The sequence below is a fragment of the Eubalaena glacialis genome, chromosome 9 (genome assembly GCF_028564815.1).
Source record: "Eubalaena glacialis isolate mEubGla1 chromosome 9, mEubGla1.1.hap2.+ XY, whole genome shotgun sequence".
Classification (NCBI taxonomy): domain Eukaryota; kingdom Metazoa; phylum Chordata; class Mammalia; order Artiodactyla; family Balaenidae; genus Eubalaena; species Eubalaena glacialis.
The window spans coordinates 65,381,941-65,503,836 of record NC_083724.1 but is presented as its reverse complement, the minus strand read 5'-3'; the positions used below and the strand labels follow the sequence as shown (position 1 = coordinate 65,503,836).

At 35.8% G+C, this 121,896-nt stretch overlaps 1 protein-coding gene across 1 annotated transcript; it reads left to right on the top strand.

Annotated features, from left to right (window-relative positions):
• The first annotated feature begins 381 nt into the window (after nt 1-381).
• Nucleotides 382-60,835, top strand: ZDHHC21 (zinc finger DHHC-type palmitoyltransferase 21). Its single transcript, XM_061199064.1, has 9 exons — nt 382-443; nt 7,635-7,768; nt 13,351-13,549; nt 14,827-14,925; nt 19,875-19,986; nt 23,044-23,182; nt 47,522-47,638; nt 59,944-59,987; nt 60,540-60,835. The coding sequence occupies exons 3-9, from the start codon at nt 13,396-13,398 to the stop codon at nt 60,670-60,672; spliced, it is 798 nt and encodes a 265-aa protein (XP_061055047.1). The 5' UTR covers nt 382-443; nt 7,635-7,768; nt 13,351-13,395; the 3' UTR covers nt 60,673-60,835.
• The last annotated feature ends 61,061 nt before the right edge of the window (nt 60,836-121,896 follow it).

The window sequence follows — 121,896 nt, the reverse complement described above, 5'->3', positions numbered from 1 at the left end:
AGGAGAGCGTGGGCAGAGCTGGGAAGGTGGCAGCCTGGGAGGGCGGCGGCGCCGAGGTGCGTCAGGTACGGACGGGTGTTCGGGTGATGGCTGTCCGGCAGGGCACGCTGCCGCGGCGCGTCTCCGCGCGCTCGAGGCGCGATTTCTGGTCTTTAGGCCCTCGGCGGCTCCCATCGCGGCTCCCGGGCGCCCAGCTGGGACCGCGGCGGCGGCGGCGGCGGAGACAGCCGGTCACTCCACCGCGCGGGCGGCGCACACCTAACCCGCCGGTCCCGGCGCTCTGGCTCCCGGAAGCGGAAGGGGAGCGCAGCCCGGCTTGGGCGGTGGTGGCGGCGGGACTAGAGGAGGAGGAGGAGGCGGAGGGGGAAGAAGCGGAGGTGGAGGGGGAAGAGCCGCCGGCGGTCGCGAGAACAGCGGCGGGGAGAGGCGAGCCCCCCGCGCCGGTGAGTGTGTGCAGGCGCGAGAACGCCACGGCCGCCCCCCGGCCCCTGGCCCCTGCAGCCCGGCACCCGGCCGCCCGCCCCTGGCTGCGCCCCTGTTCCGCGCCCTGTTCCCTGCCCGCACCTGCCCTCGCTCCCGCTCAGAACCCCGGGTCTTCTGCGTGCCCTGCCCGCCCGGGGCCTGGCCTTTCTCCCAGCATCTTCAGCCAGAGCTGCAGCCGCCCGCCAACTGCCCCTCCTATAACTGGTGGTGGGTGGGTTCGTGCTCCAGTCAAGATGATTTGGGGTAGTTTTTCGTGTGTGTGTGTGTGTGTGTGTGTGTGTGTTTAATTAAAAAAACCCTGTGCCCTGAGTTTCTCGCGTGTGAACTGTAGTTTCCCTCTCTGTACCCGCGCCCGGAGACCTGCGTAGGGATCTGGGATTTATCCTTGCCATCACAGCCTTTCATTCATTTCCAGATCGCTGGGTGAGGCTTCAGAAGACTTGCAGGAGGAGAAATAGTTTGCTCCTTTACTGACCTTCTGCCTCCCTCCCCCAGATTCAAGAGTGGTTTTAAGAAAATGGCTTATGGATGGCAGCAGTTTGCACTTGTTACCATTCACTGTAATAGACCGCTAGATTTTAACTGGAGAGTCCATTTAAAGTTGTGGTCTTTCTCAAGCTGTATTTGGGGCGTATTTTAAGATCCCTGGTGAGTCAGTGGAGGATGTCTGTATCTCTAGGGCTAAGAGAACCTGACCAGTTTATTACTTGAAAATATTGCAATATAGCAGTCTATAAAAGTACAAGAGGAAAAAAAAATCAAGGTCGTTGTGAGCGGGTCATAAATCATAGTGTAAAGTTACAGTATAAAATCATGACGACTAACGATAGTTAAGCACGCAGGTTAAAAATATTTGTCAAATGGATCCAAGGCCTAATATGTGTACTTTAAAAAATTCACTGCCTTCCTTGTAGTAAACAGTAATAGTAATTATCATCTGATGATTGCTTAGTATATGCCATTCCTGGACTAAAAGGCTTTTGGTGTAATATCTTGTTAAATCCTTCCAACTCTTTAGATTTTATTTATTTTAAAGATAAAATCCAGAGAGATGCTTTATTTTGCCGTAGGTGTGCTAAGTTGTCATGGCAAAAAAGATTTTTGAAGAGATGAGAAATCAGTTGGAAAGAAGGAACCAAATGATTTGGTGTCGTGGAAAGAAAACTAGATTTTAGTTCCATTGCTCTCACTATTTAGCTGTGGGGTCATGGGTAGGTCAGTGACCCATGCCATTTTTCATCTATACAACCGGGAAGTCAGGATAAATTCTTTAAGGCTTATTTTAGCTTTTCCATCCTTACTTGGCATATGCTAAGTTTGTAAATAATTTAAGACCCTTTAACATGTTAAAGTTACTTTTAAAACATTTACCTGAAGAAGTATTAGTAAAATTATATCAAAATATAACCAAAAAATGTATAATTCCATACTTTTAGAATAATATTTGGTGTAGTACTATTCCAGAATTCCTCATTTTGGAGGTAAAATAGGATTATATTAAGTCCCTTCAAACTGTTGTGACTTCTGTTAAATTTAACGTACTTTCGAAGCCGTAGTTGGAATAAATGAACTAGAGCATATTTTAAATAAAACGGTGTCACATTGCCTATCTCTGGGGTGTTTTACTTAATAAAAAGAAATTTAAGCATTTAAAAATGCAAACATGTAACCATCAGCTTAACAGGTATGTTCTAAAGAAGTAACCAGTGAATCATAAAATTTTTTACTTCTTATTTACTCACTGCCTGATTTCTCTAATTCATAGAGACTGATTCAGAACCTGTGGAAAAGCACATGGATAAAATAATGTCGTGTATTAGTGAAGAAATGAATTTAGAAGTCTAGTAATGTCTCCATGGAGCTTTTTTTCAGGAATTGTAATTGAATGTGAGTCAATAAAATCTTTTTCAGTGTAGAAGGCTACATAGTGGCGTTATCAGTACTACCAGGCATAACAGGGAAGGCGGAGGAAAAGCTATTTTTATTACGAGGAAGTTGTTCCCTAAGCTCAGTTTTACTTTTATATTAAGGAATGAAGACATTTTATATTACTTTAGTAAAACATTAGGGCTCAGTTTCAACTTTTCAAATGCACTAAATATAAACGGCATCGTAGCATGTAGTAGAATAATCAATGAATTAATACCTCTTATTAAAGTTGAAAATGTTTTGATTTGAATCAGTAAAAAATATAGGTGAATGACATGAAGAAAAATGGAAAAACACCAGTCTTGCTTATTATCAGAGTAGTGATTTTTTTTTCTTTATTGGAGTATAATTGCTTTACAATGGTGTGTTAGTTTCTTCTTTATAACAAAGTGAAATCAACTATACATACAGGTATATCCCCATATCTCCTCCCTCTTGGGTCTCCCTCCCACCCTCCCTATCCCACCCCTCTAGGTGGTCACAGAGCACCGAGCTGATCTCCCTGTGCTATGTGGCTGCTTCCCACTAGCTATCTATTTTACATTTGGTAGTGTATATATGTCCATGCCACTCTCAGAGTAGTGATTTTTTTGGTTAAGAATCTTTGGTAAATTGAGTTAGCCTAGTTTAAAAAGCATATCTTAATAGACATGAAATAGCACTGCTCTCCATGGTAGCTACCTTCCCCAAAATATCTTAAAGTGATGGTAGATTATTTATTTCACTCTTTTGATATACCATGGGAAAAAATGTGGTATTTTCAAAGTTTGTCTTCTGCCTTTTCGCCCTCCTCTTTCCCTGTGCTTTTCCTCTCAGGTAGATTGACTTGATCCATTTAAGAGACTGAATAGGTTTCTGCTCTCTTCATCTATCTGTTGCTGCCACTTCCACAAAAGGGCAAGTTAGGTAAAAATTAGTATTTTACTACTCACTGATTCATTCAATTTTAACTTAATGTGCTCCACTGTGATCTCAACCAGGCTTCTGATTTTAAGCCTTTTATCTGTAATTATGGAATGAATAACTTTTTTACCTGCTGCAGAATTTTCAACTTCAGCAAGCAAGGAGAGATTTTTTTTCTTTTAGTGTTATTGGTTTTAAATCATGTCTGCTCTGGTAAAGCCTGGTGTGAAGGAAATCTAATTTAGCCTTTTGGTTTGTTTGCTTTTTTTTTCAATCTGTTCTTGGTGCAGTGGGTACTAGATAGAAGTAAGTAGCTGGCTTGCCTTTCCTCATGGAAGAACATGTCTGATTCACACCCAGGAAATGCCAGAGCCTAATTTCTGGCTTTCACTGTAGGTGAAGTTTTTTCTTTGTGCTGTTTTTGGAGCAAAGGTTACCTGTGCTTTCTGTTCCTACCCTGCATTTAACTCCAGTTCTTCCCTTGCCTGTCCTGTCCTTTTTCCCACACCCATACCTTCCTAAATGAAGAGTCCTGCCTAGACATTTTGTACTGATTGAAACAGTATTTGGTAGTCTTTAATTCATATCATCACACACCTTCCCAGTTATTTTTGCTTTTTGTTGGGAGATTCTGAAGAAGTGTGTCGTTGTAGTGCAATACTTTTAATAAAGGTATTAATTTACATTTTTTTCACTCACGAGGCGGGTACACAGAAGAGCAACAGCTTATGTTCAGTTCTGCCCAGAACATAGTGATTTAAAGACTTGTTCTAGGAAGTGGATTCTTGAAACCATTGATGGTACAGGTTTGATATGCTTTGACACTTTGTATACCCACATTTTAACAGAGTCTTCCTGGAGAACTCAGCAGTTGGGTCAGAATTCCCTACTTTAATTCTGCATTCTTAGCTTTTGAATTCACGTCCTGATTTTCTGCCATGCTTCATTGCTTAATTTCCCAGTCCTTCCACTTTTACCTGAAAGAGATTTAGTTTACAAGCTTTAGTTCAGTCACTCTATTTTAGATAAGATCTCTATTTTTGGTTTTCTGCTTGAAGAGACCTCACGCCAGCCTTGTGGAAATACAACCTCCCTACATGCTTATAGTGTGATGCGAGGGAAAAGGCTGTGTACTGTACTATCTGAGGTTTCTCATCTCTGACAAGTAGTTCTCAGACTTCAGTGTTAGAGAAGGTAGGCAGCTGGGTATAGTTAAATTGTATTTAATGATGGTGACCCAGAAACACTGTTTCATCCTGGAGTTTGTAAGACTGGATGTACAACTCATCTTTAGTGCCCCCTGTCCTCCACCCCCACAAACGCCCCTTTAAAGTTGCCATTGTTGGAGGTGTTTATCATTTGCCAGGCAATTTCTCTTTTAAGTATGACAACCACCTTGTGTGTTGATACTTTTATTACCATTTTAGAGATGGTTAAACTGAAGCTTGAAAAGAAACTGAAGTTTGGAGAGCTAATAAGAGGCTCTTTCATAATTTGAATGTGGCTCCCTTAAATGTCTGTATAAGATTAATTTCCTACTCTATTGAAATAAACTGAATACCTCTGATGTTTTAAAAATTGGATTACCTCTTTGGCTAATTATTAAAGACAGCTATATCTGGATATTTTAGGTAGAATACTTGACCAATTTTTCAGAGTTGATAAAATCAGAAATTAAATAGCTGTATAAATATGTAACATTCATTTTAAGCTGCAGTTATAAGGTTTAAATTTTATATATTTGTATAATAACCATTTTGTTTTGACCCTGGGGGGGGATTTTGTTTGTTTGTTTGTTTGCCCTGTAAATTGTCGATTGCAGTCTCAGACGTAGCAATGTTAAAAATACTTAACAACATTTTGTAGTTATAGAACTTTGAGATATTCTTTGTTATCACAAAATTTCTTGGGTTTTTAAGACTAGAATTGCTTTTATATCACGTGGGTGAGATTTGATTCCACAGTGATGGCGACGCTGAACTAGATAAAATGTTCATCTCATTTTGGGTGCTATGGCTGTGATGTAGTTCTGATAACTGTAAATGTAAAGTAGGATTTTTTCCTTGATTTTAAGCCAGTGAGTGACTAGGGTTTGACTCATGGATGGTTGACTTGTGCTGTTACCTAATGTTACTGATAGAAACTGCTGTTTTGCTGCAACAGTAAGAAGCCACCCTAGAGTCATAGCCTTAGCAGAATTACTGACTTTGGCCATGTTTCAGAGCACTTCATTGTACCACACTTAATTCTGCTTGAGATCTTTTCTAGAGGAAGACGAATTCATTCATTGCCACTAGAGTAGCAGCTCCTTTACTAAATCATTCTGTATTTTGTCTCTAAGAATCAAATGTGCAGCCAAAGAGACCACTTTAAATTAGCTTAGAAAGTTAGAGTATAAACAAGTTATATTTCACAATCTAACAATCATGGACCATAGAAAAAGTGGCGCTGGGAGAAAGTACAGTTTAAAAAAAAAGTCTGTAAGGGGAGTGGAAATGTAATGATAATGATTTTGATGTTTTTTTCCACATCCTCAGTATGTAATAGATTCCTATTGCTATGGTAAGTAGTATGCATAGCAAACTCACAACTTGTCCTTTATTTCCTTTCTTGGAGAATGGTACCACCATTCACCTAGACCCTAAGCCAAAAACTTGGGAGTCATCCTAGCATCTGCCCTTTGCATGATTGATTACCACGTCCTATCAGTTTTACTCATTAAGTTCTTATTCTGCCCTTTTCCAGCATACCTCCTGTCTTAAGTGTTCCTTCCTCACCCCCCTCCCCTCCCCACTTCCTTTAGAAGTTACTGCTTTTGGGGTACTTACCATGTGCCCTCATTTCTCACCTGAGTAACCAGTAAGCCTAGCTTATTTCATATAGTCAGTCTTGGAGCTTTATCCATCCACCCAAGTTCATTCTTCAAAGTGTTGCTCTTCTTTCCAAAATGCACATTTCATCATGGCATTCTTCTGCCTTTAATCCTTCAGTACTTTCCAAACTACTGTCTTCAGGGTGAAGTCCAAAGTCATTGGCATGGTTTAACAGTGTTTTTTTATTCTTAGATCACTCTCTTCTTGTAGGTCATGAAATCAGTCTAGTAGGCTGTGACCAGCATTATATATTTTTATTAAAGTGAAATATAATAAAATAGTACAGTATCAGAGTATGTCACATATAGTCAGGGTGAATATCACTTCATTAAACTTTTTCAGTTATATATTTTATATATGTGAAATACATACTCACATATCTCATATATTTCTGTGTATATATTACCAGATGTCCTGAACTATATTTCTTAAAGATGCTTGTGGTCGAAAGGTTAAACGCGTTTTATCCCATTCTTCCATATGTGATGACTCTAGTCATTTCAGTTTACTTAGATTTTCTTTGCCTGCCCTTATACCTTTGCGTACTCTGCTCTCTTGTTCAGAAGAGCCTCCATTCTTCATCCACAGGTTTTGTTCTCTCCAGAAATCTTTTCCTGATGGTAGCTTACCGAAAGAAATAAATTTTTTATTGCAACCTCGTACACACAAATATTTACATAACTGAAAAGTTCCATGAACCAACACCCTTCCTGTATGAGAAGCATTATTGCCCCCTTGCCCTCTGTCTTACTTTGTCTTACTTGGTATTGATCATGTCTGTTTACTAGTTTGTTTCTATTGAGAATAAGGATGGTCTCTTTCTTATCTATACCAGTGCCAAGGCGTAGTAATATAGATAGTGATTGAATTAGTGAAATACTGAATCAGTATATGTTTTTTAGAACTCTTTACAGTATTATTGTTTAAGCCTGAACTGTAGAAACTAACTTTAATGGTTGATTCTCTTAATGGTTTCATTATAGGAGGATAACTTTTTTCCTTAAAACAGTTAAACTAATATGTGCTTCTATTTTAAACTCTTTATTTTATGTTTATCAATTGTGATTAGATAGTCCAGGCCTAATATCTTGATAGATATTACATTGGATTTTGTCACATCAGTGACCTCAGAATTTATTGTCATTTTGTGATTTGTGGTCAGTAAGTTTGATGAAGCCCAAATGCTGGACATGTAATACTAATTTGATTTTATGGGAACCGGGTGGTTTCAAAAGAGAGAATGTTCATGTATAATGGTAATCATATAAAGATTTTGGGGGGCTGGCTGGATTAGATATGAAAGCATAGAATTAAGTGGAGTTAAATCACTTTATTTCTAAATTTAAACGTTTTTTTTTCCGTAATTGACATTTTTACGGTTAGAATATTTAGTTGCTTACAATTTTTATCTTTGTTGTGAGATATTATTTGTTAAACCATTAATAGATTCGCATGGAGAACTGCTCTTGAGGAGAGATCCATTTGTTGGGATGTAATAAAAAAAAAAGAACGAATCAAGATAAAACCTCTAAATGCAAGTACCAGAAAAATTACAACACATCTCAGTGAATTTGCAGGTGGTAAGTGCATTTAATTTTAATGGGAATATGTTTCTGAATTGTGCGGCGTAGTATCCTTAAAGTGTTATGTTTAGATGAATTTAACAATCTTTCATTTGCAAAAAAAATGATAGTTACTTTATGTTTATATAAAATTTTTCATATTAAATTTTAACTCCACATTTTCTTAAATAAGGCTTTCTCCATAGAGAAAAAAATCTGTAAATAATACAAGTTTCAGAAACATCTTCCTGAATTATAAGTCTTATATGGCTTTACAGCTGATGCTCCTGTGCTGCATTTTTAAAGATATTAATTTTAAAAGCATTTCATATAAGGATAATACATAGTGATAAAGAGAGGCTAAAAGTAAAAATTTTGTTTGTGAGGTTGTAATGTCGAATCACACCTCATTGGCTATCTTTATTTTTCAGTTGGTCGAGAAGAATTTAGAAGTACATATGTCTATTAATAAACTTACATGAACACATAAATATATATATAAAATGTGACAGCATTCCTTCTCACTACTCTTTCCTTCCTCAGCCCAGTGGTAACCACTGTTAACAGTTTGGTAGATGTGTTTTCTTCCACCCATACAGAAATTACTTATACATACATTTTTTCTAACAAAAAAAGAATCATGTTATACAACGTACATCTGAATACCCATCACCTAGATTCTACAACTAGTATTACTGAACTATATCACATACTCATCCATCTCTGTGTCCACACATCAGTTCATTTTTTGGGGAGATCCATTTGAAAGTAAATTGCAGACATCAGTATACTTCCTTCCCCCTCTCCCCAATAATACAGCATCCATATCATTAACTAGATAGAGTTCATTATTGGTTTAAAGGGTTTTTTAAAGGTGAATTTACATACCATGAAATGCACCAATCTTGTGTATTGCCTAGTTTCAACAAATGTATGACCTGTGTATCTCAAACTCGTGTTAAGATAGAGATCTTTATCAGCACCCCAGAAAGTTCCCTTATGCTTTTTCCTAGTTCGTCTTTATCCTCCCCTCCCTCCAGGAAGCTACTGTTAGGATATTTCCCCCCACCATAGATTTTGCCTATATAATTTGCCTCTTTTCACTCAACACTATGCGTGGGTAGCCGTATGCAAATCTAGATCTACTTCCTTTTTTTCTTCTTTAAAAATTGCAGTAGCTTGGAAATAGTCTACACTATGGATGTATTATAATTTATAGTATATGACCATTGCCTTCCCTCTACAAGGGCATTTAGGTTGTGCCATATTTTTGTGATCACAAATAGTGCTATATAGAACATCCTTGTACGTATATATACCTGTTCACTCTAATGAATACTTTTGTAGATATTACTAGATATAAAACTGCTGGGTCAAAAAGTTTGACATTTTAATAGACACTGCCAAATTGCCCTCCAAAGATGATTTTATCAGTTTACATGCATATCAGCAATGGATGAGATTGTCCTTTTCTCTGTGCCCTTTCAACATTGGGTGTCACCTGTCTTTCTAGAATTTTGTCAGTACGAAGGGTAAAAAATATACCTAGTGATTTCACATTTTCCTAATCAGTAATGATTAACCACTGGATTTTTTTTTCTTTTGTGAATTGCCTCTCTGTGTATTTACTTTGTATGACTCTTACTAGTCATATGGTATATTCTTTTTTTCCAGGGATGCTTTGTCTTTTAATTTTGTTTCTGGTGTGTTTTGAGCTTCAGAAGTTTTCATCTTTATGTGGTCAAAGGTGGCTTATGGGTCTTGTTGAAGATCTTCCTTGTTCTAAGATTATAAAACCACTTGCTATATTCTTCTACTAGTTTTGCTTTTTATTTGGAATTTTGAAGAGAAGGAGAAATCACTGTGAACTAAGGTGCCAGGAAGAATTTCATATGGCGAGTGAGATTCAAATTGACCTTGAAGTATGAGTTGAATTTAAATAGAGTAGACAAAATGGTAGAGACATTTTGGACAGAAGGAATGAGAGAGGGAATATATTTTTCATATTCATGGAACAATAATAAGACCACTGGCTGAGGTGGCGAGTCATATAAAACTGCAAGTTTAGAGATATTCATTTGGCTCCATTTCTTGTAAATTATTTTGGCTCACTTTTATCATTTTTTAAAATCTGCATTCTGGTGTTATAGTTTTCTGTCATATAATAGTTTTGTGTCACTTTCTTTTCATAGTGACTTCAGTATTCTTCCTGAGGAAAATATGTGGTGAAATTTTGTTGCCTGAAAAGGCAAAAAAAGGAAAGGTGGTTTCCTACCAGAGTAGTTTGAACATTGTGAATATTTACTAGTCTAGTTTATTAGAGTTGAGTTATAATTTCTTTAAAAACAAAAGTCGTGCTGTAGTAATTTACATCGTTAATGAAGTTAGAGCACTCAAGTATAGTTACCAGGTATCAGTCTTCAAAAATGTTGAAATACCAGTGTGTCCACTAGTTACATCAAAGAGTTATGAGCTCACCATTTAATATACAGATTAATATGTTGGATTCTCTAGCTGATGAAAGTATTTACAGATGCCACCCTTAAGACTGAGTAGCAGCATTGTGTTCAGTTTGGTTGTTGCTCAGGATGTGTAATAGTTTCTGTTCAGCCGTGAGCCACGCCTGGTAGATAATAACTGAGTGGAGTGATCCTGCAACTTTACCAGTTACACGTTTCTGGTTGTAATCTGATTTGGAGCTCTTGGAAGGCTACTGTTTCCTTCTCTACAATCTAGTTGTAAGGATTATGTGGCACTAATTATGTGGATTAATTTTCACTACTCAGGTATTTAAAAAAGTATTCGACATCTTATTTGTTCATTGTTTTATTTTTCTCTCCTTAGCGTACTTTTCCTTGGGGATGCTTGTTCTTTTAGAGCTTGTTGTCTGTGTATGTTTATATCCAGGAAAAACAGACACATTTTTAACTATACTTTTCATTTATAGTTTCTGTTTTGAGGAACTCTCGCGGTGATAAGAAAAATTTGTTATTCTCTGGTAGAGGAGAATGAAAATAGAGTTTAAAAAAACAAATGAGTGTTTGATAATTTTGCTACTTGTGTTGCTGGCTTGTATGCTTTTCTGTTTCTAATACTAATACATTTAGAAATAAGTAATGAAATTACTCTGTTCTGTGTAGTTACTAGAATTCATTGTCTGTTTTTTTAGTCGTGAATGGAACTGAAACATTAAAAGAAAGAAAGTACATGAAGTTAATGATATTGAACATGTTGAGAGACAGAGCCTTCTGTCATTCTTTTAGCACTTGATGGTTGGCAAGACTATAAAAATAAACATTCTTTTTAATGTTTCTCTTTTTAGGTATGTTGATAGCTTGTCATTTGTATTTGAGTTCATTTAGCTTTTAAAATAATCATACCTAGAAAATTAAATCCTCTGTGACTTTCCTCACTTTAATGATACTGATAGGTCTTTTAATTTTTAAATTAAAAGGTAATGAAGTTCAACTTTTACTTTTTTAAAGGCCTAGGCATTATTCCTATTTTAAAATTCATACATAAGTGCTAACTGAGACCATATCTGATTTAAAGAGTTAGGTGGTGAGTTTGAGTCCTTGTCTTTTTTTCTGCTGTCCCAGTGTTTCCAGGTTCTAGGGATAATAGGATGGGGGTATTCTTTTAAAATTAATCCTTAATCTTTTTTTCTTTGTCCTGGTAGCTTTGTAACTTTAAAGAACATTGGCAAGGCCTCTAAAGGGTAGTACCCTGAGGCTCTTCAACTGATGATAAATTATCCTTAGAATGAAGTAGTCTGGGATGTAAGCTGGAAATCTGGGAGTCATCCTCCAGAAGCTTACTGGTTTGATTCTGTTTCTTCAGTTGATCTCTCCAAAACTAATTTTGGCTTTTGCCTTCTCTTAGCCTAAATGATCTTTGTCTTAAACTTCATCCTCCACACCAGAGCTTTAATCCTTTATTTAAAATATAAACCTCATTATGTTACCCACCTGCTTTAGTAGCTTTCCAGTGCCTAAGAATGGCATCTTTATATCCATCATAATATAGCCCTTTATTTCTTACCACTTGCTCTCCACTGAAAGGTTTGTGATTTCTCACGGCAGTTTGTAATACCTCCTACAATTTTTACTCTTGTCTACCTCCTGCTCTTCCTTCTGTTTGCAGTATTGTTGTCACTTTTCTTTGCTTGGATAACTTTTACTCTTCTTTTAAGATTGAACTCAGCTCACTCCCCTGCAGGGGGTCTTGCCCTGATTTAATCAGTCCCCATCTTTCTGTGCCTATAGTAAGATCTTGTCCACATCCCTGGAATGTATTGTATTAAACCCATTTTATGACTCTTTTCCCAATTAGACTGTTAGTTCCTTTAAGCAAAGACCATGTCTTATTCATCATTGTATCTACAGTGTCTAGCAAGTGACTAGTATATAGTGGAGGCCCAATGAATATTTGTTGAACTGAGTTCAGCTCATTGCTGTACATTGAAGTCTTAGTGAAGCTCCTGGATCCGTGGTTCCTGGATACCAGTCAGCTGTATCGAGACACCTGGGGAGCATTTTAGAACATTTTATAGGTTTTTGAGCATTACTCTGTAAAGAATTATGATTCAGTACATCTGGAATGAGGCCTGGGAATAAGTATTTTTAAAAAGCTCCTCAACTGATTCCAGTTTGCTTATAGGTTTGAGAAACATTGTCCTAGTGTATTATTGTATTATTCCATTGTATTTTATGTAAAAAAGTTGCCCCCTAGACCTCATATAGTAATTTATTATTTAAGGTTTATAAGTTATAGCTACTAAAGTAAGGATATATTTTAGGTCACTTTTTTAATACCATATGTAGAAGTATCTTAACTTTAAGCCTCTCATTGTGAGGCCTATTAGCATTTTGTTAACACTGAACTGAAAAAAGCCCCATTTAAGCAGGAGTCTTCTCGAATTGATAGTAATATTAGTTGGGCTTCATTCCATGAATTTAAGTATTTTTGGCAATTTGTAACTACTTTTCACTTTTTATTATAATTTTTCAAAATGATTTTTAAGCATTTTGTTGTGGTTTAAAATTAAATTAAATTGAGCAAGTCTTAAGTGTATATAGCTCAGTGAGTTTTTACATATGTGTATATCTGTACGGCAACAGGTCAACATATAGAACATTTCTGGCTCCTCAGTTTCCCCCATTTCCCTTCCCAATTAATAAACACCCCTCCCACCACAAGATGAGCACTCTTTTGATTTGTATTACCATCAGTTAGTCTTACGTACAAAACTTTTTAGTAGTTTTAATCATATCTTTTGGTGAATATGTGCACTCATTTCTCTTGAATTTACACATGGAATTGCTGAGTTAAGGGCAGACTTGTGTTTAACTTCAGAAGGTAATGCCAGTTTATACTCTATGATTGCAATTCATATGAAAATTGAAATTAAATTATTTGAAGCTTATGGTGAAATTTTAATAGCCTGAAACTTCCCTTTGTTTTCCGAAGTGTCCCATTTTGTCAAAAATATACATAGAAAGAAAATTTAAGTGTCATTTTATAGTTGCCAAAAAGGTAGTTTTGTTTTATTCGAATAATTTTTCCTATATAAGTAATTTTTTCTTTTTCCCTTTCCTTAGGTTCATCTTTCCTTGTGGGTTGGCAGGCAGTCATAGGACTGCAAAATGGGTCTCCGGATTCACTTTGTTGTTGACCCACATGGTTGGTGCTGCATGGGTTTGATTGTCTTTGTCTGGTTATACAACTTTGTTTTAATTCCCAAAATTGTCCTCTTTCCTCACTATGAAGAAGGACATATTCCAGGCATATTAATAATAAGTAAGTTTCTAGATCTTTATTTATTTCTTTGGATAATTAAAGGTTTTTCTCATTGTGAATGTTTTTGGAGTATAATACCACTATAATAACCATACTTTTAATATTATTCAGTGCTATTAATATGACGTTATTTACTAAATTATGGACATTTTTAAAAAGAATGGCCTTTATATATTTTGCAGGGTTAGATAAATGTGATATCTTCATATCTAACTCTACAAAATATATAGAGACCATTTTGTTTAATAAAAGACTGGCACAATAGTGCTATTTATATAGGTCTGTGTGTATTTTTAATGTTTCTGTTATATACTTATTGCAAATGTGGAAGGAGTTTTAAGAATGATTATGATACACATTATTGAGAAAAAGTTTCATGATATAAAAATTATTGATTATGATTTTGATTATGATAATACTTTGAACTTCTGGATAATTATTTTCTCCTATAGTTTAATGGTGATGGTTTGCTTATGATTAAAAGAATAAGATTGAAGTGATATGTTTTACATGTACATGGCATTTATAGTTTTCATGTACATTATGTCATTTTGATCTCATAAGAGCTGTGGGAAGTATAATCTGTTTTACAAATGATAAAACTGACCAATACCATGCAGTCAGTCCTGGAGTTAGCATTTGAACTAAGTTTCCTATTACAGGTGCAGTGCCTTTATCCCCCCAACAAAATGCCTATTTCTTTTTCATCTAAAAGGTAGAATTATGATGAATGAATATATTTTCCTTTACTGTTACTTTTTCTAGTTATTCATTTTGAAACACAAAAATTTCTAGATTCTTTATTTTCAAATTAACTATCTTCAGATCTATTGAAAAGAGCAATTGAACATCACTAACCCAATGTAATTTTGAAGCTAGCCACTTAGAGTTAATGAAAAAGTTTAATTGTAGAATAGGTTTAAAAATGCTGCTTTGATTCTGTCAAATGTAGTACATGTAATAATTAAAAGGGATTCATTTATACCAATATTAGTAGGGGATTTCTGTTAATAAAGAATCTGGTTTATAACAAGTTTATCAGTTATTATTATACAAAATAACTACTTAAAATAAGTACATTTTAGATAATCCTCTTGGCAGTATTATTTGATGAATGAAATGAATTAATCATCTTTCCATCTTATTTTTGAAAATAATTTATCCTGATGGTATTAATTAAAATATACATTTATCCTTTAGATATGCTTGTTGAAAAAATGTTTTGAAGGGTAAATACTAATTTTATTTATTTACTTATTTGTTTGTTTATTTCCAAGTATTCTATGGCATTGCCATATTTTGTCTGGTTGCCTTAGTGAGGGCCTCAATAACTGATCCAGGAAGACTTCCTGAGAACCCAAAGATCCCACATGGAGGTATGGTACCCTTCAGATTTATCAGTTTTACAATGCCGGAATTATCATCTTTATTAATGTATTTGACTGCCTTTAGTATATTAATTATATATGTCATGTAACGCCACTTTCAAGTCTTTCCTCAGTTGTTTCCTTTCCAGACTTCTCAATTTAAAACCACAAATCTCAGCTGACTCCTCATATCCCCCACTCTCTGGCTCTCCTTTTCAGTTTACTTGTTTATTTATTTGTCTCTCCCTCCTCCCACTCTAGATCTATATAACCTCTGTGAGGGTGTACATTCTTTGTTTTGTTTTCTTCATTTGTTCAGTACTGTATCCTTAGTGCCTAAATAGTCTCTGTCACTTAGTAATAGTTGCTAGGTAAATATTTGTTGAATGATATATAATTACTGAGAAATTATATTTTTATTTAGTAAAGGAATTTTTTGATGGTGCCACTTACCTCATGATATTATTAATATAATATTGCTTAAATATTTGTAGTATTATAATACTATTGCCTATATTTCTTCAAGTTGGAACAATTCAGTGAAAATTTTGAAAGCCTTTTAGTCCAGTGTCAATGAAGGTAATTTTTGGTCACTTTATTGCATAGCAACCATTCAGGCAACACAAAAAAATTACAAATGTATTGCTTGTTTTATTACATGCCAGATATAGTAAACCTCCTTTATCCTCTTTCCCAAGTTTCACTTTTCCATCATTTGCTATGTAAGCTTTGAGAACTCTCTGTACTTTCTTCTAGAAAGAAATTTATATGTCTTTGTTATACATTATAGAACCAGAAATTTTTTTATAGTAGTTTCCGAACTTGCTGTACATTAGAACCACATGGGGAGCTTTAAAAAATCTCAATGTCCAGATCACATCCCATATTAATTAAATCAGAATATCTGGGGGTGAGAGCCAGGTATCTGTATTTTTGAAAGATCCAAGGTGATTCTAGTGTGTCACAAAGTTTGGGAACCAATGTACAAATTCTTTCCAAAATTAGATTAACTGGCAAGTCACTTAGATAGCCTCCCTTGAGTTTCTGATTGTTTTTTGAGATCCATCATTTGGGGCTTACTTGGTCTTGCAAGTTTAACGATTAAGTGGGAATGATATGACACTGATGTTTATGTAGAAGTTTCTGAAAATTATCTTGAATATTTAGTTTTTATTAATTTATAGAAGCAGTATCACTGTCATTTAGCGGTTATTGTGTGTGTGCGCGCACGTGTACCTGTGTTTGGTCAGGGAGGATGGCACTCTGTAATTTGTATAGAATCCCTCTTCTCTACTAGCCTAAACCAAAGGCTCTCTAAAATATTGATACATGTTTTTTCTACTTCAACTCTAAAACCCAATGTTATCAGAAAATCAAAGAAGCAGGCTTTTCCTAACTCAGGACTCATTTCTGATGAAATCTTTAGTTTGCTGTGGTCAAACATTCAAATGCCTACATCTGTCAGATACTGCAAATCAGTGAAAGGGGCCAGGGAGGAACTATTTTACGTTGAAAATCTCATATCTTATCTAAAGGGAGTGGCACTATTCAGCTACAGTGAAATAGTCATACAGGCCTGGCATTATTAGATATTGCAATTTTTGAAGAGAAAATATGGAATCTCAATTTTTATGAGACATTTCATGATTTTAAAAAATATTGGCAACTAATTCAAAATTTTTAAAGCATTGTTTTAAAATAAATACCAAACAGATTATACCTGTGGGTCAGATTGAATCCACCTGAAACTGCTGTGTTACCTTTAGCTTATAGACTCCAGTGATGGAGGACACCATGGCGTCTTGCCAACTATTTGGATATCTGCATTATATCTGGTCTCATTGACATTTGGCCTGTTTCTCTTCAGTGAAGAGTTCCCATTTGCCCAACCAAAAAAACATGCATTCATTTATCACATTTTAATGTTTCCAAAGTCTCTTGGTATTGTTACAGAGCTACACTGGCAACCGATTCTGTCAGAAAACCTCTGTTAAAACCCAACCCTTGTATTGATTTTTGTAGTTTCAAGTTATATTTTTCTCCCCAAAACATTACTTTGTGATTTGAGATATAGTAATTGAGAAAAGGCCCCCTAATATGTGAGTCTTTTAAAAGACTCAAATAGAAGGTGATTCCTTCCTTTTTGAGGGATAAACCAAACCAAATCTTGCTTTATAGTCATTCATGCATTTAGAGCATTAATAAGTTTCCCTGTTAAACAATGAGATGCTGTTTACCTTACATTAAAGAGCATCTATCATTTATAGAGTTTACCTTTTTTCTTTTATTTGTTTTATGTTTTGATTTTTCTTTCCTTTAAAAAATGTATCTGTTAATTTTTTATCTTCTATAGCTACCATAAATTAGCAGTTGGATTCTGTCTCCCATAGGCTTTTATTTTATTTTGTTAGATGGGTAGTACAAAAGTCTTGTAGGTGATCATCAGACACCAGAATGTATCAGTCACCAAGATCCTATTTGGACATGAATAAACCCTGAAGAAGAAAAAAGGGAGAAGACTAAGAAATGGTTTATAGATACATAGGGTGGTAGGTTAAGATGGATGGCTTTTTTTCTTGCTCTGCAAAGCAAAAACATAGATGATACTTTAATTTCTGGATTTTAAAAATAGTGATTTTTTTTCTTTTCTAAAAACATAAATGTGTGTGTGTACTTGTATGTGAAAATGTGCATTTTCATCGGTATTTTTCATTTTAGATTCTTACATCTTAAATTGAGCCTTAAATGGCTCAAACCCTTTCTTTGAACAAATTTATGTTCCAGACCATAGGTCAGCACATTCTTCTGTACTGTTAAGGGCCAGATAGCAAATATTTTTAGCTTTATGGACCATATGGTCTCTGTCACAAGTCCTCAGCTCTGTCATTGTAGCCCAAAAGCAGCCATAGAAATATGTAAATGAACGGGCATAGCTGTGTTCAAATAAAGCTTTATTTATAGACACTGAAATTTAAATTCCAAGATTTTTATATGCCACAAATTATTATTGTTATGATCATTATCATTTTCAATCATTTAAATTTGTAGAAAACATTCTTACCTCATGGGTCACACAAAAACAGGTGGTGGCCTGGATTTCCCTGTGGACTGTAGTTTGCCAACCATAGTCTACACTACAGAATGAATTACAGTCTTTCTCTGACTCTAGCCAAACGCTCTTTTCTGAGGATACAACATTTTAAGTATGAAATAAATAATTTATTCTTTGCAGTATTATGTGCTGAAATTGCCAATAGTGAATACCCCATATCTATTTTTTAAGGGGCTGGTTTAAGAACGTAAAGTTTTCATGTTGTCTTTTAATGAAAATCGGTTCATCGAAGAGAGTCTGCTTCCTGACCATGTTCCTTGTAGTATGTGAATTCAAAGTTTTAACATTGGGATATTTGGGAACATCTAACATCCACTAACATCTAGGGGGGAAAAAAAAGTGACATGCTTGTGACCTTGTATTATGCTATGTATGAAATATTTCTGTTTCACTAATAGTTAAATTATCATAGTTTAATTGTACCTAAATTAAACTTTAATATTGTTGCTCTCTCATGTAATATGTTTTCATTAAAATAAGAATTGTAAGTAAGAAATGGAAGAGAATTTTAAAGTGAAATATTTTAAATGTAAAAGATAATTCCTCAACTTTCATATTATTGGAATGAACAGTTGATTTGATATAGCTTTTATTCATACTTGATTGATTTCTTCAGAGGCATTTGTAGCAGAATGTTTTTCCAACACTTTACTATAAAATTCCAGTATATTGATTTTACTTCTGGCCATTAAACTAGAAATAATGGAATTAAAATAGGGTATCTTTTTAGAAAATTGAAAACTACCCACAATTCTATTACTTATATTTAGAATCTTTCATTTAAAAAAATTTTAAACTTTTCATGCTTTAGCAAGGATTTAGTTACTACCTACTGTGTGCTAGGTCACACTTTGCATATACTAATACTCACGCTGAGTATTGGAGTTAGGTTAATTTTACTATGCCCATACTTTTAGTGAGGTTAGGATATAGTTTTCCATAAGTGATATAAAGTTTAAGAATTTTTATAAAAGTAAAATTCCATTTCAAGAAATATTAAAACGATATGTTCTATATAACAGTTGTCTTATCTTGGTAGATGACTGTCCCATAGAGTTTTTATGGATCTAATTAGAGCAGTTCTTAATGAAAACAAATGACTTTTCCCTTTATTCCTGTAAACTTCATGTTTTTAGCACAAAGCTTAATTGTGTGCTCTTTCACAACAGACTAGAGGAAATTGCTACTTGGTGGTAGGATAGAATTTTGTAAAGAACTCCGTTATTTCCGTTAAATAGTAATCTTCTTGTAATCTTCTTCACTTCTGAAACTATTCTAGTACCTCTTAAACCCATCTGAAATCTTTTTCCAACCCTCTCTCATAAACATTCCCAAATGAATCCATTAATATTTTAAAAAATGGTTTCGTGTGGGGAGTTTGGGGGGATGCCATCTCTGTTTTTCTTATGATATCATACGATTGATTTTGACTTATTAATCTATGAAACCAATACTCAGCATTATTTCTTCTTTAGAGCCTTTAGGTAATAAATTTCTAGAAATTAATTTGTTTAAATATAATTCTGTTTTAATGTAATAATTTGGTTGTACTTCGAGGTTTTGTCATTAAATTTTACTTATAGCAATATGCTTAAACTCAAATATGTTGTTTTCTATCTCTTAGTTTGACTATTTATTTAGTGTCTTATTTTTATAGTGTTTAAAATTAGAAACGTACAAAATAAAACATGCATAGGATAGAGCAGCAACATTTTTGGCAAACATTTACACTGGAGACTTAGACATATATATCGAAGAATTCCTATAAACTCTTCTAAACACTTGTTGCTAAATTTCAACATTATTCATGTGCCTTTATTAAATGGATTTTAATTTCCTTCTCTAGAAAGGGAGTTCTGGGAATTGTGTAACAAGTGTAATTTGATGAGACCAAAGCGTTCCCATCACTGCAGCCGCTGCGGCCACTGTGTTAGGAGAATGGATCATCACTGTCCATGGTAAGAAATAAGTAATTCACTTTTTGGAAAAAAAGGTAATAAAAAATAAATCTTAGTACTTAGCAGATTTAAACAAAGGTTATATTAGAGTTATACAGTTTAAGAAAACCTTTTAATGAAGATCCCTGTATTTGATCATATGGTTTTATCAACTCCCAAAGTCATTTTTTCCAGAGATCCTATATTTTCTCACAAGGAGATATTTGAGCAGAAAACTAAGAATTAACATGCACCCAAATATACAAAAGAACTAAGGTGGTTTTATTAAATGAGGCAATTTATGTAAAGCATTCAGTGTAGTATCTGACATAGAAAATACTTAAATATAAATATAGTAGCTGTTATTGTTTGTAACTGCAATAAACCGTATACATCTCATTGTTTGTATTTCCCTTCCAATTTGTTTAATTAAAGAGTAACACATTTCAGATACCCTCATACCTCATTTCACCCACTTTCAGCCTTTTTCAGTGTTTTGAATTGGTAATAGGTATTAACATTGCATGCTGGCTGGATGTGTAAAAAGTGATAGTTAGCTGATTCTGCTGAACTGCCAACATTTTTGGTCAATAGGGGGCTCTCTTGTAATATTTAAAGAAAATGTTCAGTTGAGAAATAGAATTTTTGAAAACAAATGCTGTGAGAGTTCTTCATTGTATCTCATTTCAAAGCTGTCACAAAAATCTGTGAAAAAGATATTGTATTTAATTCTGCTTTCCTAGCATGGGATCTCTGTATAAATATTTAAACTGGTATGGTGTAGCACTTTATAAATATATCTATATACATATATATTTATGTTTGTACACACATACATGCATATATGCAAAGTTAGCTACATAATAATCTTCTTAAATTTATAATTGCATTTATCTAAGTTTGACTCAGGGTGGAGTTTAGCTTTGCCTAGTAATGCTAATCAATTTAGAGTTTCCCTTATTTTTGATAACACAAGTTATTATTAGCAAGCTTTTAGTAAGAATTTGGTTTTCACTATAAACTGATTGTTTAAATACAAGGTAATTTCCTGAGATTAAGAAAAAGTAAAAGCACTTTGTTACTATGTAAAAAAGTTGAAAATTCCATCAACAGGATAGTTTAGTATACAGTTGGTGTTGAAAAAATGTGCCTTGACTTTAAACAGATTAATTCTCAAGTGGTTTTACACACCTCAGTCTTCTGTTTACAGTTGCAATAGTAGTAGATTTTTTTAAAGCTATATAAAACATGTATTCAGGTAAGGGATAATCACACTTCAAAACTCAATTTTATACACTTTTTAGAGTAATATTTCTGATTAAAAATATAATAAATGTTCAGGATAGTTGGTTGGATATTGATACCTCCTTTTAAGTGAATGCAATAGCTTAAGCTTAAAAAATAATCAACTAGGAACTGTTTTGGTACTATATAGATTAGTGATTTTATTTATTTATTTATTTTCAAGGAATAAAGATTGACTTTGTGACAAAATAAAGTGCTGTTTAACCAAAATTCTAAGATTGGGGTGAGCTCCCTGTTCCTAGGCCTTGCGCCTCCATAGTTTTAGTCACCTTCTCAGAACACTGGTGGGAAGAAGAGTGAAAGTACAAAGAGGTGGAGGATAGGAAGGGAGGGTAGACCAGGGGGCCTGAGTAGATTTAGGGATTTATATGATTGAATTCCCTAATAGAGCAATGCTGAGATATTCAGAGAGTGAGGGAAATGTACAGTATAAACTAGAAGCAAGGAGAATTTTTGATTTTTTTCAGAAACTGCATTATCTTAACTGCTCAACAGCTTTAGATGTGGAGGTCAGTTCTCTGATGACCTCAAGGTTTACTCTATTTTTGGCTCTAATCACTCCTTCCAAGGACTTGCTACCAAAAGAACTCTTACCTGTAGATTATCTTAGTGTTTCTTAAAGTTCTGTGCTTAAGAAGAATGCCATGATCATAGCAGTTATTTCTCAAATTTTGGGGGGACAGAAAGGATGGGACAAGTATAAGTCATCTTTCAAGCAACAGCTACTGAAGAGTATTTTTGACTGCATACAGAAGCACCCTTCTCTGGTAGCCCTGCTTGCAGATAACAAAACACAGGAAGTTTTCTTGTTTACGAAGCATGCACTCTTTAGTCTAAGAAATGCCTCTTCCAGGTTTTCTGTTCAGTTATAGATCTGATTTTAACAAATAGTTAGACAGCACACCTTTAAAACAACAATTTAAGTTAGGAATTTGACCCTATTTATTTATTTTTTCAAACAGTGGCAGTGTAATGCTATATTGAAATGAAAACATTTGTGAAAGGTAATTTGTAGTTTTGAACTAGGGTTTTCTGCTGGAATTGTAAAATATTTTGAAAATTTAGGTACAATAAATAACCTTGGAACAATAAAATAGTCAGCTTGCATTAATCTTGAATATTTTGGGATTATAACATTAATCCTTTTTCCTAGTTGTGGTTCACTGTTGTATTGGTGGAAATGTAGATCTAAGAATTTATAAATACTTTTGAATATGTGTTTATTTTCAGGAACCAAGGTTAGATTTTAAAAGTAAGAAAAATTGTGAATGCTTAGCAGTATATCAGAGTGGCAGGTTTAAGTTATTTTACTTCACATCATTCAAATTGGTCTGCACAGCTAGAATGCTGCAGTGGAAGAGCATTATACAGAAGAAGGTTCTTGTTCTCTTGACCACTGTCTCTCCTAACTGTACATCCTCTGGCAATTGTCCTAACTCCTTTGTTCCTTTTTTGTATCAGTGAAGCAAGGAGGCTGCCATCTGTTCTTCCCTGCCTCACTGGGTTGTTGTTGAGTTGAAGGGGAATCATATACAGGACTTCTTTAAAAAGTAGAATGTGCTTTACAAATGTGAAGTGGCATATTTGTGTCATATCTTATGTACTCTTTGCTTTTAGGTTTGAGTGACTTTAGCTTATCTCCGTGAAGTAAAGCACATATGAAGTTTGTGCTTTATGTGAAGTTTGTGTGTGTTTGCGTTTACCTCTAGTTTTACCATCCTAAAATTAACATTAAAGTTTGAAATATTTTTTCTTTTTCCTTTTTTTCTTCAGGATTAACAATTGTGTTGGTGAAGATAATCATTGGCTTTTTCTGCAGTTGTGTTTCTACACTGAACTTCTTACTTGCTACGCACTGATGTTTTCTTTCTTCCACTATTATTACTTTCTTCCGCTAAAAAAGCGTAACTTGGTAAGAAATGTTTATATCAACTAATGTTAGAGCAACTATATTATACAGTTATTAACATGTGGTGCTTTTAAGTGCAGAAAATTGAAAACAAAAACAACAAACATAAACCCTCAGATTGGTGCATTTTAAAATATATTGGAATTGAGAAAGTGGACCCTGTTCTGACATTGCCTTTTAACCACATCTATTTATGATTATTTATTAGTGTTCTTTAAAAAGTGACATACTAGATCGCTTAATAATCTATTGGTTTAAAAATATCTACAGTAATGAAAAACAAAGTGAAAAATGTTAGCTTCTTGTTTCTTCTCAGGAATAAAAATAGACTTGTTTAATTCTTAAAGGTTCTTAAAGGAACATTAAGTTCTTGAGAGAAAGGACAAGACGAATTTGCAGGATGCCTTAAAAAGTTATTACATACACCGTTTGAGGCATTGCTTTTCCCATTTTGTAGAGGAACTACAATAGATGTTAACAAGATTTGCCCAGAATGATGGTGTTAGTGGTGGCGGTGGTAATAGCATCACCTAGGAGTGTTAAGGCTTGACTGTATATCAACACTATGCTATGGGCATGTGATTTTAATTCTCACGTTAAAGCTCACTACAGCCACATGAGGTGGGTATGATTTTTCCCCCATTTTATAGATGGAAACAGACTAATAGAGGTTAAATAAATAGTTACTGAAGATGCAAAGCTAGGAAGTGATTATTAAACTGGTTTTAGTTGTAGAGCTGGGATTTGAACCTGATTTTTTGTTTTCTGAATCATATCTTGTGTGCTTTGTGTGTAGAACTGGTATTTGAGCCTGATCCTATGTGTCATTTGGACTTAGATTGTGTTTTTAAAATGCCCTCTGTGTGTGTGTGTGTGTGTGTGTCTTTTGTGTGTGGGAGAGAGAGAGAGACAGAGAGAGTATGAGCGAGGGTGCGTGTGAGGAAACTGGTAGGGAAGAGAGAGGGAAGAAGGAATAGATTCCCTGATGGAGAAGGGTGTTTTCTTTCCTATTTATATCATTTTATACTGTTTAAATCTTTTTTATTAAAAATAACAAGTTCGGTGGTGGTACATACAATTACATTTTGTAATAAGAGAGCAACTGAGAGAAGGTCTTTAAGTTCTGTGTATTTAGATTCTTTTTATACACATGATCATTTTGTTTAATTAAAAGAAGATATTTACTGTTGTTGCTTAGTTGCATATATTAGTGGGGCCTTGTTATAATTCTCCTTATTAAATACAGAGTGAGCAATTAAAATTAAATACTAATAACTGAAAAAAGTTCAAAAGGGAGAACTGTAAATACAGGTGTTTGACATCATCACACTGAGACTTTAGTGCATGCTAGTACTATGGTTTTAGAAACGTTTTATTTATAGATTAATTTCTTTTTTATGCTTTCTCATATTTTAATTTTACTTTCTAATAAGACCAGGTACAAAAGAATGGTCACCCAAAACATCCAGATCAAAAGCTCTAATGCAATAGCAGCTAATATTTAAAGAGTCATTTAGGGTCAACAAGGTACTTTTTCTGTACGTGTTATTTCTTTTAATTCCCACAACAACTGTGTGAGGTGACCTAGTCATGAGTGTGACTTTAAAGCCAAACTCCTTCGGTTTGAATCTCAATTATAGATTAATTTCTGATATAATTGGTATTGTAGTTAAAATATGTAAAAGGTTATACATATTCTCCCAAGAGTAACCTCTTTCAAGTAGATTGAGCCTAATAAGAAAAGCATTAAAATAAAAATTTACCAGTAAGATTAAGGTCAGAATGTTTTAAAAACTGAGGGAGAGGTAAAATTTAGTGGTATTAATGAAAAGCTACTAGAGCTTCTCTGGGAGGGAATGCATTGTAGTATAGTGAAGGGATTGGCAAACTATGGGCGTTGGGATAAGTTTGAACCTCTACCTGTTTTTGTTAATAAAGTTTTACTTGAAACACAGCTGCTCACATCTATTTACATATGCTTATGATTGCTTTTGTGCTACAACAGCAGAGTTGAATAGTTGTGAGAGAGGCATATGGCCTGAAAGCCTAAAATATTAAGTATCTGGCTCCTTTATTTTTTTAATTAATTAATTAATTTATTTTTGGCTGCGTTGGGTCTTCGTTGCTGCGCGCGGGCTTTCTCTAGTTGCGCCGAGCAGGGGCTACTCTGTTAAGGTGCGCGGGCTTCTCATTGCGGTGGCTTCTGTTGTTGCGGAGCATGGGCTCTAGGCACGCGGGCTTCAGTAGTTGTGGCACACAGGCTCAGTTGCTCTGTGGCATGTGGGATCTTCCCGGACCAGGGCTCAAACCCTTGTCCCCTGCATTGGCAGTTGGATTCTTAACCACTGTGTCACCAGGGAAGTCCCGATTAATTCTTGTATCATTATAAATTATACCTTTTTATCTGTAGTAATTATTCTTGCCTTACAGTGTTTTTCTTTGTTATTAATTTAGCTATATCAGCTTTGTTTTGGTTAGTATTTTCATGGTATATCTTTTTCTATCTTTTTACTTTCAACCTTTATCAGTTATGTCTTGTCAGTGTGCCTTGTAGACACCAAATATTTCTTTTTTTTTAAGTTTAGTTTGATAATCTTTGTCTTCTAATTGGAATAGTCCATTTTTATTTACTGTGACTGATATTAATCCTATCATCTTACTATGTATTTTCTACTTGACCCATCTGTTCTTTGTTGCCATTTTTCTCCTTTTCTTACCTGCTTGGAAATTTTCAATTAAAAAAGATTGCCAGTTTATCCCTTCTGATGGTGTTTCTCCTTTTACTCTTTTTAAAGTGGTTTTCCCAGAGATCAAAACATTCTTCCTTGGTTTTCTGAAGTTTAATATAAGTCGGTACTTTAAACATTGCTGCGATAATAAATGTAGTGGCCTTAGAACCCCTCCTATCATCATTTTTGGTGTTCTGGGCGCGTAAAATAGATGTTGAACTAAAACTCATGACAACAAGAAGTAATTATTGTCGTTTATATATTATGTGTTATAATACATATGTTATATGAAGTCACTGTTTGTTTAGAGTTACCCACATATTGATGCTTTTTCTAGTCCTTCATGTCTTCATAAGTTTCTAAGTTTCTTTCTGGGAGTATTTTTTTTCTGCCTTTTGGTGGAAGTGTACTGGAACAGATTCTCCCAGTTTTGGTTCACCTGAAAATGTATTTATTTCTCTTTCATTTTTGAAGGATTTATTTGCTTGGCATAGAATTATACGTTTGGAGTTATTTTCAGGTTTTAAAAGATGTTATTTCCTTGTCTCCTGGTTTCCATCATTTCTGTTGTAAAGTCAGTTGTTAGTTTTATTGTTCCTCCATTGAAGTAATGTATCTTTTCTCTGACTGCTTTTATGATTTAGTTATTTATGTTATTTCAGCTTTGTTGAGGCATAATAATATAATTAACATATAAATTTATAAGATACTTAAATTGTGCATTATGATAATTTGATATATGTATACACTTTGAAAGGATTTCCCCATCTAGTTAATTAACACATCCAACGCTTCACATATTAATCTTTTTTTTTTATGAGAACATTTAAGTTCTTCTCTCTTAGCGAATTTCAGTTGTATAGTATGGTGAAGAAAACAGTGGTCACCATATTTTACATTAGATCTTTACCTTATTCATCTTATAGCTAAAATTTGCACCCTTTTACCACCCTCTCCCTATTTCCCACAACCCCAGCCCCTGGCAACTACTTGTCTACTCTCAGTTTCTATGAGTTGAACTTTCTTTTTCTTAATTCCACAGATAAGTGATACCATTTGGCTTATTTCACTTAGTATAAGGCCATCAAGGTTCATCCATGTTATCACAGATAGCAGGATTTCCTCCTTTCTCATGGCTGAATAATATTCCACTGTGTATATATACAACATCTTTTTTATCCATTCATCTATTGATGCACACTTAAGTTGCTTCCATATCTTGGCTATTGTGAATAATGCTGCAGTGAACATGGGAGTGCTGATATCTCTTTGATATCCTGTTTTCATTTCCTTCGGATATATACCTAGAAGTAAAATTGCTGGATCATATGGTAGTTCTTTTTTTAATTTTTTGAGGGGTCTCCATACTGCTTTCCACAGTGGCTGCACCAATTTATATTCCCACCAACAGTGCAAAAGGATTTCTTTTTCTCCACATCCTTGCCAACACTTACCTTTTATCTTTCTGATGATAGCCATTCTAATCTAACAGGTGTGAGGTGATATCTCATTGTGGTCTTGATTTGCATTTCCCTGATGATTAGTGATGTTGAGTACCTTTTCACATACCCATTGGCCATCAATATATCTTCTTTGGAAAAATGTCTGTTGAGGTCTTCTGCCCATTTTTTAATCAATTTTTTTTTTTTTTTTGTTACTGTTGAGTTGTATGGGTTCTTTATATATTTTGGATATTAACCCTGTATCAGGGATATGATTTGCAAATATTTTTTCCCATTACATAGGTTGCCTTTTCATTTTGTTGGTGGTTTCCTATGCTTTGCGAAGGTTTTTAGTTTGATATAGTCCCACTCGTTTATTTTGCTTTGGTGACTTTGCTTTTGGTGTCAAATCCAAAAAATCATTGCCAAGACCAACGTCAAGGAGCTTACCCAATATGCTTTCTTCCACGAGTTTTATGGGTTTAGGTTTTATGTTCAAACCTTTGATTCATTTTGAGTTGATTTTTGTGTATGGTGTAAGATAGGGGTCCAGTTTCATTCTTTTGCATGCGACTGTCCAGTTTTTCCAGGACCATTTATTGAAGGGACTGTCTTTTCCCCATTGACTCTTCTTGGCTCCTTTGTCATAAACTAATTGACCGTATAAGAGTGGGTTTTTTTTCTGGGCTGTCTATTCTGTTCCATTGATCTAAGTGCCTTTTTATGTCAGTATCATACTATTTTGATTACTATAGCTTTGCAATATATTTTGAAATCAAGACATGAGATGCCTCCAGCTTGGTTCTTCTTTCTTAAGATTGCTTTGGTTATTTGAGATCTTCTGTGGGTCCATACAAATTTTAGGATTGTTTGTTCTATTTTTGTGAAAAAAATGCAGTCAAATTGTGATAGGGATTGCATTGAATCTGTAGATTGCTTGGGTAGTATGTCCATTTTAAGAATATTTAATTTTTCCAATCTATGAGTGTGGCAGAGCTTTCCGTTTATTGGTGTTGTCTTCAGTTTCTTTCATCAGTGTCTTCACTGTACAGATCTTTCACCTTGTTGGTTAAATTTATTCCTAGGTATTTTATTCTTTTTGATATAATTGTAAATGGGATTGTTTTCTTAATAACTTTCTGATAGTGTATGGAAATGTAACTGATATTTGTATATTAATTTTGTATCCTGCAACTTTATGAATTTGTTTATTAGTTCTAACAATTTTTTGGTCGAGTCTTTAGGTTTTCTATATGTAACACCATGTTATCTGCAAATAATGTCAGTTTTACTTCTTCCTTTCTAATTGGATGTCTTTTATTTCTTTTGCTTGCCTAATTGTTCTGATATCCAGTGTTGAATATTGGTGATAAGAGTGGGCATCTTTGTCTCATTCCTGATCTTAGAGGAAAAGCTGTCAGCTTTTCACTGAGTCTGATGTTTCTGTGGGTTTGTCATATATGGCCTTTATTATGTTGAAGTACGTTTCCTCCTACACCCAGTTTGTTGAGAGTTTTTATCGTGAATGGATGTTGAATTTTGTCAAGGGCTTTTCTATGTCTTTTGAGATGATCATATGATATTTATCGTTCAGTTTGTTAATGTGGTGTATCACACTGATTGATTTGCAGATTTTGAAGTATCTTTGCATCCCTGGAATTAAATCCCACTTGATCATGGGGTATGATCCTTTTAATGTATTGTTGAATTTGGTTTGCTAATGTTTTGTTGAGGATTTTCACATCTTTGTTCATCAGAGATATGGTTTTCTTTTCTTTTAGTGTTGTTGTCTGGTTTTTGTATCAGGTTAATTCTGGCCTTGTACAGTATTTTGGAAGTGTTCCTTCCTCTTCAATTTTTTTTGAAAAGTTTGAGAAGGATTAGTGTTAATTCTTTAAATGTTTGATTGAATTCATCCATGAAGCCATTTGGTCCTGGACTTTTCACTGTTGGGGGTTTTGATTACTGATTCAGTCTTCTTACTAGTAATTGGTCTGTTCAGATTTTCTGTTTCTTCATAATTCATTGTTGGTAGGTTGTTTGTTTCTAGGAATTTATCAATTTCTTCTAGGTTGTCCAATTTGTTGGTATATAATTTTTCATAGTAGTCTCTTATGATCCTTTGTATTTGTGTGGTATCAGTTGCAATGTCTCCTCTTTCATTTCTGATTTTATTTATTTGAGTTCTCTTTTTTTTTTTAGTGAGTATAGCTAAAGGTTTGTGTATTTCGTTTATCATTTTAAAAAACCAGGTTTTAGTTTCCATGATCTTTTCTATTGTCTTTTTAGTCTCTATTTCACTTACTTCTACTCTAATCTTTGTTTTTTCCTTCTTTCTACTTTTGGCTTATTTTGTTCCTCCTTTTCTAGATCCTTGAGATATAAAGTTAGTTTGAGATCTTTCTTTTTTGTTAATGTAGGCATTTATAGCTATGAACTTCCCTCAGAACTGTCTTTGCTGCATCTCGTAAATTTTGGTGTGTTGTATTTCCATTTTAATTTGCCTCGATATTTTTTAGTATCTGTTTTGATTTCTTCTTTGGCCCATTGGTTGTTCAGTAGTATGCTGTTTAATCTTAACATATTTTTGAATTTTCTAGTTTTCTTCTTATAATTGATTTCCAGTTTCATACCATTGGGGTTGGAAAAGATGTTTGATATGATTTCAGTCTTCTTAAAATTAAGGTTTGTTTTGCCGCCTAATATATGATTTACCCTGGAGACTGTTTCCTGTGCACTTGAGAAGAATGTGTATTCTACTGTTGTTGGATGGAATGTTCTTTAAATGTCTGTTAAGTCCATCTGGTCTAACATGTAGTTTAAGTCTGATGTTTCCATATTGATTTTCTGTCTAGATGATCTATCCATTGTTGAAACTGAGGTACTAAAGTCCCCTACTATTATTATAATGCTGTCTAGTTCTCCCTCAGGTCTGTTAATATTTGCCTTATGTATTTAGGTGCTCCTCTGTTGCATGCATCATATTTACAAATGTTATATCCTCTTGTTGGAGTGACTCTCAATATTGTTTTATATTGACCTTCTTTGTCTCTTCTTATAGTCTTTGGCTTAAAGTCTATTTCGTCTGATATAAATATAGCTACCTCTGCTTTCTTTTGGTTTTCATTTGCGTGGAATATCTTTTTCCATCACTTCACTTTCAGTCTGTGTGTCCCTAAAGCTGAAGTGAATCTCTTATAGGCCCTAGATAATTGGATCTTGTTTTTTTTTACCCATTCAGCCATTCTTTGTCTTTTGATTGTAGAATTTAGTCCTTTTATATTTAAAGTAATTATTGATAGGTATGGACTTACTTTTGCCATTTTAAAAATTGTTTTCTGGCTGTTCTGTAATTCCTTTGTTCCTTTCTTTTTCTCTTGCTTTCTTCCTTTGTTTTTTGGTGATTTTCTTTAGTGCTGTGCCTGATCTAGCAATATAAGATTCACTCAGCTAGTTTCTGGATTTCATTCAAAGGTAATTGCTTCATGCTTAGTAGTAGATTCATTGTGTCTGTGGGAAGAGTTGAGTTCAGGAGCCTTCTCTGTTGCCATCTTGGGCCAGAACTCCTGTGATTTCATTTTGTTTTTGTATTTAGCAGTTATTCTATGATGTGCTTCATTGTTGTTTTCTTTGCATTCTTCCTGTTTGAGAGTTTATATAACTTCTTAAATCTGTGGCTTGATGACATTGTTAAGTTATGGACATTTCCTGGCCTGTGTCACTTCAGCTGCTACTTCTGCCCAACTTTATCTCCTGCATTTCTGGGATTCTGATTATATGCACATGAGATCTCACTGCACTGCATAACTTTTGCAGTCTTTCCTGCATTTTTCCTTTTTTTCCCTCTGTGCTTCAGACTGGGTATTTCCTACTGACCCCTCTTCTGGTTTACTGCTCATCTCTGTTTAATCTACTGTCAAACCCTTCTGTTGAGTTCATTAATTCAGTTATTATATTTTTCACAGTTATAATTTCCATTTGATGTTTTTTTCATAGATCACTTCTCTGGTGAAATTCTTCATTTGTCATCTAAAGTTTTGAACATTTTAATGAAAGTTATTTTAATGTTTATGTCTGATAACTTCAGTGTTGAGATCTACTTGTGGGTCTGTTTCCGTTGACGTTTTTTTCTTCTCTCTTGTAGTTTCCAGATAGTTTGTCCTTTCTTCTGATATATCTAATAAATTTTGTTAGATACTGGGCATTTTATATGACAAATTGTAAAGAGCTGGTTGATACTTTCTTTTTCAAGATATGATTTACTTCTTTTGTGGACTGTCAATAAGAGAAGACTCATCTTGATGCAGTCAAGGATTTGTATAATAAATATTTCTAAGGCTAGTAGCAGAATATTGGTCTTAATACAGCAGTTCTTTTGAAGATGACATTTACTGTGTTTATTGAGACTTTGTAAGGGTTTATGATTTGGGGCTTTGTCTTCATAAAGAACTAGTTTCAGTTTGCCCTTTCTCTTATGTCATAGCCCTTCAGGAGTTTCTCAGCTGTAAACTTCAGTGTTAACAGTGGATTGTGCCTTCTCCTTGTTGTTTCCCCAGTTCTGTGGGATTGCAGAAAACTCTGAGCCTCCACTTCTACTTGACCTTTCATATGTAATGTTTATGAGTTGGCAAGTACCTTTAAGTAAAAAGCACTGAGGAATGTAGGACTCACCTTAGTGCATTCCTACTCTTTCTGTGATCTTTGTCCTTTAAGTCCTGGCTAGTTTGGCTACTTCCCAGTGTCTTCAGTCAGCTGTTTGTTTACCAATTAATTGGATTTTATCTGGCTTTTAGTAATGTTCTTATTGGTAGGGTTAGTCTCATACAATCTCTTCCTGCATAGGTGTCATTGGCAGTAACATTTTGTTTAAAAATTTCTTCCCAAGTGATTTTAATCATTGCTTCCTATCTACACAACTCCAGGAGACCACACTCATGTCATAATCTATGTAAACAATATCCTGTGGAGTTGTGCAGAACCGTACGACTACAGCCATAAGGTTTGAGAACTATTGTGCTGTAGAAAATGAGACTGGTGATGGACTTGATAGTATTGGTAGAGATTAACCAGATGGAGAGATGAAGGAAGTCATTGCTGGACAAGAGAATAACAAAAAGCTTGAGGCAGTTAATTGGAAATTGGTTTTAAGGTCACATTTTTTCTAAGATACTAAAAAACTCTATAGCAATTATTTTTAAAGCTAAATAATAGAAAATTGCCCTTACTTATAACAGGTTTTTTGTTTGTTTGTTTTTTTGGGGTTTTTTTGGTGATGACATTGATTACATTTTTTTATAAAGGTAGAAAATTGCCAGTAATTTCAGTACAAAAGTCACTATTGGCATTTAAAAAAAAATAATGTTTTGTAGTGGAATATTCTTCAAACATTCCTGCCCCATCAGTTTTTTTCTAAGTCCTTGCCTGTCTCTCTTTCATTTTTCTCTAAAACAAACAAAGTATATCCAGGTCTTCATTTTGTGTGTAAAGTTCTTCATAAACTTTGTTATTCTTTCCATTATATGGGATATGGTATAAAGATCCCCAGATATCCCTAATTATCTTTGGAGATTGTGTTATTGATTACTGTGCTTCTTTCTTATGGATAAAAAGTACAATGAAAGTATGCCATGGACTTTGACCCTATATTCTGTCAGCCAGAGGAAGTGAAAGCTTTAGTCTGCATTTTTCTTTATATCCTTTCAGGTAGATAGATGGCAGCATAGTATCTTTCGTTGAGTTCTAAAACTGAGTGCTTATCTCTGGGTGGGAAAAGAAAGTGTTAAAAACTCTTACTTAGGTTTTTGTTTCTTTTCTTTTTTCTTTTCTTTTCTTTTCTTTTTTAACATGAAAGTGTTTATTCATTGGACTGACTTTTAAACTTTGTGGTGATGTCACTTAACCTGTATTTAGTAGAAAACTGGTACATTAATGATGAAGCACATGGGAAAGAAAGGGTTGAGAGAAAGCAGGCTGTTCACAAACTCTGGAAAATAAAGGGTTTGGGACCTGATTTTCTTCCATTTCTCTGTTCTCTTGGCTTTCTCTTTTCAGGGGAGTGCTTTCTCTGCTGGATTGTTTTAATTGCTTTGCAATAACCCCTTTGTTTTTTAGAGTAACTTAGTGCTTTTTAGATTTCTTCTTAATCTTTACTTTTAAAATATCCACTTATCATGGACCTTCAAGGATTTATGTGTTTTTACTATGTGAAGTTTTGAGGAAATACTTTAATATATCCTTTAGTTAGAGAAGGAGTTAATAAGAGGTAAGGAAGATAAGGAATTTATTCATCATGAATCAGTGCTCCAAAAAAAGGATTTATTTTTATGCTGTAAGTATTGATTTATATCCTAAGTCTTACAAAGAAGGCCTACAAACCTAAGAAGAATTAGTATTACCATCTTCTTTGTAAATAGCAACTAAAAAAAATCTCTAAATTCTCAGTTAATATTAAGACAAAAATTCATATTTAGAAAATTGCAGAAATGTAAGTAATAGGTGTCTTTCCAAATAAATGGGGATAAATAAAGCATTTTTAGTTAAAATTACAGAATCCAAAATTAATAAAGGTTATAAGCTTGGAGATATTTGGAGAAGTTTTTCAAATGTTAGATGTCAAATTAGTTTGACCGTCATTTGTATTTATCATGCTGCTATAATGTTAACTTTTACTTAAAATCCTCTTGAAACTAATGTCTTCCTTTAAGTAGTTATTGGGATGAAAATCATTTTAAAGATTTCAAAACCTGTAGAGTGGGGAGTGATGTGGCATTTTAAATGAATAAAATGGATAGATATTAAATAAAATAAATTTTCTTTGGCCAAAGTCTGTATTTGACTATTTTTCACATAGTTATTTTAAATGTTTATAAGCAAATGCCTGGCCATTTGGCATATTATTAAATTACAAAAATGTACTTCATCTTATTGTATGCTAGTTGTTTACCAAAACCATTATTAGAAAATTATAGCATTTTATTGGGTTGGCCAAAAGTTCACTCCGGTTTTTCTGTAACATCTTACGGAAAAAACCCGAAAGAACTTTTTGGCCATCCCAATGATTAAATATGAAGGAAGGTATCATTATAATTAGAGAGTATACTTTCTAAAGATTATTATTTATTGATCCATGAATATTTCATTAGTCATATGTTTCAGGATTTTTGTATTATTCTCCATTTGTAAGAATTGGATTAGTGGAAAATGTCAACTTATTTAAAATATCCTTGAGAGGATAAGTAGTATGGTTCCCATTGTACAGAGAAGGTACTGAGATTCAGAGAGGTCCAGTAACTTGTTTAAGCAGAGAATTATCATGGACCTTAAGCAGAGGTGTGATTTGGGCCCATTTCTGTCTGTTCCTAAGTCAATGTTCTTTCTATAGTCTCAAGCTGCTATTTCACTTTTTTACACTTTTCCCTGCGGATATTTTTTAGCAGTTTAAAAAATACTCAAGCATCACAAAATTTCTTCTTCAGGGAAAGCTTATTGAATCTCCTGATTGGTAAATTCATACTTTCCTGTTTTCATTTTTCATTGAGGCATTACATTTTTAGTAGTTAATCTAATCTAATCTAAAGACTGTCAAAATACATCTTATAAAGGCATTATAGTAGGTTAAAAATATTTTTTAAATTATGTACCTGCTGATAATCACATATTGTAGGCAATACTATCTCTACTTTCTTTCTATGTGAGAAAACAAGTTGTTTTCTTTCTTAAATAATTGGTAGCTATTAGTGTAGAGCTTATGCAACTAATCATTTGTGGCATAGTTCTAAAGTTATATGTTTTAAATTGTTTTTAGATAAAGTAGATTCAGATAATTTCCAGCTGATTCTTTTGTATCTATTTTTATGTGAAGGGCAAAAACTAATATACTAACTGCATTTAAGGTTATGGGGAGAGTGATAGAAGTGGGGAAGGAAGGGTGAGAATTTGAATAAAGGACATGCTGCCAATATTCAGAAGAGGAAAATAAATAATGTTTAGCAGTCCAGCCAACAGCTTCAGCTAGGAAGATACATTATTATTATTCCGATTAGCTCCTATCTAATAGTGTTGCTAGGGATTTGATGTCGGATAGAACTATGCCACAGAGTTATTTGCATAGCTTTTTGGCTAACAAAGAATAGAAGTAGCCAGAGGACTTGGTTGCAGGTAGCGCTGAATATTAGTAAAGCTCTTTACAATTTAGTTTAATCTTTTTATATAATCAATCTCAAAGTATCCTGAGCACTTCTGTTATTTATTGCTATTTTAAAAAAATGATTTAGGCTTTACTCAATATTTATATAGGGTCATTTATTGTGGGCACTTTAGAATGAAAAAAATTGCTGAAATATGTATTTAGTTTATTTTTGGCAAGAATAGCCAAGAATAGTGTGGAATTAAGATAAATATGAAATGAAAATTATTTCATTAGCAAGTATAAGGGTAATTTGGTGTTTTTGCCTCTGTATCCTGAAATGTTAGTGGAGGTAGTAGCATCTCTGGGTAAATTTTTCTTTCCTTTTTCTTTTTTTTTTCTTTTTTTTTTTTTTGCTTGGAAGGTATGGTGTCAGATATATAATTAGTTTACGTTTGTAAAAAAAAAAAGTATAAGACTACCCTATTATTCTAACAACTGTCAATTCTATATGTCATATATCCCTGTGCTTTTACTGACAGATGGAACAAAGAAACCTTATGCTAAATCTTGACCTTGCCTTGCAGTACCAGGTCTACTGAATATATGTCTTCATTAAATTTTATATAGCTAATTATTTATGAATATTATAGCACTTAGCATAAAAATTTAGCAGTTTTATTTCTCTGTGAGAATGTTTCAGTCACTTTGAGTTTAAATGGTTAAACGCTGGCAGCAATTTTATTGTCTCACTCATCTTTTACTTTTATGAAATGCTATAGCACTGTATTAAATGGTAAATGTAGCAAGAAAATATGGTATCTTGTTTTCTTATTGAATAGCTATAACTTTTCTAGAGTTTTTACTGCTAAAAGATGGGAAGGCAGACAAAATGATTTTTCTGAAATATTTTACCCTCAGCCATGAACCTAGCAGTCAGGTGCCAGTGAAATTTGCTCCCTAAGAAAGCTGCATTTATATCTGTATCAAAATTGAATTTGTAATTCTGGTCACTCAGTGATAGCCATGAGTCAAGTATGAATAGTGATTTTTTTCATTTAGATATTAGTTTCCATTAGGATTTAACAAGACTGAAAAAAAGTACATTTTACCTGGGGGCTGGAGGTGAGAAGGATATACAGAATAATCGTGTAACTTCTTTGCCTATCGTTTTGAATGTAATGATAAAACTTAAGCTGAGGCCCATTCCCAGAAGTGCTGATAACCATACAGATATGGTAGGATTTTACTTTATGCAAGAGTAACTGCCACATGAACCTAACCTTAGCATGTGAAGTTGGTTATTTAGCCATTTTGAAAATTCAAATCTGTATACTTCAGATATCTTAGTTGTTATCTAAGCTATTTTCATTTTTGAAAAACAGAGAAAACAAATCCCTTCCAGTAGTACAGTGGGGGAAGGAGGGAGTCTCCGACCCCCCTTCCCCCCCTCCACCCCGGAGACATTGGTAATGATATCTGGAGACTTTTTTGGTTGTCACAACTGGGAGAGTGCTACGGGCATTTAGTAGGTAGAGGCCAGGGATGCTGCTAAATATCCTACAATCATAGTACCACTTCCTACAACAAAGGCTGATCTGGCCCAAAGTATAGTAATGTTGAGGTTGAGAAACCCCTTCAATAGGAGGAAGATAACAAATACCTCACATGTTAATTTTCAGGCTAGTCTCATAAAAACACAAAACGACTTATAAATAATAGTTTATAAATAAAATTGCTTCCTACTGATTAATATAAGACTATTATTTTATATGTAAAATTTTATTTGTAAAACAGTTGTTTATTTTCAAAAATTATGAAGAACACTCAGTAAATCATTTAACAAATATTTATTGAGTGCCTGCGATGTGCATGGTAGCCATCGTAGGCTCTGAGGATGCAGCAGTGAACAAAACGAAGTTCCTGAATTAAAGAGCTTACATTCTAATTGGGGGAGACAGGCAATAAACAAATACATGGTATACAAGATTAGTATTATGAAGTGTAATAAAGGTGAGTAAGGGATAGAAAGTAATGATTGATGATATAGTCAAGGAAGGCCTTTCTCATAGTGACTCTTGAGCAGAGACCTGGAACTCAAGCATGTCACTGATATTGGGAGGAAGAGCATTTCAGTGAGAGGAAAGACTGTGAGGTGGGAGCATGCTTGACATTTTTAAGGAAGAGTAAGGAGGCCAGTGTATCTTGAGTGGAGTGAGTTAGGGAGAGAGTTGTAGGAGATGAATTGAGAGCAGTGAGGGCTGGGATTGGAGGTGAGACTTTGTTTTGTCAGGATGTTTAGTGGTTGGGACTTTGGAAGCTTTTGAAGGTTTTTTTAGCAAAATTACACAAACTCATTTACATTAGAGAAAGAAACCTGATTGCTAGGAAGAATAAATTTAGGGACAATCATGGCATCAAGAAGACCAGTTACTAGACTGTTAAAATATAGTCCAAACAAGATGATGTGGGGAGTAGTGGAAGTGTTGAGAAGTGGTGCGTTATAGTTTAAGAGCTGACAGGACTTAGTGTTGATTTGGATGTGGGGTATGAGATACAAAGTGACAAGTAGAGGATGATTGCAAGGTTTTATGTCCTGAACAACTGGAAGAATAGAGGTGTCATTTACTGAGATGGAGAAGCTTGGAGGAAGAGTAAGTTTTAGGAAAAAGTTAAAAGATTTTGTTTCTATTGAGGTGCCTATTTGATATCCAAGAAGAGATGTTGTTAAATAGACAGATATGGGAATCTGGATTTCAGTAGAGTGGTCTGAGCTAGATATATAAATTTGGGACCTTTAGGTGTAAAGATGGTATTTAAAGCCATGGGACCTGATTGGAGATTTTCTAGGGAGTAAGTATAGCTAGATAAGAAAGGAGGTCTTAAGACTAAGCCTGGAATACTCTTAAATTTTAGAAGACAGAAAGATGAGGAAACAGAAAAGGGACTAAGCAAGAGTACCCGGTGAAACCAGGGAGCACTGGTGCAAGAGAGCATCAAGAAAGTTGACGGTATATATTGAAGGAGAAATTATAACAATGTAGTGTGGACTGTAAACAAGTAGGAAGTCAAGTGAAGGTATTGGAGGAAGGCGTTGATGGGCAGTGAAATGGTGGTTGGGTCAACAGATTGGAGGTTCATTGAGGTTGAGAATGTGTTAACATTGATGGTCTACAGGGAGTTAGATTGAAAGATACAAGGTGGTATTCAGAGGGTGATGTGTTTGAATTTGCAATCATGTTATGAGCACAGTGATGGGAAATATTAAGGTAGAGGATATAATCATAGAATTTGGATTGAGATTGGAATAAGATTATTAGAATAAATGAGTTCAAGGAATTCACGGACCAAGTATTGGAAGAATTGTTTGGTAGATCATAAATAGCCAAATCTGACGCTTGGTTTATTTTCATTTAGCTTGCATCAGGAGGTGATGACGCCACTGCTCCCTAGTTGTGTAACATTTTGAAATTTTAAATGATGTAATTACCAGATAGGAATATAGGAATATTATTTCATGTAAGTGTCCTTTTCCTCCTCTCTTGGTTTGTGTGACATGTGTCTATGTACATGTTGCCTATGTGTTTCTTTTTCTGTGTTTCTCTCTGCTATTTCATGTGTGTAATAGTCTTTGTAGGTAGTACTCTGACTCTTCATGTGTTGGGGGAGACTGCTTTTTTGGCTAGCTTTCTTCCTCATTTTCATTTATTCATTCAGTAAACATTTATTGAGCATCTACTGTGAGCTAGAGCTAGTTCTAGGCTCCAGGGACTCATCATTGAACAAAACAGTCAAAAGTTCCCATCTTCAAGAAACTTAATGTTGTGAGAGACAGATAGTAAATACATACATACATAATTACATAAATAAGTAAATATCAGATGGAGGTAAGTACTCTAGAAAAAATAAAATAGACCAAGGCAGTAGGGAATGCTGGGATTTTCTGTAGTTTGGTCAAGGCAAAATAAGCAAATGGGCCCTGGTAAAAACAAACAAATGGGTCTCTGATAAGGTGATGTTTAAACAGAGACCTACAGAAAATGAGGGAGTAAACCTGTGGATATCTGGGGAAAGATTTTGCTGGGAAGAATAAGTGTAACATCACTGATGTGGGGTTGGCTTCATATGTTTGAGAAATAGCAAAGAGCTCAATGTGCTGGGATCAGAGTGGTCCAGGAAGAAAGTGGTAGATGAGCTCAGAAGGCCAGTCTGACTTCTCCTCTCTCTTTCTTCCCTCTGTCTCTTGTATCCTTTTCTATAACTTATTTGACATTTTTTGTCTGTCCTTTCACAGGCCATATATAACTAAACTTTTTCATTTTGCTATATATATTTTAAAAGAGTTCTGTTTCTGTTCTAAAATTAAGAAAGTATTTTTGTATTTTATATTTCATGATCACAACTTTCTTTTTACTGCAGTTTCATTTTTTGTACCTTTTGTATTGTAAAATATAATACACATATATAGGTGTGCACAAAAATAAAAACATACAGCTCAGTGAATTATGGCAAAGCCTCTTTGAGCAATATTTATAAGATTTATTCTTTTGTTACATTAGATACAGTTTATTTTCATTGCTATGAACATTGCTACAAATATTCATACTATTTCATTTTTTAATAAATTTATTTATTTATTTTTGGCCGCGTTGGATCTTCGTAGCTGCGCGCGGGCTTTCTCTGGTTTCTGCGAGCAGGGGCTACTTGTCCTTGCGGTGTGCGGGCTTCTCATTGCAGTGGCTTCTCTTGTTGCGGAGCATGGGCTCTAGGCACGCAGGCTTCAGTAGTTGTGACACACAGGCTCAGTTGCTCTGTGGCATGTGGGATCTTCCCGGACCAGGGATCGAACCCGTGTTCCGTGCATTGGCAGGCGATTCTTAACCACTGCGCCACCAGGGAAGTCTATAGTATTTCATTTAATGTAAAATAGTTTATATATCCATTCTATTGATGGACAGTTACTTTGTTTCCAGTTTGGGGCTGTTACAAATAATGCTGCCAGAAGCAACCTTGTTCATGTCTTTTGCTGTACAGGTGCATGTGTTTCACTTGGATGTACAGCTAGAAGTGGCAGTGTTCAAAAGTTATGTGTACGTTCCTTTAGATACTGTTAAAGTTTTCCAAAGTGGTGGTACCAATCCAAAACCCCACTAGTAGAGTATGTAAGTTCAGGTTACTTCATAGTGTTGCTAATATTTTTTCAGATTTTCCTTTTTTTTTTTTAATGGCATAATATTAAAAGTATCTCCTTTATTTTTCAGTTGAAGTATAGTTGCTGTACAATATTACATAAGTTATAGGTGAACAATATAATGATTCACAATTTTTAAAGGCTATACTCCATGTATAGTTATTATAAGATACTGGCTATATTTCCTGTGTTGTACAATACATCCTTGTAGCTTATTTTATACCTAATGGTTTGTACATCTTTTCCCCCTACCCTTACATTGCCCCTTCCCTCTCCCCAGTGTAACCACTAGTTTGTTCTCTATATCTGTGAGTCTGCTGCTTTTTTGTTATATTCACTACTTCGTTGTATTTTTTTAGATTCCACGTATAAGTGATATCATACAGTGTTTGTCTTTCTCTGTCTGACTGATTTCACTTAGCATAATGCCCTCCAGTCATCTTAAAGTTTGTCATTTTAGTAGGGATGAGCAGTACTTCGTTGTGTTTTAATTTGCATTTTTCTAACGACTAATGGTATTGAGCCCCTTTTCATATGTTTATCGACCATATGTATAGCCTGTTTGGTGCAGTGTGTCTGTTTATTTTGCATGTTTGGTAGGGGGGTTATTTGACTTTTTTTTTCCTGGTAATTGTAGGATGTTTTAGATTTGAGTCCTTTTATGATTATGTATGTTGTAAATATCTCCTCTGTAGCTAAATTTTTTACTCTCTTAATGCTATTTTTTGATGAACAGAAGTTTTAACTTTCCTCCAACTTACCAGTCTTTTCCTTTTTAGTTAGTGCTTTTGGGGTTCAATTTAAGAAGTATTTTTCTATCCTCAAATCATCAATATAATTCTCCTATATTATCTTCCAAGTATTATATTTTTTATATTTCCACCCGGAATTGATTTTTATAATGCTTATGAGGTAGGAGTTAGGATTTCATTTTTTTCACAGATGGATATCCAATTGATTTAGCACCATTTATTGAAAAGATAATTCCACTCTGCTCTGCAATACCATCTTTGTCATAAACCAAGAGCCATATATGTGTGTATCTGTTTCTGCTTTTTTTTCTAGTCCATTAGTCTATCTTTGTGGTTGCACCACACTGTTACAACTGTACTTTTATAATAAATCTTGCTATCCAGTATAAGAGTGTTTTTCTGCCTTTTTTTTTTTTTTCATTATTATTGCTCCCATCAGGAGCCTTTTTAGACACTTTCTCTTCTTTTCTCTATGAAGTTAAATACTAAGGAATAAGATTTTGTCAGGTAGGATTGATTTGTGGACAGCCACAAATCACTGTAATAGCTAAGTTTTTTTTTCCTCCAAGAACCAATTTTCTCCCTCCTGGGGGCGATACTACCCCTACTGAGAATGCATGCAGTAGAGGAGATCCTCCTCCTTGCTCTTTTTGTATAGGAGTGGTATGCTATCCTTTGCTTTTGTCTTTTCCAGTGAAATTTAGAAACAGCTTACTTAGCAATTTACAAATCAAAACAAAGTAAAAAACTCCTACCAGTATATAACAGTATATACTCTACTGGTGGGGGAATTTTATTGGGATTGTATTAATTCTATACATCAGTTTGGTTAGTTGACATCTGTACCTTACTGAGTTTCCTGATCATAAGCATAGTATAGCAGCAAGAAGAAGTTGGAAACATGGGTAGTCCTATGATCATGAGTGAGTAGTTAAAACTTTTCCTGAAAAGAATATTCACACATTTACCAGTGAGTCCTAGGTCTATCATATATGAATGGTAACAGTAATTCCAGTCTTATGCATACTCTTCAAAACACTAGAAAAAGAGGAAACTCCCCAACTCATTTTATGTGTATAGCATATGTTGGGTATATAACCTATTAAGGACAATAAGAGAATGAAAGGAAATTAGTCTGATTATGAACATAGATAAACAACCCCTAAACAAAATTTTAGCAAACTGAATCTGGTCATATATAACCAGCTTGATGAAGTTGAGTTTATCTTAGGAATGAAAGGTGGTTTTTACACTAGAGAATCAGTCAGTATACATTGTCAATTAACAGATTAGGGGAAAAAAACCCAGATGTATGGACTGTATGTATTAGTGTGTGAAGACAAAGATAAAATTCAGCCTCCATTCATGTTATAAACTTTTAGCAAACTAGAACTAGAGAACTTTTTCAGTGAGAAAAGGTTCCAAAACAACCAGCCAACCAAAAACTACACACAGAACCCAACACAGTAGCTGTAGCATGCTTAATGATGAAATGTTGACCTTTTTCCCCCCAAGTTGAGGGACAAGGTGTTGATGCCTGCTGTGCCCCCGTTGCTGTTGTTATTAAACATAGTGCTAGGAATTCTAGTCCATGTGGCGAGGCAAGAGGAAGAGAGACGGTATCACTGCTGAAATGAAGAAAACCATCATTACTCTTAGATGGTATGATCATGTAAATAACTTATCTGTAGATTCTTTGGAATTTTTAAGAAAGTTTAAGAAGTGTGACTATAAAACAATATTTTTAAAAAATCAGTTTTATTTCTATATGCTAGCAAACAATGCTTTAGACAATGAAATTAACAGCAGAACCATTTATAATAGAATCAAGAAACAGGAATTAAATCTGACTTTAAAAAACACAAGACCTCTAGGGGAAAATTGTGACTCTTAGTGGAGAGAATATATCATATGTGTGTGTATGTCTGAGTGTGTTGTAACTCGAAATCTAATTTAAAAATTTTTATGGGAATACAAATTACAGTTGACCTTTGAACAGTACACATTTGAACTGCGCAGGTCCACTTATATGCGGATATTTTCAGTAGTAAATACTCCAGTAGTACACGTTCGATGGTTGGTTGAATCCGCTGATGCTGAGGAACCGTGGATACTGAAGGCCTACTATAAGATGTATGCAGATTAACCCCCGCATTGTTCAAGGGTCAACTGTATCTAGAATAACCAATACATTCCTTTTTTTACATTGAAATATAGTTGATTTACAATATTATGTTATTTTCAGGTATAAAACATAGTGATTCAATATTTTATAGATTATACTCCATTTAAATTTATTACAAAACAAAGGCTGTATTTCCCTGTGCTGTACAATACATCTTTGTTGCTTATCTATTTTATACTTAGTAGTTTGTGTCTCTTAATCCCATACCAAGATATTCTTGAAAAAGAACAAGTTGGGATGAGTTGGCCTAGTAGGTATGGAGAGTTATTACAAAGTCATAGTAACTAAGATGTGCTCACTAGTATGGGGATAAACAAATAAACCAAGAGAACAGGATAGAGAGCCCACATCAGACTCAGGCATGTATGGACACTTGACCTCTGATCCCTGAGGAAAGGACAGCTTTTTAAATAAACCATCCCGGGACAATTGAGTATTCATATAGTAAAAGTAAATTCAGAACCCTATATTTCACAGTGCACAAACATCAATTCCAGGTGGATTAGTGACCTAAATGTGAAAGGCAAAGCTATAAAGCTTTTAAAGGCTTTAGAAGGTAATAATAGGAGAAGGTCATCATTACGTCAGGGTTGGGAAAGATTTCTTAAACAGGAAATAAAAAGCAATAAAAGAAAAGATTGATAAATTGGACTACATTAAAATTAAGAACTTGGGATTATCCAAAGATGCCATAAAGAGAATGAAAAAGTAGACTCAGAGTAGGAAAAGATATTTGTAATATGCAACTGAAATGTAGTATCGAAAATGTCTGAAGAACTAATCAGTAACCTTTCTCTTTAAGGTAGGGGTGCGGGAGAGGATGTGATGGGGAAGAAAATGCACTGAGCAAAGCGTCTGCATGTTTTCAAATGTTTGCATTCTTTTCTCTAAACTGAACTTATGTTTTATGCATTTATCTATATATAAGCACATTTCTTAACCAAAAAATGGAAAGGAATGAAAACGATAAAGAAATACAGTTCCTGTATTAGTTTTCTAGGGCGACATAAAATACCACAGACTAGGGGCATAAACAACAGAAACTCATTTTCTCACAGTTCTGGAGGCTGGAAGTCTAAGATCAGGATGTCGGCAGGTTTGGTTTCTCTGGAGGCTTCTCTCCTGGCTTGCAGATGGCACCTTGTTGCTGTGTCTTCGCATGTGCTTGAGCATCTGTGGTGTCGCTTTGTGTTTCTGAGTTTCCTCTTCTTATAAGGATACCAGTCAGATTGGATTAATGTCCACCCTAAGGGCCCCATTTTTCTTGATCTCCTCTTTAAAGGCCCTCTCTCCAAATACTCTCACATTCTGAAGTGCTGGGGTGAGGGTGGGGTTAGGGCTTCCACATACGAATTTCTGGAGAGACACAATTCAGCCATAATAACACTGATTATGTCATAAAGATTTGAATAGCAAATGGATGCTTGTGATTTAGATAAAATTTCCCAAGCCAATTTTTGGATTCAAAGAGTGCTAGATCTAAAAAAAAAAAATCTGAGATAGAGGTAAAGATGTTGTGCTCTGGAGAAGTATGTTAGATGACTCAAAATATGGATTTAGTACTGATGTTAATTATGTGTGTGTAAAGTTGGGATGCATTTTTTTGAAAATGTAAGAGTGCTAAAAAGCAATTTCTGAATTAATTTACTATTTTACACAAGTACTCTCTAACATAAATGTATACCTAAGTGAATAAATGTAATTTTAAGTAGATCTTTTAGTTTCATCTTATCCCTAGCATGTGTAAATTCTAGTGGACAAAAAAGCTTTTTAATCTTTTCACTGGGAGAAAAGAGGATGCATTTTATTTGGTCATATATGGCACAGATCTTCCTTGACTTACAGTGGGGTACATCCTGATAAACCCATTCTAAGTTGAAAATATCCAAAGTTGCACCATCTTAAAAGTCTGAAAATTGTAAGGTGAACCGTTGTAAATTGGGAACCATGTGTATTTTTATTAGGGTAAGCTCTACTATGGCACAGTATGTGCATTCCTAAAATTTGCCCCACTGTGCAAAATCATGCAATGAAAACCATAGGGCTTATGGCGAAATGAAGACACAACACTCAAAAACTTTGTCAGTGACACTTAAAAGGGTTCCTAATAAAAATAGCAGCACAGTTTTATACATGTTAACTAGTTAAGAAATACGTTAATACTATAACAAACATTGCACTTTACCTTAGAAGAGACCTGAAATTTTCTTGTGCAAGTGGGCATCAGAAGGGTTGCGTTATGTGAGTTATTACAAAGTGATGGAAGGAGAGTCATATGAAATTGGAGGGAAAATTGTGATACCAGGTGCGGATGAGTGTGGCTCATAACACACATGACAAATTGAGTTAGCTGGTAGATGTTTGGGGGGTGTGTGTTTTGTGTATTCCTGTGTGGCTTGGTTTAGCTGGGTGAAGTTTTTACTGTTCATCTTGGGTTTCTTGCAGATAAAATCACACATAAACAAACACAAGAGTCTTGCTATGCTCAGATTGTTGCTTAATGTATCAATCATGTTCGAACATATTTGTGTTTTCATACAGCGTAATAGCAGAGTTTACTGTACTGAATTTTTAATATCATTCATAGCCCCATCTTTTCCTCTTTACATGTTTGGTAAGGATTTTGCATTAGGCTCTTTTTAGTGAAATTTTGAAATAGTCAAAACTAATATGTAACTGTTATATAACACCTTAAGTGTCTTGGTGAATTTTAAGTTTTCCCTGGCTAATAAACTGAGTGGTTTGGGTGTGGACTCAGAGTTTTGCTTAAGTCAGGTGGATGATCACCGTGCCACACAGAAAAGCATCAGTTCTTTTGTTTCAAACAAGATCATTATGTTCGGTGACCCCCCTGTTTCTGGTATTGCTACCAGGGTACCTTTAAGCCTTAACCTGAATCAGTATTAAAAGAGTATGTGGGTGGTTATGTTTTGGGGTCCTTCCCATTCGTTTGTTGCTTTTTATCCACTGTGGCTATTTTATTCCAAAGCTTAGTTACTACAGGTTTCCAGAAGTCCAGAGAGAGTGAAAGAACAGTGAGGGTAAATGAAATGGCTTCTCCTGGTTTTCCTGACCTCCTGCCACAGTTTCTTTGGATCACTTTCAAGACCCTCATTTTCATGCCCTGGGCTGGAAAATCAGTTTTCCCTCACAGCGTTTCCATTTCTCTCTCCCGTCTAGGCATTCCTTTATGTTTCTACTGTCCTCTGTGCACACATTCCTGTTAAAGCATATATCACATTGTTTTGGAGTTTTGCAGAGTTGGGCTCTCTCTGTGAATAAACTGCATACTTCTTGAGGGCACAGACCATATCTTTATCCTTTTTACATTTCTACTACATAGCTCAGTGCTTGGCAGTGGTAGTTGAGTGAGTGGATGGATGAATGAATGAGTTGGTCTTGAAGAGAGCTGTTCATGTGACCCTATTATTTGTGTTACCCCCTCATTTTGACTAAAATACATAATCTCTAGGTATCTTGGCCACTTGAACTTTAATATTATGAATCAGACTTGTGCATTCAAGTTTTTTAGCAGTACCATAATAAAATTTCCTTTTGTTGAACAGAGATTGTACACCATCTGTTTTGGTTTTGTTTTTTGATTTTTGGAGGGTTTTTTGTTTTGTTTTTGCTCCAAATAGTAAATGAGCATGGCTAATTTGCAACTTTAGGATTGAGGGGTTTTTTTTGACAATAGAGTAGTAAAATCCTATTTTTCAGCTTGCTACTATGAATTAAAAACAATTATTTTTGAAATTTTCAAATATTTATATATTTATTAAGTGGAATAAACTAAAAAATGGGGAGAGTAGTTCTTTTAAGATAATAAGGGAAAATGTTATGGCTCAGTTCTTGATTATTATTGCAACTGTAAGTAATTTTTGAATTGTTTTTAAGATTTTCTTTTTCTTCTTATAGGACCTCTTTGTTGTTAGACATGAATTGGCCATAATGAGACTAGCTGCCTTTATGGGCATTACAATGTTAGTTGGAATAACTGGACTCTTTTATACTCAACTAATTGGCATCATCACAGTAAGTATATTTTTAATGTAAAGTAATGTATTTGTGAACATATTCCGTAATTACGAACTTAATTCTAAAAAGTTACAGGAAGTTTAGAAATTAAAGAAGAAACTTATCCGTAGTCATTTATGTATTTCCATTTCCGTATGCCTGTGTAATTTTAAAGTAGTTATAATCAGTGTACAGAGTGTACATATAATTTTGTATCCTGCTTTTAAAAATTAGAGTAAAGTATTTTTATATGGCTACAGACATCATGTTTATAGTTTTTAATAGTTGGATGTACTGTTTAGTGAACATACCATATTTTAATTAATCATTTTTCTGTTGGTCAGCATCTACTATGCAATCTTTTTTTTCTATATTACAAATAGCTCTTTGAACATCTCTTTTTCCTCTTTAAACTACTAACTTAAGGTAAATTTCAGAAAATAGAATGTTGCTGGTAGAAACATTTTATTAGTAATTAACGGGTTTTAATTTTTTTGCATGTATTTATTAGCCAAAGTGGATTTGTCACAACAGAAAAGATTTTAAAAATGAGAAAAATAACATTGGTTAAGGATTTAAAAGTTTGGAAATACACTGCATTGCAGAAGATGCAGAGTAAATAGGCTTTTTCGTATGTTGTTGGCGTGGGTAAAAATTGGTATAAACTTTTTGAAGGGCAAATTGTCAATGTCTATCAAAATTTTAAATTCACAACCCTTTTGACCAACCTCTAGATACTGTTTTTTCACATGTGTGTAAATAAGTGTGTATATTAAAAAAGATCTTCATTGTTATATTGATATATATATAGTGTATGAAAACTTAAGTGTTTACAAGACTATATTCAGTGGAAAAAAATGCAAGAAAATGCATCAAAACGTACTGTAAAGCAACAGTAATCAAGAAAGTGTTGTACTGGCATAAGGATAGATGAAATAGAATTGAGAGTCCAGAAATATACACATATATCTATGGTCAATCAGGTTTTCAGCAAGAGTAGCAAGACTATTCAATAGGGGAAAGAAAAGTCTTTTCAACAAATACTGCTGGGACAGCTAGGTATCCACATGCAGAAGAATGAAGTTGGGCCCTTACCTCATACCATATGTGTAAATTAACTCAAAATGGATCATAGACCTAAATATAAGATCTAAAATTATAAAACTCCTAGAAGAAAACATAGGATTAGGCAATAGTAAATCTTAGACTAGGAAATAATATCCTAGATATGAAACCAAAAATGTAAATAAAGAAAGAAAAAAAAAGATAATTTGGACTTACTCAAAACTGTAAACTTTTGCACTTCAAAGGACGCTATCAAGAAAGTGAAAGGGCAGCTCACAGAATGGGAGACAATATTTGCTAATCGTGTATCTGATAAGGGACTTGTATCTAGAATAGATAAAGAACTCTTAAACTCAGTAATAAGAAGACAACCTAATTAAAGCATGGGGAAAGGATCTGAATGGACATTTCTTCCAATAAGATACAAATGGACAATAAATACTACATGAAAAGATGCTCAACATCATTAGTCATCAGGGAAATGAAAATCAAAACCATGATTAGGTATCACTTCTCATGCACACTAGGAGGCTATAATAAAAAAAGATAATAACAAAGGTTGGTGAGGATGCAGAGGAAGCAGAACCCTCATGCACTACTCGTGGGAATGTAAAATGGTGCAGATACTTTACAAAATAGTCTGACCGTTCTGTAAATAAACATGAGTTATGTTTTGATTCAGCAATTCCACGCCTAGGTATGCACCTAAGAGAAATGAAATGTATGTTCACATAAAAATCTGTACATGAATATTTATAGCAGCATTAGTCATAATAGACCAAAACTCTCAGCAATCCAGATATCTATCAGCTGGTGAATGGATATATACAAAATGTGGTATATATCCATAAAATGGAATATTATTTGGCTATAAAAAGCAGTGATGTACTGATGCATGCAACACCATGGATGAACCTTGAGAGCATTATGCTAAGTGAAAGAAACCAGTCACAAAAGGTCACATATTTGTATGATTCCATTTATATGATATGTCCAGAATAGGCAAGTCTATAGAGACAAAGTAGATTAGTGGTTGTGTAGGGTTGGGGAGCTAGTGGGGGCTGGAGATAATGGCTAAAGGGTACAGGGTTTCTTTCATAGGGTGATGAACATGTTCTAAAATTGATTGTGGTGATGGTTGTATGACTCTGTGAACATACTAAAAAACCATTGAATTGTATACTTTAAATGGGTGAATTTTATGGTATATGAATTATATGTCAATAAAGCTGTTATCAAAAAAAGAATATTTCTAGCATAAATTAAATGTTAATTTTATTCATTTGTTCACATTCATTCATTTATTTATTCATTTTGTATATGGTTTGTTGATGTCCTTTGTCTGCTTTCTATTCAGGTGTTCTTTTCTCTTATGGTTTAATAAGAAATGTTAATAAAAACATTAACTTTCAAAAAAAAGAAATAATGCGGCAGTAACTATCTCTCTATCCCTCTATCTATATGCAAAGACTATCTATGGAAAGACCCACGAGATACTAGTACTGGTACTGGCCTCTGAAGAAAACTGGAAGAATGCAGTCAGAAATGGAAGGAAAACATATTTATTGTGTAACCATTGTTTTAATATTTTGCAAGGTACTCATAATAACCTTTCCCCTCTAGATTTTATAGGAAGAATTTTAAACACACAGGAAATTTTAAAGAATTTTACAGTGACTCCTCAACCACAATTAACGTTTTAGAGTATTTGCTTTATCTCACTCCAAATTGTCCATCAATCTGTTATATGTTGTAATATATATCAAAGTAATTTGCAGCATCAGATAGTTCACCACACAGATCATTAACTGGAGCTCAGTGCTTGTTTATGTTTTTTCCTTTGAGGCAAATTTTACATACAATGAAAGGCATAAATGCACACATGTACAACCCAAACCCCTTTCACAATAGAGAATATTACCATCACCCTAGAAAGTTCCCTCATGCCTCATATCAGTCAATCCATATCCTCTGCAGAGGCAGCAGAGATCTGTTGTTTTCTTTCCCATCCATCACAGAGTAGTTATTGGTTATAGAATTTCATATGTACCCATTAATATGTCTTCTTTCTTTCAATATAATGTTTTTTTGATGCATCCATGTTGTTGCAGGTATTGATAATTTCTTTTTATTGCTGAGTAGTATTCCATTGTATGACTATACCACAGTTTGTTTATCCATTCTATTAAAAGACAGCTGGTCTGGTTCCAGATTTTGGCAATTATGAATAAAAATGCTGTGAACATTCTTGTTCAAGTCTTTTTGTGGAAACATGTTTTCATTTTCTTGGGTGAATACCTAGGAGAAGAATTGCTGGTCACGTAAGACAGGTTTATCTTTTATTTCATAACAAACTGCCAGGCCTTTTCCCCAAGGAACTGTGTCATTTTGCACTCTCACCAACAATGTATGAGAATTCTGGTTGCTCCGCGTCCTCATCAACATTTATTGTTGTCAGTCATTTTAATTGCAGCTGTTCTAGTAGGTTTTAATAGTATCTGGTTTTTTTAATTTGCATTTCCTTGATGACTAATGATATTGAACACTTCTTCATGTGCTTATTGGACATTCATGGATTGTATAATGTCTGTTTAAATATGTTTTTATTATTATTCAGTGGCTTGAAATGTTTTCTAATATCTCTTGTGATTTATCTAATGATGATGATAAATAACATGATATTAATCACATTCCTGTGGACGAGAATAGGTCTTCCCCTAACATCTTTTTTCTCTGCTTTTATACTCATTCATAATTACTTTATAGCCTATTCATAAGTCAAGTCTAAATTGCCAGGTTATGCTTGCATTTTTGAATTTCCACTTTTGAATTTGCCCATATCATTGGTATATATTTATATTTCCTGGAATGAAGTTTCTCTGATTTCCCCCAATGTCTTATGATTAATGACTGGAAATGGACATTTGAGAGTGTTGCTGTTAGGACTACAGGTTACTTCTGAGAGCCGTCAGAGGTCTATAGCTGAGGCTAGCAGTTTCCTTCTCACCTAAGCAGAAAGTGAGGGTTGGCAGCAAAGGCTTCAAGATATTTTAAGAATTCCTATTCTCAAATTTTAGTATTTACTTCTGAGTTGGACATGAAGTTATTTATAGTATTTGCTGGTTTTTAAAGGGTATATAGTATCAGGTTCCTTTCTGACTATTCCGTACTACCAGTATGTTAATATCAATTTTCAAATTGCATGATTTTCTCTTTTGCTATAATATTGAACAACATTTCGCCATTTTAAGATAGGGAGATTGGTTCTGATGTTGTGATATTTCTAAAACTGAGTAGAAACCACATTTGTTAAATAATGCTCTCTCCCCAAGTCTCATCTCTTTCTGTATACATTTAGTACCCTCCCAGAACACTCTGTGCTAGACAGGTCTCATGTCTTTGGAAATTATACATTTGTGAAACATTTAAAAAGGAATGCAAGCATTAAGAGAGAGAATATATTCCATTTGTTAGTCCAACTTTTAGGCACTGTACTTCCTCTTGAATCTAAGTACTTAAAAAAATTACGGTAAATTTCAATTCCATTTACCTGGGCTTTCATAGTGAACTTCAAGTACCACTCTTTTTGAATGAAAAAAACATTTTTTTAAAGGTTTCCAGAATTCACTCCTCCCCACATTGATTTAAGGTTATTTAGGGCTTAATTATTTGAAGTTGTTATGCATTCAGTATTTAATTTTAAATCTAATGAATTATTAGTATTTAAAAATAGTATTTAATATTAAAAGTTTAAAATATAGATTTTGCTTCCTTTCTTTATAAAATATGCTTGCTGTTTCATTTTATGAAAAAATTAATACTGCCTACAGGATATTTCACATCTGGACATGTTTTTGTCATAATCTGAATCCATGGATCTCTCTTTACAGTGTAAAAGAAGTGACAAATTTGTCAGTTAGCATAAGAAAGAAAAGGGGTAGAAAGAATCACAGTAAATTTAATTACTTCATTGATGTCTTCCTCCTTCCCCTACTCCTGCACCCCAAAGACCAAGAGGCATTTTGGGAAAACACTGGTGGGAGTATCATTTCATTATAGAAGCTATGTAATTACATAGCTTGAATATAGGCCTGTTAGACAACAAACAAGCAAAACAAGTGCTATCTCTATTTAGGTTTAGGTTGAGGTTTTGAGGAAGCAGTGTATTAATTTTCAGTAATTTTTCCCCATTATTTGTTCTTACTTGGAAAAATAATTTCTCTCCTGTATAAGAGGAAAAATCCCATCTTATTGATAGTAGAAGGTAACAGGATAATCATAATAATGATAATCTGATGTCATTTTAGACCTAGTAAGAGCAGATTATCTGTGACCCAGACAAAATAATTAGAAATTACTTAAATTTGAAAACAGTGGATTTCTAATCCCATTTCCAAGGTTAAAAGATCTCAACACAACCCGATGTTTCTATGGAACAGACTAATCTTAAACCCAATTTTAAAGGATTACCTTTGATTATTTTTAGATTTAATTTTAAACAAGATTTAACTATATAGGCTTGTTCCTTTTTACTAAAATTAATATTGAAGTTAAAGTGTTTTCAAAGTCTGCTTTGAAGCATTCTTTATTTAGTTAGGGAACAGATTATTCTAATTATTCCTTACTTAGACCGTTTCGCCTTTTTGTTTGTTTGTTTCTGAATGAAATGGATAGTGATGTTGTCATTATTGTAATTGATGTCAGAATTTCTTATTGAGCAGTAGTTCACGCACAGCCAAGAATAATGTCCATTCTGATGAGCACCAGCACTAAGAGTGCTGGGTGACTGTATTAGTCATGTTTTGAGTTGCTGGGCTTGGAGAGAGTTAATCAAGAAGCTCTGTAACAGCTGGTACAGCGCCTTCTGGTGAGGGTCTGACAGTGAGCTATTGTATACCATGACACTGCTCTGACAGTTTATCTAAATTTTGTATACAAGCATTTTTGTTTTCAGGGCACCGTGGAGTTTGTGTAAAAGCTTAAGCTTTTGATGGCGTCTCTGGAGCTTAGTGCTTTTCTCAGTTGTGGTGAGATTGAGGGTGGGGTGGGGAAGATATATTTAGTTGCAATTTTGTAAAAGGCTTTAAATTGTCAAAGAAAAAAATTGAGCTTTTTATATTTGGTCCCACAGGTAACTATTGTTGGATGCTACTTGAATTACTAAAGATAGCTTAAAGCAAAGCTTTTCAAAATAAAGGGAGAAAATGTTTTCCCCCCTAAATACTGGCTCATGACTACCTAAATAAATATAGACAGAATCACAGATGCAGGAGTGACTTAATTTTAACTTGATTATGTTATACAATGAAAAGTATCTTGTGTTCAAAATGTTAAATTAGTTTAAATGGGATTATCTATTAAATAGCATTCTTATTAATCAGATGATTAGTGGACTTACCTGCCTTTTAACATGTACCCAGAAATGTAGTCCTGAGATTATTAATCCTTATAATGAAATTTTGCTCAGTATCCCCCGAATCAGTGTGGTGAATTAACAGCACTTGGTATAGTCTCTGTACAAATTATGTTTGGTTTACTCAACTCCAAATCAGCATTGCAAATATGGAAATCGTTGCTAATTATGCTGAACCCAGCTCACTTACATTTCTGTAAAGGGAGCTCTGTACAGCATTTTGTTTTCCTTTCTGAATTATGTTTTCATTTAATAAAAACAAAATATATTTTTAATATAGCATTTCTAATTATAATATTACGGGAAGTATCTTCTCTGTAGCTTTTTTAAAACCTAGAAAAATTATTAAAATTTAAATTGTTACTTCTTATATGATTTTAATGTCATATTCTAATATTGGCTATAATATTTCTTTGAATTTTGGATACAGTAGAGAACTTTATAGAAACTAGGTTCCCCCTCGCCAAGGAATTAGTTTAAATACATACTGTGTTACATTGCATAGTAATAGAAAAGCTTTCTTTCTAAAAATTCTTGCTAGCATCAGAATTATTATGTGTGGAATTGGAGTGCTCTTTAACATAAACGTGTTCCTATGTATTTATATTGCATCCTCTCTCTTTACTCAATGTAATAAACTTCTTAAACTTCTTGAAAATAATTTAAAACAACTTAAATCTATTTCTATAGATTTTTTTCAATAGGAATAGTGCATTTTAATTTTCTTAAAGTATGATGAATAGCTTGAGTGATTAAATAGATGCTTTTTTTTTTTTTGGTAAGGAAGCTAAACATTTATGAGTTGTACTTGCTGTTTTTCCCGTTTTATTGTTCATGTTCTGAATCCACGTGAATTTTTAATCTGAATTTACAACTTTATAGGATTGGAGAAAACAGTGAATTTTATATTTATAGTTAACTTTTAGATCTTTTTTCACAGTGATTCATATGCTTCTCTCTGTCACAGTCTATCACTATATTAATTACTTCTCAAGTTCCAGCCAAAGGGGCACATTAGCCCATCTTACTTCTACTGATAACCAAAAGTCTTATGAAAGTATAGTTTTGTACTAAAAATGTAAGAGTAGTTGACCTTGATTTGATTGTTGATTGCAAACGTAAGTTTTCAGCTGTTTCTAAATAGTGTATGGCTTATTTATATATGTTATTTTATATAATCCTCCTCTCTCACATCCTCGGTATATTCCTGTATAATTATTTCTTGTATGTTTAACTACTTTCACTAGACTATAAGCTCCTTGTTGCTAAGGACTGTGTCATAGTATGTACTTAGTAAATTTTTGATAGACAATAAATGAGTAAATGAATCATGGTTTATGTACTTAGTACTTATTTTTTCAACTAGATTATAAGCCCCTTGTGGACATTGGATTTTATCTGTGTAGTCTCCTACAGTCCATGTCATTTTATCTTTGATTGTAAAAACCACTTTTTTGTTTAAACATAAATTTTTCTAGTTACATTCTAATGTAATTAAGATAGCTCCAAGCCCTACAATAAAAACTTAGGCCTTGAGTTATTAAGGGCTCTAACATTTAACTCATTTAATTTCTAGAAAAACCTATGAGGTAAATAGTAGTATTTGAAAATTGAGATACAGAATTTTAGTAACTTTCTTAAGGTTTTATACAGCCAGAAAATGGCTTGATGAAGAGGAGTATGGGAATTATCTTGGAAAGAAATGTTTTAAGTGGCTATAAAAGTAACATCTACTGCCTTCTCAGTTTGGTTTCATGATTGATTAAATGTCTATGTTAACTTAAGATCTCTAATAAAAGATGTAGCTGGTCCTTTGTTGGAGATGGATGCTTATGAACCATTTATTTTAAGTGAGTAATATAGTAGTGAGTTCTGGCTTCAAAGGAGGAGAGAGAGCTAAGGTTAACAGAAAGTTTTCTCTCTTTGGATTGAAAAAAATTAAAGATAAGGAATCATGTTATTTCTGTCCATGTTCAATTAGTTTAGTGCTGCAAACATATATTGAGTACCCACTTTGAATAATTTGTGCTCTTCCGTGCTATGAAAGATACAAAGTTAAATGAGTTGCTCTCTGTATGTTGAGCAGAAATGCTAGGAAGTCAAGCAAAAGTCTATTTTAGAATTAGCAGAAATCAGTAGTAGACAAAACAGGTATATAATCTCTAGTTATGATAAACCTTCCTTAATAGTGTTTTTTACTCCGGGTTAAATCAGCAGAGTCATTGAATCAGGTATGTGCAGTAGAGTTAAAAGCATCAACAAGACCTATGATAAGACTAAAGAGTGCAGGCGATCCTTGAGGTTAGATCGAACTGTCTTCAAGGAGACTTTCTGATAGAATGTTCTTACTTTCCTCAGATCTTCAGTTTGACAGATCTGGGAACTCCATTTTGAAAATGTTTCCAGGGTTAATCAGGCCCAGAAGCAGTGACTCTACTTCTAGACTCAAAAGTGATAGTCATATAAACCAGGTTGACTATTTATTCCCTTATGTATGATTGTCAGGTACCAAAGGACTCTGCAGTACATTCTTTCTCCTGTACAACAACATATATGGCAAAGTGTTGCTTTGTGAGAATGAACTCAAAGCAGAATGAGTTAGTTGGATGGATTGTATCATCAAGCTGTCTATTCCAAGAGGACTAGATTCTCAGGTCTGTTAACCAGGAAACGTCTGGTGATAAATTCTTGCTCTTTGCCTCTCACCTCCCCCCCCTCAATTTTTCCAATAGGCAATAAATACTTCCCTCTCCCTTCCTATTAGAAACTTTTTTTTCCATTCCAGTTATAATCTTATTAGTTGAGATACAGTTTTCTTTTAAGTCAAACATATTTCCTTAGACTGAACCTGAAAGATCATTTCTTAGAGTAAGATGAGCCATCAGGAGAAGATAAAGTATAGTTGATAAAATACTTGAGCCCTATATTTCTGTAAGTCTTTCTTGTTTCTAGTTTATTCTTTTTTTTTAGAAGATAAACTTCTGGTTTTTAAAATAGGAAAGCATTCTCATTTATCTCAGTTATGCAGACTGGCAGAAGTCTTGGATATTTTGATCATTAGACCATAATCAAGACATAAATATTTCTTTGGAAATAAGGTATTTTGATTGTAGATAACACAATAAAAATGTGTTTCTTATCATTCCTTGAAGAGTGAGTTTTTCTAGATAGCTGTTTTACATATAACTAAGAATTTATAAAATATACTCCGTGAAGATAGCAATTACCTTTTTGGTCATTTTTGTGATAGTCACTAAAGGTATTGAGTCTTTTATGTTGAATGGAATTAGCTGCACTAAAATCTATTTTAAATATTTTTAGTTTTTTTTTCATGTGTGAAATATTCCACAATTCCCTGCTTAATAAAACAAAACAAAAAGTTTATTAAACCTAGTTCGGCACTTGGAAATAACTTATAGTTGTCAATATTCCTGCCAGTAGTAACCTCTCTTCTCTTCTAGTTTGCTGCTTCTATTGTGCATATAAATACGATAGCATGATAACTTGTGTTGCCCTGAGTATGCTGTATAAATGCCAGTGCAAAAACTTTGTGACATGTTTGGCTGTTCTTTTTTCTTATAATAGCATTCTGGATAGCTGAGAGATAAGCATTTGCCATTTCTAGAGGAAAAAAATAGTCTTTTTTGGCTAGCCTCACAAATCCTGTTCATAAAGTCATGGTAAACATCACGTCCTTTGATTGAATGACAGTCTGTTTATGATGACTTGAAAGGTAGTGTTCCTCGTGTTTCTTGAACCAGATTCTAGAAAGGTGTCAAAAGCACTCGAAAATAAGAGCTTTTCCCATATGAAGTCTAAATTCAAAGTCCTTAAAATTGATTATTTTATTGTCACAAATACATTCCTCAAAGTTATAATCAAGTTGTAAGTTTCTGCACAGTAAAAATATCCTGTAACATTAGCTAGTTCTAGTAGTCTAACCTTGTAATTGCCTTCCTTATCCTGAAATAGTTTCCACTTTTAAGTGTTATCTACACCTGCAATTTGGGGCCATTTATATACCTTTCCTGATAACACTTTTAAATTTCTTTCCTGTCTTTTCCTTTGTATTTTTGCACAAGCTATCTTAATTGTTTTGGAATAACCTGTCACCATCAGTTCTAAGAAACCATTTAAATTACTTCCTTCACTTTTTTTTTTCTGATATGGAACCAGAACCCCAGCTTTCATCTAAGTCTTTAATAAATTTTTTTATGTATTTGCAGACTGTGTTTTCACAAAGTAAAACATTATTTTGAGGAAATTATGCAACAGAACCGGGAAAGGTTAATTATAAATAGAATTGTCATTGGAAACCATGAATTTCAGAAAGTGCTAGGAAATTAGTGAATATAGAGTGACTAATCTATAGCCTCCTCACAGATCCCTGGGAAATCTGGAAATGAAACTCTGTTATTAGTTACTAGTCACCTAAAAAATGATAGATTTGTTTTCCTGTATGTGGGCCAACAGTAGTTAGACAACTGTTCATACATAAGAATTTAATGTTCTGAGCCACTCGTGTAACTTCTTTAAAGAGTTTTTTGAAGTAAAGGTGCTTTTCAGTAGTATTATTGGAAGAGAGTTCTATAGCTAAAGAAGTTCTTGCAATTGGAGTTGCAGCCACAAATATTTGCATGAATAGTACTGCTTAATAACTGTAGTCCACCTGCTATATCTGAGGAAGCTAATAAAGGAAAGGATAAAAGGAGGAAGACTTTTTTGTATATTTAAAAGAATATATTTTCTTTTGTACTACTTAAAAGTATATTTAAAATGTAAATATGTATCTAAAATAAGATTATATAATTTGTGTTTTGATTATTTGGATATTCCTTATCATCACTGTTTCTCAATCTAATGATAGGTCTTCCATTAACATGAATTAGACCAGCATGTCTAGAAGCTTTCTTCTCTTTATTGAGTTGCTTTTCTTATATATTTGTGTTAACAGCTTTATAGAAAACACATAATGAGAAATTGCATTATTATGAAGGGACTGGTTTTTCTCTTGAAAAAAAAAGAAAACAGTTTTTTACCAAAGAACACTAATCAGTTAGCTTTCCTTTTCAGAGTAATAAATGTTGTAGTATGGCAAATGCATACATTGCCTTGTTGAATTTGGCTTTGTTTACAGAAATCCATAACCAGTAGCGCTCTTTGGCTCTTGACAGTTTTCTGTTCAATAGTGTCTTTCATTTATCATTTTGGTATTTATTTTTTAATGCATATTTAATGACAGTTGAATTAAATATAGACTTTTAAAAGAATTATCAAGAAGGCAAGTGTAATAAAAGGTTATTTTTTAATGAAATGAGACTCCTACAATTTGGGGGGGTTGTAATTGAATAAATTGGTTTTTTTTAGCACAACATAATGTTGATTCTGTTTTTCCAAGGGAATTTCAGCAATGTACATAGATAATTTAAAATTCTTTTTTTTTAAACATCTTTATTGAAGTATAATTGCTTTACAATGGTGTGTCAGTTTCTGCTTTATAACAAAGTGAATCAGCTGTATGTATATATATATCCCCATATCCCCTCCCTCTTGCGTCTCCCTCGCACCCTCCCTATCCCACCCCTCTAGGTGGTCACAAAGCACCGAGCTGATCTCCCTGTGCTATGCGACTGCTTCCCACTAGCTATCTATTTTACATTTGGTAGTGTATATCTGTCCTTATATACACTACCACTCTCTCACTTTGTCCCAGCTTACTACCCATATATAAACTGTTTATATCTTTAGAATATTCTCAGAATATGATTAAAAACATCATGAAATAGATATAGAATCAAGCCTTAATAACTGTTATATCTGAGTATTTTTTTTTTATTTTTAATAGGATACAACATCTATTGAAAAGATGTCAAACTGTTGTGAAGAAATGTAAGTATAAAAGTGAAGTCTGTAGTGTTCTTATTTAAAAATGCAAACAACTGGTTACGTTTGAAAAATGTGTGCATGTAATGGAAAGATAATATAATGATGGCTTTTTCTTGGTGCCTTTTCTAAGACCTGAGCTAGCAAGCATAACCCAGTCTTACAGTAGGGGTAGGCGTCTTCTAGCCGTGATAGTTTTCAAACAAAATAAGTACTGATCATTCTTGTTCCTTGTCCTACTAAAGTAAGTTAAATTATTTGTCCTGAAAATACATCAAAAGAGATTTGCTACTGTGTTGTTGACACACATTCTGTTAATCCTGAGATACTCCTCTGCTTCAAAAGTTGCCCTAGGTTGATTGACGATACAGATACAATATCTGCTATCCAGAGTTAAAACTCAGCTGCATGCCATAATGAAAGAAAAGCTGTATTTGTGTTGCTGGGACACAATTCATCAGAGTCCAGTAATGGATCCCCAGCCAACCTGTATTGTTTTAGCTGACTGAAGTGCACCATGGGAGTGCTGTCTTTCACTAATAATGCTGTCTTCTGTAGATCGAGGCCCCGAAAGCCATGGCAGCAGACCTTCTCAGAAGTTTTTGGCACTCGTTGGAAGATCCTGTGGTTTATTCCTTTCAGGCAGAGGCAACCACTGCGAGTTCCCTACCACTTTGCCAATCACGTCTAAACAGATGGATGGTGGGCACAGATGGGTCCTCCATGCTGGAAATGCGTTACAGGTTTTCTGATAATAGAACTATGACAGTCTTCAAGTCAATTAAAATCCACCCACCAATCTTAGGCATCATAATGTGCCCCAGGCTTTATTTTAATAGTGATCTTGATCCTGTTGTGGGACTAATACATGATCTATATTTAAGTTTTAAAGCATGTTTACTTTCAAATTAGCTTTCCACAGGGATTTCTTTAAATGCTTTTGTTATTAAACTCAAAAGGCAATGATTGGGATGAAATAATTGTACATAATTTCTTTTAGTACTGACAGTGTTACAGATTTTACTTTATGGGAAACTTCAGATGTTTATTTAAATTTTTCACCCTTAAGCAGTACTAACCAAATCTGAATTTCATTCTTTAGGTTTTACAAAAGTTGATACACCTTATATATAAATTTTCTTTTTCAAATACAATTTTATGTTATACTTCCTTTTATATGTGCTGCAAGATTTTTTAAAATGCAGCATATAGGATTGAACAACAACAAAAAAACAAAAACAGCAACAAAAAGGACAGTGTTTTCTTAGAAGTAGCTTTCTAATGTTTTTTTTCTCTTCACCAAAAACAAAATTAAAACACCACTAAAGTAAAACACCAACTACCTACCTTATTTTAAAGGAAAGATTAATTTTTTTTCACCTTAACTTTCCCATTTATTTCCCCTGTACTGTTGTAATTATTGGGTTTTGTTAAAATATTTGCTCCAAGGGGAAATTTTTGACCAAACAGGCATGTGTTCCTATTTTACCCTAAGATTTTTATTAGCAAAAAGGGTAAAGAATTTGCAATAATTCCACTGATACCTTTTCTAGTGTAGTTATGTTAGAATGCATATGTTTTTAAAATGCTAGTATAACTAGATAATATATAATGTATAGTATAAAGAAGAATATTGTGCTTTTAAAAAAAATATGTATACTTTTTACTTTTGTTTACCTACTAATAGATCTAAAATTACACCTTGAAGGTTTTTATATAATAGATATTGGCCAACTAATATTGAAATTTTATTTATAGGAAGTTACTAGTAAAAGTAAGTAACTTCTGTGTACCTGTAATCACCCAGATGGAAATTAAATTTTAATTGACCAACTATAATCTGGATTGAGAGACCTTTTGTTAGTAGCCAATGTTAGGAAATGACCTTAAAATGAGAAAATATAATAATCTATATTCATTATTAGCCTTATACAAATTTAAATTGCTAATTGTGATGGTCTCTTGGAAAGCATAGAATATTTGTGTGAGAAAAAATTTAGCATGGTTTGAAAAAAAATTCAGTTAAAAATTTTTTTCCATTAGAATACTGCAAAATCCATATATCTTTAAAAATTAATTATGTACTCAGCCTTTCCCTTGAAGAGAGGATTGAAGGGGTATCTAGTGTTCTTGGAGCATATCAATATTTTCTTTTTGGTTAGTTTTGGTAGTAAGGAGTCATGCCTGAGAAATCATGAAACAGAAGGTTACCATTGTCAGCTAGTTAACTATACTGTGGTTATTTTTTAGAAATTATAAATATCTCCTAAAATAATAGAATAAGGTCTACTCAGAGATACAAGTACCATGTCTTTCATGTTCTGATTACAATGCTTTATTGTTTAAAAACTTAGTGGCAGATGGAAATATTTATTGGTGCTGATAAGATTCATAGTAAATTTAATATAAGAAGTATATTTATAGAGCTTAATGAACCACAAAATTAGTACATATATTCATTCCAGGCAGATGGGTTGGGTTTTGACCAAATTTGGCCTGGTCACTGAACTGTTATAAGGAGTAATGTATAGATAATGTAGATAGATGTCAGATGCCTTATGCTGTATACATTCCTTTCAAATAAGGACATTGAGAAAACAGCAAAGCCAAGTGAAGACCCCCTAAAGAGCTTTATGGACGTATTTATACTTCATATGGTAGCAGTAGCTACCTTGAAAGGTACCAGGGAGGTACTCAGTGCCAACCTCTGCCTCAGTAATGAGAATCAAGAGGTGGTCTCTTTCCCACGCTAACGGTTTCTGGTTTTGGTTTTCTTAGGTTTCCCACTTCTAGGGCACCTCTTCCCACCTTTCTCTTTACCTTCCCTGATCCTGATCCCTCTGTACCTGATTTCTCTAAATTACTGGAATACAAACTAATGCACTAGGCAAGGCATATATTTATTTTTGTTTGAATGGCAGAAATGCTACATATCAATATATTTATGTAGGAATCTATATAAAGTATATCTATATATACTTACGCTGTAACTTTCAGTATTTCAAAGTTAGCACACCTAACTGGGTTTTATGATTCTTGTTAGACAACTTGAGAGAGAACACCTGGCATTTTCCTAGGGAGTCCATAAACTCCAGTGTGCTCTCTGCGCCCTCTTTTGGCTAATTGATGTAATTATACTGGCTCTAGAGATTTATTGCCCAAGTGAAATGTGTACCCAAATTCTGAACATTTCAGAGGTACAAACTTAAGGGAAATCTATGTACAAAAATGTAAGGTTTTATGAAAATGAATGTGTTCCTATTTATGATTCTGATGTCTGGTTCATACATATATGACTACTTTGCCTCATTTATGTATATTCATATTATATTTTTTACTATCTGACAAATTTATATCAGATCAGGATAAATAAATATAAACCATTTCATGAATTTTATTTTGAACCTTATTTTGGCAAATTAAGTCCTTAGAATTAAAAAGTCATTACCTTAAAATTACCAATTGATTACAAAACAGATTTATCGTAGTTAAAATGGCAAGCCAGTGTCTAATGTGTTTTACTGAATATCTAAAAAAATACATTCAGTTTTTTAATCCCAGTTTTGGAATGATTTTTTTTAACTGATTCAATTGCATTAAAATACTAAGAGATTAATAATTCTTTCTATACTTCTCTTCATTCTTTTTAACTTTCCTACTGTGAGTTAGAGCTGTAGCTTTAGTAGCCAGTTTATTATATATTCTGGATAACCATGAAAATAACTAATGATGTTGAGCATTACAAAATAATTATGAGCAGTGAGATTACTGATGTAATCTGTATATTGGATGAAGTATTTCCTTATAAACATTTCATTTCATTTTAAGCGAAATGTATTTTAAAGGATGTTTTACATTCAGCAAAGTCATTAATTGGACTTCTGGAAACGAAAGTAGTTGTTAAGTACTTGTTATAAGTTGCACCTCTTGAACAATTATGTTTGTTGCTGTTCTTTTCTGCAAACAAAAATGTTTATGGGCTCAAGATTGTAGGCAAAAAGTGACTGAGTTCAGAATTTTAAAAATATTAAGTTAGCTAATGTTCCATTGTGAGAAAAATGCTATTTTGCTTCAGAGTTGTATTAAAAATATTTGTGGTTAACATAAGAGATAGGTATACTTAAAATATTAATATATTAATCTCTTTGAACAGAAGAAAGCATAGTTTACTTTTAAGTAAATAGAAATAGAGAACATAAGCATAAAGTTCAGTGTAACAGCTAAGTTAAAACTTCTGTCAGAATGAACATCAGTGAACGTTTGCTAATGCTTAGAGATATTTTTCTCTAAGGATGGTGGCTAATTATAACTGTTCTTCATCAGGCTCTTTCAAGTCACTTTCCTACAAATAATTAGTTGAAGGTGTGTCACCCAAAAGGGTGTATTAATGCTAATCATAAAGACTTGAGTTAGGACAACACCTCCACCCAGGAAGTATGAAGTAGTTTTGATTATAACCACATACCTTTCTATGTGTTAGATAATGGAGCAGTTTGAATGTTCTCACGTATGTTGGTATAAAATCACAATGTATCCAGCTCTAGTTTACAATGGTATTAATATTAACAGAGCTGCTAGTCTTTCCCTGGACTTTAGTGTCTACTTCCCTTGTGCTTCATGTATGAATAGACTACTTAGCTCAAGTTTACTAAACTATTGCTGCTTCATTAAATAAGTTTTTGACATGACCTCTATATATGTAGATATATCTAGAATTTACTTGGTACGGTTTACACTTACAAACATTAAATAATTTACTAATAGATATAAGTACTAGATTTTTTACCCAATTCTACTACTGTTGCTTTCAAAAATATAAGTACTGGCAAATGTAGTTAGTAAGTCATGTACATTTAGTATGTTCTACTTGCTAGTATTAGTAACCATATAATTAACAAATGAATGAGTGTATTATTTAATGTCCACATTTGTTACTTTCTATCCTAAGAATCCTCTGAATTTCTCTGTAAATCACAAATTTCATTATGCTCTGAATTTAGCCATTCTCAATTGAATTCTAGAATATTCTGCAGCAGAATGTGAGAAAGTAATAGAACCAACTTGCTTGAAGTATTTTGAACCAATGTTGTTCTTCTGTATATCAATCAGTATTTAGCATTTCAGCTGCATTTAGGATGATGATGGTTTAACTTCAGGAAGTGTTTTCTCTGATGTCTCCTTTCATTATCATTGTGCAATTTTTAACAACAAAATTTACTACATTTTTGTCTGTTCTTCAGATGTTGTAATACTGCCTGCTAGTGCTAACTTGAAACAGAAATAATAATGGTGTTTATCCTTATGTCATTGGTATTTTCGGTATTTTCCATTATCATTATTTTTTTTACTATTATTATTTCCTTTTTCCCTTGTCTACCATAGAGGACAGGTACAAATGAGTAGTGAGTAGGCAAAATTGGATAAAGAGAGTATTAAGATGGAGAGAAGGCTAGACAGAGCATGTATAATCAGCATCTCAGCAGCAGGGTTTACTGGATACAGAATCTGTGACGTCAGAGAATTCCTCTGCTACAATCATTTTAGCCTTATCTCTTGTTGACACTGTTTCACTGTAAGAGTTGTTGATGCATGTAAGCGTTTAGTTGGAGTTATTTTATCCAAGAAGTGTATATTGCTGATTCTTGTCAGCTAGTCAGATACCTTTAAGAAATTATTTTGAATTTTAAATATCATAAGTGTACAGTGTACGCTAACATGAAGTGTCAAAATTATGCGAAAGTACAGCTACTTAATGCCAAGCAGAAATGAATAGGTTGCCCAAGGTTTGATTGAAAAAGCTGGGACCTTTTTATAAGTCTCCTCTTGCAGAGAAAGGATATACTAAGTATTGTAGTAAAATCTGTCAACAGGGAAAATCAACAGTTTGTATATAAAGGGTAATTTTCACTTCAAAATTTGGACTATTTCAGTTTTTCATATCTTGAGGGTCTCCGTAGCTATTGGTATTGTGAATCCCTGTAACATGTAATATGGTGCTTACCACAGTTGTTCAACACTCTGATCTTTTGGGTATTGATAGCTGTATATCTAAACAGAGATATGGACAAAACAGTAGCAACGAAAGGTGGTCTTTTTGTGGTTTTGCTTGTCTGTTGACTAAATACAGGGTTTACCTGCGTAGGCTGTCAACTAAAGGGAAAGCTAGTCTGCATATTGCACGCTCGGTGTTCTTGCCAGGGTGTGTCGGGTGACATTGGAACTACTGGTGCCTGAAGTTAGTGTTTCACAGCCTCAACAGCTAAGACATCCTGGTGCTACTCACTTTAGCATTGAGTGACATTTTTAATTCCCGTACCAAAGAGTTAATTTTCTTTTTGGTTCACTGAGTCTTCTTCTCACATCCTTGTGTTTATAAAGTAGAATTTAATGTTGCTAAGAACAATTTTGATTAATAGATCTTAGTTTTTGCACACTGCTGCCTCAATTTAATTGGCTTTAAATGTCTCTCACTTGGTCTGTTTTTTTCTTTTTTTTTTTTTTACTTAGAAAGTAAAGTAAAAAAAAGAGACTTTTTTTTTTACTTAATATGGTCTTTAATTTTGTATTTTCGTATAGATTGGCTACTTTAAAAAGTAGTTTAATAGGTCGAACTTAAAAAGATAATTGAAACACTTTACACAAGATTTTTTTGTTTTATTCTGCAGGAATAAATGAGAAATAATAACTCATTTCTACAGATGAACTCTGTAGCTTGTTGGGCCTTTTTAATAAATGCTAAAGCAAAATGCTAAAAGGAGAAGTTAAGGGCCCATTCTGATTACAGATGAAGAATTCTGCATCTCTCTGTGTGTGTGTGTGCGTGTGTGTGTGTGTGTGTGTGTGTGTGTGTAATCCTTAGTGGTATTAAAGAATGATAATTGCCATTTGTCTGTTTTGCAAATAAAGATAAAATTAAAGAATGTTTTAAAAATATACGCATATGTGATATATGTATGCACACACACACACGCACACACACACTCTTGCCCAAGAGGAAATGCAAAACTTTGATTTAAAAGCAAAACGAAAATTGAACTTTACCAAAAAAAAAAAAAAAAAAAAAAAAAAAGCCTGGATGTTGTTACTCACTTTACGTAAGTTAGAGTTAAGAGTATTTTTAAAACTAATTCTGCATAGTGATCCATTTTACAAAAAATGGGAGAGAACATCCTTTAGAAGTAGTTGTCCAAATGTAATACTGCTATGTGTACTATCCTGGTTTCCTATTTTTTTCCACAGACTTCTAAAACACTCATTTAGTGTCCTTAAAAAAACCGTAGCTGAAATGATTAAAAATTTTGGCGAGAAGATAACTGTGTGTATGTATTCGAAAAGTAGACAATCACATTTGAGAATGTTTTGCATAGTTTTCAATCCACTAAAATCATTCTGTCTTTGAATGTAGATACAATATATGGTTTTGCAGTGAATTCTGAATGGAAAAAAATCAAGTCAAACTAGTGTGAGATGTGACTTAGGATCATTTGAACGATATGTAGAAATACAGATGTACATATTTTTAGGGGTAAAGACAAAATTTAAAAGCAAAATGGGAAGAGACAACATTGTCTCTCTCTGTCAACAATATATTTTCTAGATTTTGTTGTGACAATATCAGTTCTGAGTTACTCAGCTTGTTTATGTGTTACTTAAATTAATGTGGCTGAGTGCAGTTATTTGTTCAAGTTATTGGGTAGTAGAAGATTCACAACTATCTGCTGTCCTCCAGAGATGAATATTAAAAAGAAATATCTACTTTAGCATAGGTAGAATAAAGCGACTAAATGGTACAGTAGGAAGAAGTTTCTCCACAATTGGAGATACTCAGACAAATAAGTTGCAGGTCTAACCTGGGGGAATAGAATAGGCTTTTGGGAGAACTGAGCTTAGATGATCTTGCTTGTAGGAGCTTTATGCCCCTGGAATTAGTCTTTTTAAAATGTGACTGGCAAGTTTAATGAATAGGCAAAATTTGTGATATTTCAAGGCTCCTAAAATTTTGTGTCAACCTCAAATGGTGTCTAATGTTATATCCCTAAAATAAAAGACTTTTATTTTAATAGTGGTATGTTCCAAGTGCCATATGACGATCCTGTTTTTACATTTATCAGGCATTTTTTCATTCAGTGCATATGTTTAAATCTGAGTGCTGTTTTGCTGCATGTCTGTTTTACCTTGTCAGTTCCCCTAAGAGCATTTAAAGAAAAATCTTCACTGACATTTCTTGTGCTAAAGGTAATAAGGAAAACGGTAGTTGAGGGATATGAGAATAGATTGAGAAGAGGGAGGAAAATGACAAGTGGGAGCCATGTATCTGAGATATACTTGTTTAAATGAAAAGTCTACACTGGTTCTTAAAATGAAAAACAAACCATGTATCTACCTTAAGAACGGTGTTTTGTTTTTAATTTATTTTAACGATTTAGTTTTATTCATGTAATATTTCTGTTTTCTTTGCAGATTGTTTTTAATTTAAATTGTGGAGTTTTTACTTCTCTTGAAATGTATTATGTACTGTATTTTTAGAAATCTTATTTTTAAATAAATATTTTTTAAAAACATAGGACTGTTCTTCTCCCCCACCTCTGTATTTATTAAAATCAACCCAAATTCTAGATTTCAGCACTATCAGTGTGGCAGGCCACTTTGTTTAGTTTTATGCAATTTGGATAATTATTCATACTTAGTAGCCTTAGGATTTTGTTCTATTATAATCTCAAAATTGTTTATATATTCAAGAAAAACTGGGTATACATAGTAGGGTTGAAACTGACAAATGAAGTATTTCTAGTTAGGCATATTTGTTTAGAGATGACCCAATTGGCTAGATTCAGTCACCCAGTTTATTTAACATTTATTGTGCCAGACAGTATTTTATGGAAATATTTTTTCTTTGTGGAATAATTTACGTAAAATAAAATGCAGAGAGTATATATCTAGGCATTGTTTTAGATCTAGGGGTATTAAATTACCTAGAGCCTTTGCTGTTATGGAGTTATAGTCTAAGAGTATCTGGGTAGCTTTTTATTGACAAATTTCCTAAGTCTCAACTAATTGCTTTACTTGTATATGCAAGAAGTGAGAACAGAGACGTTTATATTAGTGGGTATAAATTGGTCAAAAATATCTGAAAAGACAAATCAGTATGTCTTAGAAACAATGAAGGTGTAGAAACTGAGATTGAAAGATAGGGGCTTAACTTTATTTTAAAAATCCCTTCTTAAATTTTTATTACCGGAAAAGTAATGTTGATAAATACTCTGAATTAACAGATAAGTTAAACGACTTGATAGAGTTTCAGATAAAACTATAAACTTTGCTGCATTGGTAAATGAAATCAAATTGTTGCATGCTGACAAACCTTAACGGATTATAAAACTTTATTCTTGTTCCTTTTTCAATTTCCTTTGCTCTGATTCAAAGCAGCATTTACAATAATTGTGCTTTCTCAGTGATGATAAATTATAATTCTCAAACTTTTTGGTCTCAGAACTCCTTTGTATTCATAAAAATTATTACAGGCCCAAGGAGTTTTTGCTTATGTAAATAGTCTTTATCAATATTGACTATATTAGAAATTAAAACTGAGTATTTTAAATGCTTATTTATTAATTCATTTAAACATACCAATAATAAACCTATTGCATGTTAACATAAATAATGTATTTTTATTTAGAGATCCATGATTTTACATTTTTTTCAAAGTTCTAATATCTGCCTTTATAAAAGAAAGTTGGATCCTGATACTCTTGTACACTCAATCCGTTGCATTGTTATTTTGGCTGAAGTATCTAGAAATATCTGGTCTCATGCAAATAATGGAATTGGAAAAAGGAAGAATATTTTAATAGTCTTTTCAAGTGCCTGTGGATATTCTTTGATAATATAAAAATCTCAACAAGTTATGGTTTCTTAAAGTTTAGTTGCATTGTAGAACCAGAAACAATACCAAGGAACTTTTCCTACTCTGTTATATTAAAAGCCATTGGTCTCTTTTTCACTTTGGAAAGTTCTCTTCACCCATACATGATTTTGTGACATCATTCATTAGTCATTTGGAAACTATTGGAGTAACACAGATCTTCCAAGTGTTACACATTTCATTCGATAAAAATAAGATAAAATTAGATTAAATTAAAAATTTAAAACTAATATTACCACTGATTTGGTCAGAAAAGCAAGTACTAGAAAACTGTTAAGCTCATAATGACACATTACATTTTGTAAAATCCTAATTTTCATGTAAAAGCTTGAGTTTTATTATTGGTAACCACAATGTCAGTGATTTTCCTTAAGGTGACAGGTTCACTTCACTCATTTTGAGAAAATGTTTGCCAGATACCCATGTCTGAAAAATGAAAGTTTGTCAGTTATTCTTTGAAGTAAAAAATGACGTTCCATGAAAAATGTGGCTAGTTCAGCTTGCAACTCAGTAGCACCAGTGCTTTTTTCCTCAGGAATGAACAGTCATACTTGGGAATGCAGGTAAAGGGCTTCATGTTTACTTCCCATGTTGTCAAACAGAATATTCAAAATGTACTCAAAGGACAAGATTTAATAAAAATATTTTTACTGATTCATCAAGAGCATATTAAGTGAAACTGGCTTGTCATTTTCTTTTTTAAGCTGAGGTTTGTTTGAATCTACTTAATTTGAGTCTGTTTAGGGAGGAAAGCAATGGGGGTTGGGGGGAGGTAGGACAGAACACTATGCATTTGAGACTCCAGTTCATTTACTCTATATTTGATAAGTGAAAAGGAGCATTAGCTGCTTAAAAAGAGAATTTGTATTTCTGTATGCCTGCTTTTGAAGTACTTAAAATGTAGCATTCTTTAAGATTCACATCTATTTAGCCTTGTTATAAAGAGACAAAAACTAAAAATACATGATAGTATTATAATACTGCAAAATCATTTGAGAAGCTGCCAGATACTGTAAGTGAACAAATGCGTACAAATGCTGCTCTAGGCTGATCAGTTATCCATATGAGCAGCAATTACATTAGTGTGCAAGGGCAACTGGAGGGAAAATTGGACCCTGTGGACATCCAGCTGAGCAAACAGGACTGAGGAAGGATAGAGGATGTGTGTTGCTTTGGAAAAAAAAAATCTAAGCTTACTTAAAAAAATATTTGTATCAGTCACAGCACATTCTTTATATGTCCTCTGGTTGCCTAGTATTTTTCAAATTAGCCCTTTTCTCCAAACAAAAACGTGCCTCTGTTTAAAGATCAAACACCCAAATAGCAATGTGTTTTGCATGTGAAAAAGCCAGAATAATTCAGGAAATAGAGAACTTGGAATATACAAATCCAAACATTCAGATGCTACTGTACATATATGCTTAAGTATGTTGTTAGTAGTAAATTGTGGAATGGTCTGGATGATATTTATCTTTCTTAATACTGAAATTTACTATTTTTATAACTAGAAGTGTTCCCTCACTCTAATGAGTGATGGTTCTTGGCATAAACTGAATGATTGAGGATCTAATACAGTGTGGAGTTGTTATAGTTCCACCTGGAAGCTGTGGGTGAGTAATCTTGATGAATAAGGAATGACCATCAAGTTAATGAAATTTGTTCTATAAACTGTATAAGCTGCGTAGCTGTTGGACCAAATACCCTCATTCCATTTAACAGGTTCATATTTTAATGGCAACTAAAAATAACCAATATCAAATTTTGGGGGTGGTCTACACATGTTATAACTTGATGTCTGATTTAGAGAGTTCTTGAGTGTTTGAAAGCATTTCACATGTTCTCAACATGGAAAAGTATCCACAATATAAAATACCAATCCATACAAAGTGCTCTAATTTTTGCCATTCATTTTCCATGTGTATTTTTTATATTTGAAAAATAATTTCAGTAATTTGGGTGATCGCGGTGGTAGATAATCTCTAAAAGGACCTCGGGTGTTCCCCACCTCCTGGTATTCAAACTCTTGTAGAATTTTCCCCTTTTCCCTCCCTGGAAGTAAACACTATTCTAAATTTGGAATGTATTATTCCCAAACATGTTTTTGTACTTTCACGTGTGTAAACATGAGAAATATTTTATTATTTGATGATTTTTTAAATTTACATAAACTTCCTCACAGCAGTTCTTATCTTTTGTTCTTGCTATTTTTTTTTTTTTCCTCCGTAGCACTTACCACCATCTAGAACTAAATGTGAAAAATCCCCTCTTCCACTGTCCACTCCAAAGGTAGCTACTGAATAGCCTGGTATCCATCATTCCTCTTCCTTTCCTTCACATATCTCATATCTATCTATCTATCTATCTATTGCTCATACGCATGGTTATTTGCCTTTCAAGGGAGACCCAACTAACTTTTCTGTGATTTGCCTTTTTAACAATATATCTTGGTGATCATCCATATCATGACATAATAGTCTATCCCATTCTTTCTAACTTTTCTGTAGATCTCATCATATTAATATCCTATAAGTATAAATAAAATAAATATAAATATATAAAATAAGTATATTCAACCATGCCTCTATAATGAACTTCAAATATATTCCTTTTTTTTTGCTATTGGTAACAATGTTACAGTAAACACTTGTACAAAAATCTTTGTGTCCATTTGCTAGTATTTCTGTAAGTAGATTTCTAGAAGTGAAATAAGTCAAAGGATGTGCATATTTTTAATTTTGATAAGAAATACCAAATTGTCTCCCAAAATTCTTTAATTTACACACAGCCTCACTTGGTACCATTAATCTTTAAAATTTGTGTCAGTCTAATAGAGGTGGGCATCTGTTCATTTTTTTTCTTCTCCAAATTCCTTGTTTATGGCATTTGACTCTTTACTTTTCCTTATTGAGTGTTATTAACTCTTTATATTTTCTGGATATTGTTTTTTAATTTATTCAATATGTTTCTAAATTTTAGCCCAGTCTCTTGTTTTTCTTTATGGTTTTTCTTTACTGCTGTGTAACAAATAACCCCAAACTTAGTGGCACAAAACAACCAACCGTTTTCTTATGGTCACAGATTCTGTGGGTCAGGAATTCAGAAAGGGCACAGCAGTTTTTCTCTGTTCCATAGTGTCTGAGGCCTCAGCTAGAAAGTTTTGAAGACTGTGAAGGAATCTATTACTGGGAACTGCAATCAGCCAAAGCCTCATTTACTCACTTGTCTGATGGTTGATGCTGGCTGTCAGCTGGGACCTCAGCTGGGGCTGTAATGGAGAACACCTGCCTGGGTCTTTCCATGTATCTGAGCTTCCTCACAGTATGATGGCTGGGTTCCAGGAGAGTAGCCCAAGAGAACCAGGTAGGAGCTATATCACCTTTTGTGACCTAGTTTCAGAAGTCACAAGCCTGCTGTAGTCTCAACCCTGCCTGAAAGAGAATGTGGACTCCACTTCTTGGGAAGCGTGTCAAATTCACATTTAACAAAAAAAATCATCTTGGAAGGGAGGTATTGTTGAGGACATATATGGAAAATAAAATCTGCCACAATCATTGTATTTTATGGAAGAATTAAGTTATCTTGAAATTTAAACATTTTAAGATGTCTGGGGTTTTATCTTGTTTTAAAAAGCCTTTCCTCAATCAAGGTTATATATTTTCCTTTATTTTTCAAAAAACTTTGATAGTTTTGCTCTTTTGTATTATGCTGCTGAATCCATTTAGATACTTTTATAAACTCCAGTGTAACTTTAATTTTTGTAAACTTCAGTGTTTTTGTGTATTTCTGTAAACTTTTATTTTTGTAATAAGTGTATAGTGGGAGACTAACTTTAAATTTTTTTAGATATACAAAATATCACCAACACAATTTTTTGCAAAGTTCATTTTTTCATATATGATTTATAATGTCATTTGTGTTCTTAAAGGTAAGTAGCATGCATTTTATTCTTCTAATAATTATTGGTAAAAATTTCAAAAGCATTCACCTATATTTTTCTAATTGTAACCTTCATGTAAAAATAGTATTTTTTAATTCTTCCACCCATTTGAAACAATAATTTTTTTATGTTTTAATTGCCTATTTCCACTTATTTTTTAGTGAATATAATTCAGAATTTTATAGATTATTATTTTATATCATCCATTTTAAAATCAATTTTATTAAGGTATAGTTTATATACAACAAAAGGTACCCATTTTAAGTGTACATTTCAATTAGTTCTTAACAAATATATACACCCTGTGACTACCAGCACAATCAAGATATAGAATATTCATTCAGTCACCACAAAAAATTCCCTGGGGCCGCTCACTCCCAACTCTAGGAAACACTGGTCTGCTTTCTCTCATTCTAGATTAGATTTGCCTTTTCCAAAACTTCACATAGATGGACTTATATAATATGTCCTCTTTTTTTGACAGGCTTCTCAGCATTATGTTTTTGAGATTCATTCATGTTGTGAGTATCAGTTTGTTTCCTTTTCTTACTGAGTGGTATTCTGTTACATAAATAAACCTCAGTTTTTTAATCTGTTCCACTTCCTGAAACAGTTATGAAGGATTGGTATTATTTATTTAAATGTTGGTTAGGTTTCACCAGTGAAGCTAACTGGACCTTGGCTTTTCTTTGCTAGAAAATTTTTAGTTACTTACTCACTTTGTTAACCTGTTATAGGTCTACTCAGGTTTTCTATTTCTTCTGTTTTTATTTTTTTAACCATTTTTTAATTGAAGTATAGTTAATTTACAACGTTGTATTAGTTTCAGGTGTACAGCAAAGTGATTCATTTATATATACATTCTTTTTCAGATTCTTTTCCATTATAGGCTATTACAAGATATTGAATATAGTTCCCTGTGCTATACAGTAGGCCCTTGTTGTTTATTTTATATATAGTAGTGTGTATACATTAATCCCAAACTCCTAATTTATTTCTCCCCCCCACCCCCCGCTATCCCCTTTGGTAATTATGTTTGTTTTCTATGTCTGTGTGTTTATTTTTGTTCTGTAAATAAGTTCATGTCTATCATTTTTTTTTTTAGATTCCACATGTGATATCACATGATATTTTCCTTTCTCTTCCTGACTTCACTTAATATGATAATTTCTAGGTCCATCCATGTTGCTGCAAATGGCATTATTTCATTCTTTTTTATGGCCGAGTAACATTCCATTGTGTGTGTGTGTGTGTGTGTGTGTGTGTATACATATATACACCACATCTTCTTTATCCATTTATCTGTCGATGGACATTTAGGTTGCTTCCATGTCTTGACTATTGTAAACAGTGCTTCTATGAACATTGGAGTGCATGTATCCTTTCGAATTAGAGTTTTCTCCAGATATATGCCCAGGAGTGGAATTGCAGCATCATATGGTAACTCTATTTTTAGTTTTTTAAGGAACTTCCACACTGTTCTTCATAGTGGCTGCACCAGTCATTCCCACCAACAATGTAAGAGGGTTCCTTTTTCTACACACCGTCTCCAGAATTTATTATTTGGAGACTTTTTAATGATGGCCGTTCTGACTGGTGTGAGGCGACACCTCATTGTAGTTTTGATTTGCGTTTCTCTAATAATTAGTAACATTAAGCATCTTTTCATATGACTGTTGGCCATCTGTATGTCTTCTTTGGAGAGAGATCTATTTAGCTCTTCTGCCCATTTTTTTGATTGTGTTGTTTGTTTTTTGATATTAAGCTGTATGAGCTATTTGTATATTTTGGAAATTAATCCCTTGTCGGTAGCATCATTTGCAAATATTTTCTCCCAGTCCATAGGTTGTCTTTTCATTTTGTTTATAGCTTCCTTTGCTGTGCAAAATTAGGAAGAAATAGAAAATATGAACTGACCAATTACCAGTACTGAAATTTAATCAGTAATTTTAAAACTGCCAACAGACAAAAGTCCTAGACCAGATAGCTTCACAGATGAATTCTACCAAACATTTAGAAACGAGTTAACACCTATCATTCTGAAACTATTGCAAAAAAATTTCAGAGGAAGGAACACTTCCGAACTCATTCTATGAGGCCAGCTTCACCCTGATACCAAAACCAAAAATACCACACAAAAAAAGAGAAAATTACAGGCCAATATCACTGATTAACATAGATGCAGAAATCTTCAACAAATACTAGCAAACCGACTTTAACAATATATTAAAAAGATCATGCACCATGAGCAAGTGGGATTTATTCCAGGGATGCAAGGATTTTTCAATATCTGTAAATCAATGTGATACACCGCATTAAATAATTGAAGAATAAAAACCATATGATCACTCAATAGGTGCAGGAAAAGCTTTTGATAAAATTCAACATTCATTTATGATAAAAACTCTTCAGAAAGTGAACATAGAGGAAACATACCACAACATAATAAAGGCCATATACGACAAACCCACGGCTAACATCATGAGCTCAATGGTGAAAAGCTGAAAGCATTTCTTCTAAGATCAGGAACAAGACAAGGATGCCCACTCTTACCACTTTTATTCAACATAGTTTTGGAAGTACTAGCCACAGCAATCAGAGAAGAAAAATAAAAGGAATCCAAATTGGAAAAGAAGAGGTAAAACTGTCACTGTTTGCAGATGACATGATAATATACATAGAAAATCCTAAAGATGCTTCCAGAAAACTACTAGAACTCATCAATTAATTACATAAACTTGTTGGATACAAAATTAATATATAGAAATCTGTTGCATCTCTATGCACTAACAATGAAATATCTTAAAGAGAAATTAAGGAAACAATTTCACTTACCATCTCATCAAAAATAATAAAATACCTAGGAATAAACCTACCTAAGGAGGCAAAAGAACTGTAGTCTGAAAACTATAAGACACTGATGAAAGAAATTGAAGATGACATAAACAGATGGAAAGATATACTGTGTTCTTGGATTAGAAGAATCAATATTGTTAAAATGACCATACTACCCAAGGCAATCTACAGAATCAGTGCAATCCCTATCAAATTACCAGTGGCATTTTTCATGAACTGGAACAAAAAATTCTAAAATTTATATGGAAACACAAAAGACGCTGAATAGCCAAAATGATCTTGAGAAAGAAGAACAGAGCTGGAGTACTCACACTCCCTGACTTCAGACTATACTATAAAGCTACAGTAATGAAAACAGTATGGTACTGGCACAAAAACAGACATATAGATTAATGGAACAGGATAGAAAGCCCAGAAATAAACCCACACACTTATGTTCAATTAATCTACAACAAAGGAGGCAAGGATATACAGTGGAGAAAAGACAGTCTCTTCAATAAGTGGTGCTGGGAAAACTGGACAGCTACATGTAAAAAAAATGAAATTAGAACATTCTCTAACACCATATACAAAAATAAACTCAAGTGGATTAAAGACCTAAATGTAAGGCTAAATACTATAAAACTCTTAGAGGAAAACATAGGCAGAACACTCTTTGACATAAATCGCAGCAATATTTTTTTGGATCCATCTCCTAGAGTAATGGAAATAAAAACAAAAACAAATAAATGGGATCTATTGCTTCTTAAGTCTGTTTTGGGAATTTATGTCTTTCTAGGAATTTGTCTATTTCATCCAAGTTGTCTAATTTGTTGACAGAAGTTGTTCGTAGTATTCCCTTAGATACCTTTTAATTTCTTTTTTTGTAATTAATTAATTTATTTATGGCTGTGTTGGATCTTCATTGCTGCGTGCAGGCTTCCTCTAGTTGCGGCGAGTGGAGGCTACTCTTCGTTGTGGTGCGTGGGCGTCTCATTGCAGTGGCTTCTCTTGTTGCGAAGCACGGGCTCTAGGTGCCCGGGCTTCAGCAGTTGTGGCATGTGGGCTCAGTAGTTGTGGTGCATAGGCTTAGTTGCTCCATGGCATGTGGGATCTTCCCGGACCAGGGATCGAACCCGTGTCCCCGGCATTGGCAGGCGGATTCTTAACCACTGCACCACCAGGGAAGTCCCACCTTTTAATTTCTGTAGTGTAAGTAGTGATGTCCCCTCTTTTATTCCTAATGTTGGTAACCTGTCTTCCTTTTTTGTCAATTTTGTGATCTTTGTAAAAGACATATTTTGTTTTCACTGATTTTCTTTATTTTTTCTATTTCATTGATTTGTACTATAATTTCTTATTTCCACTCTAATTTCTTTTCTTCTGCTTGTTTTGAGTTTAGTTTGCTTTTCTTTTTCTAGTTTCTTAAGGTGAAAGTTTAAATTACTGATTTGAAACCATTACTTTTTTTAACATAGATTTTTCAAAGCTATAAATTGCCCTCTTAGCACTGCTTTAGCTGTATCCCATAATTTTGATACAGTGTAGTTTTTTCATTCCATTTTAAATACTTTAATTTCCCTTGTGATTTATTTTTTGATCATAGATTATTTGGAAGTATGTTGTTTAATTTGCAAGAATTTAGGAATTTCTCAAATTTATTTCTGCTGTTGATTTCTAACTTAATTTCATTATTGTTGGAAAGTACACTTTTTTCAATTCTTTTAACTTTTTGAGACTTATTTTATGGCCTAGGATATCATGCGTCTTGAAGAATGTTCCAAGTATGTTTGAAAAGAATGTACATTGTGTTGGTTTGGGGTACAGTATTCTATGAATGTCAGTTATGTGAAGTTAGTTAATATGTTTGTTCAAGTCTCTCTCCTTGGTGGTTTTTTGTCTAGTTCTTCTGCCAGTTATTGAGATTAGGCTATTGCAGTATTCAAATATATTGTTGAATTGTTTATTTCTCCTTTTAACTCTTTCAGTTTTTGCATCATTTATTTTAAGGCTCTGTTGTTAGATGAAAATGAATTTATAATTGCTACATCTTCCTGGTTGTATAACTGTTTGGTTTATAACATAGATATTTTATAAAATATATATAACACAATAATGCAAAGGAGGAGAGGAAATGGACCATATCGAAACAAAGTTTCTGTATTTTACTGGAGTTAAGTGTCATTCCCTAGTAGATTGTGATAAGTTACAATGGACATTCTAGTAGCTGAAGTAACCACTGAGAAAACAGTCCCCCAAAATACAGTTTAAAATCAGTAGAAGAATTAAAATGATACACGAAAAATATATATTTAAGACAAAAGGAGGCAGTAGCAGAGGAACAGAGGGGAAAAAAGGTGTAAGACATAGGAAACAAATAGTGAAATGGTACCTGTAAATATAACCATATCAATAATTACTATTACAATGGTACCTGTAAATATAACCATATCAATAATTACTATTACAATGGTACCTGTAAATATAACCGTATCAATAATTACTATTATAAATTGAATAACAACTCCAATCAAAAGGCACAGATGGTCAGATTGGATAGAAAAGCAAGATCCAACTATTTGCTGTCTACAAGAGACAAAATTTATGTTCAAAGACATAAATAGATTAAAAATAAAAGGGTTACAAAAGATATACCATGGAGGCAGTAATCATAAGAGAGATAGAATAGCTATAATGATATCAGACAAAATAGATTTTATGCCAAGAAATATTACAAGAGACAAAGAGGGATGTTTTATAAAAGAGGTACTTAAGGGTCATGATTTAATAATATCAGTAATTTTTACTGCTTCATGAAGAATTTTCTTAAGTGAGACTGACTCTTTTCTGTGCAGATTTAATGATAATGAACAATGCAGTGATTGCCAGTACAGTTTGATGTAATATGTTGATTTCTGCTAAGGGACCATAAACCTCAGTTTTAGAACTGCTCAGGCCATTTACACTTAACGTAATTATTTTTATAGTTGTGTTTAAATCTGTCATCTTGCTATTTATTTATTGTTTGTCCTATCTGTTCTTTGTTCTGTTTTCTTATCTTTTTGGGATTAATTTAGTATTTTCTTAATACTTCATTTTATCCCCACTATTGGTTTATTGACTCTACCTCTTTTGATTTTTAGTGGTTTCCCTCAAAACTGTAATATGCCTCTTTATCATTCTACTTTTAAATATTATTCTACTTCATGTATAATATAAAAATTATATAATATTTTGCTTCTGTTTCCCTTTTTTCCCTTTTGGATAGTGTTGTCATATATTTTGATGATCCATGTGTTATAAACCTCACAATACATTGTTACTACTTTTCTTTTACCAGTCAATGATCTTTTAAAGAAATTTTAAAGTAGGAAAAATATTTTAAAGATTTGCCCATCTCTTTACCATTTCTGGTGCTTTTCATTTCTTTTGTAGATCTTGCTTTCCCTGTAAATCTTTTTCCTTCTACCTGAGAATTTCCTTTCACATTTCTTATGATGCAGGCCTACTGATAATGAATTCACTGAACTTTTGTTTGTCTGGACAAGTTTTATTTCACTTTAATTTTTGAAGGATATTTTTGTTGAATATAGAATTCTAAGTTGGTGGGGTTTCTATGCCCCCCAACACACACATTCAGCCCCTACCATTTCATTGTTTTCTGGCATGCATATTTTCTGGTGAGAATTGTGTTATAATTTTTCCCCCTTTATCTGTAGTTTTCAGCAGTTTAATTATAATGTATCTTGGTGTAGTTTTCTTTGTGTTTATGCTGCTTGGGTTTATTAAATACCTTATTAAATCTATGGGTTTATTATATTCATCAAATTTTGAAAACTTTGGCCATTATATCTTCAAATATTTTGTCCACCTCATCACTTTTAAACTTATGCTGTAACACTTTGTGTTGTTCCGTAGGTGACTGAGACTGTGAGGGTTTTTTTCAGTCTTTTTCTTAATCTGCCTCTGTCCTTCTGTTTGAATAGTTTCTATTTTGATGTTTCAAGTTCACTGTCTTTTCTTCTGCAATGTCTAATATACTGTTAATCCCATGTAGTGAACTTTTCATTTTAGATATTGTATTTTTTATTTATAGAAGTTATATTTAGTTCTTTATGTCATTCATTTCTCTTTTTATTATGTACATGTTTTCCTTTAAATACTTAAAAATGATTATAACAGTTGTGTTTTAGGCCCCTTGTCTGTTAATTCCATCATTTCTGTCATTTTTGCATCTGTTTTGATTGACTAACTTTTCTCCTAATTATTAGTTATATGTCCGTACTTCTTTCTGTGTCTAGTGATGCTTGGTTGTATGCTGGACTTTTTGAAATTGATATTTTTGAGCAACGAATATTGTCTTTCTTTAAGAGTGTTGGACTTTGTTATGACAAGCGAAGTTACTTCTGATCAGCTTGATCCTTTGGAGGCTTTGTTTAAAAACACTAGTTTGATCCTAGTACTGAGGCATGAGTGTTCAGCTTGAACTTCTCCAATCCTGTGTGAGCTCTGAAAATTGTTCAGCTCACGGTTTCTCAGTCATCTTTTGCTCAACCTTGTGGAGTCTCACCTTATACAAGTATGGCTCAGTATTCAGCAGCAGTCTCAGAGATCCTCACAAAGACTTCTGGAGTTCTTGTTCTGTGTGGTACCTTTCCTGTGGTACTCTGCCCTGCAAATCCCAGCCTCCTCTGCCTCTCTGAATTCAGTGAGAGTACCATGCTCTGTGTAGGACTCCCTTCCTTATCTAGCAGCCTACAGAGTGACTACAAGCAGAAATCCAAGGGGATTTTAGGATTTACCTCATTTGTTTCCCCTTTTTTAGGGGTCATAGTCTTGTACTGCCTGTCAACCAATGTCTCAGAATGGTTGATTCATACATTTTTGTCCACTTTTTTAGTTTTATGGGTGGGGGGTTACATTACTTTTTTAACATTAAAAACATTTAAAATCTTCACCATCAAGGCTATAAACATACCCATCACTACGCAAAGTTTCCTGCCACTTGCTTTATTATTTTGTATGTGTGTGCTAAAAACACTTAACATGAGATCTACCCTCTTAGCAAGTTTTAAGTATACAATGTGGTATTGTTAGCTGTAGGCACTAAGCTGTTTGTTTAGTGCATCTCCAGAACTTATCTTGCACGTCTAAACCTTTGTACCATTTGACCATCACTTCCCCATTTTCCCATCCCCACAGTTCCTGACAACCACCATTCTACTCTGCTTTTATGAATCTGACTATCTTAGATTCCACAAGTAAGTGAGCTCATATAATATTTACCTTTTTGTATCTGGCTTATTTCACCTAGCATAATAGCCTCCAGGGCCATCCATATTGTTATAAATGGTAAGATTTCTTTCTTGTTTATGGCCTTGATGGCGGTGCTGGTTTCACAGCTGTATACTTATCCTCAAATTCATTGAGTTGTATACATTATATATGTACCACTTTTTAACCTGCCAATCATACCTCAATAAAGAGGTTTTTAAAAACATTAAAAATCTTTTATTTTAAGAGTGCTTTGGACTCTTGAATGCATTCCCTAGGTATATCTCTGTTTCAACTGGTCACAGGTTTCACTTGACTCACTCGATCTTTCTTCAGCTAAAAGACAAATTAGTGTATATTGTCTCCCTTCCAATTCTTTTTTCCCAGGAGACTTTGACCTAGTGAACCTCTGCTCTCAGCAGATGCTCCTTCTTTACTGTGTGATTCTCTGGTGTTTTGAGCCAAGAAAAGACATGGAGAAATGCAGTGATCGGGGTGCACTTCTTTTGAGGCTCTCTCCATTAACCATTGCCAGTGCTTTGTGACATGGGCTGTGGATTTCAGACAGCACCACAGTTTGCCCTTTAGTTTCTGAGCCAGTTCTTTGTGTGTGTGTGTGTGTGTGTGTTACCTGCTTGGTTGCAAGAAGATGCTGATGAGGACTACTGCAGGAAAAATTGTTTTCATAGAGCATTCCTAATGCATAGAGAGGGATAGTAGCCTCGTTTCCTGGTTTGTACAGGCTCGATCATCTGAGTCAGTGGGCTCATAGTAGAAAGATGGGGACTCTTTTATGCCTTTTCTCAGGCTATTTCTGTTTCATGATTTAAAGCCAGAGTTGGTTGTGACTTGAAGCCTTTATATGTGGTTCTCTTTTTAAATCTTGCCCCAACAGCCTTATAACTAATAATAATAACATATACTTTATTGAGGAATCTCAACATAATGAAGCAAAAACATGAAACTTTTTTTTCCAAATAATCATGCTCTGTTAACTGCCATTTCCATCACGGGTGGTGGGTCCCTTGATGATATTTTACCCAGATTCTGCAACGTTTTCAGTCACTTTTGGTTATCAAAACAGATTAATAAGCCTTGCTCATAATCAGTTTAAAATGTCAGTCTTACATTCAGTTCAAAGCTCTTTCTATCCCCATCCCTACCACAAATCGGGCTGGAGATGGGACTTCAGAGCTGCCTCCTCTCCAGGGGTTTGAGTGGGAGAGGACAAGAGGCAGGTCCTTTCACTGTTGGTTGTTCCTGCTTCTCTGGCTACCACTAGCGGGTTATCGACACTTCTGTGTGGCCAGTTTCCCCTTGCCGGCTCTCTGATGGTCTCTTTGGAGGACCCTGGGAGAAACAAAGGACACTCTCCTCTGCAGAGCCCTTGATTTGAGGGATCGGGTTTCAGCTTGGCCTCTTTCCTCCCTTTTGATTCCAGTGAAAGACAGTCCCAGCAGCCTCTGTAGCTGGCATGCTGGTAGATGGGGCTCCTTGTTGAGATGTAGGTGAAATGAAAAAAGTCCAGCCACCTCTAAGTGGTATCCATCCAACCATGGAATATTCTTGTATCCTTGCTATGAATGCAGTGGAAGTGTAAGCAGCTTCTCAGCCACTTCTTCCCTCAATTCCACCATCTCTTTCACATTCATTTCTCTAAGCCCAAGGAACACATTAGATCCTCAGCTGACCTGTCGCCTCCCCAAACTTCAGAGTAAGGATGATCATTAAATCTCTTGGTTAATGCAAAATGGGGGTGTTGGAAACCCCCAAACTTAGAATTTTTCTTAGGATCCCCCTCCCTTAGCCTCTTAGAGAAGAAACATCAGGTATCCTCCCCCATGGGGAAGGGGAGGTTATTATAGACACTTTTTCTGAATATTCGCCCAGAGGTCACACTTCTCTGCCAGTTCTTCCTTTGTATTAGTAATGGAGGGGGGTTGGGGCTAGGGGTGGGGAAGACTAAAATGAGCACCTCGCAGTAAACGTAGAACATTCTGTGCCATTACTTCTGCATTTGCTACAATTCCAGGACAATGGAGGAAATCCTGTTTTACAATGACAACATTAATAACCATGAAACTATGCTACTCATGCTAACATTTGCTAAGTATTTACTTGGTGCCAATGCAGGGGCTGAGGGCTTTACAGGCATATCTTCTCTAATCCTCAGAACAAGCCTATGAGATTGTCCCCGTTATCTCTACTCTGCAGGTGAGAAAATTAAGGTTACTCAACTATTAAATAGTAGATTCAAAATTCAGAGCTTGAATCTGCAGTTTTAACCATTTTCCCCATATTGGGCATTGGGCTGGCAGTCTTTGTGATGCTACTGAGAGTTTCTATTTTTGGGTTTATCTTTATAGGTATCGACTGGAGCAATTGCAGGGGAAGCACTGGTACTGTTAGAAGCCATTCTCAACCACAAGTCTCATTTTCCCCTTTTTAACTTTAGGATTCTGTGACTCAGACGTAAATATAAATATGGTTTAGCAGAGGTTAACAAAACACTCATTGACTTACTGCCAACTTCACTCTAAGTCCCAGGGTTTTTTTTTTTAGGGAATAACTACCTCTCTGGGAATTAATTTTCTCATGTGTATTTGAATGAATTCCCTCAGGCCACAGATCTGTAATCTGGAAGAGTTCATTTAGCAAATGGCACCCAGCTTTTCTCACCCTGGTTTGCCAAAGACACTGTGAGGCTCTGTTTGAACACAGGCAACAGTACTGGACAGCAGATGTTTGCAAATACAATTTGTTTAATTGCTCAGGCACTTTATAATATATTTTTCTCCTAAGCTGTGGGAAACACATTCTTTATCAGTTTTAAAACAGTGCAACTTTGCAGAGCCACTCTGTCTGCCTTTTTTCCTTGTGCATTGGTCCAGACAGATCGAGTGAACAAAAAGAAGAGAAAGGGGAAGCTGTTGGCAGTTACCCTCAACTTTACCTCTTAGTAGCAGCAACAGCAATATAGAAATGAGTACCTTTTCCCATACAGCTCCCCACCCACTAAAAAAAAAAAAAAACAACCAATAGAAAAGCACTCATGACCATCAAGCTGAAAAGATGAAAAGACAGTCAAGAAGGAGATTCACATGGCGGTAGCCCTTCCTAGCAGCCCATCTTACAGTATCTACAGTTAGTGTCTGAATTCTGGGAATTTCACAGGGACTGGGCATTACCTTGGGGCTGGTGCAAGAGCTAATGGGAGGTTCCCGTGGGTGCAGTGAGTGCCCAGCATGGCCTTTCAGTCTGTGCGCTGTCACTTTAGCCTCTTACACGTGCTACAGAGCCCCTGACAGTTGCACCCTAGAGGACATGGGTGTGTGGTAAGTTGGTCTAGGTTTCAGGAGATTTGGAGAAGAAAAATTTTTAAGTGTTAGGAGTCAACATGAAGGAGACTTCTAAGGCAATTGTGCTAAAGAGGATGGATGAAAACTACAATACCACAGGATGGCAATGAACTTGCAGCTTAAGAAAAGATCACAACTTTGGATTTTATACCACATTCCACTAATATTAGAGGAGAGAAAACTATAGCTTCTGGGGGAAAAAAATACTCAAGTCATTTCCAACCCAGACTCCAAGTTTCTGGAAACAGCTCGCAATGCACCTGGCTACACATGGCCCTTATCTTGTAGATAAACAAGACGGCTTCCTCATAGCGACACAGTATTCAGTGTTCTCATATTAAATGCTTCATTTCAAAGCATTCATCTCATCTCTTCCAACAGATTACAACAAAAGGACAACATTCATTTGTTTTCCTTTATTATTTTTTTTGCAAGCTGCTGTCTCTGTAACATGTTACAGTGATGGTCAGATTAAAATAGGCCCTTTCAAAAAACACCCAGTCGACATTGGAGTATTTGAAGAAGATACACAAACTTCCAGTTCATAAGCTGTGTGGATGTGGTAACTCTGTCTTGTGCTCTGGAATAAAACCAGGTTCTGCAAAGAAGAGACTGATTCCAGATGGTCCAGACTTACCTCTGACTTCGAAAGACACACACACACACACACACACACACACACACAAACTAAAATAGCACAGTTAGTGAATCAATCCTCAGTTCTCTCCTTGAGGTATCAAGACCTATCCTTCTTGGGGCGTATGGAAATCTCAGTTTTTTATCATTTTTACATATGGCTGCCTTTAGATGGGTTTCTCTTCTCTCATCCTGTACATAACCAAGAATCAGGAAACCAACAAAATGCTCATTGCTTACTTACCCAACCTTCCTACTTCAGGCCCTTACAACTTGAGACCAGGGTTTGCCCTATTCTTAAGTGTTCTTTTATTTAGAAAATTGTAGAATGTGAAACAGTTACTTCATTCATTTTTAATGTTATTTTTAATAAAACTACATTATAGAAGATCCAAAAAACAAGAAAAAATTATCCATAACTACATTCTAAGAGAGACTACAATCTTTAAATTGGTGTATTCCCATCTAGTCTTTTTTTGCTATGCATATTTATTACATAATTGTACTCACAGTCTAATACAGTTTTATACTATTTTTCATTTAATTTTATGTCTGAAGCATCCATTCACTCTCCATGCCTCATCTTAAGGACTGACACAAAGATTTCCTACCTTGTCAAGTAAAGTTAGTGGGAGACTGGTATTTACCAACTCATCTCTCTTGAGGGAAATGCATTGGTTGGTTAGGTCTTAACCCAGCAGTAGCCTGTTTACATTTCTTCTGGTTCCTTAAAAACAAAGAGACTACATAACCATCCAGAAGGCCTACTTGCCTCTCCTTCAATAGTGTGATAGTTCTTTTATCTTCAGGAAATCTGGAGAGAACTATGTTCTCACTTTTCTATACCATCCAATGCCTGCTGTCTAGACTCGTTATCCTACACTTGCTAAAAACGAGGTCGGACCTGGGATCATCACTCGCTTCAGCATTAGCCTAGAATCACGACATGGGGTGCATGATATGTACTGAGGGTGACAAATATTCCCATCAGTTGGCGGTGGTTGAATAGGAACCTGGGGTCTGTTTTACATCAGTAGTAAAGTGTGACTGGTTGTTTAGCAATGTTTGCCTCAGATACGGGGGAGAAGTTATGTGCCGAAAATTTGCCATCCCTTGAGAGAAATATTTACTTTAAGCCTAATTTATGCTATGTATAGTACTACTATATGCGTATATTACATGCTATATTCCTCATAGCAATACTAGGAAATGGTTTCATTTTCCCATATGGGCAGTGCAGGAGAGCAAGAGTGAGGTGTTCATTTGAACTCAAAAATTAGGAAAATTACCTCAGAGGGTTAAGCTGTGAAATCAACACAGCATGAAATACAGAGAAAGTATTTACAACTTTATGCTAAAGAAACTTGTCAGAATGGCTCCCAGGATAACAATATGATTATTTGCCAATAACTGTATCTAATGATTAAGCATATTTTAAAGAATGATTGTCAATCAGAAGGTGATTTGATTAATAATGGAAACTTAGATAAGCAGGTACCACTGAATCCCATGTTGGCTGTATATTCCCAAGTGAGACCGTTCAGTTTCTTATATTCAGCAAACATTTATTAAACATCTACTGTGGGCCATGCATTGTCCTCAGTGCAGAGCATGCAAAGATAACTAAGATATAGTGAGTGATATAGTGCTTGCTCTTCAAGAAGCTCACAGTTTATTGGAGGAAACAGTTATAAACAGATAATTAAAACAACTGCACAAGGTCAGTTGGCTATGTGGAAGTAGGGAGGAAAAGCACCCACCCCACCTGGGAGAAAATGGTGAGGTTTCCTGGAGGAGGTGATATTGGAAAGGAGTCTTAATGTAGCTTTCCAAACTATCTATACTAAAGGGCTAATCCTTTTCTCTTTTTAATTTTCAGTCTGCCATGCAAATACAATAAAAATGATTGACTAGGAAAGCAAAATAAAGAAAAAAAAAACTCAAGCCCAACTTTGTGATTAGAGTACAAAGATATGAAATTACTCTAACATATTACTACAAAACATTTCTAAATGCTGTCTTTCAACTTGCAGACTTACCTCAATTCACTGGTTTTTAAAAAACAAACAGAAAACTGTTCCTAGACTGGCACACATCCACGGACCACACTTTGAGTGGCCTGGTCTTATAGGATGAGTTGGCATCGGCCATCGGCTAAGGGAAGGAACTGGTTAGCAGGGAGGACAGACTGAGTGAAGAGCTGGCTGTGAGATTTCCGAAGTGGATGGTAGGGCTGGGGATGAAGCGCAAGCATGTGGCAAATTCTTTTGGCCATTTGAGTGACTTAAATGTCCTTCCTTCCTTCTGTCCTGCTTGTATTTCTCGCCCCTCTCTCCCCCACCCTTCTTTCTTTTGTTTTAAATAATATTTTGGTGTGACTTTTTAAACACAGGCTTCCCATCTGCCCTGATTTCTTCACTTACTTATGACCGGATATGTTTTTACAAGTCAACTTAGATTCTTTTTAGCAACAAGACTAATTACAGATCGATAAATTAAAAATAAATAAAAGGAGAAAATTTTTGCCTTATGAAGTGGCCGTAATTTAATTTCCACTCCCCACCTCTCTGCATGTTGGGAATGAACGTCTTCTGAATACCCAGCGTTAAATTAAGATTTAGCTCTGACCTCAAAAAGCCTAAAGCCTAGTAGAAAGGTAGGCAATCGAACAGATACACTACAGGTAAAACGTGGTTAAATGTCTGACCGTGTTCTCACCAATGTATTCATTCATGAATGTGTCAATAAACTAGTCCTATGAACATAGTCACGGGAAGACACATAAAGTAGAACCATGGACTTGCTTGGGAGATGGAGAAGTCTTTCAAGAAGAGAGGATGTTTAAGTAGGTTTTGTTTATTTAAAAAAATAATAAATTTTTATTCTGACAAAGTAGTGCATGTACACAGTTTAGTCCATCTAATAGTTTTATAAGCCTTTTCATGAAATCAGCCAAGCCCTCTCTTTCCTTCTTAGAGACAATGATTTCCAGCACTTTTCACTTTTAGTTCTGCTACCAATATATTTCTAACCAATATGCCTATCATGCTATTGCTTAATATTTTCAGAGGTAAGTATTGTGTGTTGACTTTTGTTTATTGGAAACGTGGACTTGCCTTTCTTATTACCCAACTTCTGCCGCCCACCTCCCCATCTCTTTGGTTGATGTTGGTTTTGTTGCTGTCTGTCATAGTAGAGGCTTTGTTCAAATGTCTCTTGACCTTGGCAGATTGTTCTGCTTCAAGCTTCCTGGAACAATCTGTACAGAAGAGCTAAGCCTGTGGCTGGAGGCTTCCCTATGGGGGGAATCAGGCAGGTATCTTGACATTTTACTGAGCAGCTCACAAATGTCAATATTTTTACATCTTCTTTTTGAGTTGGTCCATTTCCCTAAAGAGGAATCTTACAGTCTCTTGCTTGGGGTGTATAAATCTGGTTGTCCGCTTTCTCAGAGCCAGATTGGGCATGCAACTGGAAGTTTCACCTTCTAGTGTGTAGACATCCCCTTAATCCCTCTTTTCAGAATGGCACCCCTGCCATGAGCTATGCCTGCTCTTTCCAACTCCAGAGTTCCTCAGGCTAAGCCTCTTCAGGATTAAACCTCTAGGCCTCTGGGTGAAGAAGGGTATTCACCTGGCTGTGTGGGGAGGGTGGGAAGATCCAGGGATTGACGGCTTCCTGTACATTCAACAAATCCAGTGTTCAGCCCCTCCCACTCCACCTCACTAGGCAACCAGCCCCTCATTCCTGAGTCCTCTGGGTTCTGCAGGAGATTCACTTTGTTGCTTGGCTGCCACACCTTTGGGCACACATCTCTTTCTGGTCTGCTAAGTTAGGCACCGTGCATCTGCTTTCCATATCGCGTTTTGTTGAAATACTTTATCACCTGTCATTTTCTCTTCTCTCTGCCCTTGTGGGTTTATGCATCTTTATTAAAAGTCCCCTTTATATCCTTTTACTAGGTTTTCATGAGGGAGCAAAGGGGAATGCATCTTCAATTGGCCTCTTTTAACTTGGAGTTGTAAGTCACTCTTTCAAGGACAATTTAAGCAAGGGTTAAGGCATGGGGGGATGAAAAAGGCATTTTAGGTCAAGGAAATAGCAAGTCCAGAAACATGTATGTCTGAAAGTATCTGGCATCGTGTTTGGGAAGTGAGGATTAGAGTTTGGCTGGAGTATAGGGTATAATGGACAGGGGGTAAATAAGGGAGTAGACGGCCCCCATGATAGATAGGTTGTAAAAGTGGACCAAATTATTTTCCTTCCTTGATGCACAGTTCTTGCAGCGTGACTTTGAAGCTTCCTCCATCAAGAGGAAGAGTCTTTTCCTCAGCCCCTGGAATCTGGGCTGGCCTGGTGATGGCTCTGGTCAATAGAATGTGGCAGAGGGACAATGTACAGCTCTGATTAGGCCACAAGGGGCCTTGCATCTTCTACTCACCATTTTGGAACATGCCCACGTGCCATGAGCTCAGCTAGCCTTCTGGAGAATGAGTGACATGCGACCCAGTCTTCTCCGTCCCCCCAGCCAATAGCCAGTTGGTCCCCAGAAGGACCGACACACAAGGAGCTTAACTGAGACCAGAAAAAACACCCCTTCCTAGGACAAACCCAGGGGTCTCTCCATGCCAGGCTGGGTGCCGGGACCACAGTGTGAATCAGACACCACACGGGGCACAGCGGCAAAGAGGGAGACAGGATGCATTGGTGCTGTAGGAATAAGCTAACTCAAATCAGGAGCTACAGGACTTAGGACCATAAATACATTCTTCACCCATTTCTGTGTCATCTCCATTTCTTAGTAAAATATTTTCCAAACTTCAGGGGAGGTGTCCTTTAAAGAAATGGGTTTGATAAAAGTACTGTGCAGTTAGGTAGTTCAGAGAGAATATGGAAGCTTGGGCATGAGTGGAAGGACATAAGTGCTGTCACTCACTGGGGGTGACAGCTGACAGGGTTTGTGCATTAGAAAACCGAGCCACCCCCTCGCCTCACCCACCCCCCTTCAGGTAACATGGCCCCAAGAGGATGCATATAGTGTGGGTCTTAAGGTCACTGGTAATATTGTTCTCTTATTTTAAACCTAGACACCTTACATTTACAGTACAGCAGGACACTTGGAAACCCTCTCAAAAGATCTTCTGACATGGTCTTAAATATACCTTAAAAACAGTCAACACTGAAAACAAAGCAGCTCTGTGAAGGAGATACACACGAGGACTTTTCAGAGGCTTATCACAGGGTCCCTGAACATAGGATGCTTTTAATGTAAGTGATTGGAACTTTTACTTTTGAGGGAGAGCCTTGGTGTTACTGAAACCAGTTTTCCTCCAGCGTAAACGTTGTTTCTTACTCCTTTCCTTCCCTGTTTGATTCACTCCAAACTCAACCCTCTCTAGGAGTTGCCGTCGAGGAGCTGCAGTTCCATTCAGGGAACGTGTGCTGAGCATCTGTGACTTACCGCCCCAAGACTAAATCCCAGAGATGCAGAGAGGCCCCGGAAATGGCTTGCCTCCACAGCATTCACCAGCTCTTAAGGCAAAAAAATTTTCTGTCTACTCTTTGATGTCATTACCTCCAATCTCAGACTAGGGGTTGGCAAAGTATGGCCCGAGGGACAAGTTTGGCCATTCACCTCTCTGTTTCAGGAACATTTTATTTATTTATTTTTTTAAACATCTTTATTGAAGTATAATTGCTTTACAATGGTGTGTTACTTTCTGCTGTATAACAAAGTGAATCAGTTATACATATACATATGTTCCCATATCTCTTCCCTCTTGCATCTCCCTCCCTCCCACACTCCCTATCCCACCCCTCTAGGTGGTCACAAAGCACCGAGCTGATCTCCCTGTGCTATGCGGCTGCTTCCCACTAACTATCTATTTTACATTTGGTAGTGTATATATGTCCATGACACTCTCTCACCCTGTCACATCTCACCCCTCCCCCTCCCCATATCCTCAAGTCCATTCTCTAGTAGGTCTGTGTCTTTATTCCCGTCTTGCCACTAGGTTCTTCATGGCCTTTTTTTTTTTCTTAGATTCCATATATATGTGTTAGCATACTGTATTTCTTTTTCTCTTTCTGACTTACTTCACTCTGTATGACAGACTCTAACTCCATCCACCTCATTACAAATACCTCCATTTCATTTCTTTTTATGGCTGAGTAATATTCCATTGTATATATGTGCCACATCTTCTTTATCCATTCATCCGATGATGGACACCTAGGTTGCTTCCGTGTCCTGGCTATTGTAAACAGAGCTGCAATGAATATTTTGGTACATGACTCTTTCTGAATTATGGTTTTCTCAGGGTATATGTCCAGTAGTGGGATTGCTGGGTCGTATGGTAGTTCTATTTTTAGTTTTTTAAGGAACCTCCATACTGTTCTCCATAGTGACTGTATCAATTTACATTCCCACCAACAGTGCAAGAGGGTTCCCTTTTCTCCACACCCTCTCCAGCATTTATTGTTTCTAGATTTTTTGATGATGGCCATTCTGACCGGTGTGAGATGATACCTCATTGTAGTTTTGATTTGCATTTCTCTAATGATTAATGATGTTGGGCATTCTTTCATGTGTCTGTTGGCAATCTGTATATCTTCTTTGGAGAAATGTCTATTTAGGTCTTCTGCCCATTTTTGGATTGGGTTGTTTGTTTTTTTGTTATTGAGCTGCATGAGCTGCTTGTAAATCTTGGAGATTAATCCTTTGTCAGTTGCTTCATTTGCAAATATTTTCTCCCATTCTGAGGGTTGTCTTTTGGTCTTGTTTATGGTTTCCTTTGCTGTGCAAAAGCTTTTAAGTTTCATTAGGTCCCATTTGTTTATTTGTGTTTTTATTTCCATTTCTCTAGGAGCTGGGTCAAAAAGGATCTTGCTGTGATTTACGTCATAGAGTGTTCTGCCTATGTTTTCCTCTAAGAGTTTGATAGTGTCTGGCCTTACACTTAGGTCTTTAATCCATTTTGAGCTTATTTTTGTGTATGGTGTCAGGGAGTGTTCTAATTTCATACTTTTACATGTACCTGTCCAATTTTCCCAGCACCACTTATTGAAGAGGCTGTCTTTTCTCCACTGTATATGCTTGCCTCCTTTATCAAAGATAAGGTGACCATATGTGCGTGGGCTTATCTCTGGGCTTCTATCCTGTTCCATTGATCTATATTTTTGTTTTTGTGCCAGTACCAAACTGTCTTGATTACTGTAGCTTTGTAATATAGTCTGAAGTCAGGGAGCCTGATTCCTCCAGCTCCATTTTTCGTTCTCAAGATTGCTTTGGCTATTCGGGGTCTTTTGTGTTTCCATACAAATTGTGAAATTTTTTGTTCTAGTTCTGTGAAAAATGCCAGTGGTAGTTTGATAGGGATTGCATTGAATCTGTAGATTGCTTTGGGTAGCAGAGTCATTTTCACAATGTTGATTCTTCCAATCCAAGAACATGGTATATCTCTCCATCTATTTGTATCATCTTTAATTTCTTTCATCAGTGTCCTATAATTTTCTGCATACAGGTCTTTTGTCTCCTTAGGTAGGTTTATTCCTAGATATTTTATTCTTTTTGTTGCAATGGTAAACGGGAGTGTTTTCTTAATTTCACTTTCAGATTTTTCATCATTAGTATATAGGAATGCAAGAGATTTCTGTGCATTAATTTTGTATCCTGCTACTTTACCAAATTCATTGATTAGCTCTAGTAGTTTTCTGGTAGCATCTTTAGGATTCTCTATGTATAGTATCATGTCATCTGCAAACAGTGACAGCTTTACTTCTTCTTTTCCGATTTGGATTCCTTTTATTTCTTTTTCTTCTCTGATTGCTGTGGCTAACACTTCCAAAACTATGTTGAATAAGAGTGGTGAGAGTGGACATCCTTGTCTTGTTCCTGATCTTAGTGGAAATGGTTTCAGTTTTTCACCATTGAGGACAATGTTGGCTGTGGGTTTGTCATATATGGCCTTTATTATGTTGAGGAAAGTTCCCTCTATGCCTACTTTCTGCAGGGCTTTTATCATAAATGGGTGTTGAATTTTGTCGAAAGCTTTCTCTGCATCTATTGAGATGATCATATGGTTTTTCTCCTTCAATTTGTTAATATGATGTATCACGTTGATTGATTTGCATATATTGAAGAATCCTTGCATTCCTGGAATAAACCCCACTTGATCATGGTGTATAATCCTTTTAATGTGCTGTTGGATTCTGTTTGCTAGTATTTTGTTGAGGATTTTTGCATCTATGTTCATCAGTGATATTGGCCTGTAGTTTTCTTTCTTTGTGACATCTTTGTCTGGTTTTGGTATCAGGGTGATGGTGGCCTCGTAGAATGAGTTGGGGAGTGTTCCTCCCTCTGCAATATTTTGGAAGAGTTTGAGAAGGATAGGTGTTAGCGCTTCTCTAAATGTTTGATAGAATTCGCCTGTGAAGCCATCTGGTCCTGGGCTTTTGTGTGTTGGAAGATTTTTAATCACAGTTTCAATTTCAGTGCTTGTGATTGGTCTGTTCATATTTTCTATTTCTTCCTGGTTCAGTCTCGGCAGGTTGTGCATTTCTAAGAATCTGTCCATTTCTTCCAGGTTGTCCATTTTATTGGCATAGAGTTGCTTGTAGTAATCTCTCATGATCGTTTGTATTTCTGCAGTGTCAGTGGTTACTTCTCCTTTTTCATTTCTAATTCTATTGATTTGAGTCTTCTCCCTTTTTCTCTTGATGAGTCTGGCTAATGGTTTATCAATTTTGTTTATCTTCTCAAAGAACCAGCTTTTAGTTTCATTGATTTTTGCTATTGTTTCCTTCATTTCTTTTTCATTTATTTCTGATCTGATCTTTATGATTTCTTTCCTTCTGCTAGCTTTGGGGTTTTTTTGTTCTTCTTTCTCTAATTGCTTTAGGTGCAAGGTTAGGTTGTTTATTTGAGATGTTTCCTGTTTCTTGATGTAGGCTTGTATTGCTATAAACTTCCCTCTTAGAACTGCTTTTGCTGCATCCCATAGGTTTTGGGTCGCCGTGTCTCCATTGTCATTTGTTTCTAGGTATTTTTTGATTTCCCCTTTGATTTCTTCAGTGATCACTTCGTTATTAAGTAGTGTATTGTGTAGCCTCCATGTGTTTGTATTTTTTACAGATCTTTTCCTGTAATTGATATCTAGTCTCATAGCGTTGTGGTCGGAAAAGATACTTGATACGATTTCAATTTTCTTAAATTTACCAAGGCTTGATTTGTGACCCAAGATATGATCTATCCTGGAGAATGTTCCATGAGCACTTGAGAAAAATGTGTATTCTGTTGTTTTTGGGTGGAATGTCCTATAAATATCAATTAAGTCCATCTTGTTTAATGTATCATTTAAAGCTTGTGTTTCCTTATTTATTTTCATTTTGGATGATCTGTCCATTGGTGAAAGTGGGGTGTTAAAGTCCCCTACTATGATTGTGTTACTGTCGATTTCCCCTTTTATGGCTGTTAGTATTTGCCTTATGTATTGAGGTGCTCCTATGTTGGGTGCATAAATATTTACAATTGTTATACCTTCCTCTTGGATCGATCCCTTGATCATTATATAGTGTCCTTCTTTGTCTCTTGTAATAGTCTTTATTTTAAAGTCTATTTTGTCTGATATGAGAATTGCTACTCCAGCTTTCTTTTGATTTCCATTTGCATGGAATATCTTTTTCCATCCCCTCACTTTCAGTCTGTATGTGTCTCTAGGTCTGAAGTGGGTCTCTTGTAGACAGCATATATATGGGTCTTGTTTTTGTATCCATTCAGCCAGTCTGTGTCTTTTGGTGGGAGCATTTAATCCATTTACATTTAAGGTAATTATCGATATGTATGTTCCTATTCCCATTTTCTTAAATGTTTTGAGTTTGTTATTGTAGGTCTTTTCCTTCTCTTGTGTTTCTTGCCTAGAGAAGTTCCTTTAGCATTTGTTGTAAAGCTGGTTTGGTGGTGCTGAACTCTCTCAGCTTTTGCTTGTCTGTAAAGCTTTTAATTTCTCCATCAAATCTGAATGAGATCCTTGCTGGGTAGAGTAATCTTGGTTGTAAGTTTTTCTCCTTCATCACTTTAAGTATATCCTGCCACTCCCTTCTGGCTTGCAGAGTTTCTGCTGAAAGATCAGCTGTTAACCTTATGGGGATGCCCTTGTGTGTTATTTGTTGTTTTTCCCTTGCTGCTTTTAATATGTTTTCTTTATATTTAATTTTTGATAGTTTGATTAATATGTGTCTTGGTGTGTTTCTCCTTGGATTTATCCTGTATGGGACTCTCTGTGCTTCCAGGACTTGATTAACTATTTTCTTTCCCATATTAGGGAAGTTTTCAACTATCTCTTCAAATATTTTCTCAGTCCCTTTCTTTTTCTCTTCTTCTTCTGGGACCCCTATAATTCGAATGTTGGTGCATTTAATGTTGTCCCAGAGGTCTCTGAGACTGTCCTCAGTTCTTTTCATTCTTTTTTCTTTATTCTGCTCTGCAGTAGTTATTTCCACCATTTTATCTTCCAGGTCACTTATCCGTTCTTCTGCCTCAGTTATTCTGCTATTGATCCCGTCTAGAGTATTTTTAATTTCATTTATTGTGCTTTTCATCGTTGCTTGGTTCCTCTTTAGTTCTACGTCCTTGTTAAATGTTTCTTGCATTTTGTCTATTCTATTTCCAAGATTTTGGATCATCCTTACTATCATTATTCTGAATTCTTTTTCAGGTAGACTACCTATTTCCTCTTCATTTGTTAGGTCTGGTGTGTTTTGACCCTGCTCCTTCATCTGCTGTGTGTTTTTCTGTCTTCTCATTTTGCTTATCTTACTGTGTTTGGGGTCTCCTTTTCACAGGCTGCAGGTTCGTAGTTCCCGTTGTTTTTGGTATCTGTCCCCAGTGGCTAAGGTTGGTTCAGTGGGTTGTGTAGGTTTCCTGGTGGAGGGAACTAGTGCCTGTGTTCTGGTGGATGAGGCGGGATCTTGTCTTTCTGGTGGGCACGTCCACATCTGGTGGTGTGTTTTGGGGTGTCTGTGGCCTTATTATGATTTTAGGCAGCCTCTCTGTTAATGGATGGGGCTGTGTTCCTGTCTTGCTAGTTGTTTGGCATAGGGTGTCCAGCACTGTAGCTTGCTGGTCGTTGAGTGAAGCTGGGTCTTGATGTTGAGATGGAGATCTCTGAGAGATTTTCGCCGTTTGGTATTACGTGGAGCTGGGAGGTCTCTTGTGGACCAGTGTCCTGAAGTTGGCTCTCCCACCTCAGAGGCACAGCCCTGATGCCTGGCTGGAGCACCAAGAGCCTTTCATCCACACGGCTCAGAATAAAAGGGACAAAAAAATAGAAAGAAAGAAAGAAAGAGGATAAAATAAAATAAAATAAAGCTATTATAATAAAAAATAAGAAAAAAATTATTAAGAATCAATTTATTAAGGAAAAAAATTTTAATTTTAAAAAATAGATTTATTAATTTTTTATAATAAAAAATAAGAAAAAAATTATTAAGAAAAAAATTTATTAAGGAAAAAATTTTTTTTAATTTTTTAAAATTAAAAATATGAAAAAACTTATTTAAAAAACTTTTTAAAATTTTTTAAAAATAGAAAATAAGGAAATAATTATTAAGAAAACATTTATTAGGGAAAAAAATTTTTTTAAGTAAAAAAAAAAAAAAAAAACAAAAACGGACGGACCTAACCCTAGGACTAACGGTGAGAGCAAAGCTATACAGACAAAATCTCACCCAGAAGCATACACATCTACACTCACAAAAAAAGGAAAAGGGGAAAAATTAATATATCCTGCTCCCAAAGTCCACCTCCTAAATTTGGGATGATTCGTTGTCTATTCAGGTATTCAACAGATGCAGGCACATCAAGTTGTTTGTGGAGCTTTAATCCGCTGCTTCTGAGGCTGCTGGGAGAGATTTCCCTTTCTCTTCTTTGTTTGTACAGCTCCCGGGGATCAGATTTGGATTTGGACCCGCCTCTGCATGTAGGTCGCCTGAGGGCGTCTGTTCCCCGCCCAGACAGAACGGGGTTAAAGGAGCAGCTGATTCGGGGGCTCTGGCTCAGTCAGGCCGGGGGGAGGGAGCGGTACGGAGGAGGCGGGGCGAGCCTGCGGCGGCAGAAGCCGGCGTGACGTTGCAGCAGCCTGAGGCGCGCTCTCCTGGGGAAGTTGTCCCCGGATCACGGGAGCCTGGCCGTGGCGGGCTGCACTGGCTCCCAGGAGGGGCGGTGTGGAGAGTGACCTGTGCTCACACACAGGCTTTTTGGTGGCGGCAGCAGCTGCCTTAGCGTCTCATGCCCGTCTCTGGGGTCCGCGCTGATAACCGCGGCTCGCGCCCGTCTCTGGGGTCCGCGCTGATAGCCGCGGCTCACGCCCGTCTCTTGCCTCTTCAGCAGCTGCAGACTTTTTCTCGGGCTCCCTCCCGGCTAGCTGTGGTGCGCTAGCCCCTTCAGGCTGTGTTCACGCCGCCAACCCCAGTCCTCTCCCTGCGATCCGACCGAAGCCCGAGCCTCAGCTCCCAGCCCCCGCCCGCCCCGGCGGGTGAGCAGACAAGCCTCTCGGGCTGGTGAGTGCTGCTCGGCGCCGAGCCTCTGTGCGGGAATCTCTCCGTTTTTCCCTCTGCGCCCCTGTTGCTGTGGGATCCGCGCTGATAGCCGCGGCTCACGCCCGTCTCTGGAGCTCGTTTAGGCGGCGCTCTGAATCCCCTCTCCTTGCGCGCCGCGAAACAAAGAGGCAAGAAAAAGTCTCTTTCCTCTTCGGCAGCTGCAGTCTTTTTCCCGGACTCCCTCCCGGCTAGCACCGAAGCCCGAGCCTCAGCTCCCAGCCCCGCCCGCCCCAGCGGCTGAGCAGACAAGCCTCTCGGGCTGGTGAGAGCCGGTCAGCACCAATCCTCTGTGCGGGAATCTCTCCGCTTTGCCCTCCGCACCCCTGTGGCTGCGCTCTCCTCCGTGGCTCCGAAGCTTCCCCCCTCTGCTACCCGCAGTCTCTGCCCATGAAGGGGCTTCCTAGTGTGTGGAAACCTTTCCTCCTTCACAGCTCCCTCCCACTGGTGCAGGTCCCGTCCCTATTCTTTTGTCTCTGTTGTTTCTTTTTTCTTTTGCCCTACCCAGGTACGTGGGGATTTTCTTGCCTTTTGGGAGGTCTGACGTCTTCTGCCAGCGTTCAGTGGGTGTTCTGTAGGAGCAGTTCCACGTGTAGATGTATTTCTACTGTATCTGTGGGAAGGAAGGTGATCTCCGCGTCTTAACTCTTCCGCCATCTTGCCCCTCCTCTTCCAGGAACATTTTTTTTTAACTGTGGTAAAATATATGTAACATAAAATCATCTTACCCATTTCTAAGTGTACAGTTCAGTAGCGTTAAGTACATTCACCTTGTTGTACAGTCTTCAGAACTCTTCGTCTTGCAAAACTGAAACTCTATACCCATTGAACAACAATTCTCCCTTCCCCCCGTCCCTGGTAACCACCATTCTTTCTGCTTCTATGAATTTGACCCTGCCCTAGTACCTCACATAAGTGGAGTCATACAGTATTTGTCTTTTTGTACCTGGCTTATTTCACTTAACATAATTCAAACATGTTGTGGCATGTGTCAGACTTTCCTTCCTTTTTAAGGCTGAATAATATTCCATTGTGTGAATATACCACATTTTGTTTATCCATTCATCTGTCGATGGACATTTGAATTGCTTCCACCTTTTGGCCATTGTGAATAATGGTGCCATAAACATGGGTGTACAAATATCTCTTTAAGATTCTGATTCTGATCCTTTTGGGTATATAGCCAGAAGTAGGATTGCTGTATCATGCATTAATTCTATGCTTAATTTTTTGAGGAACTGCTACTGTTTTCCACAGGGCTATACCATTTTACATCCCCACCAATAGTGCACAAGGTTTCCAATTTTTCCACATCCTTGCGAAGACTTGTGATTTTTCTTTACTTTTGATGGAAGCATCCTAATGGGTGGGAGGTGGTATTTCATTGTGGGTTTGATTTACATTTGCCTAATGATTAGTGATATTGAGCTTTTCATGTACTTATTGGCCATTTGTATATGAGCAGCCATTTTCAACTTTTAGCTGTTTTTTATGTGTTTACCTCTGTACTTCTAAATAACATGATCAAGTGCCCTGTTCTGATTTTTCAGATTTAACACTGTTACCTTTATTATACCCTCTCCTGCATTCCCAATTCATGCACATAAACTTTCCCTTCCATATCCTCTCACTATAATTATATCATAAATTTGATAGATACATATTGTCTTTACATTAATATAACTAGGTGAATATTTTCTCACAACTAAGCCATGTTATATATTATGACTACATTTCTTTTATAGAACAACTTTTTATTTTCCCTGGAGTTAATAATTGCCATGATTTTTTAAATTGTTTACTTTTCTATGCACCAATCAATGATTTAGCTCTAAGCTCATTGCCAGAAGTTAAAATAATTCCTCAATATATTCACACATGTCAAGTAGTCCATCTGTTTTATTTATATTCTTCAACTTCAGCTTCCCGAACCCCTCTGTCTCCTCATCTGATTTTCTAATTTGGGGGGAATAGAGATGAGGTTAGGGGGAGACACTCAGAAGGAAAATACATATATCACTCTGGCATTGGAGAGAAGAGAGAACACTTTTCCTCTTTATTTTAGTAAATACCCACTTATACCCATTTATTTTATTTTAATAAGTCATCAGTTTATTTCCTATGTCAAGGTATTACGTGTCTCTTTGGGCTGTATGGCCTAGAGTTTACTCTGTTACTGGTCTGTGTAACTTACACAAACTTACACACAGCTGGAAAGCACTCATAAACCATAGATTTCTCCATCAACATATAATGGGATGATGACAATGGCTCTACAGAAGATAATGAACAAACATCTCCAAATTATGTACATTTCATCTTGCAAGTACAGAGAGCAGTCCCAGAACAGGAACAGTGGGCAGTGGTGGTTTCTTCCCTGTGGAGCTGCGCAGGATGCTCTGAGGAGCCACATGGCTCTTCCGTGGAACGTAGATGCACAACACGATGTGTTCCAGGTCATTAAACCTTGTCATTCCCTCACCCTTCCTGTGTTTTGTACCTCTGGGCTTCTGTTATTGCTGTTCCACCACCATGGAATCCCTTCCTCTCCATCTCCACCTGTAAAACACTTATTCACCCTTGTGAAGGTTTAGATGTCACCTCCTCCAGGGACACTTACTGTGAACCTCCCAGAGGATTCCCTTCTCTGTGTTCTGCAGGGACACACTTTATCTGGCCTCCAGGAGAGCATGCGTTCTACACCAGTATCTAGCCCAGCACTTGGTTCTCTGAAGATATGTAGTAAAGGTTGACTTAATTAATGTGCAAATGAATGTATGGGTGAATATTCTTAAGTAAACCTTCTCCATGGACAAAGAACCTTTCAAATTCTCCAGAACCACTTTCCCTGATAAGAAAAATTTCCAAAGCTGTTCCCCCTCCATGATCCTTCTCCTATCTTTAATTTTTGTTATTTATTATAAGTATTACAAAATGGAAAGTGACTGACCCTTAATTTCTGACTATTCTTATTAAGCCCGACTGGCGACTGAGTGCAAGTAATCCATTTCACTACTTTGTTATTTTGTTCAATATTCAACACACAGATTATTCATAAAAATGTGACTTCCTGCTTTATTTCCAGTGTAACACATGAGGGTTCCATAAAATCTACCAGAGAAAATGAAATGTAGTGCAGACAGGAGATTTTATCTATTCACTGTGGCTCCCAACTGTCGACTCATATCGTGTAATTCTACTTAGCACTTCTGGGCTCATTTCCTTCGAAGTACTTTCCAAGCATTACCTAAGTGATGTGAGCGGATGGGACGCCAGGAACTCGAGCTGTAAACGTCGAACTGTTAAACACAGTTCTGAGGAAATTAGATTTTAGAATTGGAAAAGAAATATGGTCCTGACACTAACGCCTATCTCAGTTCAAATGACCAAACCTCCACCTTCCTCTAGCATCTCCTCCGTGAGAACAAGGGGATATTATATTAAATGCAAGAGCAACTGAGAAGTGGCGTTCCAAAGATTATGGAAAACTATAATCCCTGATGGGCAGCCATATTAAAGGACACTTTCTTTTTCCAGGGTTGTCGGAAAAAGAACTGCCATCACTGCATAATCAAGACACAGAACACTACACTTGGAAGAGCCAGTGCATTTTAAGAACAACCAATATTTTAAATTGTAATCATAGCAATCACTATTTATTGCCTACTGTATGCCAGGTGTTTTGCATGCAGTACTTTTAATCCTTTTCACAAAACTTAGAACAAGGTAATGATTCTACAAAATTGAAGAGTTTTGCCCAGTCTCTGTGATTCCTTGTAACTTCAATCTAGGAAGGTTCTCTCACATAAGAAGGACACCTTTTAGAAAATGCCATCGAGGGGAGAAGAAGACAAGAGGCTAAAGGAATTCTGCTCAGAGAATGAACTTATTCAGAGCTTTCTGATCTCATGGAAAAGTTTGGAAGATTCAAGTCAGCACAGTTGTGACTCCTGAGGAGTGGGACTAGAGGGTATTGAGAGGGGGTAGCTTTCAGTTATTAGTTTGTAGACTTCTGTATCACTTGCAGTTTTTTAAACAATAAACATGTAGTTGATTTAGGAATTTTAAAGTATTATAATGAGAAAAAATATAAAGATTCTTTATAATCCAGGTCCTGTTTTCACGTGTTGCTTCTCTGTCCCAATCCGGTGTCACCTGCAAATCCTAGTATCCCTAGTTCAGTTCATCCTGTGGGCAGGAGCATGCTCTGTGTAGTTCATCACTGTACCTACAGCATCTAGCAAATGCCTGGTGCCTAGTCAGTGCTCAGCCATTCTTCTTCTTAAATTTTTTTAAATTTAATTTATTTATTTTTGGCTGTGTTGGGTCTTCACTGCTGCACGCGGGAGTTCTCTAGTCACAGCGAGCGGGGGCTACTCTTTGTCGCGGTGCACGGGCTTCTCATTGTGGTGGCTTCCCTTGTTGTGGAGCACAGGCTCTAGGCTTGCAGGCTTCAGTAGTTGTGGCCCGTGGCCTCCGTAGTTGTGGTGCACGGGCTTAGTTGCTCTGCAGCATGTGGAATCTTCCTGGACCAGAGATCGAACCCATCTCCCCTGCATTGGCAGGCTGATTCTTAACCACTGCACCACCAGGGAAGTCCAGCCATTCTTGGTTCAATGAGTTGAATGAGTTCTCTACAGGAATCTTATATTTTCTCTTTCCCTTCAATGACCATATAAAAATGAAAAGCTCTAGTTGTCTTGAGATCAACATGGTATTTTGGTGCATGGGTTTGCTTTAGTGTTTAAGACTGTGCTTGTAACAAGTGGTCCAGGCTGATGAGAAAAGAAAACTAGGCAACTGGACATGTAAATGATGCATGTGTGCTGAGCTGAGGCCAATGACACTGTGTCAGGCTGCAGAACGATGACTCACAGACATCCCCAGCCCCTTCCAGGATTGCCATGTGGAGCTCAAAACACCTGCCTGTCGCCGTCAGGACCACTTGAGGTAAGCCAGTGATGTCATGTCAGCCAGAGAACATCACCTGTCACATTAATGCTGTTCACTTGACTTTCACGGGGTTTGCATTTTATTTTTAACGTTTAGCTTTGGAGTTATATAAAAGCCATCAGCAACATTTAATCTTATTTGTGCCTATACTTAAGTAATATTATAATAAAATAATTTAAGTCAAACACTGAGGTCTGTCAAAACTTTCTTTAAAAAAGGAATTACTTTGGAGAAACAAAATTTCAAATTGTGAACATAGTAAACCAGACAAAACCAAAGACAGAGCCCTATGACATATACCTTGAACTGTTGATATTAATCCACAGTTTGCGTACATTTGGTCAATCAGGTAAAAATACACATAATGGAACTACCACCCACACTGTGCAGTGCCCTTGTCCACAGGATATACTCACAGACCTCATCTACTCTTTATCAAAATCAAGACACACGGTATCTTGGGCCACTTCCTCACCTGTCAGTCTAGTCACCCTATTAGATGTTCATGTGATGGATATTTGCTGAGGGCTCCCTGGGGACCAGACGCTGTTCTGGGGCCTTGGAATCCCAGCTCTTGGGGCTTTTAGCATAGCCCTTCCAGATTCCTCCTCAGATCTCCACCCGGTAAGGCCCTACCACGTATACTGTTTATCAACTGCACACAGTTTTTAATCATTATATGTTAACTGTCACACTAGGCAACTAGAAGTGGGATGTATGCAGTTTCCGCCTTCCCTGAGACTTGAACTCCACTAAGCTAAGCTTCCATTTTGTTCTTCTGGCTTCAGTCCTGAGGCCAAGCACTGCCCACCTTACTGGGCTTTCTCTTCCTGCTCAGCCGTTTTCTCCATTGGGCCCAGGAGACCTGTGTGATTTCACCTGAACTTAACACATGTGAAGGAGCCCAGGTCAGCCCACCAGAGGAAGAGAAGCTGTGTGGAGAGAGGCCCCGACTGTGTCAGCTGTGCCAACTCTTGCGGTTTCCTCAAAGAACTGTGAGCTTAAAAAAAAAACAGTGGTTATTTATTTTTTTCATATTTTAAAAAAATTTTATTTTATATTGGAGCATATTGATTAATAATGTTGTGTTAGTTTCAGGTGTACAGCAAAGTGATTCAGTTATACCTATACATGTATCTATTCTTTTTCAAATTCTTTTCCAATTTAGGTTATTACAGAACATTTAGCAGAGTTCTCTGTGCTATGCAGTAGGTCCTTGTTGGTTATCTATTTTAAATATAGCAGTGGGTACATGTCAATTCCAAACTCCCAATCTATCTCTCCTCCCCCTTCCCCCCAGTTAACTATAGTTCCTTCTCTAAGTCTGTGAGTCTGTTTCCATTTTGTAAATAAGTTCATTCGTATCTTTTTTTTTAAGATTCTGCATGTAAGTGATATCATAAGATATTTGTCTTTCTCTGTCTGACTTACTTCACTTAGTATGATAATCTCCACGTCCATCCATGTTGCTGCAAATGGCATTATTTCATTCTTTTTAATAGCTGAGTAATATTCCATTGTATATATGTACCACATCTTCTTTATCCACTCCTCTGTCGATGGACATTTAGGTTGCTTCCATTTCCTGGCTATTGTAAACAGCACTGCAATGAACATTGGGGTGCATGTATCCTTTTGAACCATGTTTTTCTCCAGATACGTGTCCAGGAGTGGGACTGTTGGATGATATGGCAACTCTATTTTTAGTTTTTTAAGGAGCCTCCATACTGTTCTCCATAGTGACTGTACCAATTTACATTCCCACCAACAGTATAGGAGGGTTCCCTTTTCTCCACACCCTCTCCAGCATTTATTGTTTGTAGATTTTTTGATCATGGCCATTCTGACTGGTGTGAGGCGATATCTCATTGTAGTTTTGATTTGCATTTCTCTAATAATTAACAATGTTGAGCATCTTTTCATGTGCCTCTTGCCCATCTGTATGTCTTCTTTGGAGAAATGTCTATTTAGGTCTTCCGCCCATTTTTTGATTGGGCTGTTTGTATTTTTGATATTGAGCCACATGAGCTGTTTGTAAATTTTGGAGACTAATCCCTTGTCGGTTGCATCATTTTGCAAATATTTTCTCCCATTCTGTGGGTTGTCTTTTCGTTTTGTCTGTGGTTTCCTTTGCTGTGCAAAAGCTTTTGAGTTTAATTAAGTCCCCCCCAAAACAGTTGTTATTATAAGCTGTGAAGTTTTGGGGTGGTTTTGTTACCCAGTGAAAGCTAATTGATAAGGCACTTTTGCCAAAAACCAGTCCACTTGCATGTCCAACAGGTGACTGGTTAAATGAAATCTCATTCATTCATGCATTGAAAAAATGAGATGACCATCAAGAATAATGGCGTTGATATACGTTTACCAACATGGGAAGCTCTTCTTGATGTGCTTGTTAAGTTGAAAAAGAATATTATAAGACATGTAAAATATCTCCTTTTGTGTAAAAAATCAAAACCTAAGTAAACAAGCTATGAATATGTCTGGCAGGTTATACTCTAATGTGAACATTAGATTATTTTTAGTGTTTTGTTTCTGATGATTTTAAAAAGGTTTTAATATTAATTCTTTGGGTATCTCTATTGTCTCATTTGTCTACTTGGATTAAAAGAAATAATAAGGAGAGTTTTCTTTTATGTAGAAGAGATAGTGAATGTAGTTTGATTTCTACAGGTAATATTTTAATTAACTTTTTAAAAAAGCCATTATCTCTATCTATGCCCTAGTCCCCAATACCGTGCTCATTTCTTTTCTCACCTCACCTCTGCTTTGTGTCTTTTGCATCCCTACTCTTGGGCTCCCCTTTTTTTTAAATTAATTTTTTTTGGAGTATAGTTGCTTTACAATGTTGTGTTAGTTTCTACCGTACAGCGAAGTGAATCAGCTATACGTATACATATATCCCCTCTTTTTTGGATTTCCTTCCCATTTAGGTCACCACAGGGGCTCCCCTTTCATGTCTCTCTCTTTTTCTGCTTTCCTCCCTGCGGTTGTTGGCCTCCATGAAACATTCATTATAATTTTATTCTTTGCTTCTGTCACAGCACCTTTCTATCTTGGGTTCCCATGCTGGATCTGTGTTTGTGGATGAAACCTGAGAGCACTTGGCTACAGACAGACTTTTGTCTTCTCAGTAAGCAAAGTAACCTGAGAAGACTGGGGACAGGACTAATGCTGCCAAGTGCATGGGGATGGCACTGATGGGGAGGTGGGAGATGGCAGAGTTAGTGGCTAGGGAAAATGCGTTCAGGCTCAACATCAAAAAGGAATGCAGAGATAACACGTTGCACCACACGCTCTCCCTAATACTGCTTAGTATTTATACTGTGGCTTTGACTAACAAGCTGAATTTCCTTTTTTAAATTGTGACTAATCTTGAGGTAGGCAGACAGCCCCTTTCTACCGCTGGAAATATTGAGTACCAAAAATGACTAAGTGATATATCTTAAGTCAAAGGAGAATCTAGTGTCAAACTTCATCATCTTATCTCTACCAGTGGTCTGTGTATTTTCACTACAAATAGACACTCTGAAAAGAATAGTGTGGCAATACTGCTGGGTATTTTTATAAGTAAAATGACAATTTGCTATTAAAAATGTAAAACACCAATGAATGCAAAAATAATAATTAATGGACTTATACTGGGAAAATAGCAATAGTATTTGTCTCTTCATTTCTACTTATCTCCCTCTCTCTGCATCTATCTTTGCCTAGAGTTTACATAAGTAAAGGCACCATGTTTATGATGCATTTTGGGGCAGTTTCTGAGTCTTTGTATCAGGTTTTTCAAACAATCAAAATGCTAAGTGATGCAGTGTAATTATGTGGTTTTGTGAGCTTCAGGATAGTTTTTATTTTTTTAATTGGTTCAGCCTCACATTTTCCCTAATGGTTACAAATGATTTGAGGCTTGGAGCTATGAAATCTGCTTAGTGGAAGGTAATCCTGCACTGGGAGTCATTCACTGTGCCTGGGGGGAAGGAAAAAAGGAGTGTTTCATCTATTATCAGTGTAAATGGCTGCACTGTTGCTAAACTGTAACAACTATTAACTGTGGGTGTGTGTTAATCCATAATTACAGTTGAACCACTTTCCTGGAGTAACCAAAGATTTATCTATTTTGGGTATACTTGAATACCATGCGGGAAGTATGGAAATAAATTCCTCAAGCTATATAAAATCAGACTAAAGCACATTTCCCTTAAATGTGCTCTCTAAAATCTGTGCCTAACTTTCTATTTTATATTGGAAATCCATATTTTATTGAGTTATGCATTTTTCTGGCTGTTTTTCTTTATAACTTATTACCTTTAAGTCCAAATATATTGAAGGAGCAGATAGCAGTGATATTAAAATAATGTTTAAACTAAACATTATATTTTTAATCACATAGAACTTGTCTCATAGTTCCAGTGAACTCCACTTATTGCCCCCCACCCCTCCCCATGAGTGAAGGTTGGAAGCTAAAGTACCAGTATGCGGGGGGATGGTAGGTGGCAGTACTTAAATTCAAAGGGAGAATGGTGTGCCAGTTTACTAAGTCAAATTAGTGCTTTCAAATATGATGTGCAGAAACTATTTGCTTATTCATTACATCCTCATTACCTATTATGTATCCAGACTTTATGAGGACAGAGTCTTAGGAGGATGTAATCCAATCCTAATTGGAGATACAGGCCAGCAAACATATCTGCACTGCAGTGTGATAAGTGAAAACCGTGGAGGAAAGTATGCATTACAGTTACTTGGTCAACTTTGGTTGGAGAAGGCCAAAGAAGCCTTCAGAGAAGAAGTAATGATTGCACACACAAAGGTCTCCAACATGGGCACTGGAACAGACAGCCCTGGATGTAAATCACACTCTTCTACAGAGAAACTCACCCCATGACCTTGGGCACACTTACTCATCTGCACTCAGCTTTAGTTTCCAACAGTAGAAATATGATAAATAATATTAGTGAGGAAATTCATGTAAAAAGCTTTGCACAATCCTTGGTACATAGTAAATTCTCATTAGATGAGAATCTAAAGAACTCTGTGGAGTTCTTCGATAAGAGACCCTTGCACCTGTCCAAGGCTCCAGAGTCCCCTGGGAGGCAGCAAGAATGGGGGAGGGCGGTTGGAGTTGTGTTTCTTGGTGACGTAAGGAGAAGGGAGCAAAGAAGGACACTTGTGCCTCCTAAATCATCTTGAAACTCTGAGAGCTGAACTGCAGCTGGTAGCACCCATGTCTCCCTGTCACAGATGAGCCAAACTGACCTCATTCAAACTCCATCCACCCAGGAAATTTATATTTGTGCAGCGCTCCACAGCTTCTTATCTGAACCTCCAAAGAATCCATGCAACTAGCAGGCATGGAACACTATCCTTCTCCTAAAGGCGAGGGCCTTGCAGTTCAGAGAAGTTGAATAATATATGCAGTTGATAAAGCTTATAAGGGTTGAGCCAGGACTTGACTTTAGGTTCACATTGGTATAATGAGGAAATTGTGTTGGTTCATACACAATTTATCCTTGGCAAAGGGACCTGGAATAGTAAGAGTAGAGTAATCTTCAGTGGGAGAGAGAAAGAACCCGTAGCTTGCTGCTGTACCGGCAGCAGGAGTCCCTATCATTTGTAGTTTTAAATATTCAAGATAGAAACTTACCCCTGGGCTCCCACCCCATGTTTGCATGGCCTCCAGTTCATAGCAGGTTGTACTCTTCCCATGCCCACCTTCATGGCAGCCCATGGCTCACACCTCCACTTCTGATTGCATTGTTTCATCTCTTTTCAGCCTTGCTCTAATTTCCAGCATTTCCACTCTATTACTTTTGTATATTTTTTATATCTAAGATGACAGCCCCCAGCCATACTGACCTGCCTACTGGGCAGTCCAATTTATCTCCCCAGCTACCATGGATCACCTTTTCGTTGGTGCTCTGGTTACAAAATTGCATAGGTTTTGAATGGACTGTCTCTAACTTTATGTTTCCCATTAGTCCTGTTACTTGATCCCTCAGCTTCTTATAAGGAATATATATTTACTTTATTAAACACTTTATTCACATTATCATATGAGTTCATAACAAGAACAGGTAATGTAAAGCGAGTTCTGTAATTGAGTTTTATTATTACTCCCATTTTACAGAGGAAAAAATGGAGACTCTAGGAGGTTAAGTAATATTTCCAAGTGGCAGAATTGGAGTTAAAGCCAAGGTCTGCCTGACTCTATTCAGATGTGTAGCTTGTGGCTACCATATTGGATAGCACAGCTCTAGACCATTGTGCTGTGCTCCCTGGTGTCAGTTCTCTGTGTTTAATGGCACTCTGTACTTGCGGTTTGTGAAATTTTAAAATAATGCCAAATGACCTGCCAATTGGGAATGCAGAATCAATGCTCAGAGTCATAAAATGGTAGTTTTATAAGGAACCCTTTGTTTTGTTCATATTATTATGAAGTATGGTGTTAGGATTTAAAAGAGTATTTGATTTCCTGTTTTTGTTTTGTTTTTTTTCTCCCAAAGCCACATAGATGTGGTTAGCCTGAAAAAGAGAAAACTGGGAAATATTATAAAGCAAAGTACAAGTATCTGAAAGGCAATTTTATGAGGAAAGACTAGATTTCTATGTGACCAAAGGGGCATGACTGGGAACAGTGGACATGACCACAAGGATAACAATGGATAAAGGACAGTCAGCTCTGTTGGGAAAGAGAGAAGGCCAGCTTGGAAGGCAGTGGACTCCTAGCACTGGAGCTGTTCGTGCAGAGTCTAAACCACTTGGTGGGCATGTTGTAAAGCCAACCCACGCACTGGAATGTAATGGGCTTGCATTCTTATATCACTAAGAGCCTGTGAGTTTGGAATGACAAAATATGTTTTTAAACTTTGCATGATTCCCTTCTAAATCTAAATTTAGACCTCAGTATATAGATTTTGGCACCATAGTGAAGATGTCTGTCTAGTCTAAATGTCCAACATACAGTCAGTAAACTCCCTTGAAAACTCCCTTGTGTGATGCCTACCATTGGGTAGAGCTTGGATCTCTGCAAAAGGAAATAACATGCCTTCTTGTTTTATTTTGGAAACATCCAATAAGGATCCTTTAGCTTTTGAACTGATGCAGTGATTTCAAGACCATACCACCAAAATGAAATCTGCATTTCAGTAGATGTATCATTGCTTTGTTATCAACCCTAAGAAGTAGAATATGGTTGCAATCTGAGGATTACTTGTTCCAAAGACAGTGATGGAAAGGTGAGTCTAAATAATGATAAAACACCCAAAGTCAGAAGGAGCCTTGTAGTTATCTTAGTGTTAAGTACAAATCAGACCACAGTAGTCATTTTAGAGTCTCAGGATGACTTGCTATACATTTTGGATAGATTAGGTCAGTGTTCCTAATACATATGAATTGTTAGAGACTGAATTGTGTCACCCCCCCAAATTCATCTGTTGACACCCTAAACCCCCAAATACCTCAGAATGTGACTGTATTTGGAGATAGAGCCTTTAAAGAGGTAATTAAGTTAAAATGAGGCAATTAGGAAGGGTCTTAATCCAATCTGGCTAGTGTCTTTATAAGAAGGGGAGATTAGGATAACACCATGAATGCATGCAGAGAGAAAAGGTCATGTGAGGACACAATGAGAAGGCAGCCATGCAAGCCAGGAAGAGAGGCCTCAAGAGAAATCAATCATTCTGACATCTTGATCTTGGACTTCCAGCCTCCAGAACTGTGAGAAATAAATTTCTGTGGTTTATGCCACCTTTTCTGTGGTATTTTGGTATGGCAGTGCCAGAAAACTAATACATGAATTATCTGGGGATCTTCTTAAAATGCGCATTCTGATTCAGGAGGTCTGGGGTAGAGCCTGAGACTACATTTCTAATGCTTTGAGTAGCAAAGAGCTAGGTTGGGTTGCAGCAACAATTTTATCCTGAAATCACAAAAGCTTAACAAAATAAAGTTTACTTCTTGTTGTGTATCTAAAGAGAGTGGGCTTGAGTGAAGCCATCCACATAGCCAGTCAGTAGCCATTCAGGAACTTACACTGACAAAGTCTTTTCACTACCTGCAATATCATTTGTTGCCAAGTCAGGGAAAGAAGGCATTGAAAGGCTGCCCATCCACATAACTTCTGCTTATATCCCATTGGCCAGAACTAGTCATGCGGTCTTGCCTAGCTGCAAGAAGTCTGGGAAGTGTAGTCTTCCTTGTGCCCAGAAATGAGAGGCTACCTGGATACCAATGATGGTAATTCCACTACACTAGTAATTTCCACTACACTTCCATTCTTATTTTTCCCTTTCAGACATTTCACTGCTATCTAGCAATAGTGTTGAATGGGAACAGGAACACACTTGTTTTCCACTGGAGAGACGGAATGGTATTATTTTCCCCTTACAACCCACTAAACTAGATTGTAAACAGATATTTGGGGTGGTGAATACAATCTACACCCTCAAGATATTAATATTAGGCTCTCTTTCCCTCGTGATGCTCTTTCAGAGACCATTCAAGTTGCAAATCACTGGGGAAGATGTTAAAGAGTTTCACATTTTATTATTATTATTTTATTACTATTATTATTCTCAGTCCATGTATTCTTCCACGATATTTTAGAAACATAAACTTGCCCCCAGATTTCCATTTCCTTAGAGGTTTGGTATATATTCCTAGAAACTATCTTTCAGAGAATCAGTCTGATTGCAAGTCTTTGAGAAACTCTAAAGTCTAGTTTACGGAAAAAAAAGAGAGGCTTGTAAAGAAAACAAGGGTGTTAGTTTGGCCCTTGACAGGTGTCTCAGTAAGATGAGAAGCTTAGAGATCAGAATGTGGAAAAGGGTGGGAACATGAAGGCATGAGCAAGAGGTTCAGAGGACCACCTTTTAAAGGCTCCTCTCTAAAAGCAAGGAATAATAGTATCCTAGTCTAGGCCATAAAAGAAGTCTCAATAAATTTAAAGGAATTAAAATATATAGCAAATGTTCTCTGGCCACACACAGTATTAAATTAAGAATCAACATAAGTACACTATCTGTAAAATATCCAAATATTTGCAAAGTTAAAAATATACTAGTACGTAATCTATGAACTAAAATAAAATCATAAGAGACATTAGAAAATATTTTGAAATAAATGATAATAAAAGACAATATATCAAATTTGTTGGATGACGCTAAAGCAGTGGTTAGAGGGAAATTTGTAATTTGTAGGTTTGAGTGATTATATCAGAAAGGAATACATGTATAAAATCAGTGATCTATGGTCAACCTTAAGTAATTAGGAAGAGAGAAAATTAAACCCAAAGTTAATTTTTAAAAAGGAAATTCTAAAAATAAGAGTGGAAATAAATGAAATAGAAAACATGAGCAAGGAGGAAACAAAGTCAAAGCCGGTTCTTTGAAAAGATCAATAAAATTAATTTAACCTTAGCTAGACTGATCAAGGAAAAAAGAGAGGAAAATAATTACCAATTTTAGGAATGAAAGAAGAGTTGTTATGATATATTTCACAGATATGAAAACAATAATAAGAGAATATGGTAAATAATTTTAAGAATTACCGATTTCATGAATGAAATATATTTTCCACAGACATGAAAACAATAATAAGAGAATATTATAAATAATTTTATACCAATTAATTTGGAAACTTAGATAAGATGAATACATTTCTTTAGAACATATTTTATCAAAATTGACACAATAAGAAATAGGATGTCTGAATAGCCTATAGCTGCTAAAGACATTGAATTAAATTTAAAACTTTTCCAGAAAGAAAACTCCAGGCTCAGATGGCTTCACTGGTGAATTCTATCAAATGTTTAAGGAAGAAATAACATCCCTCTCTTTCAGAAAATAGAGAGGAAGAGAACAGTTCCCAGTTCATTTAATGAGGCTGACATTACACTGATATGAAAAACAGACAGGGTTTTTAGAAATTTCATGTAAAAATCTAAAATTCTAAAAATCTTATATGTTCTGGTATAATGTTATAAGTCATAATTCTAGTTATTACTTTAAAATGTATATCTCAGAAATAACTAAATTTCCTTGTCAATTGCATTATTATGAACTTTCATCAAATATTTAACCATGGTCATTTTTAAGTCTTTTGTCATTTACAGACAGTTCTGGGTGTACTCTGATGCTTTTGCAAAAATGTTCCTATAAAAGGGTTTCATCTTCAAGGAATTCATGGAAAAGGCTCTGACAAGTACAGGTTTCTGGTGACTGACTATACTGCTGAACTGAATGAATAAGCATTTTCAGAACTCTAATGGAAAACTGATGAATTCATAAAAGTGCTAACAAAAGATCAAGATAAAAAAAAAATAATTACATGGGACTGAGTGAACTGATGAGGATGATTATAATTTTTGTGACTTTCTGTTTGAATAAAAAAAAAAATCCCACAAGGACTCAGAGGCAAAAAATATACAAATCAATTTTCACTGCAAAGTAAAGGCGCTGTTACAGTGGAGGATTACTGGACTGAATGTCAATATTATGACATAGTATGAGTGTGTTTTGTGTTTGGTAATTGCAATCATTGTTGCTTTTGTTGTGGTCATCCATTTACAATGCTTGGTGTCAGTTTATTTATCTCTTGTAAAAATAAAATACAGTGTGTGTGTGTGAAAAAAGTAAAATAAAATAAAAAGTCAAATAAAAACCACAACAGGGTGATTACAAGAAAATTACAGAAAATACACCTCATGAATACAGACACAAAAATCCTTATCAAAATATTAGCAAACTAATTTAGCAATGTATAAAAAGAATAATAGGGCTTCCCTGGTGGCGCAGTGGTTAAGAATCCGCCTGCCAATGCAGGGGACAATGGTTCGAGCCCTGGTCCGGGAAGATCCCACATGCTGCGGAGCAACTAAGCCCGTGCGCCACAACTACTGAGCCTGCGCTCTAGACCCCGCGAGCCACAACTACTGAAGCCCACGCGACTAGAGCCCGTGCTCCACAACAAGAGAAGCCACCGCAATGAGAAGCCTGTGCACCGCAACTAGAGAAGGCCCGCACGCAGCAACGAAGACCCAACGCAGCCAAAAATAAATAAATAAAATTAAAAGAAAAAAAAAAAGAAAAATATTTCACCAACTGGAATTTATCACAAGAATGCAAGATTGGTTTAACATTCCAAAATTAATTATTCAAAATATTAGGAGATTAAAGGAGAAGAATTCTATGATCATCTCAATAGACGCAGAAAAAGCATTTGACAAAATTCAACTCACATTCATGATTTTAAAAAAACTCTCACCCAACTAGGAATAGAAGGGAATTTCCTCAGTGTAGGTCACTATGAAAAACCTAGAGCTAACATCATACTAATGATGAAATACTGAAGCCTTTCCTTCCAAGAATGGGAATAAGACAAGAATGTATTTTCTCACCACTGTTATTCAACACTGTAATGGAGGCTATGGTCGTTGAAATAATGGAAGAAAAAGAAGTAAAAATACACAGTTTGGAAAGAAGGAAGTATAACTCTCTTCACAGATGACATGATTGTGTACAAAGAAAATCCTAAGGAATATACCAAAACACAACACACACACACACACACACACACCCCCGCACACACCCCAACTACATAAATATGAGCAAATTTAGCAAGGTTGCTAGAAATTGGAAGTCAATATATAAAAATCAATTGTATTTCTATAGTCTAGCAATGAACAGTTGGAAAGTAAAATATAAAATTCCATTGGCAATGGCATCCAAAAACGTAAGACACCTGGAGATAAATTTAGAAAGACACGCGAGACCTCTGCACAGAAAACGATGAAATATTGCTGAGAAGAATTAAAGAAAATCTAAATAAAGGGAAATATGTAACATATTCGTGCATAGGAAGACTCAAAATTGTTAAGATGTCAATATTCTCTGAAGTGATCTGAAAAGTCAATGCAGTCCCAGTGAAAATCTAAGCAGAAATCGGCAAGCCAATTATAAAGTTCATATGGAAATGCAAAAGACCTACAATGGGCATTTTTCATTTTTGAAAAAGAAAAACAAAGTTGATAGGCTGACACTTCTCAAAAGTGATAGTAATCAAGACAATGTGTATTTTTTGTTAAAGGATAGACAAATCTAGCAATGGAACAAATAAATAGAAAGTCTAGCCATTCATCCACGAGTATAAGACCAAATGTTTGTCAAAAATACAAAAGCAATGCAACCATTTTCAACAAATTTTTCTGGAACAATAGGGTATTCATATGAAAAACAAAAACACTGATCTCTACCTCTCCCCAAACACAAAAGTTAACTTGTGTTATAAACCTAAACATAAAAACTAATACTGCTTCTAGAAGAAAGCAGAAGAATATCTTTGTGATCTTTGGGTGATCTTTGGGTAAGTAAAAATTTCTTCAGTAGGAAATAGAAAGCACTAACCATAAAATAAAAAAAGATAAATTGGACTTCATCAAAATAAAAAACATTATGAAAATAAAGAAACTCTGGACTGTGAGAAATATTCACAATACAAATATTTAACAAAGGACTTGTATCCAGAATTTACAAAGGACTTCTACATCTCAGTAATAACAATAAAAGTCAAGTTGAAGATAGACATTAGACTTCAGGACACACTTCACAAAGGAAGAGATACAAATGACCACGTGAAAAAGGCCTCAAAATTATTAGTCATTAGGTACATGCTTGTTAAACCATAATGAGATACCTTTATGAACTCACCAAGAAGACTAAAGTTTAAAAGTCTGACGACACCAAGAATTGATGAGGATATGGAACGATAAGAACTTTCATCTATCACCTGAAGGTGTGTAAAATGGTACAACTCTTCTTGAAAGCTGTATGGCAGTTTGCTAGTAATTATACACCTATCTTATGCCAAGCAATTTCATTGCTTATTTACCCAGGAAAAATAAAAACATGCCCAGAAAAAGATTTGTCCATGAATGTTCATAACTTTTCTCATAATAGCCAAAACCTGGAAGCAACCCAAATGTCCATCAACAGGATACTGGATAAGCAAATTGTGGTATAGTCATACAACAGAATAAGATTCAGCAGTAAAAAGTAACAAGCCAGTAATGGACAATAATGCAGATAAATCTCAGAAACATTATGTCGAGTGGAAGAAGCCAAACACAGAAGAATCGATACTGTATGATTCCATGCCTATGGATTTCTAGAGAAGATATACGTTTATGGTGATAGAAATCAGAACAGTGGCTGTGTATGGCCTGGGGGGAAGTGGGTGTACCTTGGAGGGGGCAATAGGGAGTTTTTCAGGGCATTGGAAATGTTCTGTATCGTAATAGGAAGGTGGATTGTCCAGGTGGATACATTTGCAAAAACTCATCACTTACGACTTGTACAGAACGCTGTGTGTAAACTGTACCACAGAGGAACTTTACCGAGATGATAAATGGCAGCAGGAGTCCTATCTTTATGGCTTATAGTCCTCCTGGGTACATTGTAAAAGGAGTAGCTTGGGAGGACCCTCAGCAGAACTTTTCAGTTCTAATCTTCATTTTCTCAAGACAGAACTGTCCATAGAACATGGTGAATTGAAGGTGCTTCCATCCCAACTTCTAGTCCCAGAACATGATCACTCTGTCCCCTGGTTCTAAGGAAGACCAGAACCTGAGACATAATATCAGCTTCTGAGATAAAAACAGTATGAACTTCAGGAACAATGATTGGTTTTAGAGTACAGCAGACCTGCTTTGGATTACAAGCTCCAACACTTACTCTGGGACAAATGACTTAATTTGTCCTGAGCCTCCGATTTTGTAAAATGAAGACAATTATCCTTGCCTTGAATGCTATTGTGAGAAATAGTGGCCAGCTCTCTCCTTTGGTCACTTCTGGGAAGACTTTCTCCATTTCCCGGACTCTTGCAAACCAACTACCTTCCCAATTACACGTGTTCATGGTACTTCTCCGTCAAAGCACCCATCGTAGATGTTATTTTGTATTTACTTGTGTGAACGTTGGTTAATGTCACCCCCTGACCCCCGCCCCAGCCCCAGACTATTAGCGGCTCCAGGGAAAGGCGCATGTGTAGTTTTGCTCACCAGCACCTAGCACGGTGCCTGGCACATGGCAGGTAAACATTAAATATTTGCTGGAGAAATGGTGACTGGCAAAAACAAGTGAAACAGTGAAACTCTGCCATCCATCCTTCCCTCCCTCCTCTAATTCCAAACATACACCACCCTCCCCCAGACTGCCTCTGGGGGCTTTCTCTTCCCCTTTGCCCTTTCCCTGAGTTGGTTAGTACCAACCTTTACTTGTGTACAGTGTGTAGAGGAGGGGAGTGGAGGGGGCAGGTGTTGGGGCAGCAGGGAGATTTGTCTCTTAATGGCAGCCTCAGAGCCATAACCCTGCCCTTAAGGAACCCTGCAGTAGGAGGCTTTGACAGTGATTAAGAAATCAGCAGCCCTCTGTATTCCCTCCTAAGAACTTTTACACGGGAGGGCACTCCAGGCCGCCTCTCACTGCTCTCCGGCTTGGGGTTTCATGCTTATCTGTATTATTCATATGTTGAACTTGTACTGCCTCCCTGATTGCTCTTAGGAGCCTTAGTTGTGAAACTCTCCTATCTTCTGGCAAGATTTGCCTTGTTAAAAAGGGGCAACATGGCAATATATTGTTACTCTGCCTTCACTGCCGCTTTATCTTTTTTTTTCCTTTTTTTTTAAACATCTTTATTGGAGTATAATTGCTTTACAATGGTGTGTTAGTTGCTGCTTTATAACAAAGTGAATCAGCTATACATATACATATATCCCCACATCTCCTCCCTCTTGTGTCTTCCTCCCACCCTCCCTATCCCACCCCTCTAGGTGGTCACAAAGCACCGAGCTGATCTCCCTGTGCTATGCGGCTGCTTTCCACTAGCTAGCTATTTTACATTTGGTAGTATATATAAGTCCATGCCACTCTCTCACTTTGTCCCAGCTTACCCTTCCCCCTCCCCGTGTCCTCAAGTCCATTCTCTACATCTGCGTCTTTATTCCTGTCCTGCCCTTAGGTTCGTCAGAACCTTTTTTTTTTTTTTTAAGATTCCATATATATGTGTTAGCATACGGTATTTGTTTTTCTCTTTCTGACTTACTTCACTCTGTATGACAGACTCTAGGTCCACCCACCTCACTACAAATAACTCAATTTCATTTCTTTTTATGGCTGAGTAATATTCCATTGTATATATGTGCCACATCTTCTTTATCCATTCATCTGTCGATGGACACTTAGGTTGCTTCCATGTCCTGGCTATTGTAAATAGAGCTGCAGTAAACATTGTGGTACATGACTCTTTTTGAATTATGGTTTTCTCAGGGTATATGCCCAGTAGTGGGATTGCTGGGTCGTATGGTAGTTCTATTTTTAGTTTTTTAAGGAACCTCCATACTGTTCTCCATAGTGGCTATATCAATTTACATTCCCACCAACAGTGCAAGAGGGTTCCCTTTTCTCCACACCCTCTCCAGCATTTATTGTTTGTAGATTTTTTTGATGATGGCCATTCTGACTGGTGTGAGGTGATACCTCATTGTAGTTTTGATTTGCATTTCTCTAATGATTAGTGGTGTTGAGCATTCGTTCATGTGTTTGTTAGCCATCTGTATATCTTCTTTGGAGAAATGTCTGCTTAGGTCTTCTGCCCATTTTTGGATTGGGTTGTTTGTTTTTTTGATATTGAGCTGCATGAGTGGCTTGTAAATTTTGGAGATTAATCCTTTGTCAGTTGCTTCATTTGCAAATATTTTCTCCCATTCTGAGGGTTGTCTTTTCGTCTTGTTTATGGTTTCCTTTGCTGTGCAAAAGCTTTTAAGTTTCATTAGGTCCCATTTGTTTATTTTTGCCACTTTATCTTACTCTCTGCCTTCAAAAGCATGAAGGGAAAGTACTCTTACAATCCCATGGACAGGGGACGCTTATAGCACCACAGTCCTCTGCAGAGTATCCATCCCTGGCTCTAGGGTTCAGAAGTTCAAACATTTAGCTGGAAGTGTATTTACTTACTTTCTTTTCCCAATTTTTTATTTTGAAATAATTGTACACTCGCAAGAAGTCGCAAAAATAATGTACAGAAAGGTCCCATGCCCCCTTCACCATACTTTTTGTTTTTATTTATAAATGTAACATATGAGCATCATAAAATTTGAGTACAAAAGTATATAAAGTACAAGTTTCTCCCATTAATAGTTGTGTCAATATCCTAGCAGTTTTATATGCATAAATGAATATATGAAGACAATTGGAGTTGTTTATCAAAAAATGGGATCGTGCTATACAGCAACCTTATTTTCTTACCAGAATCTAAGTCAAAAATCTTCCTGTGTCAGTGGCCAGAGCGGCCACAAATTCTGGTAAACAGGTATGTAAAAGAGAAAATATTTCAAACACTTATATTCAGAAAATGTGGCATTTTTTTTTTGGAAATTTACTTGAGAAAAGTTAGTAAGAATGCACACACTTCAATTCCAGAGTCACTTATCATAAAAAAGGCATGTTCTAAGGGAAGCTCAGCTGGTTCCTGGTTTCAGTCACATTATCCTTCTCTGGAAACAAACACCTGTCTTCAGGAAAAGCTTCAGGTGGGTCATTACTGGTATATCTCCAACTTTAATACCCAGTTGTTTCCATTCAAACCTCAATATCCTTGTTTGAACAGGTAAGAAGTCTGCCACTTGTTTCAAAAATGACCTTTTGGCCAGCTTGCTAGACAGGGCTCAGGGCATTCCTTTGGGAGTCATTAGGGATGGGTGAGACCAATTAAGATCAGGTCAGGACAACACAGTGGGAAGGTGACCGGAAGCCATGGCAGCAGGTGGAGGGGAGCGGGGTCCTCCCGAGTGGGTGGGCACGGGATCGGCTCAGTCCGGGCTTCCTCCCAAAGGAGATGCCCAGGGGCCACCGACCCCTTTCTGACAGCATCACCAGGAGGGAATGGTGAAGTGCAGCGTTGTGGATGACAGCCGCTGTTTTGATGGGTTCAGGTACTGGAGAGGCAGCCCCTGGGGCAGGAAACTTTCTCGGTTCACCCTTTGGATTCATCTCTTCTCCCCCAGCTCAGATCAGGAGGGCTCTGATTTGAGGGGATTGCAGTGTATGATGATAGCACCCGAGGGCGAGGAGAAATAGCTTGTAAAAAGGTCAAGGTCTCTCCCTGAATCTTCACAGAGGCTGGAAAGTGGGACTCCTTCCCTCAGAGGAGAATCAGAATGATTTAATACTCCTTTGCCTCATTCCCCCTCACATGCCACAAATTCCCTTCTCTGTTACCCTCAGCTGACCGTGGTCCCAGTGGAAGGCTTACTGAACTTTCCTGACCCAAGCCTGGCTTTTTCTGTCAGGTCTAGGTAGATGATTGGAGAATGTGTCTGACTCTTCCAAACAGTTTCTTAATGGAAAAGATTCACTTCCTACTATTAGCTGGACTTGCCATTCTCCCATGCTTTTACATTTTGGATCCACTAGGCCTCCCAAGCCTGAACCCCAGGAGGCATTGTACACCCCTCTCTCCATCAGCCCACACACCCAAGACCTGCCCTTCTCTTCTCCATAATAATAACTCTCCACTCCCATCACCACTGTTTGAGTTCAGTCATTCATCTGACAAGTATTTGAGTGCTTGTGTGCCAGCCTCTGGGCATGGGGATGTGCAAACTCAGGTGTTACCATCCTTGACCTCCTAGAGCATATGGCTTAGGAAATTAAAGTCTTCATCAGTTTTCCTCAGGCTTTCTCACTGGGTTTCTCTGCTTGTTCTCAGCTTTGCTAACCAGTTCATCCCCTGTGTAGTGTCCAGCACATTAAAAAAAAAAAAAAAAGAAAAGAAACTAACAAATAAACCCCCCAAACCACATCTTCATCCTGTCTCTCTTCCTGGTGGTAAGAGGGGAAGAAGCACTAGGTGAAGAAGTCAGGGAGCAAAAGCTGAATTTTAGCTCTTCCACTATCCATGTGACTCCTGGGAAGTGTCAGTTCCCTAACCTTGAAAATGGAGCTGGAGTAGATAACACAACACTGTAATACGTACTGATTTTAAAATAACTATAGCTTGTGATGGAGCTTTACACAGTCTTATTCAATCCTCATAACGACCCTATAAAGGATACTATTTATTGAGTACAGGGCTCACCTACTCAGCATTAGATTAGATTAGAATTGAACATCAGGGCCAAAAACCTAAAAATCAAATAAATCACAATAGTTTAAGAAAATGATCCTTCAAATAGCATCTAAACTTGTAGTCTTCCATGGGTCAAGAGCCCCGAGTAGTGACCACTCCCATCCACGGATCCCAACAGGAGTTAGGTAACCCTACAGCCTAGGGGCCGTGCAGGGGCTGGACCAGAAGCCAGCATGGGCCCAGGGGAGGGTCAGTGTGAGTAGACTGGGCTCAGGAGCCCCT

Excerpts from the sequence above, each read along its gene's own strand:
- ZDHHC21 (XM_061199064.1), top strand. The coding sequence starts at position 13,396 with ATGGGTCTCCGGATTCACTTTGTTGTTGACCCACATGGTTGGTGCTGC. Across the intron at positions 13,550-14,826 it reads TCCAGGCATATTAATAATAA|TATTCTATGGCATTGCCATA; the intron begins GTAAGTTTCTAG and ends TTTATTTCCAAG. Across the intron at positions 19,987-23,043 it reads ATGGATCATCACTGTCCATG|GATTAACAATTGTGTTGGTG; the intron begins GTAAGAAATAAG and ends TTTTTTCTTCAG.